Below are 144,179 nucleotides of genomic sequence, written 5' to 3' on the forward strand. Positions count from 1 at the left end.
GCTCTCTCAGGTTCCCTCAGGTGAACACATCTGCTGTCAACACAAACACGGCATGAAGACAACTGTGCTTCTATCTCAGAGGGATGTCAGAGAGAAAACCAGTTTGTGAAGCTTTGCTTCTGTGGGCACTGCATGGCACTGAGGGCATCCAGGCTGAAGTCCACTCTGAATGGCAACACTGGCATCTTTGATGAAACCCACCAGATATCAGAAGATGGTATAACTTTTTCCTCACGAACCTGAGTTAGTGAGAACACAGAGTGTTCCCTCCAAATGCTCGCTGGAGGCTTTGCGGGCCTGCCTCCAGCAGGGTTCCCCATCTGAACTCTGGAAGGACATGGACAGGAAGGAGGAGGTGACTAAGGGAGAGATGCTGGGAGCTGGGTTGATGGATACAAATACCGTGCTGCTCACCAGACACCACAGCTACCAAAGTTCTGGCATTTCAGTTTTCAAAAATCATTTTAAAATGACTTCAGGAGATTTAGTTAAGAAAAACACGTGATGAAGGACTTCCCTGGTGGTTCGGTGGTTGACTCCATGCTTCCAAAGTGGGTTTGATCCCTGGCTGGGGAACTAAAATCACCCATGCCCCAAGACACAGCCAAAAAAAAAGCGGGGGGGGGGGGGGGGGGGAGAGAAAAATGTGTGATGAAGACTATCATAAAGAGAAACCAGCTGAAGGGCAAATATGTTATCTGTAAACATAGCACTTTATTAACAAAATGTTTACACTCGCCTTACAATACAACAAATTTTGTAGTGACTTAGCATGTTATACTCTATAAAAGTTTAGTATAGAACATCCAAGCTGAAACAATACAATTTAGAAGTATGTCAAATCAACCACCATTTGCAAATGATCTACTACCAGCCTAAACATAAAAAGAAAAATCTTACAACAAAAATCAAAAGATCAAGTTTTCTTTCGTCAGCATCTACAAACAATACAGACACCATACGGTTTATATATAGACTTAGGTCCAGCCCAAGGTTATGACTGCAAAAATAAAGTCTTCAAACATTCATACAAGCTTGGCAAACCATCATTACAATATTTCATCACAGGTAGTCAAGCAATGCATCATGCAGGGGAGCCATGGCTATGAATCTGGGCTGCTTATAGTGCAACAAGGCGGTCTAAACTGTAAGCAACTTGATTTTTTTTTTTCCCATAATAGACATTATTAGAAAAAGGCACAAATATCTTACTCCTTGCATCAGGTCTTGAAAAGGCATGACATTCTTAGGAGAAATAAGAATTGCTGGTACAACGGCTTAGCTTTATTTTTTTAAATGTCTAGGCTCATCTATCTCTGTATCTCCTTTCAAGACTTTACTTAAGGGTTTTCCAAAGTTTAACAAATGTTCTAGTACAAACTAAGTCAAAGTTCTGACACTTAACCTGCCTCGTTGCCAGTGGTTGAAAACATTTTGTGACGTGGTCACACTGCCACTGTAAACCAGTACTGCCCATCTCCTCTCTGGAAATACTAGACTTCTCCCCCTAAATTAGCCTGTGTGTTGTCTGACATCACTGGTTGCCTCTTGCTTTTCCCACCTCGTGGGACGAGGTGGGCAAATCTCATTGCTGTGACCAGGTAAGGCAGTACAGGAAGGCACGTCACACACGCTGAGGCGGTGGCGGGTGCCCTGTGTCTTTAATGGAGAGCCGGCAGCAAAAAGAGGAGAAATAAGGCAAGAATCACGGCCTCGATCACAAGGAAGTCAAGACGTCAACTCTTAAGAAGGTCAGAGGCGTGATGGACCATTGTGTGGGTGACTCGTAACGTGGGATGATGGAGAGACTCAGCTGCTGGAGGAGAGTGAAAGAAGGAAATCTTTCCCGGGGCCATAAAACTCTATCTACACACACAACAAATGGTTTAAAAACAGCGGCACTCATCGGTGGCTCTAACCAACCAGATGTTGGTAACTCTCCCCACGCTGGATTGACCTGACATTACGTGCATAATCCATATTAAGAAAAAGTGTCCTAAACTGTGTAATAACCTCATGGGCAAAGTAAGCGGAGGTATACAAATTTAAGCCCTGCTTTCAAGGTTTTTCCAGTGGGGGGGTGGGTGTCAAACTGACAATTCAAGTATAAATTTCATGAAAAAATCAGTAACGATTAATTAAGCGTTAAGCTCCAACGTGAAATAATGGGCTGCTGACTATTTCTGAAGTGGGGGTGGGGTGGGGTGGCGTGTTCCCTGTAGCCCTGGCCTGCCCCACAGCAGCTGGGTGCTCAGTGTGGGCTCTGGCCTAACCTCGTGGAAGAAGGGGTGGTGGGCTTTTCTCCGTGACCTGAAAGGTGGGTGCTTCCTGAACAATTTTAATTCTGAGTGAAAATTACTGGCTCTGTGTGTGAAATGCTGTTTTAAAGATGGATTTCTTCTTCAGTATTGCATTAAACCATTCGCTTCCGGAAACACGAAGTTCCCCAAATCAAAAAGTTGCATCAAACCAGTGTGTTTTGTTTCTTTTGCAGGATTAACAAGATGATTAAGGTCTACACTTTCAAACTGCCAATTTAGAGAAGGCGCTTTCAAAAAGCAATCAGTACTATCTGAGGATTTTCCATTAATTAGCTGAATTCTTGGCACTTGAATTCCCGCTCATGGAAAGCTACCCAGAATTTTATTTGTTTCCATTATGAAGCATTTTGATGAGGCACTGGACTCCAGGACCATCCACACTGATCTGAAAATGAACTTGCAATGAATTAAAATAAAAAATTCAGATAAATTTGTTAAGACTCCATGGTTTTAACTCTGGTATCTACTGATGATAGATCCTAATCTTACTACCTAAAATGTTGAAGGTAATAAAAGGAAAAGATGGAAGATTCAAGACTTTTCTTTTTATTAAACTTCTGAATCCTTTTGTTTGGAAGCCACACATATTCTAACCTATCTGGAATTAATTATGCTCTAAGAGGAAAGAACACAGACATGAGTTATTTCTGATGGTACAGACCGAAAATTAAAGTTGATCTATGACTCTGGAAGTTCTTCTAGATTTGGAGGGTAAATCATTTTCCTTATATGCTATGAGAATCCTGAAGGACAAACAGAAATAAGGAGATTCTTGGTTCTATTCACTCCCTTTCTTCATTATGTCTAATGAAACTTCATCATAACAGGTCACTCACATATCATTCTCTTGGAATGAAAAAGTGGAGGCTCCTGAAAAATGTAACACCTTCTTAATTTTTTTTTGAACTTTCATTTGCACATAAAACAGGACAAATGTCCCAGAATTTCACTAATGTTTCCTCCAAATCGGATGATCACATTGCCTGGATTTCTATTACTGGAAGTTGAGACAAGTAACCTTGTTGTCAAGAGAAATGGGCAGGGGTCATTTCTTTCAGTCCAAGGCCAAATTCTACCCCCACTTCCCTCTGCTAAAACCATACAGCATCATGTTTATCTCCTGGATAATTCTGTTGCTTGGACTGTTTTTTAATCACAGCACCATAGGAGTTAGTACACATCTCCTAAACATTACTCTGAACCATTGAAACATTTTTGATGGACCATGTGTAAGTGAGAGCAGGTCTATGGTCACTGCTCGACCTCTGAAGGTACATCCTGTTTCTTCTTTTAAAAAATACTAACTTTAAAGAGGGAGACGATCTCCTGCAGACAAACAAGTCATGCTGCTCGTCCCTTTACAACAAATTTAAATAAGGAAGGATTTTCACAGGTTTCCACTCTCCAGCTTATCACTGTCGTTTAACTTTCATTACAGAACATTTGTAGCTTAATGAGTTGAGAGAGGGAAGGCAGCCTAAGTCTGTGGGCTGTCATTACCCCCAGATGTTCTACAGTGGGTTCCTAGTATAGATGAGAGTGAAGGGAATTCCAGTGACTTTTCCCCAGAAGGGAAAAGTTTCCTCACTGCTTATACAGGTTCTTGCAGAGACATCTGAATGTATGGGGTCTCGTCTGTCATATATATAACATGCTGCACACGTTATTTCTTATATACTAAGGGGCCATGAATCACGTTCTCAGCATGTTCTGGGATAAAAAAAAAGAGTGAAAAGATGCTTATAAGAATTTACATAACCTCTTTTGAAACGTACTCTCAGACCATGAAGGATGCATTTAACAGTGAACAAATGCCTTTTCAAGCTCTGAGGCTGACATGCCAATTAGTGTACTGCTGTCTCAATTAAACTTGCCCATTTTAACGTGATACCGTAACAGTCTGGATACGCTGGTCTGACGTCTCCAGGAAAGCCATGCAATGTCATCTGAGGATGTTTTCATTACTCTGTCAGTGTTTAATTTAGAAGGTCTCACAGACCTATGCTCCTTCTTGAGAACAGAAAAGAAATAAATACAAAAATGTAAAGAGAAGTTCTGGAAGTAAATGTGGTTTTCTTTCCCTTTCTACACATGTAGAAATAACAAAACCTGATCACCTCAAGAAGGACACCAGCCCACTTAAGAGATGGAGCCTCCGGCACAAAGGGTCCAGTCCTCTCAGATGTGAGGAGGCACCCTGGAAGTGTGTATACAATGGGGGGCAGGCACTTCCCACAAAATCATACATGCGTGACAAGGAAGTGAGTTATTTTACAGGAACCAAATCTTTCTGCTGCAATGTGTAGCACTTGGGCCTGACTGTGGCTGAAGAGCAGGTGATGGAGGTTTCATTTAGAACCAGAAGGACCTGCAGTAGGTGCTTCTCCCTAATCACTTCTTAAAGAGAGTTTAAGATGAAGGACACTTAATCATACTCCCCCTTTATGTTCTTTTAATCACCAAATGATAATTAATGAGTTATCACAGAATCAGAAAAACACTTGTGTGAAACAAGAGTTCTGGAGATCACTGGTTCCTAGGACTGGACGCCAGCAAAGACCTGATTTTCATTTCTCTGAGAGGAATCAACAGACACTCAGAGCTAATGAATGGCTTTTCTCTTTTCAGTCCCCCAAGTTTTTAAAGATGGCCCTGTGTCATAAGAGAACTGAAAGCAGATTTTTATAGATGGGCTGTGTCTCAATTCCTTCACAAGCTAGCTTTTTCTCATGGTAAAAAGTAAGAATAAAGGATGTATGAAACATGTATTAAATCACCGTCTACTCAGGTGAATAATCCAAAGTGGGCTCAAAATAAAACACTGCTTCTGATGTTAATATCCATCCTTGTGCTTTAGAAGCAAACAAGGTGACAGAAAACATTTTTCCCCTGTTCTCATCGAGTATGGATTCTGGATTCTGAGAGCAAGGTGCCGTTGTTATTGTTGAGTATTAAGAAGACATCATGTGAGGTACAAAGCCACAGTGATTTCTGAGACAGACTGAGGAAAATGAGGGCAAGAGAGGCCCCCGAACTACGTGGGGAGCAGGTGAGGAGGACCACGAGGATCAGGAGAAGGCGGCGGCTGCGGGGGTTGAAGGATGGACTGTGCTGGGCTCTGTGCAGCCCACGTCACAATGGGGTGAGAGACGCTTGGAGGGGAGGCCTCACCCACCAGAGAGGCACGGAAGCACTCTGCCCGACCTTCCCTGTGCACCCCGATACCATGAAACCAGCCACGCTGATGGACAGCTGTGGTGGAAAAAATGTCAAGGTCATAGATCAGATCCGTGTCATCTTTTGGTGAAATAAGAAAGGGCCACACATGCCTCATCTCTTGGTAAGTCGAGTGTTTTTATTTTGTTGTCATGGAGACAGAAGCCTGGTGGTGGGAATGTCAGGGACCAACCAGGGCAGTGGCCTGATGGCCAGTCCATTTGGATGTATATGAAGTAAAGCCTAACCACTCTTAGGTGTGAAGTGCCCGGCCCTGGAATCACACACGCTGTCCAAATCTTGCTAATCTCACACTGGGGAGGAAAGCTAGATGCCAGGGGAGGAGACAGTCCCTACGCACTTTAAACAAAGCAACTTGAGAATGTTCACTACCTACATTCCTTCTATATGATTTCAATAAGAGAATAAACAATTCCAAATGCTCAAGATATACACCATGGGGAAGGGAATTGTTTTTCACTTAATCTGAGTTATAATTTTCCCATTAAAATCTAACCGTATCAAGTGGGGGGCATGAAGAAATAACCATTATTTTTAAAAGTTTTGACTGTTCAGTTTAAGGATAGCTCTGAAAACACAATTTGGTTTGAAATTCAAGCTGTTTCATTTCCTATTTAATCTTGTAAATTTCCTTCCCTTACAATACTCAGGTTGGAAGGGTGCCAAATTAGACCAGGAACAAATTTTCACCAACTTCACTTCAGTGCTTTATTTTTAGATTATATTAAAAAGCTCATTAGGCTCCCTGAGGGAAAAGAGTGTTAACCACTAAGAGAGGCAGGGGAAAATAAGGGAAAGAGACGCGGAATTATTAACAAGAGAAGAAGCGCTCTTCAAACAGTTGGTCTGAGGCTGCTGTGAAAGCTGGAAGCAGCTTATTTCCAAGACCAGGTAAGTGACGTGGGCTCAGGAGTTTGGTCCTGTACCCCCAGGCGAGGAGGGAGGAGTCAGGCTTCTCCAAGCGGCATCTGTCTGCACGGGGGTTTCCAGATGGGACTGCAGGGGAGGGGTGGCGGGAGAGAAGGCAGAGAAACCCTTGCCAACCCGGAGCCACATGCTCTATGCTTCTGCACCATGTAAACGTGCTTCAAAGAACCTCATGGGCTGAGAAATGGGAGGTGCGCGCCAGGCCGGGTGCAAGAGTGAATGGAGTGTTAAACGAAACATAGAATTTATTAATGTATTTACATAATTTATAATCTGTAAGCAGTGGTCTCATAAATATATGACTACAACTTTACATGTGCTAAGCAAGCGGCAGATAACTGTTTCCCCCACCAAGACAGCTCGGTTAAATAAAAAACAGACAGCATTTACTCCACTTTCTGGGCTTCCTCTCTTCTTTTCGAAAACATGGCTAGTCAGTTCAAACTGAATCTGCAATTCAACATGTTCCAGGCAGCCTCTCTACCACCACTGTTTCGATCGTCAGAGCTTACCTAAAAAGGTGCCAGTGACGTGCCTGGGGACACACGTGCGACAGGGTCCTGGGCTGCTGCGCCCAATGCAAAGTGCATCAGAGACGGCAGGGGTGGGTGCCTCTCCATCAGCCCCAGAAACAACCCACGTCAGCTTCAGACGATCATAACTGCCATCCCTCCATGGTGGTAACTGCACACATTCTAAATGCTACCACTCCCTCTAACAGTGGCAATGGGAAACCAAGGGAAGGAATGTCTCCACAAGGTCGTTTTTTTTTCCCTCAAGAACCATGAAAGTGCTAATTTTCCCTTTACAAATGTGACATAGAATCTTGACTACAAAGCTACTCAATGATCTCATCCTACCATCCACACAACTGTACATTCCTTCTCAGCAAGATCAGGAGCCAACGATGCAGTCCCTGTGTACACAGAGATTCTTTACAGGACGGAAGTCCACAGACTGACGTATTATTGCTGCAGTCTCCAAAGAGACGAAACCGGTCAATTCCTGTGAATCCTTGTTGCCCGAAGAAGATCCAAGACTGGCAGGCGACCCCCGGAGGCGGGGCCTAGCCCTCCCTAGACCTGTCAGGACCACCTACTTCATCGGGAAGCCCAGGGGGCCGAGGCCCGGTCAGCAGCAGCTCCGCTTTGGCTCCGAAGGCTGTCTGCGGAGTTTGAAGCCCTTTCCGCCAGAAGGCGGGCTAGCGTCAGTGGATGGAATTCTTCGACCTAAACCGAGAGGATAGGAGGGAGGGCAGTGAGCATTCACTTTCTCAGGTTTCATTCTCATACATGACCATTCTACACATGCAGTTTGACAGGTCTCATTAAAATTAAACAAAGGTAATAAACTTCTAACTTTGGAAGACGATTAGATGTACAGAAGAGCTGCAGAGGTAACATGCAGCACTGCTGGGTCCCCTCACCCAGTCTCCCCTGGTTTGGGGACCTCATGGGATGACTGTGGGACTTGGCAAAAATGAAGAACTCCACTGGAACATCACTATTCACCCAACTTTCAGCTGCCATCAGTTTTCCCACTAATATCCTGTCATTTTTTTTGGTCCCAGGGTCCAAAGAAGAGTATCACCTGGCATTTAGTGCACACTTTTTTAATGAAAAAGATTTAACATGTTAAAAAAACTGCATCAGAACGTCCCTGTCCTTCTGTCTTATAGCAGAGGCCACCTTCCAGAGACAGGTGTGCGGAGACATGCACAGAACACACACGCACCCGTCCCCGTTCTTAAAACCCAGGCAGAAGCAGACAGCTCTCATGTCACGCATCCTGGGCACTGCTCAAGCAGAGTTCGTCTACACACTCTGTGATGCTGTGTCTGTGGATGTCCCACCCTTGATCCCCAATTCACAGACAGTTAGCTTGTTTCCAGTATTCTGATGTCATTAACAACAATGCAAAGACTATCTTGGTGTAGGATAAATGGACCGGCGGGGAAGAGTTGGTCATGTAGTTCCACTCGTGGGTGTTCATCTGACACAGACACTGCATTCCCAGGGTCTATCTAGCACAAACACAGGAAGGACGTGCAATTAAATTTTGACAGATGCTGCCAAATTGCTCTCTGAAGAGGCTGCACCACTTTATTCTCCTACCAACAGTGCATGAGAATGAATGGGTTTCACTTTACTGCTCCATGAAGCATAGTGTCAATTTCGAGAGAAACCTTAAATCACCCAGTCACCCACCCTCCCTGATAACTCCAGGGCTGCTCCTGGTACAAGGAGCAGTTCCTAACTCTGTCTAGCACCTTGGACGCTCACATTAGTTAGGAGCCAGAAGCCCGTTATTATGTGTTTGTTCAAGCAGTGATCTCTCTCTTCCTTGAATGGGGCCCCAAGCTCTTGGAGGAAAGCAGCATGTCTCTCGAGCTTTATGTTCCAGCATCCATTCCGCACACCACCTGGTGCTGAGGTACTTTGAAACCATGGGATGAACTGACACCCACATGTTTGGCATTAACGAGGCAGAGCAGCAATCTGCCAACTCCCAGGTCCTCAGGTGCCCAGACGGGAGCCTCCAGCATGTCCAGCAGCCTGTAAACTGTGGGGCGGGGGCTAGTACATAGCATGGTGCCTACGAAGTGAGGAAGCACCCCTGGTAAGTCCTACAAGCACTTTCAAATGCCAGCATGCACTGTTATGACCACAATGCAAATTTATTTAGAAGTTCTACTGACTCTTGTCATCATTTATTTCTCAATAAATGGATGCTGAAAACACAGCTGGTATTACAGAGCCATCTCTGAAATACTTTTAGAAGAAAGCAGAGGAGAACACCTTCATGACCTGGGAATAGGGAAGGATTTCTTAAGCAGGAGCTAACTGCAAGGTAAAGTAAGGACAAAGTGGATACATTAAGATTCAAAGCTCCAGTTCACCGAAGGAGTTGATCCAAAAATGAAAGTCAAGGCATGGAGTAGAGCTCTCCAATAGACATAACCAACAATGGACTCACAGCCAAAATAAACTATAAACATTAAGACAAAAGCAGATAAATCCATCAGGAAAACAGGCAAAACTACAAAGAAGAGGCTATTTAAATATTATAAAAATGTAAACAGATGCTGGAAAGGTGCTTGACGTCATTCACTGTCCAAAGTGGCGGGTCATGACCCTGCCTGCCCGACATGGAGTGATTGGGGTTCTCAGATCCCACTGGTGTCCTCGTTGACAGGTGTGACCACCCTGAGGACTGTTGGGCAGTAAACCTGTACTCAATGTGCGCATACCTGATGACTCAGCAAATCTTCTCCTGGGTGTAAACAGATCCCCAACAAAAACGTGTACACGTCGTGCACACACTGGACATGAAGCAGAATGCTCATAGAGGTGCTACTTGTCATAGCTCGAAACTGGGGACAACTACCAGATGCCTATCCACACGGCAGGTAACTGCCCCGTGGAGGTGGCCCGCCCTGACACACACTCCACAGCAATGGCAATGAGTCACACGCTCACGGGGACCTATCTACCAGATGTGATGTAGAGCCAAACACACCAGACACAAGAGAGCAGACCCAGTATGTTTTAAAAAGAACAGAGTCTAAAAACAGGTAAAACAAGAAGAGCTGGTGGTCAGAATGGGGGCTTCCTGTGGGAGGGGGAGGGGTGAGGTTCTTGGGGCACCTCAGGGTCTTGACACGGGTGTTGATCCAGGAGTCTACTCAGTTTGTGAAAACCCCTGGAACTTTATACTTCTGACGGGAGCACTCTGCAGCATGTATATTAGACTGATAAAAAGCCAGCAAACCCAGGCCCCATGCTAACTCGATTTTACAACACCCAGTAAATAATAAACTTAATTTACATCTCTCTAAATTTTTCTAATTTTATGGAACATATTTTTTTTAATTCTTCACAGTTAAAATGAATATGGTTCAGGCTAGTTTTTATACAGGAATTTTCACTGTTGATAGGCTTCATTACCTTCCTATTCTTAATATTGCTATAGAACACTTTACAAAAACAGTGATAATTACGATACCCCACACATAGATATTTTAGCCTGAACTAAACTGTGAAAAATTCCTGACTAACTTTACACACTGCCTTTTAGGAACACATCTGAGTAACTGTTATTTACAATCGAGGAAGACGAAAAATATCATTGCTCTCTAACATTGGAAGGAAGGGGCTGGACTAGAGCTCACACACCAGTGTCCACCAGCTGTTCCAGGCAGCAGATGGGCCTGGCAGGCCTGCATGGTACTCTGAAAATATTTCAGTAAGTGGCCAGATTTAAAAAGTGTGACATGTTACATAAAATGCAGATCTCTGAACAAACTAAAAACATCAAAAAATAAAAATAAAACCAAAAGTAACCCCAGTAATGGGGTAGCCAGGGGCCTACCTGCCACTGTCGTCCACCTGCTGGAGCCGAGCCTGCCCTGGCCAGCTGTCAGGGTCACCAGGGCTTCCCGCAGCCCCCAGGTCCTGGGGGGCCCCTAGGTCTGCTTCCCTGGGGGCCGTCCCCGCCTGGCCCTGCTGGCCCTTCCTCTACATGCTGGCCAAGCGCCCTCCCACTTTCAGATCTCTCCAAAGGATGGATCTAGTGTGGCTTTCTCTTGTCCTTCATGTGCAAGCCTGGCTCGTTCAGTTAGCACGAACCTCAGGGCTCTGCACACCTGCTCTGTCAGGGTCTGGATCCAATAGCGCCTCCTCAGAGAAGCTGTCCCTAACCACCTGCAGAAACTCTTTCATTTCAATCTATCTTAGGTTCTTTGTATTCCTGCTCATCATCAGCAAGGGTCTTGCTTCCCTGTGTGCTGTCTCTCCCCCAGAGGACCGCAGAGGCCAGCCCGTCATGCTTGCTGCTGTCTCCCCGAGTGTGGAACAGGTCTTAGTGAACATTCTGATGAATTGGAATGAAATGAATAAACAGATACGATCCATGGATGGTCCCAGAGGGATGTGGCAGACTCTCCCATTGAGTGTCATCACTGTAACACTTCTGAAAAGGGAAAGAGGTGGTGAGGAGAGAGTATCTTAACCTCTCACTGGCAAGAGCCTCATATGAATTTCTGAGGACTTTCTTATGAGGGAATTACGCGCACATTCCATGTCCCTTTATTTATCTTATTCATGCTTGATGACTTTGGATGACTAACTGAAACACATTTAAAGAGAGAGAGGACAATGACAGCTTCCAGGACCCCAAGGCCTTGCACATTACTGATTCAGGAGCAACACTCCTCCTAGAAGGAAGGGCCAGTCATCAGGCAGCAGCTCTCCAGCAATTACAGCCCGATATGAAAACCTGCCATCACTCTTCAAGTCTCAAACCTCATTCCACTGAGAACAATACCAGAGTCTAGACCGCTCTGTGTAGGGAGGAAATCCTCCCTGGCCAGATTCCTACATTAAGTTGCTCTGCACAGAAGACATGAATGAGGTAGGGATACTCACTAATTTCTATAAAGAGTTCATTTATGTTTATCGCGTTCTTCGCACTTGTCTCTACAAAGACTGCATGGATGGAGTCAGCATAGTCCTTGGCATCTCTCTCCATGACCTCTCTGGAAAACAATAAAGTGTAGATCACAAACTCTACCCATCAGGAGCTTAATGTGATCCCCATCTACCCAGTATTTAACCAGATTCGTGATGATCAGAACGGAACCTGAACCACTAGCAATATATTCAAGGGAATGGTCAGAGAATCACCATGGTTTCTCCCCCCACCCACCCACACTACAGCCCTTGCTTGGAGGATCACAGAAGTGGTCCAGAGAAACTGCCAATCAACGTGTTTTCCTTAAAATATCCTTTCTCCATTTGAGTACCCTGTGTCATGGGAGCTGAGGCTACATCAATCTCAGATCATGTTCAAGTGTGCTGCAACTGATGTTTAAGTAAATTACACATCTGTCTCGATATATAATCTAATGAGCTTTGAGTGTCTGAACTCTTAATTTTAGTTTCAACGTTCAGGACCCCAACCGATCAACAAAAACGAATTTTTCAATGTCAGAGATAAAACAGAAGCTAGATTCTTCTACTGGATAGTGCTCTGTTGGAAGAAGAACGCACAATCAGCACTGGTATCTCCTGCACTAATAACTTACCTTACATCGATAAGATCACACTTATTTCCTGCAATGGCAACTACAATATTGGGTGGGCCATGCTGCCGAAGCTCTTTTACCCAATTCTTTAATGTTGAAAATGTCTCCTGTAACACAAAGGAGGAAAGCAACTGGAGACTGAAGCGACCTAAACAGAGTTTTCAGAATAGTCTCAAGAAGATGGTATGTCAGGCCTTACTTCTTTCGTGATGTCGTAAACAATTATAGCTGCAGCCGAGCCTCGGTAGTACATTGGTGCTAAGGCACGAAACTGCAAAGAGAGAAAAATAAACAACAAAATTGGGAAAACTGGTTAAATATGCTTCTTACTAGACTTTGAAGCCCATTATCCCTGCACAAAAGGTAATCTTTCTCTTAAGCCAAAAAAGATGACATGATGCTTTAAAGCAAATGAACCAGTAATTAACAAAGGCAAAAACTTCAAATCCAACACTGAAATGCCACTCAGAAGGTAGTTTAGAATACACTTTTATAGGAATTAAATACATGCTATAAACAATTGTTTCAGCTGAAAAGGCTAATTGAACTCAATGTTATAATTTCCAAATTCACTTGTTCAGTAGTCTTTAAACTTTGGCTCCCCAAACTAACAAGGAGATAAAAATAATGCTGTAAATGTTCTCCAGAGAAGTGCCTGCATTTGGGTGTCGTAAAGATAACCTGCAATCTAAATGCTGATTGTACTACAGAAATGAGTATACATTTACATTCACGACCTGGATGAGCTTGTAACTTGCTTTTTTGATATCGTCCACATAAGCGTGGCAATTCCCCAAAGCAGGTACATATCTCATTCCATTTACATGCATTTAACTCTGTGTACAGGGCTTCTTCCCACCAATCACCCCCCAGCTCTCCCCCTCCCCCCAACACAACAGGGAAGAGAAGGAAGGACAATCTAAATAGTGAGGCTGATTTAGTGGGCCACTTGTTTTGATAGGGTGTGAGATGGAAAATGGGATGTGCCTACCCCAGTCAACCCTGGTTTCTGGGCATGTGTGTGTGCTGGTCAAGCCTCCTGCTCAGTGAATGTGAGGTCAGCACACAAGACAAGACTCTGACTTGTGCCTGATCTTTGTCGTGTCCCCTGACTTTGAAACCTGACCCCTACACATGATGTGAGAGGTACTACGGGACTCCCTCCTGCTCTTTGTTCTGTGGCTTCCCTCCAAAACACAGGCGGACCCTGCTATCAGAAGTGAGCACCTAAGAACTGTTTAGGTGCAGGGTGGTATCAAAATAAATGCCAGCCTCAAATATCCATCCAAGTTTTAGGTGCAGGGTGGTATCAAAATAAATGCCAGCCTCAAATATCCATCCAAGTTTAGCGTTACTAGTCTCAGGGAGAAAGATCCCTGCCTCTGGGGTCAAAGTTGGAAAATTTACAATAACATGTTAAGTTTTAGAGAGAAAAAAAAAAACAATAAAGCTTGTAAGCAACTTTAAGGAAACCAGATGATTAGGTGGGAAAGACTCTGAACTGCCCTCCCTGGGATGTCAGTCAGAGGAGCACAAGATGGAGCAAAGGCTATGGCACTAGCTTTCACTTTTGATGCATTATTCCAGCAACTTCCTTTACAAGGTTGCTGGATTTTTTGTGTGTGTGGTATTTAAATTTATAGAGTAAGATTCATTTAGAGAAGTGCAAAAATTTTAAGGCTGATAAAAGGTCTTAATTTGGATAAAATGACAAATGTGTATGTATACATTCATCCTATCCCATCCCAAGATAGAAAACGCCTTTATCAACATGAAAAGTTCCCCAATGCTACTCTTTTCACGCCCCTTCTTTATTCTTGATGGTAACCCTTCTCTTCAAGTCTGTTTACTGATATAGATATAAAAACTACAGTTTTCTCTTGCTTATGGTTTGCACAGAATATCCACTTCCATTCTCTTATTTTGAAGTGATCTCGAGGTTTCTATGTAAGGTAATCCCTTCTATAACCAGCATATGGTTTGATTTTGACTTTTGATCCAATCTGACAAACTGTGCCTTTTAAGTGGAATATTCAGTTCCTTTACACTTAATGTACTTCCTGATATATTTGGTTTTTACTGATATTAGGACTACCATTTTGCTATTTGCTTTATATTTTGTTCCATTAAAACAAAATAAAACTCTGTTCTTCCTTTCTCCTTTCTTTTGAATTAACTATTTTTTACTGTTTACTTATAATGTATTAATTAGTCCATTGGTTTTTTTAGTTATACCTCCCTGTATTACTCTTTAAGTGGTTGGTCTTGTAACTACAATATATGTCTCTCATAACTGACTTAAGAGTTTAAAATGCACCACCTTATGTGAAAGATCAGAACCGTGCAAGATTTCTTATCCCACTGTCCTTTGTGCTGCTGTCAAATATTTTAAATCTATATGATAACCCACATAATTCAATATTGTAATTTTTGCATTAAATAGCCAATAATTTCTTTTGAATAAAAAGAAAAATCCCCAGATTTTTATATTAACCGTTCCGAGTGGTTCTTGTTGCCTCCTCGGATCTCAATTACTATCTGGCATCATCCCCTCTAGCCTAAGAACCTTTCTGAGACCACTGCTGCTAAACCCTCTCTGTTTTTCTTCTTCTAAACATGTCATGACTTGGACTTCATGTCTGAAAGACAATTTTGCTCAGTGGGTAATTCTGACTCTTTAAAAGGGCTCCATGGTCTTCTGGCCTCCACTGGCTGTGGAAGGCTACTCCTCTTTCACAGTGTTGAGTCTTGCATGTACCTATGGTATTATCTCTGGCTGCTTTCAAGATTTTCCCCTTTAACTTTGGTTTTTAGCAATTTGACTATGATAGACTTAGTGGGAGATTTCTTGATATCTATGGGTCTGCTATATTTTGGATTTGTGAGTTATTTCCACCAAAATACGGAAAAATTTCAGCCACTGTTTCTTGAAACATCTTTTCTTTCTGTCCCCCCACTTCTTTTTCTTTTTAACAACTTCTGGGTCTCCAGTCACACACGTTTGATCGTTTGAATTTGTCCCTAGGGTACATGGTTCCTATTTTTCTACTCTGTTCTTCTGATTGGTTAATTTGTCATTTATCTGGTAGAGTTTTCATTTTAGATATTACAGTTTTCAGTTTTAGCATTTTCATTTATCAGTTGCCATTCTGTGTGAGACTCCCCATCTGTAGTTACATATTTAAAATATCTGGTTTCCGTTATCTTCTCTGCAGTGTTAAAACACTGGCTTATCACCCTGAGATGGTTTTACACGTGGTTAGGGTGGGTGTATGTGGGTCTCTACTCATAAGACATGGCCCTTTGGCAGTTTCAGGGGGATCCTAGGGTACTGATTAAGCCTTACATAACAGGCAGGACTGGACTCTAAACTTTGCTTATTCTCACAAGCAGCAGCAGGATCTCTGCTCAGTCCTGTCACCTTTTCAGCTGTTGGTTTCTGTTGAATCCCTTAGTGTCGTTTCTGTGCTTTCACAATTTGAGGGTTAAGCAAAGACAGGAAAGGAATTTATAAGCTGATTTTCAAGGCTTCCTGACTTGTCAGATTCATCTTTTCTGGGATTTGCCTCCTCTTTTCCCAGCTGCTCTAGCAACCTTAATCTCTGCCCTTAAATACTGCAAGCTACAAAGACAGCCCCCCGCTTGAGTTCTAGCTACCCTATGGGGCATGGTCATGGGTGTGCCCTCTAGGGGAAAAGCCATGAAAACCTCAGTCTCATTCGATGTCATTCCCTTTTCAGTCCCTGCTCCACAGGACCTTCAGAGAGTTGTTTTTTAATGCTTTGCCCAGTGTTTATACATAACTGTTACCTGTGTGAGGGTTAGCCTGTTACAAGCTACTCCTTCATGACTGACACTGAAACTCTTTCTATGTACTGTACTTGTGGTATAAAAAAAGAAGGCAGCAGCTTACAAAGAGACTCAAAGAATGCGAGCATAGTTTTGCTCCCAATCAGGCCCTAGATCAGGGGCTGGCAAGCTTTATCTGAAAGAGGCCAGTGAAAAACACGTTAGGCTTTGTGGATCATGTGATCTCTGCCGCAACTTCTCAACTCTACTATGGAAGCAGGAGAGCAGCCACAGATAGCAAGTTAACAAATAAGCACGGCTGTGCTCTGAAAAAACAGGAAGTAAGCTGGATCTGGCCCGAGAGCCACAGTGTGGACCCCGGTCATAGATGTCAAGCGACATGTACACGTTTTCCTGATTTCAAACTTGAGTACACCCCTTATGTGACTCCTGTGACAACGAATGAGTCCAAGTCATTCTTGCGCTCTGACCTCTAGAAATGGTCATCAGGAGAAACCACATTAAGATTCAGGGACATAAATCTTCAAGACTGGCTGCAGTGTATTAGATTTCGGTTAAGAAGCTTTTTTTATGTGATCACACGCAGATGGCAAGTATTTGAAACGCTGCTGCTGCAGTCACAGAGCACTTCTGACATGGATGTGAGGTGCATGTCTGCGCAGCAGCTAGGTCTGTCGCTATGCTTCTGGAGGAGTCCTTGTTGGTGAAGGAAGATTGGTGGGAAAAGATCATTTTAAATGAATTCATTTAGGGATGAAAAGGTCTGAAAAGGCTCCGTCTTGAGAAAAAAATTATGAAAACAAGTTTCATTTTATCTGGTATTAGAAAAAACTTTGGCTTATTATTGCAACCAGTTTCTTGACTGAACACTGAGTTCAAGTTGATTGATAACTGGACCATGATTCTTCTGATAGAACCATGTTGTTCTTGTTCAGTCACTAAGTCATGTCCGACTCTTTGCAACCTCATGAACTGCAGCACACCAAGCTCCCCTGAACCATATGCTGGCACAATATGGTATCTATTTTTCATTTCGTGTTTGCCTCTCCTAGTCCTGTCACAGGAAGGGAACTTTTACAAAATATTTGAGGACTCCCATCGGTTTTCCCTAGACCTTTTGATACACAAATCATTATCTTCTGAGGCACTTATGTCATCACTTTGATCAGTAGCTTTCTCTTCACTTAATTTAACAAGCTCCCTACCATCAATGGCTTTGTATAACATCTACAGAATTCTCCAAATCACTTTCACTGACTTAATGAAATTACTTTGCAATCAGTTGTGACTGGACCATCAAGGATAATCCATCTGTGAAGACGTGAGGGTCAAATGGGAAGGATGTCCGAATGGTCAGTTCATCATGAATGGTTGCATTTTAGGATGACTTCTGATTCCATGATAAATCTCATTACAGAGAACTGAATAACAAATACATAGATACCAGAAATGCCTAATTTGAGGCATGTGCTACTCACATGACAAAAGTAGGGGTAGGATCTGGGCCTGTTTCCCTGTGCCAGACTAGGGCTCACAATTAAATGACATAAATCCGTGGGTATCAGTGCTGAGCACCAGGGGCTGAGCACACAGATGTGAGGACAGCCCCTGCCCCCAAGGAGCTCACTAACAAAAGATAAACAGGCAAGGAGATGGGGTACAACCTGGGGGTTGTGGGCAATCACAAGGATGGTTCGGGATATAAAGAAATACACTGAAGAGTCTACCTGCTAACTGGTCTACCTGATACCTGAGCACCAGGTCAGGCCCTGTGCTGGGCCCTGGGAACATAACACCGTGGGCCCGGTTCTCAGTTTCTCGTCTGTGGGGAGAGTCTGTCAGGAGAGGGGTGTGGACAGGTATCTACTTACAACTTGGAATAAGGGTCCTGAGAGAAATGAATAGAGCACGGCGGTGCACAACGAGCTGGGTGGGGCTGAGGTGCAGAGGGGTGAGGGAAGACCGTGAGCTGTGACTCTGAACCAGGACAGAAAGGCTGGTAAGGAGCCCGATGGGCACGCTGCGTGTGAAGGGAGTCTTCCGGTGCGAGGAATACTGTGTGTGAAGGCCGACTCTGGTGTGTCTGAGGAAGTGAGTGGAGGCCCTGGGCTGGAACTCAGCAGGTGAGGAGAGGCTGGACCGGAGGCCCAAGAGAGCAGGTGGCGCAGGCCACGAGGGCCCTGCACACCCCTGGACAGAGTGCGGCTCCCAGGAGAGGGGCAGCTGGCAGTTCCTGAGGAGGGTAACAGGGTCTGACTGAGGTTTTCACAAGGGGCCCCCTGGGTCCTGTGAGGAGAATGGACACAGGGTGATGGGGCTGGGAGGAGGGAAGGCAGGGAGACCCGTGACCAGGAGACAGGAACTCTTGGGTGAGAGTGAGGGGTGGCAGACCGCTGACAGTGGACACAGGGAGGAGTGAGTAGACTCAGAAGCTGGAGCTGTCAGGACAGCTAACGGGGAGGGAGCACCTCCAGGCTCACGCCTGAATGAGGCGGGCCTGTGGCAAACTGAGGAAGGCAGGGGTGGTGGGGAAAGCCCCCTCAAGGCAAAATGGGATGACAGTTTTGAAGGCTGAACATGCGTTCTCCAGGCTAACACTGGGAGGGAGGGTGTTCCAAGCAGAGGGAAGGACGGGACGTGGGTGTGAAGGTAGGCACTGGCCTGGTGATGGCAGATCTGAAAGGTTTGTTTGGTCTTGGAGGATGAACTGGTGGGAGGAGGTGATGATGGAGAGTCTGGCGGAGGCTGGCACCATCCAGGCCCAAAAGGCTGTGTCTGGGACAAACAGGCAGGAAAGGCTCACAGAGGTGCCCTGGAGGATTTTCACAGCATTTCAAACAGTCTATGATTCGCTGTTGAGGCTGAGTTCTTCTTAAACCCTGTGATCTGGCAATGACCAGCTGGAGCGGGGGTGCACAGCCAGCGTCCCTCTCCTGACAGTCTCCACGGCGCGAGGCTCTGCTGGGCAGGCCTCCTGGGCCCGGCCGCCTCATCTGTATTCCCAGCGCGAGCCCTTGGCTAGCTCAGTGATCGAGCTCCAGGTAGGGGTGAGGGACATTTGCATCTCAGAGCAATGACTCCTGGTGCAGAATCAATTAGAGGTTGGGAAACAAGAGGCAGGCAGACCAGCTAATTACAAAACTCAACAGAATCCTGCTATCATGGCAACAGCAAGAGAGAGGCATAAACCCTCATGTTATTCTTTTTTTACGTTCTGAAAAAAAGAGAGATGTTATACATCACTGTGTCTATGAGGACAGGCTCTGATTCAAGGCATAATGGAATCTATATTATAGTAGGATGCTATATGATGAGAGCTTTGCTGTCTCATCAAATATACGGGAGGGGTAACTGAGATGTGGAATTCACTGAAAGGGTACACATATTACTGGTATGAAGAGCCATGAGTTTGTGGCTAACAGGCTGGATGCCAGGGTTATGTCTGTGGACATACTCAGGGAGGCTCCATGGGAGGCGGCCCTTCTGAAAGATGGGTGAGTGATGCTTGGCCAAGACCCACCCACCTCAGCACACATGGCCCAGACAACACAGGAGCAGAGGGGACCAGAGACCAAGCAGATACATCTCGGATGAAGAACTGGACACAGGGTGTGATATCCAATGGTTTAAAAAAAAAACACAAAGCAGAAGAAACCAAACAGCGAACTTGAGACGTGAAATCTGTACAAATGTGCGATGTCTACATCCAGGACAACAGAACGGCTTGTCGTGTTTTCCTCCATTTGTCTGTGATGATGCTTGTCAGGCTTTACAGCATTCGAAACATCTAGGCTGTCTCAGATAAGACTGTGAGGACAGACTATTTCTCCTGATTACTTCCGCTATACTTTTAAGGGCTTTAAGATAGCACAGCGCATCCATCACATGCTCTGTTTTGATAAGACTCTTTGAAAACAAAATTAAACAGGAGCTGAATAATGGGGCAGCTGCAGACACACCTCAACGGGGAACTCAACACAGGGAAGGATGGGGCGGCAGTAGCAGCCGGACCCACCCCCACCTTCTGATCCCGTTCCATTTGGGTGGGCTTTGCCAAATCCTCTTCTGCACTGTGGTACCATAGCCCTGGCCCCACTTCTGGCCCAGGCCTTCCCGAGGCAGACAGCCATCCTGGACAACTTTATCATTAGGTGTTTATTAAGCACTATTGCATGGCACTGTGTTAGCTCATCCATTTCACTTAAAGTCTCAAAATTTTTATGCTGTTAAAGTTCCCTCTTTAGCTCTTAAAAGGCGGCTATAATGAGATGTGCTTCACTCTCCCTTCCTACCACTAATTCTTTCATTATCTCTGCTCGAGGATGGAGCCCCCAAATCACACACCATGCTCTGAGCGGGGTTTCATCAGGCCTGTTAGTCAGCATTTACTTGAAGACACTAGAATGTGTAAGAACGCCCTCAGCGCCCATGAGCACGTTCTCCATCAGTGGACTTCGTGGTTCCAATTGAGAAGGAAAGGGCTGGCCGCGCAAATGGGAAGATGTGTGTCTGGCGCAGAGAAGGGAAGCAAGTGACGTGAAGTGATGGGACCCAGCAGTTGCACTGGTGCTTTCATCTGGGCCTCAGAAAGACACATAGTAATGTAAAGAGTGACTTACTCGTTCTTGTCCAGCTGTGTCCCAGATGAGGAATTTATGTAGTTCATTTTGGTACTGGACAGTCTTGGTCATAAAAGATGCCCTACAAAAAGAGACCTAAACGATCAGAACACAGTTACTTAAAGCACGTCACCAGCCCCAGTTGGAAACACTGCTTAGACGCCACAGTTCTCATACTCCTGCTCCACACTACATTCTGACAGTGCTCCTCTTTGGAGTACTGATGAGACACTCAGATGCTGGCAGCATGCTCTAAGACGAAAGGGTTCTTTGGCTTGTGGCTGCCCAAACTTCACATCAAAAGAACCATGAGATAATTTGATAATCCAGACATCAGCCTCCCTTGTAATATATTCAAGCTGTTCTTTAGAAAGATGGCACCATGGGAAAACTTTTGTGAAAACCTGTGTGTTCAGGAAAAGAGTGCACTAGTAATGAGCAGTAGGTCATTTGGCTTTATCCTCAGCCCATTCCTAATCCAAAGGATCATGTGAAGAGCTAGTGTTAGACTAGAGTTAATAAAACTAAAATGCCAACAAGCAGCAGGAAGACTCCCAATCACCACCTCTGTGTTTCAGTAACAGATCGGCCCCCCACTGGTTGTCCTGCTGGGCCACGTAGGGCCTCAGGGCCACCCCAGTCCTGGGTGGAGAAAGAATGCTCCTGTGCAGGTCCTCCTGCCCTCTGCGAGGGGCTGCTCCAGGCAGGAGCCTCTGAAGGCAGGGGTCAGGGGCTTGTGCTTTTGGGAGAACCTGTGAGGCACTGTGGAACACATGCCTAGACCCTCTGGAGGGTCCTGGCTAAAGATTCTGGAGGCCTGTCACAGGCCAGCACTAGCTCCAATGCTACCTTCTACTCTCCCAACCCACAGGAAAGCTCCCTGCTGGGAAGTCCTTTGTCTCTCAGCCTCCTCCGGGCATCCCAGTCTGGCTGAAGAACCCAGAGATGATTATGTCTACTTTCCCACTGAATAAACCTTCTGGGGCCTAGGGTCAAGCTGTGCTCTTGGAATCACACCCTCATCATCCTAATCAGGACAATGAACTCAATGGCTAGACATTTTCACATATTCTGAATCTGAAATAACTTTGAAAAGATTCAAGTAGCAGTTACATAATTTCCAACAAAGTGCAAGCTGAAATCGATTGAATGATTCTGAAGCATTACTGAGCTTAGGTAAGCATCAGAATCCTTAGTTTGAAAAACTTTTTACACTTGCCACAGTTAAATCAGGATGTGCACCAGGACTTCTCACTTTAGGGAAGATCTAAGTCTTCAAAAAGCCTTAGTTATTGTGAAGATGAAATGATATGATATAGTGAAAGTGCTCTGCAAATTATCAAGTACTGTCTGTAAACAAGGTATTATTATTGTTATGAGTATTATTTAAAGGCAGCGCCAGGAAATGTCTCAGTTCAGACTTTGCTGTATTAGTCCTAAGAGCTTGCAGCTCAGTACTCCATCCATCACGGCTGTGCTGTCAGAGGCACACAGGCACCGGGCCTGTGACAGAGCCAGAGCCACCCTACACGCCCGGGCTGGCAGCTCACAGGACAGAGCAGAGACACGCTGCAAGCAGACAAAAGCCGGAAAGTCACACGCAGCGGTAAAAGATGTTCCGCTACTGGATCAAAACTCACGGAAGTCCAAACTACCTGCCAACCATCTCCCCTTTACTCAGAGTATAGATTCACGACTCAGACAAGGGATGACAGACAAAAAGGCAGCTGCTATGTAATGTAAGGATCTTGAGGGATTAAACCCAACTTCCGGTCTGCAACCTTAGACCATCCATCCCCTTCTCTCCCGTGGATGCTGCCAACGCAACTGCCTCCCAGCGGCACTGCGGTCTCGTCGTGCCTCCACATCTGTTGGTGTCTTGTCCTTGTACTGCCTGTGTCACTGGCCAAGCAGCCAACTCTTTAGGGGTCTCATCTGTCCTGTCTCAACCAAGCAGGACAGCCTCTCGGCGGAGTGGCTGTCTCCCTGGAGCAAAGCCCCCAAGCCATGACGACCGGTGTGGGGGTGATCCTGTCAGCTGGGCCCACCCCAGGCCTCTCACTGCACCCAGCAACAACCCCACACTGTGACCGACTGTTTTCCAGCCCCCAGCCACTGCCTGCCATACCTTGCCCCCAAGCAGCAGCCCGTTTCTCCCTTCTCAGAGAAGAGGTTATAGGCCTAAGCTCCCAGCATGGTCCCCTGTAAACCCTCCCCCTTGAAAATGAACTCATTTCATTCGCACCAGCTGTCACCCCCCACTTTTCTGATTCTGCTTGTCTTGATTCACCTATCTTCTCGGCCCTGACCACGAGATCAGCACAACCCACCTAGGCCACTGCAGACATCGAGCTGGTCTCCTTCCCCCAGACTCGAATCCTTCCAATTGTTCCTGCTTCTGACTTCACGCTGATGGTTCCTTTTCTGTGAATGCTTTCCCTGCTGGCCAAACGCTCCTCAGGCTTTAGGTCTTAGCTCAGCTGCCAAAAGTCACAGAAATGTGTGTGGTCCACCCAAGCCAGGTGGCTTCGCATCTCAACTTCAACTTCACCCTTCAACACACCATCCCGTTTTGTCCTCAGGGTGTCTGCCACAAGGACTGTACAATGTCTGTCTGGTTTATTTGTCTATTTTTAAATTTACCTGTTCAATGCCAGGAATTATGGACCTTGTGGTTCACGTTTTCCTCTGTAACAGGGGCATCTTCCTCACCTCCCCATTGGCTACCCCAGAATTCTGACAAAACATCTACCATGTTGCTATAAGTCACTTGGCCTTCCATGATGTTCACAGTTCCAGGGAGTCTCAAGCCAAGTGCTCCCCGGAGCACACAATGAGAACTGCTTTTGAAGCGCAGAGAGAGCTGAGATGAGAGGCGACTCGGGGGGCTCTTGAGCCAGGAGTGTGGCCTCGAGGGGGTGGGGATGGGGTGCCACCAGCAGGGCTGACCACGCCCAGGGACGTCCTCATGATTGGCTCCTACTCAGCCGTTAGGCCAGCTGCCAGGCATCAGCCGGGCGTCTTGTCAGAGATGGGTTCCCAGAACCCTGCTAAGGAAGCAGCCATGATGCTGGACGGGGGTGTGGGGGTGTCTCTCCCTGCTGCCGGGGCCCAGCGCAGGTGGTGGTGATAGGATGCCCACACCCCTCCTCCCCACGCCCCCGAAGCCTCTCACTGCAACAGGCATCTCTGTGGATTTCTGAGAACCAGAGGTCTTGGCCTGTCACACCAATAAGGACCACTTCCTCCTGTTGGCACTTGGATTCGGCTGGACTGATCTAGAGTGATGACACTGGGGCTCGGGGTGGACATGGGATGAGGGGACGTGCTAGGCAGGCCTCCCGCACGGCCCCCAGTTTCAGGGTTTCATCCATGGGGGACACGCTTTCCTGACTCTGACTGACCGCAGCCCTGCTCCACCATTGGGACACTTCATTCCTGTCCCCACACTAAAGGCAGCGAAGATGGGGCTGGATTCCACTCCACCCTCACAGCAGTCTGTCTCCAATTCTGAGTTCTCAATCAGAACGTGGTGTCGGCCTTCCACGGAAACGGTGGTCCGCAGCTCTTCTTTGTTACTTCCAGCCACTCTGAGAGAACTGTCTGGCTCTCCATTTTATATTTAATCTACACTTGAACTTCAGTCCCTGAGGTAAACTCATAAATTGGACCCTCATCTTCAAGCGGGACCACTTCTTCCTCCCAGCGTCACTCCATCCCAGGATCACTCCTTTAATGTTCAAGTTAAATGACACAGATGGTAGGATAAGTTCATATCTGGCTTTTTGAAAAACAGGCAATGGCTTCCTGCCATCCAAATGACACATTTTTATTTTCCAGCCTGCCATTTACTTGTCTGATACCCTTATTTTTCACTACTAAACCATCTCTCTTCACTCTGCCTAGGCAGATCTTATTACTTCTTTAATCTAAAATCCCTACTAGCATTATTTCCTAAAGCTAGACTGCCTTTCATAAACTTCTCCATTTTTCAAGACACTCCAAGTCGTCAGAATCTTTGGTAGGAGCATGAGTTCCCGGTGGAAGTACTTGCTACAAGGGGTTTTAAAAACGCCTTTCCTTTACCTGCAGTGGACTCGCTGGGCTCCTTCAAAACACAGGTGTGCCCTGCCTCATAGTCCAGTACCTCCGAGCCCTTTTCTTGGAATGACACACAGATGCTGTTATCCTCGTAATGGTGCAAGTGAAAGGTGCTCAGACGTGTGCCACTCTTTGCGACTCTATGGACTCTACAGTCCATGGAATTCTCCAGGCCAGAATACTGGAGTGGGTAGCCTCTCCCTTCTCTAGGGGATCTTCCCAACCCAGGGATCAAACCCAGGTCTCCTGCATTACAGGTGGATTCTTTACCAGCTAAGCCACCAGGGAAGCCCCCCTCATAATGGTATGTGGTGCCTTTTAATGAATGTCCATAACCTCAGCTCTGTATGCAGGTTCCAGAGTTGCATGTACCTTTAAACTCTACCATTTTTCAGACTCATGAGATCTAAGAGCTGATGTGCCATTTCGTACCACCCAGAAGTTTAAGCGGGGGTGTCTGCCCAGCAACAAGACCTGAGAGAGGGTGGGGACACATTCTACACAGAGAAATGGCAAGAACAGAATCAGAGAATGGTGAAAATGTGCAAGAAGAATGCCAGTGGTTCTGCAGAGCGAGCCTGGTGAGGCAGGGCTGGGGTGGTAACCACATGAAAGGCTCCGGGTAGGGCGGGGGCAGATGGGGGGTAAAGGTCTACAAGACGCTGCACCTTCACCCTGATGAGCCTCGGCTCTGTGAGGCCCTGTTTCCTGTTCATCAGGATCTCCCAAAGGCCAGGGCGTCACCATCACCATTTCTGCCATATTCGTGCTCCAGTGGTATTACTTACTGCTGAATGGTGTAAAAAAAAGAATCATTCTTCTATTTTAACTTAAACTTGTCTGAGCAATAATACCGGTAAAATTAAAATCCCACAGGATTCAGGGCCTAGTTTTGTATTTTCTAACACACAATGAAATATTTAACAGTATACATTTAAAACTTCCACCTGTGTACTGTGTGGAGTCATCTGAAGGGTGATGCTCTGGGAGAGATTGCTGAGAGTGTGAACAGCCCCCAGGGGAGGAAGGGAGGGTGTCATCAGACCTGTTTGAAAGCTGAATTCTGGAAGCACGCAGCAGGCCTCTGGTCCTCCTGCCAGATACCAAGCCCTTCATAACCCACGGGTGACTGAGATGGATGTCTATTTTTAAGGACCTTACGGGGCAGAAGTGGAGATGGAATTCTAGGCAAAACCCAGGGAATATTGAGCATCGCTGGGCGCTCGAACAAGATGGAGGGAAATGGAGGTGAGCTCCGAGGCCGTGAGAGGGTCCTGCAGAAAGATGTGGTGGGCTTGATGGGTGTGAAGGGACACCATGAGGCTGACACCCTAAAGCCAAAAGGTGTGGGCTGCTGAGAGGGACAGTTCTAAGAAGTCTGAGGCAGGAGTCTGTTGGCTCAGGCAATGGTGTGTGTGATGAGCTATTCAGGAACTTCCAAACTGTACCTCTGCTCCTTGATTTTCAGAACAAGTAACATGCTCACGGGCTTCATGACCCACAGTGCAGAGTGGGTGCACTGGACTGAACTGTCTCCCTCACACCCCTCTCTCCAGCCACTCAACTCCTCGCCCTGGAAACTATCTCATCTGCTTCTCAGGTCGCCTTTCTGATATGCCCATGGTTTACACAGTATATATGTATGCAGTTTCCCCTGCAACCTTCTTTATTAAAACAGACGGTAGGACATAAAACATACTTTTGATTCTTTCACCCTGTGCTACAACCTAGGAGGTCATCCAATGTAAGTACAGGAAGTTTTCTCAAGCGGGCCTTTCCCCCTGTATCACAGTTTATCAAGTGATTATACTATAAATTATATAATCAGACCCCTGCTAATCAACAGTGCTGCAATTACTAACCTTGGACAGTTACTGCCCTTGTTGTCTGAAACTTACGTGAGTAAGTTTATCCGAAGGATAAAGTCCTAGAAGTAGAATTTCTGGGCAAGGATATGAGACAACAGCATTCTCACTAAGCGTGCAGGCTTTTTAGACAGACTACCTGCTCTGCTTATTAGTTTTGCCACCAACTGGGCAAGTCAATTAACCTCTCTTTGCCTCGGTTCTCTCATTTGAAACCTAGGAATAACTTCAGTACTTATAACACAGGAATTTAAAATGCTTTAAATTTTACCCAAGTAATATTAATGAACAATAACAGGCTGTATAGGGTTTGATGTTTCATATTCTCGTGTAACTACTGTCTAAAACAAGATACAGACCATTTCCCTAAGCCCAGAAAGTTTTCTTATGCCCATTTCTAGCTAAGTCTTGTACCTACCTCAGGCAAAACATTTTTGACCTCTACTTCACATATGAGTTTTGATTGGCCTTCGGTTTCCTATAAATGGACCACCAGGGAAGTCCTCTCCTGACCTGACTTTAAATATTAAATTTTATTAGATGAGCTTAACAGCCGGCTAACTGGATGCAGTGGAGGAAGGATCAGTAAATGTGATCACAATTTTGCAGAGTTACCTTGGCTTTCCAGTTCCCTGCCGGGATCCCTGTGCCCTGGCTACAGTCACCCAATGTCCAGCGAAGATGGGGACTCCCTCAGAAAGGTTTCTCTGGGCTTGCCTGTGGCCTCAAGTCTCCGCAGATGAGAGTCCACGGGCCTACCTCCAGCAGCTCCCCCAACTCCTGTCTCTGCAGAGATGGACAGCAGCCAGGGGTCACTTCTCTCTTATGAGTGGCTCATCACTGTCTGAAGTTGCGTTCATTTAGGTTTCTTTGTGAGCTCAGATGTCTAGTGGGCTTTTAAAAATTAACTTTGATTGTTTTATTTTTTGGATGACAATCTTCTGACTTCTTATATCTGAACTGTGAGCATACAGGGCTGTTTTAAGGGTTAAGTGACCCATTTGAAGAATGGAATATGATGAACATTATCACTACTACTTGCAGTGTGGAGTGCTTGTACCAATTTCCACTCAGTGATGGACTCACTGACAAGGCAGGATGAGGCCTCTGGGATGAGAGGGTGGGGAGAGGTGGTCAGAGGCGGATATGTGGTGTCCAGGGTGTGTCTGTAGTGACACAGCAGGCATACAGTGCCACTGGAGAAAGGGCATCTTCTCAATGCTGTGAGTGGGAATGAAGTCACCTGGGAAGACCCAGGACTGCGGCAGAAACCCTCCCTGCTTCCACATATTAGGAGTGGATGCCAAGGACAAGAAACAGAAAAAAGAGGACCATCCCATGAGGTAGGAAGGAGGAGAATCAGAACTGCATGCCAGGTAACAAGAGGCTCTGCAGGGAAAATAGAACGCCAGATACTTCTAGAGAGGTCAAATATAACAAAATGGCCATTCATGAGTTGATATTAGCCATTCATAAGTTGAGGAAAACAAGAGAATGGGAAGACTAGAGATCTTTTCAAGAAAATTAGAGAAAGGGAACATTTCATGCAAAGATAGGCTCGATAAAGGACAGAAATGGTAGGGACCTAACAGAAGCAGAAGATACTAAGAATCAGTGGCAAGAATACACAGAAAAACTGTACAAAAAAGATCCTCACGACCCAGATAAACACAATGGTGTGATCACTCACCTAAAGCCACACATCCTGGAATGTGAAGTCAAGTGGGCCTTAGGAAGCACCACCACAAACAAAGCTAGTGGAGGTGTTGGAATTCCAATTGAGCTATTTCAAATCCTGAAAGATGATGCTGTGAAAGTGCTGCACTCAATATGCCAGAAAACTTGGAAAACTCAGCAGTGGCCATAGGACTGGAAAAGGTCAGTTTTCATTCCAATCCCAAAGAAAGGCAATGCCAAAGAATGCTCAAACTACCGTACAACTGCACTCATCTCACACGCTATTCAAGTAATGCTCAAAATTCTCCAAGCCAGGCTTCAGCAATACATGAACCGTGAACTTCCAGATATTTAAGCTGGTTTTAGAAAAGGCAGAGGAACCAGAGATCAAATTGCCAACATCTGCTGGATCATCAAAAAAGCAAGAGAGTTCCAGAAAAACATCTATTTCTGCTTTATTGATTATGCCAAAGCCTTTGAGTATGTGGACCACAATAAACTGTGGAAAATTCTGAAAGAGATGGGAACACCAGACCACCTAACCTGCCTCTTGAGAAACCTGTATGCAGGTCAGGAAGCAACAGGTAGAACTGGACATGAAAAAAAAAAACAAAAAGAACTAGACATGGAACAACAGATGGTTCCAAATAGGAAAAGGAGTATGTCAAGGCTGTAAATTGTCACCCTGCTTGTTTAACTTATATGCAGAGTACATCATGAGAACCGCTAGGCTGGAGGAAGCACAAGCTGGAATCAAGATTGCTGGGAGAAATATCAAAAACCTCAGATATGCAGATACAACCACCCTTAAGGTAGAAAGTGAAAAAGAACTAAAGAGCCTCTTGATGAAAGTGAAAGAAGAAAAAGTTGGCTTAAAGCTCAATATTCAGAAAACGAAGATCATGGCATCTGGTCCCATCACTTCATGGCAAATAGATGGGGAAACAGTGGAAACAGTGGCTGACTTCATTTTCCTAGGCTCCAAATTCACTGCAGATGGTGACTGCAGCCATGAAATTAAAAGACGCTTACAATCTAGACAGCATATTAAAAAGCAGAGACATTACTTTGTCAACAAAGGTTTCCGTCTAGCCAAGGCTATGGTTTTTCCAGTGGTGATGTATGGACATGAGAGTTGGACTATAAAGAAATCTGAGCGCCAGAGAATTGATGCTTTTGAACTGTGGTGTCAGAGAAGACTCTTGAGAGTCCCTTGGACTGCAAGGAGATCCAACCAGTCTATCCTAAAGGAAATCAGTACTGAATATTCATTGGAAGGCCTGATGTTGAAGCTGAAACTCCAATACTTTGGCCACCTGATGAGAAGAGCTGACTCATTGGAAAAGACCCTGATGCTGGGAAAGATTGAGGGCAGGAGAAGGGGACAACAGAGGATAAGGTGGTTGGATGGCATCACCAACTCAATGGACAAGGGTTTGGGTGGACACCGGGAGTTGGTGATGGAAAGGGAGGCCTGGCACGCTGTGGTTCATGGGGTCACAAAGAGTCCAGCACGACTGAGCGACTGAACTGAACTGAGTTGATGTTAAACTCTGAAACAGTGGTTTCAGTGAAATAACAGGGCAGAAGATGATAAAAGGAGGATCTGAAATGAATCAGATTGATAAAGAGAAATGATGGCTGTATTCAACTGTAAAAATATTATAATTAAAGAAAAAATTTTTTTAGTGAGCAAATAACTAAGGGCTAGGCACTGAGGATACATCAGTGGTTATTTTGGATAAGGTTCCCCTTCTCATAGAACTATGGAGTGGTGGGATCAGACAACAAGTAAGTAAATAAATAGAAAAATGACTATAGTTTTCAATATTTACTATGAAGATAACAAAACATCGTATAACAGCAATTAGTATGGTAATTTCAGCAAAAAAAAAGGTACACTAAAAAAAATCAACAATATTCTAGAACTTTAGAAAAATAGTAACTGAAATGAAGAACTTCACAGATAGGTTTAAAATGAGATTAGAATTAGCTGAAAAAGTGATTAATAAACTGGATGAAGGGCTAGGAGAAAATACCTAGTCTAAGGCATGGAGAAAAAAAAAAGGAAAATATAGAAGAGGGGAAGAGGCACACACACAAACTCTAACCTATATGTAGTAGCAGTCTGAGAATTTGAGGAGAGAAAATGGAACAATATTGAAGAGATAATGGTTGAGAATTTTCCAACTTAAAAGGCATTAAACCACAGGTTCAAGATATCCTATGAACCCAAGCAGAATGAATATAACAAAAATCTCACCTAGGCATATCAAAGACAGACTGCTGGAACCGAGAGACAAAAAAGCAATCTCAAAGGCTCCCAGAAGAAGAAAATGACACGTTAGTATTGAGACAGCAACAAGACTGACACCTGACTTCAATCAAAACAGATGAAGTCATACAAAAATGGGATACATTATATTCAAAGGCCTGAGAGGCAATAACTGAAAACCGAGAATTCTGTATCTAAATGAAAACAGGCCTCAAAAAATGATTGTAATCTGCCAAAATAGCTAAAATTAAAAACAACTGATGAAAATGTGGAGCAAACAGACTTTTTCTGTAGTGCCGGCAGGAACAGAGAAGAATATGTAAGCACTTTGGAAAACAGCAAGCAGCAAGTTCTTATAACCATGCCTTAAAACCTACTGTGGCACCAGCATTCAAGACAGCCCTAAGGGTACTCGTGGTATGGATGTCCTTGTGTAGTCCCCGCCCACAGTGAGTGAAGCTGTCACGTGTAACCAGGAGGACATCACGGAAATGAAGGCGAGGTCACACAAGACACTGTGGCTTTCATCTTGGGCTCCAGTGTTGGGAGGCCACTCAAGCAGCCCTGTAGAGGGGTCAGTATGGCAAGAGTCAGAATAGCCAGCTAAGCTGTTCCTGAATTTCTAACCTTCAAAATCTTTGAGACAATACATATTTGTTGTTGTTTTAAGCTGCTAAGCTTAGGGTAATGTGTTATACAATGATAAGAAATACACTCAAAAGTATATGATTTTCAGGTATATGCTCAAAAGTAATGTGTACAATGCAAAGAAATAGAGGAAAACAACAGAATGGGAAAGCCTAGAGATCTCTTCAAGAAAATCAGAGATACCAAGGGAACATTTCATGCAAAGAAGGGCACAATAAAGGACAGAAATGGTAGGGACCTAACAGAAGCAGAAAATATTAAGAAGAGGTGGCAAGAATACACAGAACTACACAAAAAAGATCTTCACAACCCAGATAATCACAATGGTGTGATCACTCACCTAAAGCCACACATCCTGGAATGTGAAGTCAAGTGGGCCTTAGGGAAGCACCACCACAAACAAAGCTAGTGGAGGTATTGGAATTCCAATTGAGCTATTTCAAATCCTGAAAGATGATGCTGTGAAGGTGCTGCACTCAATATGCCAGCAAATTTGGAAAACTCAGCAGTGGCCACAGGACTGGAAAAGGTCAGTTTTCATTCCAATCCCAAAGAAAGGCAATGCCAAAGAATGCTCAAACTACCTCACAATTGCACTCATCTCACACGTAAGCAAAGTAATGCTCAAAGTTCTCCAAGCCAAGCTTCAACAATACATGAACTGTGAACTTCCAGATGTTCAAGTTGGTTTTAGAAAAGGCAGAGGAACCAGAGATCAAATTGCCAACATCTGCTGGATCATCAAAAAAGCAACAGAGTTCCAGAAAAACAGATACTTCTGCTTTATTCACTATGCCAAAGCCTTTGACTGTATGGATCACAACAAACGCTGGAAAATTCTTCAAGAGATGGGAATACCAGACCACCTGATGTGCCTCTTGAGAAATCTGTATGCAGGTTAGGAAGCAACAGCTAGAACTGGACATGGAACAACAGACTGGTTCCAAGTAGGAAAAGGAGTACGTCAAGGCTGCATATTGTCACTCTGCTTATTTAACTTATATTCAGAGTACATCATGAGAAACGCTGGGCTGGACAAAGCACAGGCTGGAATCAAGATTGCCGGGAGAAATATCAAAAACCTCAGATATGCAGATGACACCATCCTTATAAGAACTAAAGAGTCTCTTGAACAAAGTGCAAGAGGAGAGTGAAAAAGACCACGGCATCTGGTCCCATCACTTCATGGCAAATAGATGGGGAAACAGAGGAAATAGTGACAGACTTTATTTTTGGGGGGCTCCAAAATCACTGCAGATGGTGACTGCAGCCATGAAATTAAAAGATGCTTGCTCCTTGGAAGAAAAGTTATGACCAACCTAGGCAGCATTTTAAAAAGCAGAGACATTACTTTGCCAACAAAGGTCCGTCTAGTCAAAGCTATCGTTTTTCCAGTGGTCACGTATGGATGTGAGTGTTGGACTATAAAGAAAGCTGAGCACCGAAGAATTGATGCTTTTGATCTGTGGTGTTGGTGAAGACTCTTGAGAGTCCCTTGGACTGCAAGGAGATCCAACCGGTCCATCCTAAAGGAAATGAGTCCTGAATATTCACTGGAAGGACTGATGCTGAAGCTGAAACTCCCAATACTTTGGCCACCTGATGTGAAGAACTGACTCATTTGAAGAGACCCTGATGCTGGGAAAGACTGAAGGCGGGAGGAGAAGGGACATGAGTTTGAGTGAACTCCAGGAGTTTACTCCACACATACAAAAATGTATACAATTATTCAAAGCATCTTTATTCATGATATCTTAAAACTGGACTCCATTTAAATGCCCATCAACAGGAGACTGGATAGACAAATTGTGGTATATTCATACAATACCACTGAGCAATAAAAAGGAACAAACTCCTGATAGATGCAAAAACATGGATGAATCTCAAAAACAGTATTGTGAGCCAAAGAAGGCAGCACAAGTGAGTACATATAATAAGATTCCATTCATATAAAGTTTAAAAACATATATTTACTCTACCGTGATAGAAGTCAGATGGTGGTTAGGTTGGCGAGACAAGGGTGGATACAGCAGGAAGGGAGCTTTCTGGGGCAAAAGAAATGTCCTATAGCTTGGTGGACTTAAGCACAACATAAAGACTAGCTAAATGATACACTGTATTGTATGTAAATAAAAGTTTAATTTAAAAAAGATGACATAAAGACATTTTCAGACAAAAAAGTCCAGCACCAGAAGAGTACAGTAAAGGAGATATGAAATGGTATTCTTCAGAACAAAGTAAATAACCCCAGATGGAAGGCCAGAAATGCAGGCAGGAATGTAAAGCAACAGGAAAAGTAACATGTGGAAAAAAGGGACAGGAATGGTGACTGTAGCAATAATAAAGGTCCTGTGAGGTCTGGAATTACAGTACAAGGAAAGAGCATACAACCCGGGAGATAGAGAAATTAGATTTGAGATTCTTGCGCTGTTGGAAAGTGGTGAAAGTAACTTACATTAGACTAGAATAAGGCCAGCATACATAAGATGACAGCAAGAGTAAAGAGTTAAAGAACAACTAATGAAAGTATTTAGTTGTTCTTTAAAAACTAAATGGCATCACCATTTAACAGCATTACTGACTCAATGGACATGAGTCTGAGCAAACTCTGGGAGACTGTGTAGGACAGGGAAGTCTGGTGTGCTGCAGTCTATGTGGCTGCAAAGAGTCAGACACGACTGAGAGAAGAGAGAATGTTTAAGTCCCAAGGTAACCAAGGATTCAGAAACACGGCATTAAAACCGAAACAAAATTCAATCCAAAGAATACAGGACCAGGTAAATAAGGAGCAAAGTGTAAAACTGCTGTATTTAAACACAAATACACCAGTAATTATCTTAAAAGCAAAGTTAATTAAATATTCAAATTAAAAGTCAAAGTTGGGAGCTCTGGAGTCCAGACTCGGTGGTGGTACCGGCATGGGGAGAACCCTCCCCAACTGATCAAGCAGAAGACTGCTGGCTGGACGACATGGTCTGTGGGGCTACCACTGTGTTGGAGAGGGAGAGAGGGTGCACTGGGAGGAAGATCTGCGGAGGGAGCCTCAGATGCACACATCAAATCCACTCATCCAGAGTCACTTTAAACCACTCACACATGGCGGGTGCAGGGGCGGGGGCTGCAAGGACAGCAAGACTGGAATACTGTAAAAGCCAAGCAGAGACTTCAGCGGCTGCCAACTGCAGGACAGGAAGAGTTGGAAGTTTTGATTCTGCCAAGTTACAGGGGCCCAGTGACCACCCTGAATGAAAAACCAGATAGGCCACATTTCAGAAGTAAAGACCGTGCCCCCAGAGTAAGAATGTGCCATGAGGCTAAATATTCCAATGGAACCATTCTAACAGAGTGTAAAACCAAACCTGAACAAGTTCAAGGGGATACTCAGCACTCTTTAGCAAAGGATAATGTAAAATCCTCACAACAACATATCTTTTGCAACAGTCAGTATACAATAATGATTAAAGAAAAATTACTACAATTGCAAAGAAATGTGATCCAAGGTCAAGAGAAAAAAAAAGAGTAAACACCAACAGATAATGAGCTGATCCAGATGTTGGCACTAGTAGACATATGCTTTAAAAGTTGCTATAATCAGGATTTAAAGAAAAGAAGTCATATTGAGTGAACAGATAAGCTTACAAAATATAAAAAACCACCAAATAAAGATTCTAGAATTAAAGACAGCATCTGAAGTGAAAAAAATATACAGGTTGTGCTTAAAAGACAGTAGAAGGATCAACTGAACTTTAAAGACAGATCAACAGAAATAATGTGATCCTAAGAATAGAGAGAAAAAGCATGGAAAAACAAAGTGAAACAAAACCTAGGCCTCAGTCATCGTTTGAATAATATTGAATGGTTTAACACACGAATAACTGGAATACTACAGGCAGAGCAAGAGAATGGGGTAGACAAAACATTTAAAGAAATGATGGTTGAAAATGTCCCAAGCCATCGTATTTCTAACCCAAGCAACTCAGTCACCCCAGAGGACAAGAAGCACCTACCTAGCACACAGCAGTAAACTGAAGACAAAAGACAATGAGATCCTAGATAACATATAAAGACCTGCTATAGAGCACAGAGGACTCTGTTCAACACTCCTATGACTACATGGGAATGGAACCTAGAAGAGCAGATATATGCACGTGTATAACTGACTCACTTTGCTGTAAAGCAGAAAATAACACAACACTGTAAATCAACTATACTGCACCAAAAATAAATTAAAAAAATAGAGATCTTAAAGCAGACAGGTAATAAAAAGATGTGTTACATACAGAGGAACACTGCTAGGGATGATGACAGGCCACTCAGCACAAACCATGGAGGCCATAATGCAGCAGAATACCATTTTCAAAATGCTAGAGGGAAAAAAACCTGTACATTACACCTCCAGGACTTATTTATTGTATAACTGAAGGAGGTGCCTCTGACACCTTCACTCACTTCGCCCATGTAATATACAGCATGGTGACTACAGCTAATAATACCATACTGTATATTTGAAAGTTGCTGAGTAAATCCTGAATGTTCTCATCCCAAGAAAAAAAATTTCTAACAATGTGTGGTGACTGGATGTTAACTAAAGTTATTATGTAACCACTTCACAATACCTTCCAATATCAAATCATTATGCTGTACAGAACAAAATACAAAAAGGGGGGCAACTCCAGACATCTTTACCTAGCACAAATATCCTTTAAAAGTGAGGATGCAGTACAGACCTTTTCAGAGCAACAAAAACTGAGGGATCTGTTACCAGTAGCCCTGAGAATACATGAAATGATGAAATAGTTCTTTAGGCCGAAGGGAAATGACATCAGATGAAAAGTCAAGTCTAGGAAGGAATGAAGGGACATGGAAACAGTCATTTGTGTGTCAAATAAAATGAAAAGAGTCCTGCATCTCCTTTTTCCTGGAATAATTACTCAACCTCAGAGTCACTGTTAGGTGAGCCAAGCAGGGACGTACATGTGGCCAAGACTCATGGAGCCGGCGTGAGGGCATCAACAGCTCAATGTTACTCTTTTACACCAAGCAATCAGCTGTCTTTTAATGACATTATGGGGATAACAGTTGGTTGTCTCTTAATGCCTTTATTTACAGTAAAATAGCCATCATTAAAAAACATTGAAACAGCCTTTAATTTAGAGAAAAGTTACAAATACAGAATTTAGTTATCCTGAGCCATTTGAGAGTAAGTTGCCTCATTGCCTCTGAACATTAGTGGACATTTCCTACAAACAAGATTATCTTTCCTACAAACATAAGCAGAATAAGATAATCAAAACTGTGAAATTAACACCAACACATTACTACCATCTAGTCCTCAGAGCCCATTTGAGTTTTACCAATTGTTCTAATAATATCCTTTGTGGTTCAAAACACATGCTGTATTTAGTTGTCATGACTCCTGGGTCTCCTTCAGTCTGGGTCTGCTTTTCAGTCCTTCCTTGACTTTTTAAACTGTGAGAGTTTTGAGGATTATACACCTGTCATTTTGTGAACAGTTTCTCAATCTGAGTTTGTGTAATGTTTACACATGATATGATTATACAGTAATAATGATTAAATTAACATAAATTAAATCCAATTAATGTGATTCTGGTAGTTATAATAAAGTATGCTCATTTTTTGCCTGTTGATACTCCTTCAAGACTGGAGATTAATTCCGTACACTGTGAGTTTGGAATGGGCTTAGTAACTTCCTTCCAAGGGGTCATAAAAATAGCTCAGATTCTTCTTTGCTCTCTCCTGGGTCACTTGTCTTGGGGAAAGTTAGCTGCCCTGTTGTGAGGACACTCATGCAGCCCATTGGAGAGGCCCACCTGGTGAAGATTTCAGAAACTGAGGCCTCCCGCCAACAGCCATGTGAGTGCGCCATCTTGGAAGCAGATCTGCAACCCCAGCTAAGCTTTCAAATGACTGCAGCTCCATTTTGACTGGGACATCTTGACTGCAATACCACAAAAGATCCTGAGTCAGGACCATGCCAGATAAGCCACTCTGATTCCTGATCCACAGAAAATGTGGTATAAAGTCTGTTGTTTCAAGTGTCTTAAGTATTTGGATAATCTAAGTATTGGGATAATTAGCTACTTAGCAATTGATAATGAGCACAGTTATCCACCACATTCACAGAAAAATGGTGGTAAGAAACCATAGTATCATCTAAAAAGATGCAGAAAAGTATTAAGACAAAATTCAAGACCCATTCTTGATTTAAAAAAAAGAAACTTTCAGCAAACCAGAAAAAGAAGAAAACGTTCTTATCTTAACAATGAGCACCCTACAGTGGACATCATACTTAAGGGTATAATGTTAAACACTTTCCCACTAAGACTGGGAAAAGGCAAGGATATTGGTCACTAGTTTTATTCAACATGGTAGGAGGTTCTAGACAATGCAGCATGGTATTGAAAAAATTAAAAGGAAAAGAAGAAGTCAAACTGACTTTATTCTCAGACAACATAATCATGGATGTAAAAAATTGTAAGGACTCTACAAAACAGTTATCAAAGAAAAGTGAATTTAAGAGTATTAAAGTATACAAGGTAAACGTGAAATTCAATGGTATTTCTACAAAAAACTGCAGATAAAAATATTGCAATTCCATTTACAATAGCTTAAAAAACATTAATACTTAGCAAGATTTCTCAACAAAAATACTTTTTTAAGATTCCTGCATTGAATACAAAACAATGCAGAGACAAACTAAAGGAGACCTAAGTATATGGAGAAAGACACCATGTTCACGGATCAGAAGACTCAATATTATAATTTATTAAGATTCCAAGGCTACTCAATGGGGATAGAAAGGCTTTCAGCAAATGATGGTGGGACAACTGGATGATCACATCAGAAAATAGTGAATCTTACCTCTACTTCACAGAATACAGAAAAATCAATCTGAGATGGCTCAAAGAACTAAAAGTAAAGCTAAAACTATGATGAAAACATAGAAGAACATCTTTGAAAACTTAGGGCAAGCAATGCTTATTTAGAGGACCAAAAAAGCATGAACCCAGAAAGACTAACTGACAACATGGACTTCATTAAAATTATAACTCCTTATTAGAACACATCATTAAGAAAATGAAAAGGCAAGCCATGGAATGCAAGAAAATATTCGCAATAAATATATCTGACAAGAATTCTATTTGTAATATGTGAAGAATTTCTACATGTCTATAAAAAATAAGGCAAAAACTAAGAAAAAATGAGCAAAAGACTTGACTAGTGACTTCATAGTCAATGACAAAGAAACACATGCAAAGATGCTTATTATTACTAGTCATCGAGGAAATGCAGATTAAAAGCACAATGAGATACCATTTTATATCCACTAGAAAAACTGAAGTTAAAAAGACAAGTACTGATGAGGATGTAGAGCCACTGGACTTCTGTACACTGCAGGTGGGAGGGTAAAATGATACAACCAAGTTGGCAACTTCGTACTAAGTTATATAAATGCACCTTTCCTATGAACTAGAAATTCTACTCCTAGGTATTTACCTAAAGGAAATTTAAACCTATGACTACAAAAAGAGTTGTAAAAGAATGATCACAGTACCTATATTCATAATAGCCCCAAAGTGGAAACAACCTGGATGTCCATAACCAGGAGAATGGGTAAACAGACAGTTACCTATTCACATAGGAGAGCATCAGTCACCAATTAAAAAAAAAAAAAGATTATGATACATACAACATGGCTGAATCTCCGAAACACTGTTTTATGGGGAAGATATCGGACACCAGAGAGTGCATTCTGTATTATTTCATTTACGTGAAATTCAAGAACAGGCAAATTAACCCATAATGACTGAAGTCAGCACAGTTGCCACTTATGGGGAGTGGGACTCACAGAAACAAACTTCTGAGATGATGGAAATCTCTGGATCTTGATTAGGTGTGGTTATATGGAATATATATAACATTATCAAATTCAAATCATAAGCTGCTTACGAGAAACCCACCTTAAGTAAAAAGATACAGAAAGGTTAAAAAACAAAAAGAGACAAAGATGCGCCATGCAAATACTGACCAAAGGAAATAGTGCTGTTATATTAACAGTTACAATTAGACCTCAAGGTAAAGTGCATTGCCAGAGCTAAAGAGTACAGTTCAGATGGTAGAAGGGTTTTATCGTAGTAAGATATAGGATTCTAGATTTGTTAAGTACTTAACGCAGCTGCAAAATAGAAAAAGTATGCAATCTTTTCAAACACATATGAAACACTTACCAAAATCAACATATGCCAGGCAAATTGCAAATTATATCAGTAATAAAGGATTTAAATATGTTCGCTAATCTCAATACAATTATGCAGTAATCACTAAAAATATTAACTAGAAAATTTCCCTATACTTGGAATTCAACAAACAGATCTAAATGATGTTTGGATCAAAGATGAAATCATAATAGAAACTTGAAAATATTCTGAAATGAATGATTGAAATGATATTTTATAAAAACTTGTTTGATCTGGTAAAAGCCATGACTAACGTTTTAAAACAAGGAATGCAACTGAAAATAAGGAGTGGAAATCAATTACATAAATATCCCTGAAAACGAATAACCTTGCAACTATGAACGAAATTGACTTCTGAAACCCTAGTACACAAGGACGACTCAAAGCCCACAGGCACTTTACTAATCATTTTAAAAAGTCACAGCAGCAATTTTTTTTTTTTTTAACAAACTCTTCCAAAAAAGAGCTTCTCAATTATTAAATAGTTTCATCAGGGAAGCAAAACTTTCATACCAAACCTGACATGTACATTACAGAAACAGAAACTTCATGACAATCTTACTCATAAACACACACAGAAGTTCTAAAAAAGAGTAAACTAAAGCAAGTGATGTGCAAAAATAATATATCACAATGTAAGTGGATTTATTCCATGAAAATTCAACAATTTACCATATTAATAGCATAAAAGAATAATTACACAATCAAGCCAATAAATGAATAAAAATCTTCATCCACACTTCACACTTAAAAAAAAAACAAAAAACTCCAGCATATGATAAAAAAGACACTGTGTAATATGCTAAGGTGTGTGTACAAAAACCCTACGGCAAACATATTTAGTGGCATAATAGCAAACAATTTAGTGGCATAATAGCGAAAGCTTTCCTGCTAAGATTAGACTATCTAGTATGATCATTTCTACTCAAAACTGAACCAGAGATCCTACTCAACTCAATAAAAGATACAAAAAGCTTAAGGATTAGAAATAAAGATTTCAAAGCAATACCATTTAGCACAAAAACAGCAGAAAACTACATTGAAACATCAAACCGGTTGGATAAAATCTGACAAATGATGCACCAGTCCACTAAACAGAAAAGCAGAAAAATGCTCAGGAAAAATAAAAAAAGCCTAACAAATGGAAGAATACATTTCTATATTCATGTATTAGAGATGCAATATCATATATATGTCATTTTTCTCCAAACCAACCTATAAATTCAATGAAACATCAATCAAAAACACAATGGGAATCAGTGTGTTGGTATGAAAAAAGATAACACTAACGTTCACATGGAAATGTAACAGGCCAAGAATAGCCAAGAAATTATTGAAGAATAACACAGAAGTACTCATGCCACTGGACAGAGAAACTTATTACACAGATAGAGGAATTAAGAAACTGTGACACTGGCACAAGGACCAAAAAAATGGACTAATAGTTTCTTTCAAAGATCACTGACTAAGGCAAAAAAAAAAACAACACAACAACTGTACTGTGGATTCTATAAGATGCAAAAGCAAAATATATGACAATAATAACACTATAGATCAGTGAGGAGAAATGAAAGCATACTCCTGTAAGGTTCTTATACTATATGTGAAACTGTCTATTATTTAAAGAAAGACTGATAAAGAAGTATATTGTAAATCAAAGCACAACCACTAAAACAATAGAAGAGGTACAGCTAAAAAGCCACTGGCAGAGATGAAATGGAACCATTAATAAGGGGCAAGTAGAAAAATACAGCAAGATGGTAGATTTAAGCCAAACCATATTGATAGTTATAAAAAATAAAAATGGCCTAAACCAATACTATACAACAGAGCCTTCTACAAGAAGAACTTGAATGGTAGCTAGTGTGACCAAGGAACTCAACTTAAAATTTTAACTTAAGTTCAGATAGCCACATGCAGCTACCTACAACTATATTAGACAGCTGGTGCAATTACTCCAATTAAAACACAAGACCCATAATGCTGTCTGTCTGCAAAAACTCACTTTAGATATAAAGATAGAAATAGGTTAAATGTAAATGGACGGGAAAAAAAACGCAAACGCTAATCAACACAGAGCTGAAGAGCATGTATTCATATAAGACTGAGAAGAATTCACAATCAGGACTGTTACCAGGGAAAAAGAGGGACATTTCATGAAAGCAAAGGCATCACACTATCAAGAATAAAAACAATAAAATGCATTAATAGATATGCTCAATAGTAAGAGCTTCAAACCATATCAACCAAAATTAATTAAACTAAAAACAGAACTAGACAAATCTTCAATTAGGGTTGGATTTCAAACACTCCTTTCACTGCAAATGAGGGGGAAAAAATCAGTTAAGTATACAGAGGAAAGGAACAGTGCTATTAGTCAAGCTGATTGTTTAACATTTACAGAACACACAATAGCAGCAGAACATATTCTTTTCTGCTAAACATGGAACATTCATGAAGACCACATGCTAGGCCATAAAATAAGCATTAAATGTAAAAAGGTCTGAAATAATTTAATGAGTTATGTCCTCTGATCTAATGGATTTAAACCACAAATCATACTAGTTGAAAATTTATGGAAAATCCCCAAATAATTGGAAGTTAGAAAACATACTTCCAAACAACTAATAAGTCACAAGGGAAAGAAATACCTTGAACTAAATGAAAATGAAAATACAATCATCAAAATCCATGGTATTTCACCCAAACCAGTACTTACAAATTTATAGTTCTAATTGCATATATGTAAACAGCCTTAAAAGTCAATATTCTAAACTTCCACTTTAAAAAACTAAAAAAGAAGAAATTAGGTCAAAATAAGAAAAGGAAGGAAAAAAATGAAGATAAAAGCAAAAATCAATGAAAAAGAAAAATGGGAAAAAACAGTGAAATATTAGTAAAATAAAAAACTGGTTCTTTGAGAAGACCATTAAAATTGCTAGACAGATTCTAATGACATTAAAATGATAGTAGAGGGATATTATGAACAACTTTATGCCAATAAATTAAAAGACATAAACAATGAACAAACTCTTTGCAAGACACAAACTATTAATACCAAAGCTTACTCAGGAAGAAATGAATAGGCCCGGAACTATTAAAGGAACTGAAGTGGTAGCTAAATTTTGCTGACACAACTCCTTGCTCAGATGGCTTCACTCGTGAATTAAACCGAACCTTTAAGGAAGAAATAATACCAATTCTACATGGAATCTTCCAAAAAACAGAAGATGAAAAAATACTTCCCAACTTATTTTATGAGGTCCTGATACCAAAACTAGAGAAATGTATTACAGAAAACTACGGATCAATATCCGTCATGAACATGGAGGCAAAAAACTCTTGGCAAAAATTTTAGTAAATCCAACTCAGTAGTGTAATAAAAAAACACATAATAACCAAGTGAAATTTATGTGAGGAATGCAACATCACTTTGTTATTTTAGTACCGATTGTTATAAATCATTATTCTAAGACTGAAAACGAAAAAGTGTTAACAACAGTTCAAAAGATAAAAAACCCACCTGGCAAAACTCACACAATCCTTGATAAAAAAAAATTTCTATTTAGAGATAGAAGAGAATATTCTCAAACTGGTAGTGGGCACTTATAAAAAACCTAAGAGCCCAGACATCCAGTTTAATGGAAAAGACCAAATACTTTCCCCTCAAGATTAGGAATGAGGGAAGGATGTTGGCTGTTACCACTTCTCTTAAGTACTGGAGGTCTTAGCTCATGTGACAGGGCAAGTAAAAGAAATAAAAGGCATATAGATTGGAAAGAAGTAAAGAAAACTGCCTGTTACAGATGACATGATGGTACACCTAAGAAAATCTCAAGGAATCTATTAGAAAGATGTCTGAACTAATTGAATTTAGCAAAGTCACATGACACAAGGCCAACTTTATGTTTGCACGTGAAGAACAAACAACTGAAACTTTAAAATTCCATATAATCTATAGAGACAGAAAGCTTATCAGTGGTTGTCTGGAGCCTGTGGTAGGGATTGGGATAAATACAGGTTGGGGCAAAAGGGGACAGACTGGAGTGATGGAAGTGTTCTACATCTTGATTGTAGTGATGAGCTCACAGATGTATACATATAAGTATACGTGTGAATGCATGCTAAGTTGCTTCAGTCGTGTCCAACTCTGTGACCCTATGGACTGTAGCCAGGCAGGCTCTTCGGTCCATGAGATTCTCCAGGCAAAAATACTGGAGTGAGTTGCCATTTCCTTCCCCAATTTGTCAGAATTCATCGAAATGTTCACTAAAAATGGGTGCCTTTTATTGCATGTAAACTATGCTTTAGTAAAGTCAATTAAAAAGACAGAGCGGGGCTTACCTGGTGGCTCAGCAGCTGAGACTCTGCCAGCCAATGAGGAGATAGGAGTTTGGTCCCAGGTCAGGGAAGACCCCATGTGCCGCAGAGCAAAGCAGCCCGTGCACCACAACTACCGAGCCTGTGCGCTATAGCCAGGGAACCACAACTACTGACGCCTGCACACCCCAGAGCCTGTGCTCCACCAGGGAAGCCCCTGCAGTGAGAGTCTGTGCATCGCAGCTGGAGGCAGCCCGTGCCTGCTGGAACTAGAGAAATGCCCAGGCAGCAACGAAGATCCAGCAGAGTCAACAATAAAAACAAATAAAATTATAAAAAAACTAAAACACAGATCAGTGGGATAAAATAACAAAAATCCATTAAAAAGTGCACTATAAATACATATGATCAATTTATGATAATCACAGCTCAGTACGCAACAGTGAATTATGGATAATCTTAAAAAAAAGTGAGATGTAAATCTCTGCTGGAATTAAAAAAAAAAAAAGACAATCCCCCACAACTTAATTTTACATCTCATACAGAAATTAATTCTAGGTAAAAATTAAATCTAAATCTGAGAAGCAAAACAAAATTTCTATAGGATAACAGGAGTGTATTTTCATGACTTTGGTAAATCAAAGTTTATTAAAAGGACATAAAAGGCACTAACATAGTATCTTTCATTGAAAGACTGATCAAGTGGATATATTAAAAGTAACAACCCTTCATTAAAAGGTCCAGAGAGTGAAAAGGATAGTTACAGAGTGTGAGAAAGTATCTGCAATAGTCAGATGCAACAAATGACTACAGAATCTACAATATCCAGAAGACATACATAACACCCATAAGTCAATACACGACTTAATAAGTCAATCCGTAAGTCAACGCTCATAAGTCAATGAGACTATGACTGACAACTCAATAGAAAAACGAACAAGATTCTCAAACAGGCAACGTATCCAGATGACCAATAAAGACATGAAAATGTGTTCAGTAGCTGTAGTCATATGGGAAACAGGAATTAAAACCAGAATAAGGCAGTACCACCAATCCTCCAACACAGCTAAAATTTGAGATTGATGACATCTAATGTCGTAGGGGATATGAAGCAACCGGAACTCCCAAATACTGCTGGCAAGAACATAAACTGACCCAAAACTTTAGAAGACATCTACTAGAGTTAAGATACGTATTCCTTCTGAGCCAGGAATTCCCCTGCCAATTCCCAAACCCCAAATAGAAACAATCACAATTCCAACAGTAGAATAAACTGTGGTGTATTTATCCAATGGGATACTTACTGTACAGAGATGAAAAAGAATAAACTATCATTATATGAAATGACATAGATGAACCTCACAAAATATGAATAAAATAAGCAGATATAAAACAATATCTAGTAATTCCATTTAAATACAGTTTAAAAAACTATAGTGTTATAAGTTTATCAAAAAATATCAGTTGCTAAGAAATAACAAATGCTTACCATATGCCAAGTACCATTCTAAGTAATTTTTATGTATTTTAACTTGATTTTCACAACTCTATAATTAGAGGCAACTAATTATCCCAAATGTGCAAATTTAGTCACAAAGAGGTTAAATACTTTGCTCAAGGCCACAGAGCAACTACTACGTGTTAGACCTGGGATGTGAAGCAGCTAGACCGGCTGGAGACCTTGCAGTCTAAACGCTACATTGCCGCTCAGTGGTAGAGCTTTAATGGAAACACAGGAGGAGGAGGGCAAATGAAGCAGGGAGAGATAAGAGAATCAGAATTCCTAACTTCCCATCTCCCAAGAAAACAAGCACGAGGTAATGCCTAAAATTTTGGGGATGGGGTGGGGGAGGAGAGAAGGGATCAAGAATTAGCAGTATATGCATGTTAACAAAAAAATCTGGAGGAAAGATCAGAAAAAACCCAGCTAAAACCATCACAAAAGTAGATGCCTCTAGGGAGTGAGTCAGAGTGGACCAGGGAACTGTTAATACTTAAAAGCCTCGCTATTACAGAAAAAACCACAGACACATTACTCTGATAAAAGTAATTTTGAAAGGTTTTAATAAGATCTAAATATTTTAAAAACAATGCTATCATGTATTGAGCCCCAGTGTCCCTGGCACTTAGCTGAACATTTGAAAAGGAATATCTCATACAGAGTTTGGTGCCCGTTATTACTACGATTTTGTTGATGGGGAAACAGATTCAGAGTTAACCAGCTGGCAGGTGGCAGTGTCCACGTCTGGACCACCACTAGGGAAGATGAAGGTCTAGAAGTCATCAAAGTAACAGGGATGAAAAGATATTCAGGAGTCCTGGACAGGAGCAAGTGACTCATGCTGGCTTCAGGGAGAAGGGACAGAAGGAGGGCGATCTAGAAAGGATAATCAGGGTTCTGGCTTGAGTACCTGAGGATACGTTGGTCCTTTTCTCTACCACAAGGTCCATGGAAAGAGGAGCAGAGGGCCAGGCCTCTGATGGGGAGCTCCTGAGCTTAGTCATGGATATGCAGAGCCCCTGTATGTTTGGGAAAGGCACAGAGGAGTCGGGCAGGATGCATGAGGAAGACCTACCGGTGTGAACTCAGCAGAGGAGGAAGGGCAGGCAGAAGACTGAAGAGCATGGAAGGACACAGGGAGAGAAGGAACAACCGTGGCCTGGCCTGCTGACTGTCCAGCCTCTGGGCCGCCCGTCCAACATGCCCTGTCCCCCCTGGTACTCACTGCCCTCAACATCACCAACAGCTACCTCCACTCTTCAGAAACTTGTGTCTCTAAACTATCTTCTGAAATATAATCCACTCATTTATCAATACTGAGATGTCAGGGCATCCAAGAGCCTCACACTTTCACTGTGAGGCACCATGGGACCTGGCAGAGCCCGGGCCAGCGTCAGGCCCTGGCTACATGCTCTCGCCGGGCCTCCACACTCCTCCTTCGGAGCACAGAAAATGGCCAAAGAACTCACTTCCTGTGCTTTGGTTACACAGTATGTCTCTCTCCTTCTTAGCAGGTACCTGAGGGCAGGAGGGGCTGGTCAACTTTTCCTGAAAAGCTCTAAATAATAAATACTCTGGGCTTTGTGGGCCATGGGATCTCAGTCACAGCTATTCAACTCTGCTCTTGAGGCAGAAAGCAGTGGAGACCACATATAAATGAACAGGTATGTTGTGTCTCAGTAATGCTTTATCTTTGAATTGAGGGGTAGGCCAAAAGGCCAGGGTCTACTGAGCCCTGCTCTGAATTACCAGCACCCAGGTCAGCATCTGGCATACAGCCGGCACTGGATGAGCAAATAATGAAAGGAAACAGCCCTTGGCTTTGTCAGTGAGTTGGAAGCAGGTCCTGAGGGAAGGTGGTTTCAGCAGAGCGGAGAAGGTGGGATGGTTGGCAGAGGGCTGAAGAAGCAGTAAGCTCTTGTTCCAGAGCCCCCAGTTTGCCCAGCAGGTCTGGGGAATGGCCCTGTCTGAGGGGAGCAGGTCTGTAGGCAGGGCTGGGGAAGGAGTCAGGGTGCTCCTGAGCTCAGGCGTGCGTGGGGTTCGTCATGAAGGAGGGAGACATGTGCCAAGGACAGAGAAACAGGGACGGGTAGAGATGACGGGAAAGCCTCATCTCGCTCTTGCCTGTGAGACGTTCACCCACACTAAACAGGGAAGACAGCCGGGCTTGGGGACAGGGTGCGCGGCCAAACGGAGAGGACGGGTCGCCAGGACAGGGCCATGGACCTCCGCGTGAGCACCAGAGAGACCCCCAGCCTCCCCTCTTCTCTGGCGAGGCAGCACCTCTAACAAGCTGGCGGTGGGGTTTGGGGCGCTGACTAGTGTGAGGTGTGTCATTCCCTGAGTCAGCAGCAGGGCCTACTGCCACTTCCTGCCACTTCACTTTCCCACGCACGTAGTGACAGGCAGGTCTAGAGGAGGATGAGTTCACACATTAAACGTGCAGACACACCCAGTCTTTTCCTGGAGAACATTCAAAGTCACTTTAATGTCAGAGAGTCAGTGGTGGTTTCATCTTGATGCCTTCAAATGTGGACGTGCATGCTGTGAATTATTTTCCGATTAGACAGATTAGATTTTTAAGTGGAAACAACCAATTGGGTGAGGCTTTGCATAGCAGCTACCTAGTTTTATAACCTTAACAAGAGTATTAAAAGACACGAAACACAAAAAACACAACTTCTCACAGAGGAAGTATCAACAGTACGCTATTTAAACAGCCTGAAAAGTTCAGAGGCAAAAACCTATAGCCAGTCAATTTCACTTTTCCTATGAACCAGATACCCCCAAAAGGCTTACATTTTGATATTACTCTGTTAATTCATCATTACTACAGGAATGTGCAGGCATGGTGCTGAAATGTGTGAGAAGGGTTCAGACTCCAAACTATTTTTCAGGAAGAGTTAAAGCCGTCTAAAGTATCTTTTAGTTGACATGCTGGGGAAAAAAAAGCATTAAGACCTATATTCTTCTGCCTTATTTCAAGGTGAAATTTGCTGTTCCTATTCACAGATCGAAGGCTCTATGTATATTCTAATAAATAAAACTTTAATTCATACTTTCACCTTCAAGCTTTCACTTTTCACAAGTCAAAAGACGATTTTCCTAAAACACATCAATCCTTGCTCTACTCTTTCAAGTCCTTCTAGAGATTATGGTAATCACCGTCTCCAAATTCACTAGCTTTTAGAACGGGGATGCTTACCCTTGTAACACATCTTTGTTTCAAAGGACTTTTTAGTACACCTTTAGATGCATATTCAGTAAACATAATCTCTTACCCTATTGTTGGGTTGATGTTCGGATCAAAACTGTCTTCCACGAACCGCCACACAATACTTGATTTACCCACACCTGTATCCTGAAATACAATGAGAGAGGTGAAGAAAAAAGTTACTTGCTGACACATACCAAAAGCTGCCTTGTGCCCTAAGTTCAGGATTTTGGAAAAATCATCCTGGATAGGTGAATTTTAAAGAAACACAAAGGAGATTTTCATAAAAATTCAGTGGAGTAATTATAAGATTTCAAAATGTATTGCAGGAGAGGATATATGAGTTTACAAAAGATGTGAGGATCTTCTGAAAGACCCCAAGTTTCTGCGTAGCGTGCAAAGTGACAAACTCAATTGCTCTCTAACAAGTCTACCTTAAGAATGAACTCTTGAACTACTTCTGAGTAATTCCTGATACATCCCAGCCCCACCCAATCTGGGAAGGGGTAAGACTAGTTATTGAAATCTTTCTCAGTCTTTAAAGTAGCAACTCTGGTAAGAGAGCATCAACTTCAGAAAGTATGCTCTGAAATCGCAAAGTTGCCTTGACAAGTAAGGAAGCTAAAGCTTCAAACCAGTTTTGGGGGCTTTTTGATTTGAATGTCTCCACTCCCGCCCCAGGAAGGTAAATCTACAGTGAAGTATCAGGGGTATTCCACAAGTTCAAAAACACCAAGCAGACAGGAAAACAGACTAATGCTGCTTGTAAAACATAAAGACCTGTTACTAGTCACTTTGCAAGCCTTGGCCAACTCCTAACTAGTACCAAGGGAAACTATTTAAAGACTGCTCTTAACCCAGAAGCAATGGAAGGGCAGGGAGGACTCTTCACCCTCTGGGGGGCAGGAAGAGTCCCTGGGCACCTGGGAGGGACAAGGGTGAACCCTACCAACAGCAAATCCTTCAGGAGGGTGCGGCCAGGTGGGCGGGACGGCCCAGGGCGCCGAAGTGAGGGTCCGGGCAGGTAGGTGGTGTCCCGCACCCAGTCTGGGGGAAGGGGCGGAGGGAACGTGGGCTCGCCACGGTCTGCGGCCCGCCTGTCCTCCCGCGGCCCTCCCGGTCGGCCCGCCGCCACTCACCCCCAGCAGACACACTTTGAGCTCCCTCAGCGCCATGGCCTGGGAGCCAGGGGCGCGGGCCCGCCGCCGCCCTAAGTTGAGAAGGGAGAGGCCCGGCCCAGCACGAGCATCCCCTGGCGCCGCCGCCGCACGGCCTAGCCCCGGCCGCGGGGCGCGCAGAGGCGGCGGTCGCCCGTTCGCTGGCTCTCGGCCCGGCCCGTCCGTCGCCAGCCGCGCGGGGCCCGTCTCAGCAGCCCGGACGGTACCGCGGGTTCCCGGGCGCCACCGCCGCCGCCATCTTGGGACGCCGGCCGGGTCACCTGACCTCCCCGCCCACTTCGGCAGCCACCTTCGCCGAGAGGGCGGGGCCGGCCGGCGCAGCTAGGCTCGCGGGGAGGCCCGGGCTCGGGGGCGGGGCTGGCACTGAGGGGGCGGGACGCGAAACCACATACCCCGCCCCTATCCCTCAGGCCCCGCCCCTCGGGCGCCGGCCCCGCCTCCAGGTCATCTCAAGATGGCGGGTGAATGGGGTCCAGCTCCTGGGGCACCCCCCTCCCCTTCAGCCGGAACCACCCCAGGAGTCCCGAGGACCCCCCCCCGCCCATCCCTGAGTCCACCAGCCGCAGCCCCCTCGTAACTCCTTGTGTGTCTCTTGGTTTTCAGAGATGCCCCTGTACTTTGTGGACTTGCAGGATGACTTAGACGATTGTAAGTAACAGTTGGGGCATCCCGCCCCTCCCTGGGAACTTCTCGCAGAGTTAGGGGTGCACAGATGGTGGGTGTGGGATCTACAGGCTGAACTCTTCTTGTTGGAACCATAATAGGGGGACCCCCAGTTGCCTTGATCACTTGTGGCGGTCCCTCCTCACTGGGCGGGGCGGCCGAGGACGGGGACCCCTCCCAGCCATGGGGAGGATTTTTGTTGTTGGAAAACTTCTGACTTCCTGTTACTTTCTTTCTCTTCCTCCTCCTCCTCCTGCGTGGCCCGGGAGGGCTAGTCCTTCGTTCATCCTGGCGATTCCCGGCGGGAGGAGGCCTGGCCCCCTCTGGGGTCGGGGGTCTTCCAACCAGGGTCTCCAGTTGTTCCCCAGGACTTGTCAGAATGCTGGGGAGTTTGGGAGGTCCGGCTCTCAGTGTGGCCGGCCACAGACTCGCACAGACTTCTCCAGTATCCTGGCCACAAGCCCAGCCCTGTTTCATCCTGAGGAGCCCACTGGTACCCGCCTTTCTCGGATGGGTCTCCCTCCAGTACCTTCCTACCCTCTCCTTTAGAATCACTTTAAGGACTGATGGGTGGAGAAGATGGACTTGTTAAGGCAAGTTCGTACTGGTGGTGAATGAAGCATTTCTTTTCCATTCAGCAAACTTTTCTTGAGGACCTCCTGTTTCTGGGCCAGGCCGTGTGCCGATCCCAGAACCTACAAAGATGAACCTGAGACTGTGACGGCTCTCACAGGCCAGGGAGAGAGCCACCTTGTAAACAGATGATTACCAAACCCTGGGTGCTTGCTGATGAAGGAAGCCTGTACAAACAGTACAGTAACCGACATCAATGGGGCTTACTGTGCTCTTTCCTTTCTGCATCTACAGGTTTCCTACTAACAAGAACTGGGGTTTGCTGAAAATACCATAGGTCATGCACATTTATTTATACACATACTTTTTCAGAAATAAGTGTAATTTATACACATTATTTCTTTCAGAAGGAGGCAACTTTATTAAAGTAAAATGACCCTTGAAGGGGCCAGTGGTTAGGAGCGTGGGTTCTGGAGTCAGATGGCCAGAGGGTGAAGTCCTGAGCCACTCTTTACTGGCTGTGTGATCCTGACCAAGTCAATGTACCTCTCTGAGCTTCACTGGCTTCATCTGTAGAATGGGCATAATAATGGTCCACCTCAGAGGGCTTTAGTAGAGCTTAACTAATAAAAGGTTTAGGAACTTCTTTGGTGGTCCAGAGGCTGAGACTGTGTGCTTCTAACGCAGGTGGCCCAGGTTCAGTCCCTGGTGGGGGAACTAGATCTCACATGCCACAACTGAGAGTTTGCATGCCGTAACTCAAGATCCTGCATACTGCAATTAGAAGGTCCTGCATGCCTTGATGAAGATCAGAGATCCTGTGTGCTGCAACTTAGATCTGGCACAGCCAAATAAATATATAAAAAATAAAAGGTTTAGCACAAAGTCTTGTACGTAAGAAGCAGTAAATATTACCTGCCATTATTATTGATGTGATTATTCATAATTATTGAATACTGTGGAGCAAGGTACAATGTGGGCCATGGGTTTACAAAATGTTTCAGCCAATGGGTGTCTTTGAATGGAAGGAATGTAGCATTGCTCTTGATAAGCAATAGTAAGCTGCTGTTAAGGCACCTCTCATTCATAGATTTAATGTTAGGCCTGGCTAGGCACCTCTCATTCATAGATTTAATGTTAGGCCTGGCTGGAATAGCTGGTTTTTGGCTATTTCCGTTATCTAACAAACTACCTGAACCCTTAGTGGCTTAAATCAACAGCATAATAATTCTGTGCATTGACTGGGTGATATAGAAGCCTCATGTGTTCTCTGGAACTCTGGGGAGATGGGAGGGTTCAAAACGGCTTTCCTCACTTGGCTGTTGGCAAGGAAATCTGCTGCAACTGTAGATCAGGGCCTCAGTTCTCCAGTTGCTTCTTCCACTTGGCTAGCTTGGACTTTCCAAGAGTAGTGTAAGTGAAGTTGCTCAGTCGTGTCCAACCCTTTGCAACCCCATTGACTGTAGCCCACTAGGCTCCTCCATCCATGGTATTCTCTAGGCAAGAATACTGGAGTGGGTTGCTATTTCCTTCTCCAGGGTATCTTCCCGACTCAGGGATCGAACCCAGGTCTCCCGCATTGCAGGCAGACACTTTAACCTCTGAGCCACCAGGGAAACCCTCAAAGGGTGGTGGTGGCAGGCAATTGGATCTCCTCTGGCAGCTAGCTTCCTTTTGTCTTTTCTGTATATGTGTACAGAAAGGAATTAAATAATTCTGATTTTGGCTCTGTACATATCTTAGGTGACACTTGTAATAAAGAATGCATTCAATACTGTTTAGGAGACTGCTGAAGACTTGTCCCAGTAAGGAAGGAAACCAGCATCATGGCTCTGAACACACCCAGGCCATGGGTAGGGCCCCTCGGGGAGCCTCCCGGGGCCTCCTTATTGTGCAGAGGTGGGGCTTCAGGTTGCTGTATCTATGAAATTATAATATAATTGGTCTAATTAATAGCCATAATAGGAGGGCCTTTACCCCCCAGTAATTTATGCTGCCCTAGGTCCCACTTTACTGTGGTGGTATTTGGGAGGCATCATTACACTGTGATTACGGCAAAAACCCTGAGGTCAAGTGATCCACTTCCTGTCTTTAGCTGAGTCAGCATGAGCCGATCACTCACCTTTGTTCACTTTCTTCATCTGGAAGACCTGACAACTGGAGATGCTTCATAGGACTGATACGAGGATTAGATGAGACAGAAGACACAAAATGTTCTAGGGACTTCCTTGGTGGTTAAGACTCCAGTGGCTAAGACTCACACTCCCAAAGCAGGGGGCCTGGGTTCGATCCTTGGTCAGGGAACTAGATCTCACATCACCCAACTAAGAGTTTGCATGCTGCACCTAAAAAAAAAAAATCACACATGCCTCATCAAAGATTGAAGATTCCAAGAGGTGCAACTAAGACCCGGCAAATAAATAATTAATTAATAAAGTATTTAAAAAAAAGACATCTTAGCCCAGTGCCTGGCATAGAGTATTACATTCAATGATTATTACTGTTATTATTTTAATTGTCATCATTACAGCTAGGCATTCATATAAGATTTTCTGTTCCTGTGTTAAGGGCTGCTACTGTGTGGTAGGCAGGATTATACCTGATTTATAAATGATGAAACAGAATCAGAGAGGTTAAGTAACTTACTCATTATGGCATAGGTCATAAATGATAGAACTAGCAAAACTAGCAATCAGACTAGTTAGACTAGTCCTGATTCTTCCTCTTTTTATTCCATCACAGAGATCAATCTCACAAATATTCTTAAGCTAATGGTAGGGCACAGTTTGTCGGTTTAGGTGGGTTCTGCATCTGTTGTCCTCGGACTTTTTTTTGGTCTAAATGACGGGATAGCCGTTCCATCTAGGCTCTAAGTCTCCTTGGGCAGGGACACTGGTCTTGCTTTTTATAACCTAGTGTCCTCCATGATCTAGGTGTTCAATTAATGTCGTTACTGGTAACCAAGATGGATTACAAGGCTTGTCTGATTTATTTTGTGATTTCTTGATTAAATTGGCTCACTGCAAAAAGAAGCCTTCAGGAAAGGTTGCCATGTTTTTTCAAAATCATTTCAGTCTTTGGGCCATCGGAGCACAGAATAGACTTAATTTTAGTGAATTAGCCTGCTGAAGCTACCTAAATTCCTTCTCTTGAGAGCAAAAAGTGTGTGGGATGGCCAGACACAGTGGTCCTGGTGGTAGATTGCACGTGGAAGGTGGAGCTGGATGTGTCTCTGCCTCAAGGGCTTATAGGCCTGTCAGCGGCTGGGTTGATTAAAGCATGTGGGGGCTAAAGAGGTATAACTCCTGGTAAGGCTTGCTTGACCAATTAGAATTTAAATGTGTATTAGTGGTGGGTGAAAAAAAGTGAGGGGACTCTGTTGCAGATATAAAGAGACCTATCAACAAAATACAATATATGGTCATATTTGGATCCTTAATTGAACAAATGAGCTATAAAAAGACATCATTGAGACAGTGGGGAAAATTAAACTTGACCCAGGTATTAGATTATATTAAGAATTATTATTAATCTTGTCAGATGTGATAGTGGTGTCACAGTTTTGTTTGAAGGAGAAGGACTATTTAACAGAAGCAAATAGGCATTTGTTGGTGAAACGATATGCTGTGTGAGGTCTGCTTTTAAAATACTGCAGCAAACAATAAATAATCAACAAGTTGGAAAGAAAGATGAGTGGGAAAAATTGTAGACTATTTATACTTGTTGAAACTGGCTGGTAAGGGTGTGGGGGTTTATTATAGTATTATATTTTTGCATATACTTGAAAATTTCCTAAATGAAAAATTTTTAAAAATGAGATGAAAGTTTCATAAAGGATCAAACATCTGTATGAAGAGTTTAATGCTGGATTTCAGTTCTGAAGTCAGCCGCCATGTTATTGTAAGATACATTTAGCTTCAAAAGACAGACTTGGAGAATGTATTAGTATTTGGGGGACAGTGTATTTCTTTCCAAATGTTCAGTTTTTAAGAGGTAGCTATGAAAGAAGTTGGAAAAAGGTATACTCCTGTGATGAAGAAAACTAGGTGCCAATAAATGATGTGTGTTTCTTTGTTGGAAGTAAGATTAGCTAAGTTTGAGGAATACAGATAGACTCTTGGAATAGGAGTGGAGTATGTTCAAGCTTGAATAAAAGACACCCTCTAGAGCAGGAAGTATTCTGTTTCACCTGCCCACTTTGGTTAGGTTTGTAACAATGTGCTGCTCAAGGACCACAACCAAGAGGAGAAAATGTATTAATTTGAGCCCTAAACCAAACCATTGAACTTTTTCTCTAACTATTACATAAACTTGAATCAAAGATTGTCAAAAAAATTTTTAAGTAAAAACCTCCCTGTTGAGTGAACTAGTTTGAACAGGAACTTGAGTGTATAAACAGTTGGGAAATAGAATGAAATCTAGCCATTAGATTGTTCCCTAAATCAGAGATGGGCATTTTTTTTTTTCCCATAAAGGATCAGACAGTAAACATTTTAGACTTTGCTGGCCCGAAGTCCTAATGCAACCACTCAAGTCTGCCATTGTAACCTAGTAGCACCCACTGCTGCTGTCCCTGCTAAGTTGCTTCTGTTGCGTCCGACTCTGTGAGACCCCATAGATGGGAGCCCACCAGGCTCCTCTGTCCCTGGGATTCTCCAGGCAAGAATGCTGGAGCGGGTTGCCATTTCCTTCTCCAATGCATGCATGCATGCTAAGTCGCTTCAGTCATGTCCGTCTCTGTGCAACCCTATGGACAGCAGCCCACCAGGCTCCTCTGTCCACGGGATTCTGTAGGCAAGAACACTGGAGTGGGTTGCCATTTCTTTCTCCAAGTAGCACTCACAGATGTACATAAATGAATGGACATGGTTATTTGCTAAAAAAGTTTTATTTACAAACACAGGCAGTGGGCTGGATTTGGCCTTCTGTTCTAAATCAAACTTGATTCTATTTTTACCCCCTTTTTTTGAGGGGGTGGTTTAATTGAAGTGTAATTTACAGTGTTGTGTTAGGTTCAGGTGTCCAGCAAAGTGATTCAGTTATATGCATATATTATGTATGTATATAAATCTTTTTTATTATATATTTATTTTATATATATTCTTTTTCAGATTCTTTCCCATTATAGGCTATTGCAAGATATTGAGTACAGTTCCTTGTGTTATACAGTAGGTCCTTGTTGGTTGGTTACCTATTTTATGTATAATAGTGTGTATATGTTAATCCTGAACTCCTAATTTGTCCCTCCCCACTCCCCCTCTGGTAACCATAAGTTTGTTTTCTAGTCTGTGAGTCTGTTTCTGTTTTGTAAATAAGTTCGTTTGTGTCATTTTTTTAAGATTCCACCTGTAAGCTATATCATATGATATTTGTCTTTGTCTGAAACCCGATTTCATCCCATCAGAGCCTCAAAGTCCATCGATTAGCTGAGCCAGCCCAGAGGCTGCCTTTCTCATGGGGCTCAGTCCGAAGAGCTGACTTCTGCTGGCACAAGCCCTGCCCTGCTGGGTAGCCCTCGGAAAGCTGCAAAGGCTTCACGTCTCTCTTTTCCTGTTGGTGTTTGGGGATTAGAAGGATGCACCTATCTCCTTCCAACAGGATGAGAGTGGCAAGGAACAGAAGAGTCAGTGTGGTGGGAGCGGAGTCAGCCCTGCTTCCTGTCTGATAATTGTAATGCATTTTACTCTTGTTGTTCTGTATTTTCCATATCCTGTGAGACAAACAGATGAACATCAGAGAGTCCCTGGAATCATCTGTTTAAAAAAGAGAGCTTTATATGGCTTTCTACACCATAAATTAAGATTTTTTTTTAAAGCAGAAATTTCTGCAGCAAAGTCTAGCTAATGAAAGAGGAAGCAATTCTGAGCTTCAGAACATCACTTAGCCTTAAACTGATTGGGGAAAAAAAAATTAGAGATGAGGGCAGGTGCTTACTTTCCCTGTTTGAAAAATCATCCGGGTAACAGATGTTCCTCCAGCTCCTCCCAGGCACCAGCCTTCGGGAGGTGCTGGGGGAAGAGGGATGAAGAATCCCTGGGCTCCATCCCAGAACTGCTCCCACATAGAGGGCAGGCGAGAGTAGCGATGGCGCAGACGGGAGGTGCCGGTTGATTTGGCTCAAGCTCAGGAGGACCAGGGGCGAATGACCTCAGTGAGAACTTCTCCAATGAAGCCAAGAAGCAGAAGCCAGGCCAGAAAGTTGCGAAGGCTCCAGGGATTGAGGCAGTGTTGCCTGCAGTCCTGTAGCTCAGTGGTCATGCATTGATTACCCACTGTATTCCAGATGCTGGCTGGCCTTTGGGCATTTTGAGGAATGGTCACTGCTTTGGGGAGCTCCCAGTCTAGCAGGGAAAACAGACCCTTTCCAGAAGAAGCAGCTGGAGAGGTTGGAGGGGTTGAAGTCACTTACTTTTCTTCTTATATAGAAGAGCCCAGAACAGATTTGTGTTATTTATATCTACTCTGAGAACCTTAAGAAAAGAAAAAAAAAGATTGACTCAGCAGTTCCATGCCTGGTTATTTGCCCAACAAAATGTGAACGTATATTTTCAAAAAGTCATGGTCAGAACTTCCCTGGTGGTCCAATGGCTGAGACTCCACTCTCCCTATGTAGGGGGTCCCTGTTCAATCCCTAATCGGGGAACTAGATCCCACATGCCACAACTAAGAGTTCACATGCTGAAACCTAAGATTCTATATGCCAAAAGGACCCAGCACAGCCAAAAAAAGGAAAGAAGACAGGGTGATAGTTGCACTGTTCTTAATAGTTGAAAACTAGAACCCACCCAAATGTCCTCGTTGAGTCCAATGGATTATAAAGTGTGGGTATGTTCACATGATGGAAAACAATGCAGCTCTAAGAGTGAGTGATCTCTAGCTCCACTCAGTAATACAGATGAACATCACGTAGTGGTCGGTGAAAGAAACCATACACAAAAGGTAGAGACTGTGTGACTATTTACACAGAGCACAGAAGTGGCACGGTAGTCTCCGTGATCTGATGTAGAAGGCAGGAGAGTGTGCCCCCACCCCTCCACATGCATAAGGCAGAAAGGGGAAGGGAGCATGGCACGGTGCGGGGGGGGGAGTTTGGAGAAGCTGGAAAGATTCTTTCTTGAGCTGAGTATATTCAGTTAAAGTTTGTCATGTGGATCACTTACTGCTATCTATACACTTTCCTGAAAAGCATTGCTTTTTAAGATGGAGACACAGGGGAGAGCATAGCCATGGGGAGGAGGGGGTCAGTGCAAAGAGGAAGATGGTGGAGAGCAAGCGGGGCAGATAGGGGCAGGGCGGGACGGGTGAGACGGGCATGGAACTCGTGCACCCAAACGTGCATCCAAACTAGCACATCCTCAGAGGAGTTGTGCTTCTTTCCAGAAGGAGGAACGTGGCTCTCTTGGCAACTTGGCCAAGGTGGTTGTTAGAAAAGTGGTGTAATGTCGGCCCGCATTGCTTGATTGCCTCAAGTATCTTGAGCATCAAGAAAAATAGAGCCCCACACACATACAGGTGCTTCTCTGGTAGCACTAGTGATTAAGACCCCCCCTGCCAGTGCAGGAAACATGAGACTTGGGTTGGATCACTGAATTGGGAAGATCCCCTGGGGGAGGGCATGGCAACCCTCTCTGGTATTCTTGCCTGGAGAATCCCACGGACAGAGGAGCCTGGCGGGCTGCAGTTCATAGAGTCACAAAGAGTTGGACACGACTGAAGTGACTTAGCACACACATGCACCCACACATAACACTTACCCTAGAGGCTGTTGCTTTTCTTTTCCAACCTTTCTTCCTTTTGGAATCTGCCTCATGTCTGGGGGGTAAATCACTGCATTTTCCAGCAGGACTCCTGCACTCATTAACGCTGTGTAGACTCTGGCCCCCTCACCCTCACCTCCTCCAGTTCTATCCCCAGCTGGGTGGGTTGGCAGGAAAATCGAGATGTGTAATATCACTGTGGAGCCCATGGCAGCTGAGAGCTAAAGAGGACTTGCCTATCAGGTAACCCAAGTCAGTGTTTCCCCTTGACCGTCAGTGTAAAAGTCAGACTCATAAATAATGACCAAGTTTTGGAAGCCGTGATTAAAGCCACAAATCAAAGAGGAATTTCCATGTATGCAAGGTGTGGAAAGGCCGGTGTCTTGTGAGTTAGGTTGGTCTGTTCAGTCAACCCGTAGTGCTAGTAACAACCATCAGTAGCCCTCCAAGATTTGTGATAGAGAATATTATGCATTGGACGGATCCGCTCATACAGGAGCTAATAAATCTGTGTGGGTCTTGTTAGAGAATGGCATTTATACAGAGAAAGTTTGCCTGAGCAGCTTGCTGTTGAAATTTAGTTAAGTCAACAAGGACCTGCAGTGTGCAGGGGTCAGTCCTTCTCCCCCCTCCCCCAAAGCCAGTGAAGAATCAAGAATATTCTTTCTTTTTCAGATGGGTTGGGTTTATCTGGTCTAGCTTTTAGAAATAGTCCCAATTTAAGAATTCGCATTAGTATTTATAAGCCTGTTAGCAAGAAGGATGAAGCCACTTTAAATAATACATTAATGTATGGTTTACTCTTGTCTCCCCCCAAATCATTTAAGGCCTTGCAGAGACTTAGTTATTGTTCACTGAAGAGTGGCTAATGAGAAGCGCAAGAATTATCAATTATGTAAGTTCTACATTAATACAGTTTTCTCACTCTCTTTCCCCCCTTTTTTTAAGTGCACATTTTGCAAATAAGGCTAGATTCCTTGTCGGCCGTCATCAACCAGTCTTCTTACATTTTGAAATGGACACAGACGGGGGGGCCCGTCTGTCATGTTCTCTCAACCAGCGTCCCCGAGTGCTGTGTTAAAGAATGGAAAATTGAGATTGGGTGGCTAATTGGGCTGGCCCAGGGTGGCCTGTCTCACTGAGTCATAGTGACAAGATGGCGCATTGAATGGAGAACCCTGAATTCCCGGCATGCCTGGAGAAGGAAGGCTTAATGAAAATGCTTACTGGGGTAGTCGTGCTCTAACATCCTGCCTCCATTTCTACCCCTGTTCATGTCTGGGCCAATAAAGGTATCTCTCTGGTCATGTTTTACTGTGTTTATTTTTTCTCACCTTTCTGCTTCCAACCAGTTCTGGGGTGGCTGCTCAGCCAGGGCTTGGTGCCTTTGTGGGAAGTCTCTGACTCCCTGAGCCACTCCGAGGCAGCAACAGCCTTTCTTTTTCCCCTGCTGTGCTCTTCCCTTCATCCAGAATGGTCTCTTTCCTTTTCCCAGATCCCCCTCTCCTCCCCTGTGGTGGACTCCTACTCAATCATCAAAGCCCAACTCAAATACCCTTCTATCCTAGGGAGACACCTCCCTTCACCTCCTTCTGCAAGCAGAACCAGTCTGCCCTCTGCTTTGTTTATACCTGAACTCCATGGCTCTTGTCACAGGGGGATTGTATGTTGTTATGTGTGGGAAGGTCTTTGTTCCCTGGGGGGGCCTTTGGAGACTGGGGACAATGCCTTTGTCATCTCTGAATCTCCAGTACTCTGTTGAATTATGGTTTACTGTCATCTGAAGTCAACCACGGTGGATAGAGAAGAGGGTGTTTGCAATGGGTCTGCTGTGAACACACCTGTCTTTTGCACTAGATCCTCTAATCCTTTTCTTGATGGAAAATGATGTGTAACATTTCTTTTCTTTCCCTCTTTTTATTAGCTTGTATCTAATGTACTTTGAACCTGTAACATTGTATTTGAAGTGTTAGTTCATACTCAGCCTATTTTAAGACAGATTGGTGTCTTATGGAAAGCACTGACACGCACGCAGATGTCCACTGTGTCTTTTGGCCAGAGCAGCCTCATCCGATGTATTTTTTGCCCCAGCCTGTTTTAAAAGATGAATATACTGACAGTGTGCATTATTTTTGGTAGATAACCCTTGAGTAACCAGTTAGTGCAGAAGAGGCTATGAACCCCTTTTCCCACTCCGCCCCCCAGGTTTATAACTTCCAGAGATATAGTTAATGAGGAAAGAGTTTTGTTTGTTTGTTAGTTCTACTTAGTCACCTAGCATCAGGGTCAGAGGATAATAGTGCTGTTATAATTTGTAAATGGACCAGGACCCTCACTGAAGAGGAGCCAACCTCATCTTGGGTTGTGTGAGGTTAAGACTACTGCTTCCCAACCACTCCGGCTTTGTTTGGATGGTGGAGGTGAGCATTAAATGGCTCAGTTGCTCAGCTGGGTTTTTAAACTTGGACCGTTCCACTGGAGGGCAGGTAGCCACCACAGCTACTGGCCGATACACACCAGAGTCATGGGAACATGGACCCTGTAGTTCCGGAACCACGCGGACATGGAGATGTGCAGTGGGGGACAGGGTGCTGAGCAGAAGGTGTGGTGGGAGGGGGGCCCTCACCCCTGCCAGTCAAAGAGCAGTTGTTAGCCCTTCAGACTTTGTTAACTTTAAATTATTAGTCATTTTTGGTAAGAAATCAGTGAAGGTGAAGGTGTTAGCTGCTCAGTCGTGTCCAAGTCTGTGTAACCCGCATGGACTGTAGCCCACCAGGCTCCTCTGTCCATGGGATTCTGCAGTCAGGAATAATGGAGTGGGTTGCCATTCCCTCTCCAGGGGATCTTCCTGACCCAGCGATTGAACCTGTGTCTCCTGCATTGCAGACAGACTCTCTTCTGCCTGAGCCACCAGGAATCAGAGCCCAAGGAGTCAATGTGGTCCTTTGTAGACTTGCCAATGAATCTAACACGTGGCACAAACTTAGCAGCTGCTGCCTGAAAGTCATTGCATAGATGGCAAATGAAGCCAGTCGTGATCAGTATTGTTTTTTAAATGTTTTGCATGGGACCAAGAAGCCTTGAAAGTATTAGAGACTATTTTCTTAAGAAGTGTTTGCTTTTCCATACTATTTTAAGCTTTCATGAGTGGGGTAGGTAACTTTTTTTTTTTTTCAAATGTGAGAAAGTATAATGAAAAAATTTGAACAAATTCATACCCGACTTCATATTTCATTTCTAGCTTGAATGCTTGAGATTCCCGATGTTTCTGGGTGACCTGGACTCGTGGGGCCTCAGAATAATCAGCTGCTCCTGGTGTCACTGTGTCCATTAGACCTTTACTTCTTATTCCCGTGAACAGTTGCCAGACAGTTTGCTCTGTGGGCAGTGGCTAGAAATGTACATCCTAGAAAATTCTTTCTGAGAGCAGGAGCCATTTTGTGTGTTACTGGCACTGCCAGGAAGGCACAGCAGGCTAGCTCGACAGTTCTTTTCCATTTATCCATTTGTTCATTCAGCAGCTTCTACTGATTGCCAGCTGTGTGCCAGGCGTATCAAAGAGTCAGTGACAGATTTTTGCCCTGGGTGCAGCGGCGGGGGTGTGGGGGTGGACCCGCCGCAAGCAGTAGACGCAGGAGGAGAAAGTTCTCTGTGTCAGAAGGTGATCCAGTCCCTGAAAAAAGAGAAGTGGATCAGGGTAGGGTGGGGCATAGGTGGGAGGCGTACAGTTTCAAAATGAGGTGGTCAGGACGGACCTCAGTAAGAGGATGAGGGAGCAGAGATTTAACTAAGAAGGACGTTATCAAGAAGGACACCTTGGGAAGCAGAGCTCTGGGCGGAGGGAAGCCCCGGGCCATGTGATGACCCCCCACCAGGGAAGTGACCAGAGTCCTGGGGGATCAGCGAGGAGCTGCGTGGTTGGAGGACAGGATGTGTGGGGGCTGGGGGGCAGGAGTAGTGGGAGGTGAGGTCTGGGAGGCCAAGGGGGGCCACGGGGGCATTCCTGCTGACCTGAAGCCCCTTCTCTTATGGGATCATCCACTCAACCAGGGGCTGCCCAGGTAACGACCCCTGACACGTCTTTCTTTTTCACAGTGGTTCTCGACTAGGGACCCGTGGCAATGTCTGGAGATGTTCTTACTTTCAGAGTGGGGACAGGGTGCTCCTGGCCACCTGTGAGTTGAGGCTAGGAAGCCTGCAGGGTGTCCTGTGACGTACGGAGCAGCCCCACAACTGAGACCGACCATACCACTCCTGCCGGGGCTGAGATACCCTGCTCTGTTATTACATAGTTCATCCGCTGTTGACTGATTTTGTTTGTCTTTGAAGACTTAATTAAAAAAAAAATTAAAATGTCATCATGTGAGGGTCACGCAGTTGTGCTCGACTTTTTGCGACCCCATGGACTGTAGCCCACCAGGCTCCTCTGTCCATGGAATTCTCCAGGCAAGAATACTGGAGTGGGTAGCCATTCCCTTCTCTAGGGCATCTTCCCAACCAAGGGATCAAACCCAGGTCTCCTGCATTGCAGGCAGATTCTTTACCCTCTGAGCCACCAGGGAAGCCCTAAAATGTCATTTAGGGAAGAAGTTATTAATCCCGGTATCTGGTTAGACTGCCATCAGAGTTGGCACTGAACCTGCTGGCTATTTTCATTCCCTTTATGGGAAAGGGTTCCACATCGGCCTTGCATGTTCTTTTCAGTAAACTCTGTTGCTTTTATGGAGTAGTTAAACAATTTTAATACGTTATTTACAAGTGAATAGTAATCTCATTGATTTGGTTTCAAATAGGATTTTTGAAAAGGGCCAGGATGTTGATTCACACAAAGGAAAATGTTCACCTACATTTGGCATTTGGAATAAAAGACACTATTGTTCCCATATGAATGTGATCCTATTAGTGTGAATATTTTCCCTGGATTACACAAATCCAGTAATTTTCAGGAGTCGGTCATTTATATACCACTTTTCTTATTTCTGCTATATCTATATACCACCTGTATTTGTCTTTATATCAACTAATTTATTTTGTCTAAACACATTTTTTGAAACTTGTATGACACCTACTCTTTGTGACCCCATGGACTGTAGCCTGCCAGGCTCCTCCGTGCAGAGGATTTTCCAGGCAAGAATATTGGAGTGGGTTGCCGTTTCCTTCTCCAGGGGATCTCTCCTACCCAGAGATCAAGCCTGCGTCTCCTGCACTGCAGGTAGATTCTTTACCAACTAAGCCATCAGGGAATAAGACAGAAGTGAAACGACATGATAAAATTCTAGATAGACACAGTTGTCTGGTAAAGATCTGAGTGTGAGATCTGCTCTGTATTCGAAAGGAAGATGAGCCAGTTCAAGACAGACCAGTGTGAAAGGAAGCTTGCTTTCTTCCTTTTCTTTTTTTAAATTGTTTTTTGCCATATCGTGAGGCATGTGGGATCCTAGTTTCATGACCAAGGATTGAACTCGCACCCCCTGCATTAAGGCAGAGTCTTTTTTTTTTTTTTTTGGTCTGATAATCTCTTTATTTCTCTTTCTTTTTTTAGAAAAAGCTTTTTGTTTTATATTGGAGTATAGCCGATTGACAGTGTTGTGATAGTTTTAAGTGGACAGCAAATGGACTCAGCCATACATATGCATATACCCATTCTCCCTCAAATTCCTCTCCCATCCAGGCTGCCATATAACATTAAGCAGAGTTCCCTGTGCTATACAGTAGGACCTTGTTGGTTATCCATTTAAAAGATAGCATTGTGTACATTATAAATTCTACGACACCAAGTTATAATGTTTGGTTTGTATTGCTTTTAAACCATCATGTATATTTTGAAGAAATTAGGTGAAAGAATAGTTTTTAAAACTTTTACCCATATATATACTGTTTCCAGCACTCTAGATTCCTTCTGAAGGTAGAGTTTCCAGGTAATCCCATTCTTCTTCAGCCTACAGGACTTGAAGTGTTTCTTGTAGTCTGCATTAGCTGGCAGTGTTTAAGAGGATGTATTAAATAAATTCTTAGTGTGTGTGTTTTTTTCTGTTTCTCATCTAATGGCGTCTTTGTTTCATCTTCCTCCCTGAAGGATGTGTCACTGGATGTTGAGTTCTGGGTTGATGTTTTCTGTTTTGGTCCCTCAACAGTTTACTTCCATGGTCTTCTCCCTCCACTGTTTCTGGTTGAGGAGTCAGGAGACACCCCGACCATTACTCCTTGTATGTCATTTTTTGTTTTTTCTTGGCTCCTTTCAAGATTCTCTTTGGTTATCAGCATTTTGACTGTGATGGTCTAGCTGTAGTTTTCTGAGTACAATTGACCCTCGAAGAACTTGGATTAGAACTGTGCAGATGCATTTATAGGCAGGTTTTTCTCACTAGTAAATACTTCAGGGCTCCATGATCTGTGGCTGGTTGAATCTGTGGGTGCAGAGGAACCTCCCATTTGGAGGACAGACTCTAAGTTCTATTCGGATTAACCCCGATGTGTTCAGGGGCCAAATTGTATTTATCTTCTTGATGTTGCTGAGATCCTTGAATTTATGTCCTTATTTATTTCGTTGAATTTGGGGAATTCTTGGACATTATTTAGTCATCTTTATCCTGTTAAGTCTGCTCAGTAAATTTTTGAATTTGAGATATTGTTTCAATTTTATAATTTTATTTGGTGTCTTTTTATAGTTGACATTTCTTTGCTGAGATTTCTTGCTTTTTCAGTCATTATAGGCATATTTTCTTCTCATTTTTAAAAAAAATTGTATTTATTTGGCTGCTTCAGGTCTTAGTGGTGGCACGAGGGCTCATTCTTTAGTTGCAGCATGTGAACTCTTTAGTTGTGCCATGTGAGATCTAGCTCCCTGACCAGGGATTGAACCTGGTTCTGCTGCATATGGGAGCCCGAATCTTGACCACTGGACCACCAGGGACATCCCTAAAGGCATATTTTCTTTTAGATCCATAAGCATTTTATAATGGTTGTTTTAAAATCTTTGTAATTCCAACATCTGGATCCTTTCAGTCTGCTTTGACTTTTTTCTCTTTTAGCTAGTTTATGTTTTCTTTGTTTATTGAGTAACTTTGGATTGTACCCTGGGTCCAGTGAATAGCCTGTACTGTAAAAAAGTCCCTGGATTCTGCTATATGCCTCCAAAGAGTGTTGATTTCTTTGTTTTGTTTTATTTCATTAGGCATTCAGATTGACAGGTCCACCTGTTCCCATTTTCTCTCCAGTAGTGCAGAGTATCCCCAATCTCAGTTCGATTCCGTTAGTCTTAGCTGTGCTGGAGCTTGCCACACAAATGCATGGTTTAGGGGCCAAGCCAGAGTTTAATTCGAGAACTTCCCCTTTATGATGTTTTCCTTTCTCATTCCCCCCGCCCCCAACTCCCACCACACACACACACTTTCTGGTGGCTGTGGTTGCCCTAAACTGTACAGGTAGAAGCATAAACAATATTGGTAATATAGTGTGTGCAGTGATTCAGTAATAATAATAGTAGCTGACATTTTCAAGGTGTCTATGTGTCATATGCTATATAACTGTATCTATCTACTACTGTCTTTTAATCTACAGTACAACAGTCATCGCTGGTAGGCATCCATTTTATTAGAGCGAGAAACTGTGCATCAGAGAGGTGAGCTGTTTGGAGTATGGACCTTCTAAGAGGCAGAACTGGGTTTCAGATCAGGTATTTTGACTCATTCTCCTGTTAAGCATACATTATGCCTCTGATGTCTATTAAGTGAGAGGCCCAGGATTTAATCTTTAATTTTTTTTTCCTGTTTTCTTCAGATGGCTTTCTTGGCCATTGGTGTTCTACATGGCTTCTAAGTAAGGATTTGTTATTAATCATTCAGTTCAGGATCTGTAGTTCTTCAAATTGAATATTCACTTTTTTTTTTTCCCCATTCTGGAAGGTTGTTAGCCATTATCTCTTTGACTGTTGCCTCTTCCTATTTTCACTAATCCCTCCTGGAATTCCTCTTGGGCTTATTTTAGACCTGAGCATTCCATTGTTCATGTGCCTTAATTGCTATCCCAGATTTCCAAATCTTTAGTTCTCTGTGCGGAGTTCTGGGTGATTTGTCAGCTCAATCTTCCAGCTCACTAACTCTCTCTTGAACTGTGTCTAAACTGCTGTTTAAGCCAGCTACTGAATTTTTAATTAAATTGTCTCTATTTCTCATCTCCACTTGGTTCTTTTTCAAATGCGCCTGGTCCTCCCACCCCTCGCTCTCCTCTTTTTTCATTATGGTATCTACTTTAAAATCCTGTTCATTCTATGCATAATTATTTTGATAGTCTATTTTAGATTTTTTTTCTCATATTTCTCATCTTGGGGTGCAAGTTCTCATTCATTGTATCTGCTCTCTCTTCCTCTGGGTGGTTTGTAACCATGTATAGCTTGAAGGTTGTTTTTTTTTTAATTGCATATTTATCTTCAGCAGGAATCGTGTGATGAAGGCACATGCTTACTGGATTGTGAAAATCTCTTTAGAACAGCCTGTGTGCTTCTGCAGACACACCTGGAGTTGGAATAATTCTGGACAATGAGCCTCCCAATTGCTCAGTGAGAGAGGCTCCTACGCTCTGCAGGCCGGGTTGGTCTGGTCTCTGCTCCCATGGGTCATGTGAGGCTATGGTTTTGATTTCTCAGGAGCGACTGTCCTTTACCTTGCTCCCACCTTAACTGTCCCCTTTCCACAGCTGTCTTCTACAGGGGATTGGCTTCAAATTCACCACCCCTCTCTTTTATCCCCAGAAGTCTACTGCCTTAGACCTACCTGTGTGTAGGTCTTAAATGTTGACCGTAGGGTGTCAGCTTCTGCTGAGCAGTTGTTTCCTAGCAACACACAAATAGTTATCTTCCAGGGGGCTGCTTTGCTGGTCTCTGTGGCTGCCTCCCTTCCCCAGCCTCCTCGCACTTGCTGCTTGGTGGCTGGGAACCCGCTAGGCGGTCAGCCGCTGCCGCCCTGGGCACAAACAAGGAGACAGAGATCTTCTCTGAGGTATCCTGGAACTGGGCTGCTTCTTGTCCAGCACCTGAAAACTTTCCTTTCATTGATCCTCTCCCCCCCCCCCCCCCCCCGCCCCTGCCCCCGCCCCAGCTTTCTGCTTGTGTTAACCTGGCAGGTTTTTTTTAACCTTCCTGCTGGAAGCAAAGTCTTTTCTTTCCTTGTTTCAGTCACCTCAGAAGCTGTGACCCTTCCCTTTAGCTTTGTTGTTCTCTCAGCTTTCATCTCCATAGGTTTTTCTGCTCATCTCTTGAAAGAACACTGGGCTGGAATGCAGAACATTTAGGTTCCAAGAATCCCAGTTTTTGCTGCTGGCAGTGGGGGCCCTGAATTTTAAATGAGGGAATTTATCAAGTCATGTTCTAAGATCCCTTGCTTCTTTATGATTCCATATTATAACATTCTTTTTTTTTAAATTTAATATTTGTTTTCATTCAAGTTTCTTTTGGTGTTTCTTCATTTCAGTACTTTTTATTGAGCACCTGTTAGTTGTCAAGTGCCATACTGGGTGCTGGGGTGACAGCCCCTCCATGGAGCGTTCGGAGCTACTGGAGGATGAACACAAGCAGTCACAGAACCTGGTGCCAGCATCTTTCTGGGGATGCGGGGTCAGGACAGGAGAGCTGCAGCTCCAAGAGGGATTGCTGCCAGAGACTGACCTTCCCCCAGAGGCCAGGGAAAGTCTGTTTTGGACAGCACGGCCCAGGCTTGGGTAGGGCGTAGGGATTAAGAAGCGATAGTTTCTCAGGCAGTGGGACAAAAGCATTGAGACGAAGCCTTTGGTGCATTTGAAGAACTAAGGGAAGGCCTCAGTGGCTGAATCCCAAATCGGGAGGAGAGAGGAGCTTCTTTGAAAATTAAAAGTAAAATTAAAATTTTGGTTTCCTCTCTGGTAGTACAACATAGTTCAGCGTCTAGAGTCTGACTGAGTTCAAATTCTGACTCTGTCACTGTCTAGCTGTGTGACCTTTGGCAACTTTCTTAGCCTCGCTGAGCTTCAGTTCCCTTAACAAAACCAATATGGTATTGTCAGGGGTCAGCGAATTACTGCTCTACAGAGAGCTCTTAGCACAATTCCTGGCTTACAGGAAGTAACCAATAAGGTTTAGTTATTATCTGATATTTTATGGCTTATGGCTTTTACTTCCATGTATATAATTTGTGTAGTTTATATAGTTAGTATAGTAGAATCATTAATATTTTCTAATAACTATTCTTTTGTGGAACTAATTGCTAGGTTCTCTAGTTCTCTGATAAATAGAGTTTCCTGAAGAAAGCGTAGATATTGTCTGTTACTTTTAAAAGAGGAGTTCTTAACCCATTAAGTACACAATTGGGCCTTGGAGAATCTTTTGAAACCTGATCCTTAGGAAAAGTTGTGTTTGAAAAGAGTGTGTGTGTCTGTGAACATCATCAGGTCCCAAAACTGTCTGCTTTAAACTCAGTGTCTTGAATCCCACTCCGGGCCGAGTCTGCAGTGCTCTGTAAACGCCTGTGGGACGCAGGCTGGCATGTTCCCCCTGCTCCCCAAAATGCACTGAAAAAAGCTCATGCAAAGCACCTGTGATTGGGGGGGTGGTCCTCCCCATCAGGGATCCTGCAGAGAAATGATGGTTGTTGATGGTGTCACACACATTATTTCTGCAAACCTGTAATTCTTTAATAGAGTGCTCAGGGTCACTGTTGCACAGGGCGAATTTTTAATAGGCTCTAATTACTAGCCTAAAAGAATTAGTTCATAAAAAAATGTGATTAATGTTTCAAAGAGGGACTTTCCTGGTGGACCAGTGGTTAATACTTTGCCTGCCAACGCAGGTTGTGAGAGTTCGATCCCTGGTCAAGGGAGCTCAGATCCCCCATACCTCCCCATCAAAAAAACCAAAGCATAAAACAGAAACAGTACTATAACAAATTAAAGACTTTAGAAATGGTCCACATATAAAAATCTTCAAGAAAAATAAATGTTTCAAAGAACAGTAAGCACCTAGGCACAAACTTGTCATCTCTAGTTCTCCAGTCTGATCAGTTATTGCCTAAATTAACCATGGTTTCTCTGTCTGCCAGGTAGGAATCCCCTGCCTTTCTGCGCCAATAGTGCTTCTTCCTCAGCTGCTGCAGTACTGGGGAAGGGAAGGAAGCACCCCTGAAGCGTGGGTTCGTAGAGGTTGGTGTCCAGGCTCAAGGCCGGACCCTGAGGGGCCAGATCTCGCTGTCTTGACACACATGAACTCATTTGTTCCAGCATCCAGACAGGGCCAGGGTAGGGTGTAACACCCACCCCGTATACTAGAACACGGGAATGTAGACAGGCTGTCACTCTGGTCCCACTGCCGGTGCATGGTAGTTGGCGGATTCATTCCATTCCAGGGACGTTTGCTTCAAGAGCCCCTGAGCTCAACCACCCCGCTACATTGGAGGGAGGGGGTACCTGCCCTCAGCTGGGGGGACAGGGGGGAGTAGGCTTGAAGAGGAAGAGTCAGCATGATAGTGGGCTTCTCCTGGAGAAGGGCATGGCAACCCACTCCAGTATTCTTGCCTGGAGAATCCCCATGGACAGAGGAACCTGGCAGGCTACAGTGTATGGGGTCATAAAGAGTCAGACGCAACTGAGCAACTGAGCATACACGCATAGGCTCCTTTTTGACCAGGGTGAGCTGGAGGCACCGTTGACATTCATGTGGTGGGGGTCAGGTTGGGGGCTGCCAGGCCAGGGCTTGCTTGATGGGGATCGATGTCATGGGCTTGGAAGTTGTGTAGTGGGACTTTCAGACCGAGAGAAGATATGGTGCTATGGACCTGCCGTCAGATTCTTGCTTAGGTGTTAGACTTCTTTCTCTTTTGACTGTTTTAAACCATCATGTTTACTTAGAGCTCCATGACTGGTTTCATAGGGGCGAGTGCTTTGTGAATGAACATCCTCTGTGTCCCAGATGGCGGGGAGGGTCCCCCCCGACATGGAGGGTCCCCCCCACGGTTCCCCCGACATGGAGGGTCCCCCCCACGGTGGTAAGAGGCGACTTGACATCAGACCCGCAGCAGAGAGGGGAGGTGTCCAACCCTGCTCCACGGCTCTGGTCTCATCACCTTCTTCTGGGTTAGACACCTGCCCATGTCATCTCCCACGACTTGTCAGCAGCTTCAGCTGGAAAGACCCACGAGAGCAGAAGGCATGAGAGTGGCCATGTCTTATCCAGGTGTGACCTATCCAGTCGTGCGAACTTACGGTGTGGTCCCCTTCTTCCTCTCCAGATGAATTTGAGGACTATGGCCCTGACTGCAATGGCATGAGGGGGACAGCTTTCTTGGACATCCAGGCCAGGACAACCTGTCTCCCCTAGCTCATCTGCAAAAGTATGCTTTTTCAGCAGTCACATCTTCAACTGGTAAGCTGCACCCAGCCTCCGTGCTGTTAGGGGACCACTGGCGGCCACGTGTCTGTGACAGCTTCGCAGGAGCATGTGGAGGAGGAGGGCTACAGGCTGTTCCCTGGATGCTGGGACTCTTGTTAATAGGCTTTCCCATTAGTCTTGTCACTGTTTTGCTGACGACCTGGTAAGCCAGGAAAGATGGTGATGAAATGTAATGGGGTTTAAACAATCAGGAAGGGGGAAGCATCGGTGGGCATGCCGCTCACCTGCCTCGTGTCCTGATGGCACCAGGCTCCTGGGACCCTTGTGCTGCTTGTCCTGCACGTTCTGCTGTCACTCCTCATGATGCTGGCAGGACCCTCCCCCAGGCCCAGCCCATGCCTCTTCCCTGCAGCAGCTGACGCTGACTGTTGTATCAGAAAGCTGAGACCTGGCTTGTCAGTTCACCATCCGCCCAAACCTGTGTCTGCCAGCACTGCCCCCACCTCAGAGAGAAGGGTGTGCTCGTGTTCCTGGCATCAGCTCTGTCCCCCGGCTCCTGTCTCCTCCTTCTCACCCTTCCACCAGCCCTTTCCTTCCACTTATCTCACTCGGAACGGTCCTCTGGGCCCACCTGGGCCTCCCGCATCTTCCCTGAAGGACAGGTTCAGTCAAGGCTGGTTCCTACTCTGTTCACTAAGTGTCTTTTCTAACTTCCACTACTCTTTAAAAAATTATATTCTCTGCTTTTACATCTATTAAATGATAGACGGCTCACAGCAATTGCCACAATTATCCCAATTTTACAGATGGGAAAAAGAGGGTACTCTGAGCCAAGTCTTTGATGAGCTGCTCTTCATTGAAATGTGGTCCACGATTCAACAGCTTTTTCTTTTAGCGTTGCTGCTCTTCACATCCCATGTAAGGTACTAGCGTATTTTCCCACCCTGTCTTCTTGAAAGTTTATCGTTTCCCTTTCACCAGGGATCCACCATCCACCTTTAGTTGCTCTTCCCGTTCCTGTCTGATGCGAGGAGGGAGCCAAGTTTCATTTCCCCCTACAGTCTCTGGTTAACCCAGTGCCCTTTATTGAAAGCGCTTTGCTCACTGAGCCCTGCCGCTTGCCCTCTTTGCTTTCTGTCCGGTGTCCCCTTCTGGACTCCCTCGTCGGTTGCATTGGGCCGTTTATCTGTGGTCACACCAGGAGCACGCTGTCTTCATCACTGCAGCTTTGTCATCCCAGTCTTGGTATCAGGTATAGGAAGTCCTTCCATTTTGTTCTTCAAGATTGTCCTGTCTGCTCTTGGCCCTTTGCACTTCCAAATGTATCTTAGTACCAGTTTGTCAATTTTAGAAAACAAAACATCTGCTGCAATTTTCATCTCATTGCATTGCATCTGTAAATCAATATGTAGAGAATTAACATCTTTACTGGAGAAGGCGGTGGCAACCCACTCCAGTACTCTTGCCTGGAAAATCCCATGGATGGAGGTGCCTGGTGGGCTGCAGTCCATGGGGTCGCTAAGAGTTGGACACGACTGAGGGACTTCACTTTCACTTTTTACTTTCATGCGCTGGAGAAGGAAATGGCAACCCACTCCAGTGTTCTTGCCTGGAGAATCCCAGGGACGGGGGAGCCTGGTGGGCTGCCATCTATGGGGTTGCACAGAGTCAGACACGACTAAAGCGACCTACCAGCAGCAGCAGCAACATCTTTACCATACTTAGTTTTCTATTCCTTCCATTTTTTAAGATTTTCTTCAATTTCTCTCTGTGTATATACGTGTATATACACATATGTATAACACATACACATAAATAACTATAAAACTATAACACCTAGTTTTCTGTTGTAGAGATCTTTCATATCTTGTTTGATTTAGTTCTAGGTGTTTGATCTTTTATGCTAATGTAAATTATATCACTTCTTAGAAGTTATAGTTTTTGCTGACCTATGAAAGTGGAGTTGATTTTTATATTTTGATTTTGTCTCCGTTAATTATGCTAAGTTCACTTATTAACTTTAAGAACTTCTCTGTGGATTTGCTGGGTTTTTTGCATATTACAGTGATGTTTGTGAAAATGATGGTTTTATTTCTTCCTTTCCTATCTTGTTTTATTTCTTTATTAGCTTCCTCTCATCAGCTTAAGAAAATTTGTATTTCTGATTTGTGTCTGTTTATATTCCTGTTTTGCCAGGAGATTATTTTTAAAGTTTTAAAGATAGCCTCACATTTTTAGGAAAGGTTCACGAATGGTGGAAAGAATTCTTGTGTAACTTTTACCCAGATGTGTCAGCTGTTAATTCTTGGCCACATTTGATTCATATCCCTATCTTTCCTTTCTGTTTCTCAGCTATATAAGAATAAGTTGCACACTTTGTGTTGCTTCTCCTTTAAATCCTCAGTGTGCATTTTTCTAACAAGGACATTCATCACTCACTTACATAATCCCAGTACAATTATCAAAATCAGAAAATTTAAGTTTGATATAGTACTGTCATCCAGTGAATGGACAAAGGAGTTTTTTGTGTATTCTAGACTTCAACCCCCTCTCAGCTGTGTATGGTAGACACCCTCTCTCATTCTGGGACTTGTGTTTTAACTTTCGTTATGGTGTTTTTTTGGTGACCAGAAGTTACTCGTTTTAATGTAGCTAAATGTATTGTTTTCTTTTATCCTTAATGCACTTTGAAGTGTCCTTAAAATGTCTTCCTCTACCCTAAGATCATAAGCATATTCTTTCATATTGCTTTAAAGTCTCTAGTTGTTTTTTTTTTTCTTTCACATTTAGGTCTGAAAATGTGAAAGAGCCTCATCTTCCTAACTGTCATAATTTATTGTTGTACAGTTGCTGAGTCGTATCTGACTCTTTTTGTGACCCCATGGGCTGTAGCTCTCCAGGCTTCCCTGTCCTTCGCTGTCTCCCAAAGTTTGCTCAAACTCATGTCCTTTGAGTTGGTGATGCCATCCAACCATCTCAGCCTCTGTTGTCCCCTTCTCTTAAATCTTTCCCATCATCAGGGTCTTTTCCAATGAGTTGGGTCTTTGCATCAGGTGGCCAAAGTATTGGAGCTTCAGCTTCAGCATCAGTTCTTCCGGTGAATATTCAGAGTTGATTTCCTTTAGGATTGACTGGTTTGATCTCCTTGCAGTCCAAGGGACTCTCAAGAGTCTTCTCCAGCACCACAATTTGAAAGCATCAATTGTTCTGTGACTTCTTTTCAGTCCACCTCTCACATCCATACATGACTACTGGAAAAACCATAGCTTTGACTATACACTTTTGTCAACAAAGTGATATCTCTGCTTTTTAATACACTGTTTAGGTTTGTTATAACTTTCCTTCCAATGAGTAGTGTCTTTTAATTTTATGGCTGCAGTCACCGTCTGTGGTGATTCTGGAGCCCAAGAAAATAGTCTGTCACTGTTTATACTTTCCTCCCTTCTGTTTGCCATGAAGTGATAGTACCAGATACCATGATCTTAGTTTTTGAAAGTTGAATTTTAAGCCAGCTTTTTCACTCTCCTCTTTCATACGCCTCAAGAAGCTCTTTGGTTCATCTTCACTTGTCACAATACCACTTTATACGTCCTCTCCCCAGTGCCACCTGTTACGATTTGGTGTCTGTTCATGACTGTCTGGACTGTCTCCTTTCCCAGTGGTCCATTTGTCTCCCCTGCAACCAGAACCACAGCATCTTGATTACTATAGATTTGTGGTAAGTCTTTATATTTGATAGAGAAAGAATTCTCACCTTGTCTTTCTTCTTTGGCATGACTTGTTAATCTTGGTCCTTTGCATTTCCACATAAATTCCAAAATCAGCTCATCAGTTTCTAATAGAGCAAAACAAAAATAACACCTCTTAGACTTTTGATTGGGTTCACATTGAATCTTTATGTCAATTTGGTGAGAATTGTCCTCAATACAGTACAATACTTAGACTTCCAATCCATAAACATGGTATATTTTTCCATTTACTTAGGTTTCCTTTAATGTCCCAGTAAAATTTTGATCATTTTTCTAGAACTTTTTATGTTCTTTTGCTAGTGTGGTGGTGGTTTAGTCACTAAGTAGTGTCTGACTCTTGGGATCCCATGTATGGTAGCCCAGCAGGCTCCTCTGTCCATGCAATTTTTCAGTATATTTTAAGGCAAATCTAAGATAATATATAATTTTATCCAATTAAAGACATAAATATAACTGCAGTATCATTATCACACTCCACAAAACAATAATGCATCCCAATTTCTCCTGACTGTCTCAAAATGCCTTTTTATGGTTGGCTGATTTGAATCCTGATCCAAATAAAGTCCACACATTTCATTATGTAGATGTTGTCTCTCAAGTCTTTTTTTTGTTGTTGTTTATAGTTTTTTTTCCTTTTGATATTAAATCTCTTTTACTCTTTCATTGATTCTCCCTCTCATCTTCCCCCTACATCACTTATTTGTTGAAGGGATCATTAGTCTTGCAGAATTTTTCACATTCTGGATTTGTGATCATTATTCTCATGGTGTAATTTAATGTGTTCCTTTGTTCTCTGTATTTTCTGTAAACTGAAAATTAAACCTGGAGACTTGATTAGATTCTACTTCAATTTTTTTTTAAACAATACTTCATATTTTTTTGTGTGTATTTCTTATTACAAAACATCGGGAGACGGGGTCTGATTGTCCCACTCTCAGAGCTGTTACTATTAAGCAGTGGGCGCAGGTGTCTGATTCTTTCATTACAAAATTCCCCACCAGCCTTTCTTCTAATGATTTTAGCGGTCACAAATAATCATTGCTTAGATCTGTTATTTCATTGTCTGTTGGAAAATGGTAATTTTCTCTCTATTGTCTACGAAATCTGTAGTATAGCCCCATTTTCCATCCTGTTGTTGGCTCTTGTTGTCTTTTCTCTTTTTTCCCCCAGATAATTCTTTCCAGAGGATTATCCATTTTATTAGTTTTTTTGGAGAATCAACTTTTGCCTTTGAATTTCTCTGTTGTATGTTTGTTTTCTAGTTTTCTAATTTTTGCTCTAACCTGTATATTTTCTTCCTTGGAGTTTTTTTTTTTTTTTCTTTTTTTGGATGGGGATTTAATTGCCCTTCTTTTTCTTACTTCATCTGAGGGATGCTTAATATTTTGCTTTTATGGTCTTTCTTTTATAGTATTTGCATTTTACTTTAAGTACTGTATTGAGTATTATGAATGCTTAAGTATTGTATTAATTGTGTCCTCAAGTTCTTATAAGTAATGTTTTCATTCCCTTTCAGTATAAAGTATTTTTAACATCCATAATGATTTCTCCTTTGACCAGTGAGTTATTTAGAAATATGTTGATTCATTTTGAAATATTTGAGAGTTTTTCAGGCATCTTTCTGTTACTTGATTCTGAGTGTAAGTCTTTTGTGGTCAGAGAACAAACCTTGTGTGATTTCTCTTCTTTAAAACTGTTGAGACTTGTTTTATGGTTCAGTGTATACTCTTACTTGTTGAATGCTTCACATGCGCTTGAAAAGAATGTGCAGTATTTTTGGGTAGAGTTATCCTATCAACGTGAACTGGGAAAGTATGTTGAAAACATTATTTAGGTCTTCCATATCCTTATCTATTTTTGTTTTCTCTTCCTGTCAGTTACTGAGAGGGATGTTGGGATCTGTGACTTCCCGACGTTTCCTCAATGAGCGTATGTGTATGTGAGTGTTTTTGTGTATACATGTTGTACATCTGGAGAATCCCATGGACAGAGGAGCCTGGTAGGCTACAGTCCATGGGGTCACAAAGAGTTGGACAAGACTGAGTGACTAACACATACATATACACACACACACATTGCATACTGATGTATAAACATTTTTTTGTTAAGAAATGGGTTCATACTATATGTAAAATTATTTTTCTTGTTTTTTTCTTTTTATATATCATGGGCAGCTTTCTAACTCGGTGCTTTTCTATAGGTACCTTTAATAATGACTGTATAGTATGCCAGTGTATAGCTACATCCTAATTTATTTTAGCTTCCCTCTTCTAATAGGCACTTTGATTGCAGTTCTTTGCTTATATAATACTGATTGAAGGCTGACTTGCTAGAGTGCTCAGTGTCAGCCAAGTGCCAGACTGAGCTTCATGGACACAATCTCAAGATTTCACTTAAGCTTCCTCACACTTTTCTGAGGCACACAACTGTCCTGTGTTCTTTTGGGTCATCAGCACAACTAGCAGTGAGAAGTCTCGAGGCTTATGCTCATCCACTGTGACCTCTTTTGGCCATTCCAACATCAAGAAGCCAGGTTCTCCAAAGTACTGGTGCCAGAGCACCCATCTGTTTGTCTTTACCCCCTCACATTCTGTCTTCACCGCAGGGTCTGTGTCCCTGCTTTAGTGCCCTTTCTTACCGCCTTCTTGGCTCCCCTTAAGAGGTCAGGGCTCCTGGGACCACTTGAGGCTGGATGCACTGCTGTGTATCCATTCTGTGGCCCTACAAGCAGATTGGTGATCTTAGCCGCTTAATTTCCCAGGGGAGGCGGCCATCAGTGTGGTCCAGTGGAATGTAATCAGGGGCTTGACTGTCTGTTTCGGCTTCCCCAAAAGTCACAGCTGCCAGATCTTGGCCTTGCATCCTGGGGGCAGGGGGTTGTGGGGGTGCTGTACACCTCTCTCTGGACAGGCCTAGTCGGGTGAAATTTCCTCCCGGACTGCCTCTTTGCATTCCACATTTCCATCACCTTTTTCTGAATATCCTGGTGGGTTTTTGACTTCTGCTGTTCTCCAGTGCATGGCCGGAAATGAAGCAGAGACAAGTATTATTTCTAGGCTGTCAGGGACCCAGAGGAGCAGGCAGAGACTCCTTTCCATTTGCTCAAAGACACCTCTCAGGGAGTCCAGGCCTTCCTATCAGGCATCCAGGCCCTCCTCTCAATCATCCCACGGCCTCCAGGCCACCATTAGCCACCGCTGATTGCATTGACTTCTCTCATCAGTGTCTTTGTTTAAAATGCCTTTATCAAGGCATACTTTTTTTTTTAACCTTTGTAGAATAAATTGTCCTTTATTCTGTGAATGCCTCTGGTAAGAATTTTCTTTCTTTCTTTCTTTTAAATTTTTTTTTCATTTATTTATATTAGTTGGAGGCTAATTACTTTACAATATTGTAGTGGTTTTTGCCATACACTGATATGAATCAGCCATGGATTTACATGTGTTCCCCATCCTGAACCCCCCTCCCACCTCCCTCCCCATCCCATCCCTCTGGGTCTTCCCAATGCACCAGGCCTGAGCACTTGTCTCATGCATCAAACCTGGACTGGCGATCTGTTTCACAATTGATAATATACATGTTTCAATGCTATTCTCTCAGATCATCCCACCCTCGCCTTCTCCCACAGAGTCCAAAAGGCTGTTCTATATATCTGTGACTCTTTTTCTGTCTTGCATATTTTTCATGCAATAGAACCCATTCACTTAAAGCATCCCCTGCAGTGAGTTTGGGGTAAATGTGTGCACTCACGTCGTGTGCACCCATGGTCAAGGGTGAATATTTCCATCCTCTCTGTGTCCTTGTTTGTTCCTGCTATCCATCTCCCCTGTCTCACCACCGCTGACCCAAGCAACTACTGATCTGATTTTTGATGCTAAGGTTTTGCCTTTTTAAGAATTTCCTGTAAATGGAATCATGTGGTATGTAGTCTTCTCTGTCTGGCTTCTTTCACTTAGCAGAATGCATTGGAGATTCTTTCTTGTTGTCCTCAGTAGTTCTCTCCTTTTTGTTGCTGAGCTGTGTTCCATCGAATGGATATTCTGTGTTTTGACAGACATGGAGATTTTTTCATTCTGTGACTGTTGTGAATGCTGCTAACGTGAACATTGGCGTACAAGTCTTTGTGTGGACATATGTTTTCATTTCATTTGCGTAAATACCTAAGAGGGAATCTCTGTGTTGAATGATAAGTGTGTATTTAACTTTTTTTTTTTTTTTGTATTTAACTTTTTGAGAAACTGCCAGATTGTTTTCTTTATAACCTGCGCTATTTTGCATTCCCACAAAGTATGAGTTTCTGTGGTCCCTATCTTTGCCCAGCACTAGGTATTATTATTATAATTTTAGTTCTTCTTGGGGGAGTAGTGTTACCTCATTGCAGCTCTTTTTGGTCTTTGTGTTTTGTCTTTAAACCTTCTTGTGAAACAAGTTTAGATTCATAGGATTGTTGTAAACGTCATAGACAGCCAGCATCCTTTAACACAGTGGTTCTCAAACCAGGGTGGGATTTTGCCCCCGGTAGGCATTTGACAATATCTAGATGATGATGCTGGGAAAGATTGAGGGCAGGAGGAGAAGGGGACAACAGAGGATGAGATGGTTGGATGGCATCACTGAGTCAATGAACATGAGTTTGAGCAAACTCTGGGAGAAGGACAGGGAGGCCTTGTGTGCTTCAGTTCATGGGGTTGCAGAGTCAGACATGACAGAGAGTGAACAACAGCAACAATAGCTATTTTTGATTGTCACATCCTGGGGAGGGGCAGCCAGGGGCCAGTACTGACACTCAGGGGGAGGCCTTTTGAGGTTGAGGTGGCCATGGATGTCCCCTTGGAACTTTTCCTTCTGCATTTGCTGGTCACTTAATTCCCTCCCGCTGTCATGGGACTTCTTTTCCAAGTCTATCTAGGCCTGAAGAATCTGTTGGAGAAGGAGAGAGAGGTTTTCTTTTGTGCACATGAACAGTTTTAACCTCCCGAGACTGCCAGCCTGGAGGATATGGGTCCCCTTGCTAGAGGATGTGGACCCATGTTGAATGACCGCCTTCAGACATCCCTTGATGGGGTTTTCTCCCTCTAGATGGAGGTGCACCCTGATTGCATTACCAGCTTGGAACGCATGCTGGAGTGAACACACATGTGTGGACCCTTTCTCATAGCCACTGCCAGGTTATGGCCCGAGGGCTCCTTGCTATCTTCCTGGACTTCAGTAACAATGAAGAAGACTTCCTAACAGTAATGGGGATCATGGTCAGATTGTCAGAAGATGCAGGTTTGTACAGGGACTAGAGGCTTCTACTTTACCTTGTGCTTTTCCAAGAAATTATGTATGAGCTTTGATAGCTCATTTAAAGTAAAACCTGTTTATTAATTGGGAAACTATACACAGCATCTAACTATGAGTAGATTTTTGTCATGAAGAATCACCTCTTAGTTGGCATCAGATTAACCTTATTTTTAGAAAATTAGAATGACTAAGGACATGGAACAACAGACTGGTTCCAAATCAGGAAAGGAGTATGTCAAGGCTGTATATTGTCACCCTGCTTATTTAACTTATATGCAGAGTACATCACACAAAATGCCAGGCTGGATGAAGCACAAGCTGGAAGCAAGATTTGCCCGGAGAAATATCAGTAACCTCAAATATGCAGATGACACCACCCTTATGGCAGAAAGCAAAGAAGAACTTAAGAGCCTCTTGATGAAAGTGGAAGAGGAGAGTGAAAAATTTGGCTTAAAACTCAACATTCAGAAAACTAAGATCATGGCATCCAGTACCATCACTTCATGGCAAATAGATGGGGAAACAGTGGAAACAGTGAGAGACTTTATTTTTTTTGTGCTCCAAAATCACTGCAGATGGTGACTGCAGCCATGAAATTAAAAGATGCTTGCTGCTTGGAAGAAAAGCTATGACCAACCTAGACAGCATTTTAAAAAGCAGAGACATTACTTTGCCAACAAAGGTCCGTCTAGTCAAAGCTATCGTTTTTCCAGTGGTCATGTATGGATGTGAGTGTTGGACTATAAAGAAAGCTGAGCACCGAAGAATTGATGCTTTTGAACTGTGGTGTTGGTGAAGACTCTTGAGAGTCCCTTGGACTGCGAGGAGATCCAACCAGTCTATCCTAAAGGAAATCAGTCCTGAATATTCATTGGAAGGACTGATGCTGAAGCTGAAACTCCAATACTTTGGCCACCTGATGATAAGAACTGACTCATTTGAAAAGACCCTGATGCTGGGAAAGATTGAAGGCGTGAGGAGAAGGGGATGACAAAGGATGAGATGGTTGGATGGCATCATCGACTCGATGGACATGAGTTTGAGTAAGCTCTGGGAGTTGGTGATGGACAGGGAGGCCTGGCATGCTGCATACCTGGGGTCTCAAAGAGTCGGACATGACTGAGCGACTGAACTGAACTGAACTGAAGGACTTGGAATGTTGTTTGTCCTGGCAGTTAGGACTTTTTGTATTTTGTGAGTTTTGCCAGACTACTGGTTGCTAAGAAATACCAAGTCAAAAGAAGTCCTTTGGATTAGAACAATCCCAATCATTAATTTCCCTCATGATCTTTATAGGCTAATCTTGATTTTCCTTTCTCTTTGTACCTCTCCATAATTACTATCTTGGAAGAAAAGCACACTGCCTTATGGTAGATACTAAGACATTGTCCATTTCCCCCCCCCCACCCCCTCAAACACACAAGAGTTGAGATTAGAAAAATGAGTGACTAGTGGAGTCGCCAGTATTGACGGCTGCTCTGTACCCATCACTTGTCCTCTGCATGTATAGTGACAGGTGAACAGCTTCAGAAAGTTTCCAAAATCTTAGGCTTGTTCTAGATTTTGATCATTTTGCTAGAAAATAGAAAAATAAGCCTTTCATATTGCACTCATATTAGTTTAAAATATTCATTTATTTTAATGTGACACAATGCTTTTAAAAAGGCCCAAGTGGATGTTTTGAGTCCTTAAATGGATTCTCTTTGTAAATGAGTCACCATTTACAGTGCTGAAGCAATTATACATTTGTGTTAAATTTAATGTGGTATATTGGAGCTAGAGCTGCGCTCTTTTGTTTAATGCTGTTGCCTCCGAAGTAATTGGGATGCGTGGATTGTGGGGGAGCACATTTATGAAAGAATTGTTTATAATGTATACATTCTGGCTAGAATTTAAATAAGCACAACTCATAGGTCTGGCATATATGCCATTAGTTGTAATGGGTTTTGGACGCTGGCCCGGCACGCAGACCTCCTGTTCCTGCCTCGATTTATATATGGCTTGTTATAATAGAGTTGTCATTCTCTCTTCTTTTTATGTTTTTATATCGCCCTATAGCTTATTAGCTTTTTAAGCTTGTCTGTAGCATAAACACTCTAAATGGGAAATGATTTTTAAACTGCATTTGTCTAATTTCCCTGATGAAGTATTTTAGTAAGAAAAGCTTAGAAACTATCAGTATATACTGTATAAGATGCTTGGCTTATTCTTATATAATTCTTTTGCTCATTTTTTTTTTTTTATTGCTGCAGAGCCCACAGTGCGGACTGAGCTGATGGAGCAGATTCCTCCTCTTGCCATTTTTCTACAAGAAAACAGATCAGATTTTCCAGTGGTGCTCTCTGAATGCCTCATACCCGTCATGGTGAAGTACCTCACAGATACAGACAATCAGGTGTGAAAAATTACAACCTGAAGGTGTCTGCAGCAAACTCTCTTTCGTCTTACTTTAGCTGATATTCATAATTCAGAAAACAGCCACTTAGGATTTAGTGACTCCAGAACAAAATGTCTGTTTTTGCCCAGTTTCTTTAATCACATAGGAAAGTAGAAGGCATGCATTCTTATTATCATGAGCTATTTCTCTCTCTTTTTTTGAGAACTTTATTATGGAAATTTTCAAACACATCCAGTAGTCCAAGAGGTATTAAAATGAATGTCCACGTACTGTCCACCCAGCTCCAACTGTCATTAACATTTGACCAATCTTTCTTCATTTTTCTTACCCAGATAAATGCAGTCCCCAGACATTTCAACTGTACATGCATTAGTATCACTCCCTAAGAAATACAGACACTTAAAAAACTCCCATAATGACAGCACCATTATCACAAGTATAAAAATTTTCAGTGGTTCCTTAATAATATCATCTAATATCTAGTCCTGTTCAGATTTTCCCAGTTTTCTCATACATCTGCTTTTTGCAAATATTCTGTTCAAATCGGAATACTCCAAAGTTTCATATACTACATTCAATTGTTGTGTCTTTCAAATCTCCTTTAATCTGTAGTAGTTCTTCTTCCTCTGCTATTTATTTGTTTAGGATACTAAGTTATCAGTCCTATAGGGTTTCCTGCATTTGGGATCTGGCTGATTGCACTTCCAGTGCCATTTGAGATGTTCCTATATTCCCAGTGTTCCCTCCAAATTGGTGAAGTCTAGAGGCTCAGTCAGACTCAGATTTTTGTATAGTATAGTGAGAACACTTTTTAGATGTTGCTGTGTTTTCTTGCTGCATCAAATCAGGAAGCACAAAGGCCATGTGGTCACTAGATTAGGTTCTGTCAGCCTTAGCTGTTTATGATAAAGTTCCTCACTGGCCTCTAAGCAGCCACTAGTGAGCCTTGCCCAGATATAGGATTTTGTTAGAGGTTGCAAAATTGCGATGCTCTAATTCCATCATTCCTTCTTTTAGTTTTTATTTTTATTGAAGTCCAGTTGATTTACAATGTTGTGTTAGTTTCAGGTGTATGGCCAAGTGATTCAGTTATACGTGCATGCACATATATATATATATATATATACATGCAGTATATATACTCTTTTTCAGATTCTTTTCCCTATAGGTTATTGTAGAATGTTGCGTGCAGTTTCCTATGCTATACAGTAGGTCCTTGTTGGTTATCTATTTTATATATAGTACTGTGTATCTGTTACTATCATTCCTTCTTAATTTAATAGCTGGAATACTTCTGTAAAGACCTTCCCTCGCAGCTATTTGGTAACCCTGAAAAACTGTCTAGGGGAGACAAGTTAAATGCTTTACTCTCGCCCTTTATCTGCCAGTTTTTAGAAGAATTAGTTGGTGTTCTAATAACCTTCAAGGTTACCAATTAGGTTTTGAAAATTTATTTTAAGCATTATTATGAACTCCTGTATCTTAACATATTAGATATGTCTTAATCCACCATAATTGTTATTCCTTTTGATAATCAAATTGTCCTAGTTTGACCAGTGGTGGAACCCTTCAAGGTGGCTCCTGAATCTTCTTAATGTGACCCAGTAGACTTTGCTACTAGCTCACTTCTACCTGGAATCAGCCATTTCTCCAAGGAACCCTGGTTCCTTTATGAGGGAAATGATAATACGAAGCCAGAACATGGATACCAGAGGTACTCACTTTTACAAGATTGGTCACGGCTTTTAGTGACAGAGCGATTTATTTTCTTAAAAAATAAAAATTCCTCATGAGTGTATATTGATATTTCCTACTCAAATTTAGGATTATAGGGCTTTTGTACATGTGTGCTAAGTCGCTTCAGTCATGTTCGACTCTTTGTGACCCCATGGACTGTAGCCTTCCAGGCTCCTCTGCCCATGGGATTTTCCAGGCAAGAATACTGGAGTGTGGTTCTATACCCTCCTCCAGGGGATCTTCTTGACCCAGAGATCGAACCTGGGTCTCCTCCATCTCCTGCATTGTAGTCAGAGTCTTTACCACTGAGCCACCGAGGAAGCCCTATAAGGGCTTTTACTTATTTGATTTTATTTGTATCTTTTTATTTGATTTTTTTTTACACAGTATAAATCTGCCTTCTTAATGGTATTTATGTGTGTATGGTGTATGTGTATCTAAAATAAAAATAGCAGCATTATTACTAACAACCTGGTAGAATTACTGAGTATAGTTTACGATTTCTTTGCAGTTCTTTTTGCTTTCAGGCTCTTTCCTGCTGGAGATGTACAGGCATATTACTATCAATGTGCTTTAAAGTCACTTGCACTAACACTTCTTTTTGTGGTTAAGCTGCCATCTTGATACACAGTTAGGCTCATTTGTTTTCATTTATTTTTCATTTTTAGGGATTGCTTTAGCTTTTACATGTTGATTTAATTTAGATGTGTAATTATTTAAAATGTTTTTACACGATTCTAAACTCAAAAGTGTAAAAGAAAGTACATTTAGAGAAATCTGATTTCCACTCCTGCCTCCCTCACCATCCTCTCTCTCCCCACCACGGACGGCCATTTTTATTAGGTTTTGGTTTATTCTTGCCTTTAAAAATTACCCACACACAAATAGCTCGCAGCAAACATGCTTGCATCCTTGTACCCTGTGCTGCCTGGTTCCTTTCCTAGACGAGAGTAGAGTACTGTACCTGGCACTCTGCCCATGCCTTCCCTATTGTCGTTGGCTCCCCAAGGTTAGCCCGGGGTCGGCTGGGGAAGGCATCCCGATGCTTTCTCCGTCATCACAGTGTTCCACTGTGCTTTACCCTAGACCTGGCGCTGTGTCTGCCCTTTGACATGTTAAAATTGTTGCAGCAAGTAACCTTGTGTCATTTCTATTTCTGTCAGTTTATTTGGGGGATGGATTTCCACAAAGGCTAAATGTATTTGTAATTTTTTACATGCCAAGTTTTTTTTTTTTTTTTTTGGTTACTGTCATTGCCAAGAAATTATGCATTAAAAAAAATTGATTTTATTTATTTTATTCTGTCTGCGCTGGGTATTCATTGTAGCCCATGGGCTTCTCTAGCTTTAAGGGTAGTACCTAGTTGCCCTGAGGCATGTGGGATCTTAGTTCCTCTACCAGGGATCAAACATGTCCCCTGCACTGAAACGTGGATTCTTAACCACTGGACCACCAAGGAATTCCCAAGAAATTCTGCAGTTTTGACTTGTATTTCTTCCCTTGATCCAAGCATTTTTAAAGAGCAAATACTCCCCCCTAACTATTAGACAATGCGCTAGGATTAGGCATAGTTTTTAAATAAGTAAAGAAGTCTTCCTGCCTGCACTCTCCTAACATCAGTATTTTGATTATTTTTGCATTTTCTCCTCCAAGGGCTTACTTTTTTTTTATGCTCCTGCATGGGTCTAATCATAATGGGATGTGGTTTCCTCCATCCGTTCATTTGTTCCGACAGCTTCTGAGTGCCTATTATGCGCCAAGCCTGGCGCTGCGTGCTGGGGATGAAGAGATGAGCAGGACAGGTTTTCTACCCGAGGAAGCTCGTCTGCATGTCACAGACATTATACATCTTCATCATCTCCATATTTTTAATTTTGTTTTGAATGTTTAGCTTTCTTTCAGCTTTTTTCTTGTCCTGTAGATGCAGTGAGCCTCATAAAAGGTGCAGTTTTATTTTTCTCTTGGTTTATTTTTTCTTTGGATGCATTCTTAAAACTGAGGTTCTGCTGGGTTGGGGGAATTTGACAGTCTCGTTGACCTTTGTTCTGTGTCATGGTCACATATTTGACTCCAGAGCAGGGAGTCAGGGACTGTGGTGTGTTTCGTTTTTTTTTTTTTTTTTTTTTTTAAGATATTTATTTCTTTTTGGCTGTGCTGGGCCTTCTCCAGTGCTGGTGAGTGGGGGCTGCTCTCTAGTTGCGGCGCACAGGCTTCTTGCTGCAGTGCCTTTTCTCTTGTTGCAGAACATGGACTCCAGAGCGCAGGATCAGTAGCACAGGCTTATTCACCCCATGGCATGTGGGATCTTTCCGGACCAGGGATCGAACCAGTGTCCCTTGCATTGGCAGGTGGGTTCTTAACCACTGGACCACCAGGGAAGCCCAGGGACTGTGGTTTTGATCCTAGGCTCCAGTGTGATTCCTGACACTCAGCCCGTGTCTCCTGAGGAGTTGTGTCCACGGCTGTCAGCCTGTGCTGCTCACGTACCCCCACTGCCCTGGGTCACTGCCCCCGCCCCGCCCCGCCCCAGGGGCCCCACAACTGCCTTCCCTGAAGATGCCGTCCACTCTCTCACCGCGATTTCCCACCACGCTGAGCTTGCCCGCCCTGGAGACCTCTGCCTCCCGACTCCGTCTAACCTTGCCTTCACTTCCTGTTGTTCCGCAGCTGCTCCCTCTCTCAACCCACCCACCCCTTCGGCCTGTCTCCACCATCACTCTGTTTTTTCCCTGTGGGCTCTGCTCCCACCCTCCTGGCTCTGCCCGCCCCTCCCCAGCCCGTTGCTTCTTCCATCCCGGTTGCCGATGGTGCATTGACTGGTGCCGTCGCAAATGCATGGGCTCCAGTTGGTGCTGGAATTGCGGTGCTGCCCTGCAATCCTGCTTGTCCCTCCTCAGCTGCTTTCCACATCACCGTGGCGGCTCTTTCAGACCTTCGCCAGGTCCACCAAGCCTCTTCCGCTCGCCCAGCCTCGCCCCTGGCGCCTGACCTTGCCTTCCCCTTCCCAGAGAAGACAGCGGCCTGCGGTCTCCATCCGCTCTCGTGAGGAAGGGAACCACAGTCCGCTTAACTGGGGGCCGTCCACGTCCTTCCTCCTCTCTCCTCCCAGGTCTAGTCGGACCCAAGTCTCCTTTGTTTCTGTGACAAACACAAAACCCCGTGAGGACACCCCCTCTGCTCCCGCCTGTCATCTTTAAACATGGAAATGAGATGCAGTCACAACTTACTGAATAGTCTTCAGCCTTCTTACAGCCCTGAAGCACAGCCCAGCCTCCTCCGTGGACCGTCCGTCCCCAGCGCACTGCGGACACCGCAGGCAGCCAGTCCCTCCCTTCTGCTCAGGCTGACCTCCCCGCTCCTTCCACACCCCTCTCTGCTCCCCACGGCAGACAGTACTCCCCGTCGCCTGCCTCAGCCACCCTGTGGGCAGGCCCGCGGGTCCCCCAGGAGGCGGAGACGCAGGTTTTGCTGCGTGCGGCAGGGGGCGTGCCGGCTCCCATCCGGCCTCTGCATTTTGAGCCTGCCTGCGGCTCTCTCTTCCTCATCAGGTACTTTTCATGGCCACTGAACATGCAGTGACTCCTGTGAGGTATGAAATTCACAAAATTGGGCGTGATAGCAGTATTATCACCATGACTGCCGCGATTGCCAAGAGCTGCAATTTCTTGAGCTTTCACCGTGTGATGTACACGGTCTTCTTTCCTCTTCCTACCCACCCCAGGGAGAACGGGCCGCTGGGAGTTCCTCCTCACTTTAGAGGTGAGGAGGCCAGGGGGCCAAAGTGTGCGCTCGTGTGTGTTGGGTGTCCGGGCTCCTGAGGCCCATCTGGTGGAGGACGATTCTGGGATCACCCATTGTACTGGATATCCTAACCAATAGTTTCTCTCCCATCCTAGGCTCTGAGCCCCTGACTCCAGGATCTGGGTCATCTTTATCTCTGTGACTGGGCACAGGGCCTGGTAGCTGGTGGATTTTCAGAACTGTGTTGGCTTTGAACTCTGCCTTCGGTGATGTAGCTGCCCTGGGTTACTTGTCTCTGCTCAGGGTAAGAGACGTTCCACCCCTCTTTCCGGTCTGATGTCTTCCTTCTGCTCTTTGGTCCCGTCTCTTGTTCATAGCTTTTCAATCTCTCCCGTTGGCTTTTCTCTTCTGCTTGTAATCATACTTAAGGCTCCCTCCTTTGTGTGGTCTTGACTCCCGAGTGGGTGCACCATCACTCCTTTTCCAAGCGTCTGTGCTGCAGCCGGGACCCCCAAGGGGGCTCCTGTTCAGGGCTCTGCTCTGCGGCTGGTGATGCCGAAGCCAGTGAGAGGTCTCTTCCCATGGACTCAACTAATCTTATTGTGAAATCTAAGGTTTTTACTTTTTTCTTTTTCTTTTATTTTATTTTTTCACTTTTTTCAAAAGCAGTTTTAATTTTTTTAAATGTTATAAAATATTTTAATCACGTGGAAGAATTATGTCATTAACACCCATATACTCACTGCTCATATTCAGCAAATGTTAACATTTTGGAGTTTTGCTTCAGACCTTTCTTTTTTGTTGTTGTTATAGGTCACAGATATGGTGAGAACCACAGTGGGCCCTCCTTCACCCCAGTCTCCATCTAATGTGGGAGACACTGCCCTGGCTTGGGGTGTCCCTCCCATGCAGGGCGTTATGGTCATACTGCACATGTCAGAGTCCCTGAATAAGAAGGTGTCTTGTATCAGATGCCTGAAAATCTACTTCCATTCTGCTGCCTGCCTTTATCTGTCCACAGGGATCTGGAGAGTCTTGGTCACTCATTTCAATTGTGTTGCATTTCTGTATCTTCAACCAGTTATTTATCCAGTGACTTCCTTTTTCCTCTGCTTGATCCTCTTGCCCCTCTGTCACCATTAACGACTTTGGCGGATTAGAAGGAGCCCTTGTTGGCTGCCTCTTTCTGCAGTTCACATTGCTTGGTCCTGACAGTGGGGTGGGAGGTGCTGTCCCGGGATGCGTTCCCTGCTCCTCCTGGAGCCCACCCTCTGGTGGGTCTGGGCCAGGGTTGCCCTGATGCTTCCCTCTCCCAGCTCCTAACCCCGTGACTTCCATCACCAGCAAAGCCAGCTGGTTATTCACTTGGGGCCCCTGTGCCCCAGACCATGCTTTACGTGTATGAGGTAATTTTATCCTCACAGTACCTGCTAGAGAGCTGCCACTGCCCACCTCTGCATGTGAGGAGACTGAGGCTCACAGAGGCTGATCCCCTGCTGGAGGCCACCCCACTGGTGATCCCTCAGTGCAGATCAGGTGCAGCCATTCCCCTGCAGCAGCATCACCTGTAGGGCTCTGCAGCGTGATCCGCCCTGTCCCTTCCTTCCTGCCTGCATCCTTCCCAGTCTCCGTCACCAGCCCTGGTCCTCCCTGGAACCTCCCCCTTCAGGGTGTCGTCTGGTCTTTTTCTTGTGGTTCTGGGTGTCCTCTGCTCCCAGGGCCTGGGGAGGTCTTTGTGCATGTGGACACCTGGATGCTGCTTATCAGCAGGTCCCTGACCTTGCCCCTCCCAAACCCAGTGACTGGCTCTCCCTAGACGTGCCCCGCACCACTCGGAGCTCCAATGCTCCAGCGCCCAAACCTGTTCTCTTCACCTTCAGTCTTATCGCTCCTGTTTTCTCCATCTTGGGCAGAGAGCCTGAGTCATCTTTGGGCTTCTGGGACCACGTGCATGCAGGGGCACCTTCTCCTCTCTGTCCGCCACCCCTGAGTCCATGCCTGGTAAGAGTTAGAAGCGTCACTGCCCAGCAGCCCCTCACCTGCTCTCAGCATCTAGAACCCTTGGGGTTTCTGCACTTTCACTGAGGCTGAGAGGATCTTGTCACGCCTCTGCTTATCCTCCCTGGGCTCCCTGCCACACCTGAGTGACCACCAGGAATCTCATTGGGGCCCTGGAGGCTTTGCCCATCTGACTCCCCTGGCCCTTCAGCCTTCACTCTGCCATCCAGCTGCTGCCCCCGTGCTGTTTTCTGGGACTTCTCCCTAGGGCTCATTTCTGCACGTGAGCGTGCTGTCCTCTCCCCTCTTCTTGCTTGGAATATTAGTTTCCTGGGGCTGCCCGAGGACCGTGTTGCGAACTGGGTGTCTTAGAACAACAGAAGTCTATCTTCTCACAGTCCTAGAGGCCAGAGACCAAGATCCCGGTGTGGTCCAGGTCATGCCTGCTCCAGAGGCTCCAGGGGCTCCATTTCTGCCTCTTCCAGCCCCTGGCAGCCGCTGGCTTCCTTGGCTTGTGGCCGCGTCACTCCAGGCTTGGCCTCCATCTTCACACGGCCTCTCTCCTCTTGCGTCTGTCTCCTCCCATCTTTCTCTTCTGGAAACACCTGCGGTACAGGTAGGGCCCACCCTGATGACCTTGGGTGACAGCAGATTCATCAGCTAAGTCACATCGACAAACAGCCTTTCCCCAAAGGTCACCTTCAGAGATTCCAAGGTTTGATGGGGACAGAACTTTGGGGGGTGTCACCCTTCACCCGGGAAGGCTTCTCAGTGCCTTCGACGTCTGGCTCTGCCCCTACTTGGGGCCTCCCCCTGCCACCCCGGGCTGCCGCCTCTGGCCTCTCAGCTGCCATGTGGGACTGCGGCGGGTCGGGCACTTCTGCTTTGTGGTCTCTCCTGTCCCCACTCTTGGCACGTGCTAGACACTCGTAACTGTGTGACACCTCAGAGTGATTGAGGGCTTTCCCTGCCTGTAGTCAGATACTGAGTACTGTCATGGGCACTGAGTAATACTGCTGGGGGTCCCCTCCCCGCCCCTACCCTCTCCCCCTGGCTTGTTGCAGCGGCCACCTTGCTGACCTTCCCTCCCCAGCCTTTCATCACCGCCACTGCTGGAGTGATGTTTCTAAAACACTGTTTTCAGCCTGTCACCTGCTCAGACACTTGGATGTTGCAGCCCCCAGGGCTTCAGTCTCCCAAGCTCGCGTGCCCCCCCACCCTCAACTTATAGTCACCTGCAACTCTGCCTGGCACATTTCTGGGTCCTGTTGCTGTTTTCCTGCTATCACTGCGATGAGCTGCCTGTTTCATTACTTGCTCCACAAATTGGAGCTTCTTGTGCTTTCACGTCTCCAAAAAATTCTCTTTCCAGCTCCTTAGGAGCCCTCTGAGCTCTGGTGTTTGCTCACCTGGTGCAGAGAACAAGGGGTAGGTAGCCCCCCCTCCCCAACTTTCCCTTCTCTGGCCTGAGGAGCCTTTATGCTTGTGTCCCACCCCGAGGGGCAGATCCTCCCGGGCCACGCTTTACAGAGTGTCTGGGGACGGCGCTGCCTTTCCACCGCCATGCCTGCATGGTACCCACCCCCCTGCTCCGGTTCACTCTCTGGAGTGGGAAGACAGGAAGCAATGTGTCATCATACAGGGAAAATGCGTGTGTATGTATGCGCGCGTGTAGAACTCATGCATAGGAGATGTGAAGGCGGAGTGGGGCCTGGTTAGGCCATTAGACTACAGCTGGGGAACCTGACCCACATGGGGAGGTGACGTGTGACCTGAGCGCTGAGGAGCAGCAGGTGCCGTTGGCAGCCTAATCTAAGGCCTCAGGAAGGAAGGGGGACCGAAGGAGACCTGTGAGCCACAGGGGAGCAAGAAGGGGCCGGCTCGGCACTCGATTTAGGGAGTCTGGTCTTGATCCTGGAAGCACGTGGGCTCACACTGTGCTGCCCCGTTTCACCTCTTCCAGGTTAGAGAGTCAAGTCAGGAGGTGCTGTTGATGCTGCTGGAGCAAGAGCTCGTCTTTCAGCACGAGACTGAAAGCAAAGTGTGCCCCGTGCTGCCGACGCTGTTGGCCCCCCGTGGTGACGATGCCTACAAAGCAGAAGGGGTGAACGTTAGTCTGAGTGGGAACAGCAGCCCCATGTCTCTGCCGATTGTTCCAGAACTTGGCATGAGTGTGACTTAGAGCGTCCTGTTCAGACAGTGGTGACCAGCACTGTTCCCATAAACAAGGCAGCTGGCAATGTGGACTTGGTCAGAGAAAGTTCACAGTTTAGATCCAAGTGATTATCCTTAGACAAGGCAAAACTTGGGACTTAGCATGATTCTGGTGGAGGTGAGGCAGCTGGCGAGGTGCTGAGGTTTCTAGGCAAATCCTTGAGCCACCTGGGATCATGGGCCCCTTTTCCCAAAGTGAGGACCCGAGGTGGTGTGGGAGATGCTTTTAGGTGCTCCTTGGACAATTTTAAAAAATGGAATAGACATGGATGCCTGTTTTATAAAGTAAGATGAGACTGAACTTGGCATGTCAGAAAATAAGAAAGAGTCTCTCTGGAGAAGGCAGTGTCCTGTTCATCGCAGTTTGGGAAACACTGTGATATCTGTGCTTTTACCAGTAAAGGTATACAATGAAAGGATGAGTATAAGCACTGAACATCTTCTGCTTTTAGTAGCGAAGTTTGTGGTATCCTTGGGTTTGTAGGATTCTACACCCATTATGAAGTGATTATATAAGCAAGGCCTTTCTCCTTGCTTCCAGAGCCCTTATTCACAAATGAGCTGCTAAGGAGGCAGTGCCGGCCTTCACTGGCCACCCTTGGACTAAGAGCCCAGTGTCCCTGCACTTATCCTTCATGGCTCAGGGGAAGGTCATCCAAGGCCACCTGTGTTCTGTTCTGCTGCTCCCTCCCCAGCGATTCGGGCAGGTGGTGCTGCACAGTCCATCCCTTTGTGTTGGCATCACAGAACTAAGGGTGGTGCTAGAGATAAAACACCTGCCTGCCAATGCAGGAGACTCAAGAGATGAGGGTTCAATCCCTGTGTTGGGAAGATTCCCTGGAGGAAAGCATGGCAACCCACTCCAGTCTTCTTGCCTGGAGCCCGGTGGGTTACAGTACATAGGGTTGCAAAGAGTGGGACACGACTGAAGTGACTTAGCATATACACACAGCACAGAAGTAAGTAGCTCCAGGATTATTCCAGCATTTCAAGGGAAATGCACAGGGATTTAACAAATCTTAAGCCTTAATTATGAGTACAATAAGATATAGTTGTTTCCTTGGTTGCAAAAGAATGATGTTCAAGAAAGGAATTCTAGTGTGGAAATATTACATACCATGGAGCTAAAAATTTGTAATACAGCATCAGAACATTTGATCATTATTCTTCATTTATGTAAAAGTTGTTCTCAACTATGAGTTAAAGGTCCGGCTTTTTAAACTAATTTAATTTTTTGCATAATCCATATGTTTATAAGATGAATCAGGCTGAAGAATAATTGATTATTAAAATTCAAATTCTCCAGGGTTCTTTTATAAATTTCAAGTTTCCCTGTAAGAAATTAAATTTATTTTGCAAAGTGAACCTAGATAATATCATTTAGTTGGGATATCTGGCAGCTGAGTGGTGAACTTTGCCAACTAGATCTTCGTTTTCGTTTGAAAGTTGGCTAGGCGAGTTTCCAAGGCTACAACTGACAACCAAATACCTTATCCCTAAAGACAAATAATTCTAAAGGCGTTTTTGCATGATTTTTATTTTGTTTTGTTTTCAGCCACTCCGTTCTTGTCAGCAGTATTCTATTTTTTTTTTGGGGGGGGGTGAAAATATTTGGAAAATATCATGTCTTAAAAGCTCTCTTCACATGTCATTTGCAGAACAAATTAGTTCACATAAATTGTATTTTTCATTCAAAGTGGGTTGCCGATTTCATTACTTGATATGTGCAGGCTTTTAAACGTGGCTGCAAAAAGCAAAAATGATCTTGACTCGTGCCCAGGTGGAGGCATATCTGCATTTTAGAGGACTTCTGGAAGGCTGCCCCTTCTCTTCCCTTGGAGCCCCAACGGGAGCAGGACTTGGGGTGCCTTGCCTGGCCCGTGTATGCTCGGGTCGGACTCAGAGGCTCCCTCCCTTGTTTCCTGGAGGCCAAGAGTCTAGGAGCAGTCTCACTCCTTGGAACCCCGGGGCCCTGGAGCACAAAGGTGCTGTTCTCTTTTTAGCAAGGAAATAACAGTAGGATAGGAGTGGATTTCATTCTTCAAGGAACAGAGACCAAGTGTGTGATTGGCAGGGCTCCCTTGGGAAGACAGGTTCTCATTTAGCCAGTCCGAGTGACACCCTGAACACCGTGGCTATCAATGTGTATTTGTGAGGAGGTGATAGGAGAGGAAAGAAGCAAATTGCAGTGTTCCGATGCTCTTGTGTTTTGGGCTTTTTTGCAGCCACGTGGTGTGAATATTGCTTACATTTGTGTGTTCACAAACACATGCAGTCTTGGAACAGTGCTGTTTTGAAGAAATTGCTTCTGCTCCGAGGCACCTGCATGCCTCCATAGGCAAAAACGTGTGTCTATTCATTAGACTTTACATTCTCTCTGGAAGTTACAATCAGTCGATTCTGATGCCAGCAACCGTAGTGTACACATGACTGGGGGTATCAGAGCTTGCCAACTGGACACGTCCTGGGCATTTTAAAGCTGAGTTATGCAGTGCAGATTATGTGTACTAGTGGTGGTTTCCTATGTCCTGGTTTCTCGCATAAATGCGGTTTGTTTCTTGAAGTCTGTCTAATATGCCAGGTGACATTAGTGACTCCCTCCTTCACACAGTCAGAAGACAGGGTTCCTGTCTGTCTTGTATCATTTAGCAATCACAAATGTTATTGGTTTATTTATTTCTCCTTTGAAATGGTGCGCTTCTTAAAAACACAGATGGCTTTCTGCCACCGGCACCCAGCACAGTGCCAGGCCCAGAGTCAGCACTAAATAAATGTTAGTTGTTGAATGAATGAATTGGTAAAACCTGGAAGCGCGGTATCCTGTAATTATATCTCGACAGCATAAACAGGCCACCGGAGACCAATTACAATTCCTCTTGTTTGCAGGAAGGCCATTAGCATTCTGAGATTATAACTAATTGTCAGAAGCCTATTTTTCTCTCCCAACACGTTTTTGCATTAAGGCTTCCTCATTTTTTGTTGTCATTCCTATTTTTAAGCTCATTTTTATTTGTGCATTCATTTAAAAGGAACGTTGCAATTCCCTGCTGTAAAGAATAGCTGGGTCCCAGCAACAACATGAGGGTGGTCATTCCACACACGTGGTTCCCAGGGCCATGGGAATGTCATGTCTCGTCATGTGGTGTGCTGACTTTCTAATGATTGTGAATTTGTTTTGCACGGGCAGTAATAAGGTCCTGTGGGTGTGGCCAATGGAGAGAGTGGATGGAGATGCCGGCCTGTTGCCCGTTACCCTGGATACGGAGCCCTGTGTCTCATTTCTGTGGCTGACACTCCGTGCAGCTCTGCCGAGCACCAGAGCAGAAATACGTGTCTCCTAAGTCCTGAAGACACAGCCTTCTCCTTATTTGAGCTGTGGGGTTAGTTCCCTCTCCCCCCTCCACCCCATTTGGTTCTCTTTTCCCTCTTGTCTGCTGGGTGCAAATTCCAAATAGAATAGCTGGTGAACTGTAACCAGGAGCTTGCTTGGTGGTAAAATACATAAATAAATAAAGGCAGTGCTGTGCAGTGGGCAGAGCAAACGAGCGATGGGAAGTCCTTCCTTCTTTCTTCATCCCCTTTTCTTTTTTTATTTTGAGGATGGGAGAGTTCTTTAAACATTTTTTGGAATAATTTTTCATTCTGTCTTAATTTCAAACTTGTAGAAGAGTTGCAGGAATGAACTGCTATATACCCTTTGTCCCACTTCACCCGTGGTTTATATTTATCTCTGTTTAATCACATCCTCTCTTTTTACACATGTGCACACACCCACCCACCCACCTCTCTCTATATATATATGTATGTGTGTGTATATATACACACACATATATACATGCACATATGTGTGTATATTTTTCTGAGCCACTTGAGAGTAAATTGGAGATACTGTTGCCCCTTTACTCCTAAATACTTCAGTGGATGTTTCCTAAAAACAGGGAAATTTTCTCTTAAACATCCATAGTACATCAATCAAAATCAGGCAGTTTAACCCTGATGCAATACTAATACGTCATCCGTGGTTCATGTTCCAGTGTTGTCGTTTGTCCAGGATCACCCCTGGTACTGAATGGCTGCACGTCCTTTGTCTCCTTGGGCCTGGGATGGATGTGGAGCCTTTCTCTGAATTTTGTAACATGAACGTGTGGGAAAGGGACAGGGCAGTGCTTCCGGTGAAAGAAGAAAAAGTAAAAAAGTGTTAGTCGTTCAGTCATGTCTGACTCTTTGCAGCCCTATGGACTGTAGCCTGCTGGGCTCCTTTGTTCATGGGATTTTCCAGGCAAGAATACTGAAGTGGGTAGCCATTTCCTTTTCCAGGGAATCTGCCTGACCCAGGGATCAAACCTGCATCGCTCACATTGCAGGCAGATTCTTTACCATCTGAGACACCACTCTCCCAGTTTAGGCTCCTCTGACGTTTCCTGGTAACTGTAGAGTCCACCTTGGCATTTCTGGTGGGAAATGTAGGGCTGTGCTCTCGTGTGTCACATCAGGGGGCCCAGGACTTCGGCTTAGCCTGATATTGGTGATGTGAACTCTGGTGACGTAGACGGAGGTAGTGTCTGCCAAGTTCCTCTGCACCTCTTTTCCCCCCTGAATGTAATAAGGGGAGTTACTTTGCAGCCACACAAGTTTGTTGTTTATCAAACTTTCACCCACTCCTGTTAGCATCCATCAATGATTCCAGCTGACATTCTGCTGTGAAGTGTCTCTTCTCCATTATTTGCTAACATTTTGTTGAGATTTTCACATCTATATTCAAGAGGACTATTGTAGGCAATTTTCTTTTCCTATTACGTTTTTGTCAGGTTTTAGAATCAGGGTTATTCCAGCTTCAAAAAAATGAGTTGGGAAGTATTCCCTGCTTTTCTGTTTTCTGAAAGATTTTGTTTAAGATTGGTGTTATTTTTCCCTTAAATATTTGTTAGCATCCCCCAGTAAAACTTCTGGCTCTAGGGTTTTCTGAGATGGTTTTTGATGACAGATTCAACACAGATATGGCCTGTTCACATCTGTTATTTCATCTGTGTTATTGGGTAAGTTGTATATTTTCAGGAACTTATTAATTTCATCTGAGTTGTTAATTTATTGGGATAAAGTTGTTTACAATATTCCCTTATTCCTTTACTCCCTGGGAAGATCTGCAGTATTATCCCTTCCATTTATGATATTGGTAATTTCTGCTGTTTATTATTTCTTTCCTTCTACTTACCTGAGTTCAGTTTGCTTGTAGTTTTCCAGTTTCTTAAGGATAAAGCTTAATTTTTCTCAATCTAGCTTCTTTTCTACTTTAAGGGTTTAAACCTATGCATTTAATGTTAATGTCTTTGTCATGTATTGACTCTTACTAAAAGGTGACTTTCTCTATCACTGGTAGTAATCTGTATCTTGCAGTCCACTGAGATAGTACGATTAATATAACTTACTCCAGGATTCTCATGCTTACTGCCCATCATAGTATATCACTTTATATCTATTTACTCATATGTCTATATATGTCTTTACATTGAAAATGTTCTTCCTTTTGTTGACACAGAGTTTGGTCTTGATTTATATCCATTCTAATAGTTCCTACCTCTTAATTGGAGTGTTTATTCCACTTATGTTTAATGTAATTACTGATATATTTGAATTTAATTCTGCCACTTTTTTTGTTTTCCATTGGTCTCGTTTGTTATTCTGTTAATTTTTTTCTGCATTCCTTGGGCTAATTGACTATTTTTGTAGTATTGCATTTTAATTTCTCTATTGAGAATTTTCAAAAAATATAGTACTTTGCAGCAACACAGTTCTACTCACCCCACCCCCTACCCCCAGTGCTATTGTTTTCACATACATTATGACATGTACATTACATGACAATCCTGGTAATATGATATTACAATTTTTGATTTGAACAATTCTAAGTTTTAGAGCAAGTAAGAAAATAAAAAAAAAATCATAGCCTTTTATACCCACAGTTTTACCATTTTTGATGCTTTTGTTTCCTTTCCTTGGTCTGAGTGTCCATCTGATGTCATTTCCCTTCAGCCTGAAGAACTTACTTTAGTACTGTTTTTAGTTTGGTTGGCTGCTGACAAAATCTCTGTTTTCATCTGAAAATGTCTTTTTTTTTTTGCCTTCAATTTTGAGTGATATCTTTACTGGATATAGAATTGAGGTTTGTTCTTATTTTTCCTTGCAGCACTTTAATGATACCATTTTGCTGTCTTCTGGAGAGGTCAGCTGTCATTCATACCATAATCCTGTATAGAAGATCCTTTTTCCTCTGTCAGCTCTTGAGATTGTTCTCTTTGTCTTTGTAGAGTGGGTGTTTATCTTGCTTTGTGTTTCTTAAACTCCTTGGATTTGTGTGTTGATGCCCTTCACTTAACTTGGGCAGTTTTTGGCTATTGTTCCTTTAAGTGCTTTTTAAAACTCTTTTTTCTTTCAGTCCAGGACTTGGATTACATAAAGTTGGCACTCTTGATATTGTCCCATTAGGTGTTTGAGTTTCTGTTTTTGTTTATTTTTTAAATTTTTCTGTCTAATGCTCAGATTTGGTGATTTTCATTGCTCTTTTTTAAGTTCAGTGACTCTTTTTGTCACCTCGGAAAGGTGACAAAAGCCTCCCAGAGGCTGTTAGGCCTCTCCATTACATCTGTTTTACCATAGTTATTATGGTTTTTAGTGCTGGAGCTTCCATTTTTGACCTTTTTTGTAGTTAACATATCTCTATGATGTAGAGATTCCCTGTATGTTCTTTATGCTTGTATTTTATTTTAATCCTTGAATATATTTATAAAAGCTCTCTGAAAGTCCTTGTCTGGTGCTTGCAACATTTGGATCATCTTGGTGTTGATTTCTGTTGACTGTTTTTTTCTTTACTATGGGTCACTTTTTCCTGTTAACACATAATTAGTTATTTTTAATTGAATGTTGTTGTCATTGTCTGACCAAGCTACTGTGTTTTGGTCAGAGTCTTGATTTTTTTTTATAGTTTCCATTTCTTTGATGAGATTTCCTATCTGTTCATTTGTTATGAGTATTTTCCTTTTAGTTAATAGCTCTTTAAAGTCCTTTTAAAGCTCACTACTTCTAACATCTGCATCTTCTATGGATTTGTTTCTACTGACTGAGATTTTCCTTGAACGTAAGTCACATTTCCCCTTGTTCTCATGTCTATGAATTTTTATTATCTAATGTGTCTTCTTGACGAAACAGTGCAGAAACTCTGGACTCTGTGGTTTTCCTCTGAAGAGTGTTGACTTTGTTCTAGAGTCTGCTCTGTCTTCAGCCCTCAGCAGCTGAAACCACACAGCTCCTTCTGCCTTCCAGCTATCGCTTCACTCTGTGAACCTTACCCCCTCCCCAGTGCCCACACGGTGCCGAGATCAGCCGAGAGTTAGAATTAGAATAAGATTTAATCTCAGGCAGGTGGGGGCTTTCCCTTCTCTAGCTCTCTTCCAGGATTTCTTCCTCACTTTCCAGCTACTCTGGTCAGCTCTGTCTCTGTTCTCTGACTTCTCAAGCCAATTAAGTGGTAGCTTTTACTTTAAGTTCAGCTACTCTGCATGCTGGTGCAGAATGAGGGGTGCCCTGGGCAGAAAGATAGCAGCAGGGCATGTTGTATCCAAGGTCTGCTCCCTTTTAGTCCTGCCAGTGTTTGGTGAGTCTTTGGTGATGGCCTGCAAGCCAGCTATTCCTATATATCCCGCTTCACCAATATTTGGTTTGGGTAACAGGACTTCCCCTCTTTGAGCATTAGTTTCCTCGTCTGGAAAAATGAAGATGAATGATACTTATGTTGTAGGGTTTGAGGAACATGAAAGAGGGGATGTATATAAGTGGTTCATGCATGTGTCGGGCACACAGTAGGCATCTGGTAAGTGGTCACTCTCAGGCTTTAGACAATCTGAGTAAGACTTGAAAACTGTTGGCCTTCTATTGATGTAACTTGACAAAATGCAAAAGAAGGTGTTCTCTGTTTTGACTCCTAGGGTATTCTGGCAATATTTTGAATATTAGCTTTCAGAATCTAGTTAGTGATCCATGTGAGATCTGTGCTTTGGTATCTCAAGTGACCCAGGTTTTTTTCTTGTTATTTGTAGATAATCTGCAAGCTGTCGTCAGTGCTGAGCAAGTGCACAGTTGAACGCCTGCTGTTCCCTCGATTCTGTGAGCTGTGTGGCTACGGGAAGCTCTTTCAAGTTTGGAAGGTGGGAGCATGTGGTTTCAAAACTCAGAAAGTTAAAACATTCAAAATCAATTCCTTGAAAGTGCCTGGACTCCCTCAGTAGATGCAGTCTGGATGAAAAGCGCGGGCAGAGTGAACTGTGTAGGACAACAGTGAATACCGCTGCCAGTTCTCCCGGCCACTCGGGCCCTGTGCTGAGACCTGTCGGCTTGTGCTTAGTCACCGGGCCAGCATGCAGGGCCTCTCACCGTCTGGGTTGAGGGGCTCTAGGACCCTCTTAGGTTAGCCGTCCCTTCTGACTGCACTCCCTGCTCTGCCCCCCCTTTTATGGCTGGTCGCTTGGTTGTCAGAGTCTTCCTTCTGAAAGCATTGCCTCCCTAGCCCTCTCCCCATCCCCAGCAGCCTCCCCCTCCACCTTGCTGTGCAACTGCTCATCTTCTCTATGGCCTCTCCTCATGACACGATGCAGAGCCGAGGAGACAGGGCTCATTACCTTGCAGAGAATGTTAAGGGTCTCTTTTGCTCTGTTGCTAACCAGATGCATTATGTATTGAGACAATTAGGAGCCAGAACGTCCTAGCGTGTGGTGCCCTGTTCTAAATCTTCTGTTTCCGATGCAGCAAAGGCGCCTGGGTGGTGCCGAGTGAGCGCCGGACTTGGTAAGTGCTTGTTAGCTGCCCGACCAGTGGAGTAATTGCTCTCAAGCTTCCTGCTTGTTGGTTTTCACAATTTGTTAAGACAAAAAGAAATCTGAGAATAATGAGCATGTGTTTTGCCTCTTTAAGGTGAGTGCTACAAATTTTGGTGGTATTTGTCACGCTGCCAGACAAGAAGGCCCTGAACAGTTTTTGGTACGTGACATTTTGCCAATTGTCATTGCCGATGCACATCTTAGGGCACTTTTGAAATTAGTGGTAAAGTTTTGTCTTTATGAGCCTGTTACTTTGGAACGGCAGCTCAATTTTGCATTCATCAGTTTCAGGTTTCTTGACTCCAGGGTTTCTCTTAATCTCCGGGTGGCTGGTTGCGGGGTTGAGCAGGAGCAGCCCCCGCCTCTTTCCTGGGGGCTCCCGCTGTTGCTTCCTCACTGGTCACTTCCCCCAGTCTCTTCTTGCTGTCTAAGCCTCCCTCTCTGCTCCTTGCTTACTGCTCTTTCTGTAACACTGTCCACCACCTCATTGTTGGGCTTCAGTACCTGTGGGACTTTTCTTGGTTTATAGATTAAAATCCAGATTCCCATTTCCTACCCCCCCCGCCCAGGTCCCTTCACAGGTGCCTTTCCTGTCTCACCTCCATCACCTCCCTCAGGTCTGATTGCTGCTCTAACCATTGGTCATGCATGTAAATCACGGGGAAGGCGAAAGAGGGGGTATTTTTGATAAAGTCCCCAGTGATTCTTGGCACAGCAGGGTGGAGAACCATGTCACCCTTTGGCTGGGGGGCTTTTCAGGGCCTCAAGGCTTTCTGCTCTCGCATACCGCCTCTCTCCCCCACCTCCCCTGCTCATTACTACCCACCTCCTTCCAGAGGCTTCGCTGTCTGGGGGGACCCTGCTTACAGTTCACACCCAGCTTGCAGGTGCATTTGCTTTTTCCTTGTCTGGACTCACCCGCCGCTATGTCAGAATTAGTTTCTCCCTTCTCGGCATTCTGTAGCATTCTGTTCAGGTTATGTCCCTCACACTCGTGTGTCCCTCACACTCCTCTTTACAGTGTCACTGATGGGGGCCCTTCACCTAGTTGTGTTGGTCTGTTTCTCCACTGCCCACCGAGCACCAGGTCCCCAGAGAACTGTGCTCAGTAAGCACTTGCCACTTTTATGTGACAGGGTGTAATACCTGTATGGTTTGAATTTAACCTCAAAAAGTATCATCTTTAAGTTGGTTTTTAAATTTAAGTTTAGAAGCTCATTTTGTTCTATTTAAACTATAGCCATTCAACATAATTCTGAAATAATTTTTAGTGGGCTGTTGCCATGAGCACACAACGTTATCTCCTATAGTAGACAGGAGAAGAGCAGTGACCAACATACTAATTCTTCTGTAGGTGGATATTTCCACGATCATATGTTTCTATTTGTGAAGCATTTTGGCTGATTATTTTACCTAAGGATATTAAAGACAGAGCCTTATTTTTAAAGGGTAAATTTAAAAAGAAGTCGTAATCATGACCTCCCTACAGACATGAAATGAACACGGGTCAGAGCTTTTATTGAATGCATCGATTAGTGAAGGAACCAGTAAGATCCAACAACTAGCTTAACTGAAGTGCCAAAAGTTCACAGTCACACTGAGGAGGACCGACGTGAGCTTGTAAATTGACTCACCACCATCCATATCCAGGGTGGTGATGTGATGTGGAACCCATTGCATTCCATCGCTCCCAGCTTGCCTTCTATGGCTCCCAGCTTGCCTTCTATGAATAGGAACAGTTTGCATTACTATCAGGTTTTGAGAGTCTTCCCTCTATGACTAAAAGGGAGACTGTGGCTCAGACATAAAAAAAAAAATCTGCCTGCAATGCAGGTAAACCCGGGTTTAATCCTTGGGTGGGGAAGATCCCCTGGAGAAGGGAATGGCAACCCACTCCAGTATTCTTGCCTATAAAATTCCATGGACAGAGGAGCCTGGTGGGCTATAGTCCATGGGGGTTGCAAGGAGTCAGACATGACTGAGCGACTAACACTTTGACTTAGGAATAAAACATCCCCAAAGACCATCTTACTTTGATGGGTGTGCTCCTTGGGGAATCCAGAATTTCAAAGTCATCCACAATTCTTCTCTACAATTCACATAACAGATACCAGTCATTCAGCCTTTGGGAGGTTTTCTGTATTTATCTTCTTGGATTTAACCAGGTCATTTGCTAGGATTAAGGGGTAAAGGAAGTTACTTCTTGTTATTTCTGTTTGTTTCAGACGCTTTCTTTTGAACTCATATCTGGTTCCCTTTTCTGCGCCCTTGACTTACAGCTCTGCCTCCACGGCATCACTAAGTCAGGCCCGCCCTTGCTCAGGATGGCTGAGTCTGAGCAGCATGGTTCTGTTTGCTTTGGTAGGCCCCCTAAGGTTTTTGGGTTCTGCACGGACAGTGTATGGGGGATGCGGAAAGCTTGTGCTGAGTGCTTCCTGGCCGTGGCCCACAACACGTCCCCTGAGGTCTGCAGGGCCAAGCTCTGGCCCCTTTTCATCACACTGATCAGTGACCCCTGCCGATGGGTGAGTGTGGCCACTCTGGGGCCTCGGCGTGGCCTCCGGACTTGTCACTGTGTCCTGTGTCTTTTCAGTAATGGGCCAGCTTATTTAGACTTTGTGAGGATTATTAGGGGACCTGAAATCTCAGAAGCCTGGAGCGTTGGTAGCAAACAAATATTCCAGAAATGAAAATGAGGAGGAGAAAACTAACTGCCAAGTTACCTTTTCTGTTATAGTCATAAACATGCCCACAGTGATTAATAAGCGCTGTTCACATGCTTTACAAAGTCTGGAATTATTTGATATGGAATTAATATTCTGGAAGCATACAAGCTACCTGATGGTACTACATTTTTTTTTCCTGATTTTCTATTGAAAAACAGTTTATTTGGAACTTAGGGACTGCTTTTAGAAAGCAATGCACCTGCTGAGACATGATTCGGTTGACAGCGAGCTGTCTGGTGGCTAGCCATCTGTCCCACCTGGAATCAAGTGAATCAGACCCTGTACCTACTGAGCCCTTCTCTCTGGTTTCAGGTTCTCCAGGCTGCCTTCTGTCCCTGGGCCCCTTCATCTCCACCTTTGCCAACCCCTCCAGGGCTGGCCTTTATATTCAGGAAGATGGTACCTTGAACATCTGACCACCAGCTCCGGGTTTGGACTCGGACATCAGCCTGGGCTACTAAGTGCAGGCAGCTGTGGGGACACAGCCTCTGCCTGGTGAGTTTCAGCCGGATAATTATCAGGGTCCCCGCTTCACCTCAAGCGTCCACCTAAAATTCTAGCAATTATCTCGTCTGGAGTTTTAGTAACAGTGACCTTCTGGGCAAGATGGAATATTAGAGCTTTAATTATGTAAAGAAGCAAAAAGTAATTGCAATAATGATTTTGAAACATGACTACTGGGTTATAAATAATGAAGCTACTGTCTCCTAAATTTAGATAAAATATTCATTGAGAGTAGTGATTAAATAACCTATAAAGAAAATTTTCTTTTACCATTTGATTAATGAAGTTCTTTGGACAATTCACACAGGGAAAATGTGAAGTTTCCCAAATAGACTTTTGTGCCATAGGATTTTACATGCACATGAAGGTGACATTCCTGACCCACTGTTTGTCGGCCCTACACTGTATTTCTTGTATGTTCTAGTGATTGATCTTGTTTTTTTTTTTTTTTTAATGGTCTTCCCTCTGAAGATGACAGGTACACTCTAAGCAGACCATTCAAGATGGTTCACAAGCATCTCTCCAGTGTTAATGTTACTTAGCAGTGTGAGAGGAGGTAATTCACATCTCAGGGGGTATGGATGCTCTGTAAGAGTGGTGGATCCTTCCCTCTACCTTTCTTCACCAAAATTCAGAGTTCTTGCTGAAGGTCAGGCCTGGGGCACCACGTCTTCCTCATCAAGACTTTCCAACTGGCTCGCGAGTAGCCAGGCCTTTGGGTCCAGCACATTTTATTTTCTAATGCCTGCCCCCTGGTGGAGGGACTGATGAGCAGTAAGTGCAAGAAGTCTTGCCATGCCAAGGGGTGCCAGCGCACCAAAGCCAGGGCTCATTGCACCACTTGGGCATGGTGGAGGGGTTGGCTGCACCCTCTTATGCCTTTTTCAGTGCACAAAGTACCCCCCGCCCCAGCAGATCTGAGGGTACTGACTGGGCCTCTCGTCCCCTGTGAGGTTAGTATCTTCTGGCCCCAGGAGACCTGAGAGGTTGGGTCTCCAGGTAGACGGGGAGGACTGGCTTGCAAGGATGTGGACCTCACCTTTTCCCATTTTCCTTCCAGTCTATTGTTGTTGTTTGTTGTTCAGTAGTTCAGTCGTGTCCAGTTCTTCGCGACCCCATGGACTGCAGCACACCAGGCTTCCCTGTCCCTCACTATCTCCTGGAGTTTGCTCAAACTCATGTCCATTAAGTCGATGATGCCGTCCAACCATCTCATCCTCTGCCACCCCTTTTTCCTCATGCCCTCAATCTCCAGTCTGTTGTATAGCACTAAAAACTTGCTTCCCCCATTTTAACCTAGTTCAGCACAGCCAGGCCAGAGAGAGCCAGCTCTGCCTAGAGAAGGCCCATCCATAGACACCAACACCTTCCCACGTGTCAGTAGCCCCTCCGGTGGCCTGGTGGAGAACCTGGTAGAAGACTCTGTCTTGGCTGGAGCTGAGCTGACCAGGCTTCCCCCAGAGGCCACAAAGCTCCCCAGTGTTAATGACCTCCCCATCTGTGGCCATCCTTGACTGGATTCGTGGGCCCGCGCAGTGTGTCCTGAGGATGCTTTCAATAATTTTCTTTATTGGCGAACTCCTCTCCCTGACACAAGCAAGGACTTAGAGCTGCTGCTGAATGAGGCTGGCCATAGGAGGAAGGCGGGATTTCACCCGGGGCCATGCATAGGGGCTATGTGGCCAGGAGTGGGATCCAGAGTTCTGGATAGCTTGCAAGAGCACATGATGAATGATTCAGGCATTCAAGATAACTGTTGTCCATCGTGATGAGAGAAAACAGCATTTTTCTCTGTATATGCGCTCCCTTGTGTCCACCCGGGGGGGCGTGCAGGGGGAGCCTGGCTCAGTCTTTCCCCATTGCCGTCATCCCGGGGATCCCACTGTGCGGGTCCCAGCAGGGGTTTCACCTCCTTGCTTTTCAGCCATGTGTGCAAAACTGGAGCCAGCTTTCAGGTAAAAGCAGGCAGTTCTCAGGCACGTCCTAAGCAGTGGAAATTTCATTAGCTCCTTGGACCCGGTTCTGTCACTTCCTGTGTGACAATGCCCTTTCTAGTTATGAACAGCTAAGGACAGTGCTCCTTTCAGAGCCTGTTAACTCAGCCCTCACCTAAACCTGATGTTTGCCTTTGTGCAGCCAGGAAAAGTACAACTTCTTCTCTGGGGTATTTTTCATGCTGTGACTAGTGTTCCCACAGAGTGTCTGATCTGGGAGCCAGGCCCTGCGGTCCATATCCATCATCACGCCTCTTCTTTCTCTAAACACGGCTAGATTTGTATTCTTCCCTGAGTTGGGGAAACTGGAAAAAAAAACAACACTTGCTGCTGTTGCCAGGCAAAGATTTGTGAAGCCTTTCGGGAAAGGAAATGTGAAAATCCAGTTAGCCCTGTGATTATTCTGTGTCTTTAAATTCATAAAGGAAATTAACTCAGCATTTGCTGAAGGATCAAGCACATGTAACATATCGCTCCTAATAGTTATAGACAAAGGTCTGTTTTTGGAAAATGCATTTCTAAAGCTGAGTTATTCAGTGCCTGGACCTGGACTGGGTACTGGGGTGGTGATGACAAGCAGACACAGGAGGCCCTCATGTTCTGGTTGAGGGGATTGTGGAAACAATCCCCTGCGTAGGGAGTGTCAGGGACTGGGGCAGGGGTGGGTGCACAGGCCAGGAAGCCGTCCCTCCTGGGGGCAGAGGAAGGGTCTGGGAGAAGACCTGGCGGAGCAGCTGACATGTGAGGCGGGCTTTAGGCAATGGCCAGGACTCCACCATTCCGAGAAGTCAGGGATGACTTCAGAGGTTTCTTCCAGTTTCCCCAAAGCATTTGTGAAATCCTGCATGCAGATGCGGACTTAATCTCTTTGTGAGAAAGGACCCACAACTTTCATCAGTGCTCAAAGGGATCTGGGACCCCCAAAGATTCAGAAGGAAACCCCACTTTGGGGATTCGTGCCCTAGCCATGGCAGGGTATGGTCTTTGCAAGCTCCAAATATTTTCAGTGACTCTCTGGGATTTGACTAGTAGAAAACAGGATGCAGGCAGTGCAATGTGTGTGGAGGCTGGGGCCTTGGAAACATGAGTTTGTTTTTATAGAAAGGCACATGAAATATGTCATCTTCACTGTTAGGAGAGTCTCAGGTTGTCGAGTCGTGGACAGAAAGAGTGAGTAGCCCTAGGGCTCGGGAGCGAGGTCTTCACTCATCCATGAAGATCGCCTCAGCTCACGCATGTGTGTGTGGCAGCGCCAGCAGCTGTCCACTTTATAAATGGGGGACCCCTGCCCACCGTGCTTCTGGGCCTCCCGGACAGCGCTGTTCAGGACACTGTGTTGTCTTTCTGTGAAAGGTGATGAAGTTAAACTCTGATTTTCCCAGTTGAGGTTTTTCGACTTCAGGTTTGATGCTCGTGCATGGCTGGTGTTTAGCTGGAATAAAGTTAATGTCTGTAGACATCAGCATCTCGGCGAGAGCTCGTGCGAGGGCCCAGGGGGCAGGGTGGGGGTGCTGTGCTGTGCAGTGCGTTTGCAGCCAGCCTGTCTTGTTGTAAAGCCAAATCCAGTTACTGAAATTCTCGAAACTTCTCTTCTCGCAGCTCAAGTTCAGCTGCACTGAGAGCTGCCCAGCGTGCTCTGTGAACAAGGCCTAGCACCAGCTAAGAGAAGGGCCAAGTGACGTGTCCATGCCAGGTCCCATCCCTGCCCCTGACAGCCAGGGCCCCCGGCTGACCTCACCACCATGGGGCGAGCTCTCCGCAGCCAGGATATTAGCAAGCACAGTAAGTCTCTGCCCTGTCCCTCTGTCACCGAGGATGTGACAGAAATCACAAAGCCGCATTTTCTTTTATTAATATATCCTGGCAGAGATGATAAATGGCAAATTTAATTTTATTCTTAAGGTCATGTGTTGGATAACTAGACAACCAATCAATGGGGTGATTGATAACACTGACTCTCCTCCACGAAACAGAGGTGGGAGACCAAAAAGTGCCTTCCCCCCTCCCCAGAGATGACGAGACCTGCTTCTTTGGGGGGAATTAAATGTCTAAAGGCTCCACCTCACTGCTGACCAACATTCACATCTTTCAGTGATGAGAGGAGGTGAGTTCATGCAACTCCTGGAATATAAAGTTGACAGCGGCCTTCAAGCTGTGTGTCACCTCCAGGCTGTCCTGCGGGCCTCCTCTCACACCTGGCTGCTCCGGATGGAGTGGTGGATGCTGTTTCTTGGAGGAAAGATTTTGAAAAGCCAGTAGCTCGTCACTTTTTCTCCTCTAGTCTGGAGCCAGCCCCAGTGAGACCTGGACTCCACGTCTGGGGCAAGGAGGAAGGCCAGCACTTCTTTCTTTAAAAAAAAAAAATTTTTTTTTATTGGACTATAGTTGATGTGGGCTTCCCTGGTAGCTCAGGCGGTAAAGAGTCTGCCTGCAATGCAGGAGACCCAGGTTCGATTCCTGGGTTGTGAAGATCCCCTGGAGAAGGCAACCTACTTCAGTATTCTTGCCTGGAGAATTCCATGGACAGAGGGGTCTGGTGGGCTACAGTCCATGAGGGTCACAAAGAGTTGGACGTGAATGAGCAACTAGCATAGTTGATGTGCAGTGTGTTAGTTTCAGATGTACAGCAAAGTAAATGTTTAACATATACACGTATCCACTAGTTTTTAGATTCTTTTCCTAAGAAGGCCATTAGAGAGTATTGAGTCGAGTTCCCTGTGTTACACAGCAGATCCTGATTAGTTATCTATATTAGTGTGTATATATCAACCTGTCTCCCAATTCACCCCTTCCCCTGCCTTGTCTCCTGGTAGCCATGTTTGTTTTCTACATCCATGACTCTACTTCTGTTTTGTAAAGAGGTTCATTTGTACCTTTTTGTTTAGATTCTGCATGTAAGCAATATCCTATGGTTTCTTTGTCACCTTAAGTTTCTCCAGCTTTCCAGCTTGCTTGTGGTTAGAGGCTCTGATGCCTTGCTAATTCCTACTAAGTTTGCACACGGACCCTCTTGGAGTCCTTCCCAGATAACGGTAAGACTATCGAATTAAAATCAGCAAGGACTCTGTGCTCATAGTGTCATGGTGTGTTGGCATCCTTTCATTTTTATGTGCTGTGATGGGGAATCTTCAAAATTGTGGTCTCCAGGGCCAGAGTACCAATCGTCTGTCCATTCTCACAGTTTATATTTTGGTTTTCATGATTAAACTAACTTATCACCTCCCCTTATCCCCTTGGTCCACTCCAGTAAAGCAAAACAAAAGATGAATGAAAATGGTCCAAATCCTAAATGTTTAAGAGTTCATTAAGGTTGCCTTTGACTAGTAAGGGATGAGATGATATCCTGTTTTGCTGATTTGTTTCAAAAAATAGGCAAGAAAGCTCACATTGTTACCCTTGTTGCCTGGAGTATAAAAACCATCTGTGTTAAGTGGAAAGATGTGGTCAGGTTTACCTTGGTGGGAGATGTGGTACTCTTTGGGCTTCTTTGTCATACATGGACACGAAAACAGAAAAGAAAGAACAGATACTTCCAAGCTGGTGCTCTTGAGTGAAGGATCTCGAAGGGTCTGCATAGTTGGGCTTGTGGTTTATCGTGAGGTATGTCAGGCAGCTTGAACTTGACTTTTAGTTTCCTAAGGGGTCAGTCAGGATGCTTCTAGTTGCAAAAGAAGAAAACAAACAAACAAAAAAACCTCAAAGAGCTTAAGCAATGAGGCAGAAGAGGAGGTGAAGCTGGGAGACTGGTCCCCTCGGCCCTTGTGTTGACCCTGGTCCAGCTCCCACTCTACCATCTTTGTGTGCCAACTCAATCCAGAGCTGTCCGGGGGAAAGAGGGTCTTGTTCTTCCCACTTATCTCTTTTGACTGCCCAGTGATTTTCTGGGGAAATGACCTCCCAGCTGCTTCTGGGGTTGCCTTGACTTGGGGTGGTTTACTTAAACCTTAACTTGGCTCCGGGAGTCAGTTCTGCATGTAATGATGGCACTGAAGACTTGGGAATAAAATTAATTCCTGGAGGAAGAGAAATGATCTATTATTTATTAATCTCTCTGAATTTATTAACTTGGAGAAATTGAGGTCTTAGGTTATCACATCAAAATATTTCTGTTTTATCATGTTCCTCTATTAAAATGAGCAGTACATTTCAGTGAAAACCTTGGGAACTGAAGGTTCTGGTAGCATGCCTCAGAGCAAGCGAAGCATCTATCGGTGTATTAATCGACTTTCCCGGATCATATATTGAGCTGATTTGTCAGAATCCATTAAGCTAGTCGACAGTATGACATTTCAAGTGCAAGTAGGAAAATCCATGTTATGGTTGAAGGAGAAGGTCAGGTCCATCTCAGTTAATCAATGATCAGAGACCAATATGTCACCACCGGACGGTCCTGCTCATTTTAATTGTTAACCTAATGTAAAGGTTCATCAGCAAACATTAGAGGTATTTGTACATGTGAAAATTGAGAACAATTTCCTAAGTAAATACTCTTTTATCAGCCGTGTCTTTTCACTCAGATTAAATGGGCCCTCCCCTTCCCTGTCCACCCTCTCTCTCTGGAGTCCAGCCGGGAGGCACTCTCCCATTCCTGAGAAACGCTGGGGGTGCTGGTCACCCATTTCCTGCAAACCTTGCTCTGCCTTCTGGAGTGGTCTATGCTTTAAACATGTGACTGTTTATCAGTTAACCATACCAGGGATCCTGGGGCTTAAAGAAGGGTAAATGCAAACTCAGGTGGTTGGTACCCACCAATGGGAGCCTGTCTTTTGTAAGAGCCTCAAGCAGCCTTGAATGTAAGATGCATCTGCATGAGTGACCTGTGCGATATCAAATATAAGCTTGCAAATGTATTTTTTTGCATCTAGAGAAATGCCACTGACTTCAGGGGGAGCTCTGGCCTTGGTTTGCAGAAGTAATTTCTGGCCCTGAAAGAGGGTTCTTTGAAGGGGGAGCAGTAGGATGGCTTCCTCCTTTGGACTGTGTTGCTAACCTGCCCACTCTACTCTGCAGGATCCAGGCGAACCCAGCAGTGGGATGAGGGACCTCTGGGAGACTGATCAGAGCCATGGCTCCAGTCCCTTTGAAGAGAATAAATCTAAATTACAGGTTTGTTCCTTGACAAGAAAAGCAACTCAACATTTTACATTATCTGGAAGTTAAATTTAAGAACGGCTGTTGGAGCCAAATGTTTTTCTTCCATCAATATTAATGACATATCTTAGTTCATAATCTGTGTTGCTAATATTTCCTCTCCAACCAGAAAAAAGTAAATTCTCAAGTAGTATTTAAAGTATTCCGAACAATCTAGAATGGTATCTTAATAAAACAAAATGAAGTATGAGAAAAGAATTTGACATGTATACATTAATGTTTAATGTCTATTTATACAAACCATTTAAGTCCTTTTTTTTTGGTCTGAAAACTTTTGACAACTTCTTTTGTTGAACCATGTTTGGTCTTGTTCTATCTCGTGGTTTAGTTTCTTGTGCTATAGAAGTTCTCTTAAAGGTTTTTAATCACTGAATCCCATTGTCCTAGTAGAGAAAAGGTTAGTGGGTAATGTCTTAAGAAGGCAGCGTTCCATCCATTGGGAAAAGGTAGTAGTGAGCAGAGTGAGGGCCTCAAGCCATAGGGACTGGGGCAGCTATAGGAGGAGAGCGTTTGCATTCTCCAGAGCTGCCTGGACCAGTCTAACCAGATGTTGATGTTCTAGACTAGTTCCAACCACCTTGTCTTTCATGAGTAATGTCCGTCTCTCCTGCAAGCATGATGGTTTCCTTTCTCTCCCATTTCCCAGGACATCCGTCTCTCCTGCAAGCATGATGGTTTCCTTTCTCTCCCATTTCCCAGGACATAATACCTCAGCCCCTGCTAGATCAGTATGTGTCCATGACTGACCCAGCTCGAGCGCAGACCGTCAATACCAACATAGCCAAACACTGCGCCTGCAGCCTCCCCGGGGGTGGCACTCACCCTGGGCCGGCAGAATTGGCACTGCCTGAAAGATACGCATAAGACGCTGGCCTCCGACGTGCAGGTAAAAGGAGCCTTTGCAGAGGCTGGCACAGAACAGCTAATTAGGAGACGGGGAAGCCGCGGCCAGGCCCACTGACCTGTGCTTTTTGTGGCCAAAGTTGACATGTTTACTGGCCTCTGATGAAATAGAGCTTTAAGTGGTCAGCACCTGGCAGTATCAGTTTTGCTCCAGAAATGCCACCTACGCTCTTGATAACGCTGAGTTCTGCTTGCCTTCTGCGGTCTGCCAAATGGAAGGTCCAGCGCACCCTGGCCTTCTTCCATGAGCTTGCTGTGATCCTTGGGGATCAGTTAACAGCAGCCCACCTGCTACCCGTCTTCAACGGATTTCTAAAGGACCTGGATGGAGTACAAATAGGAGTCCTCAAACACCTGTATGACTTTCTAAAGGTAGGGAGAAGGGTTAAAACAAAAAACAAACCTCCCCTATTCAATACAATTTTTAAAAATTGTATTGGGTATGTATAATATCAGTTTAAAAAAGAAAGCAACTGTCTGGGTTTCTTCAGTTGAAACATATCATCCATATGTTTCAGTGATGGGTAAATATTTTTCTGTCTTTCCTCCTAATCTCCCTGTCCCTTAGAGTTCTAATGCCATGGAGAATTACACTCCGGGAAAGGAGAAGCTGAGCTCCCGGGCGGCATGTGCCTTGCTCAGGGTCATCTAAGGGAAGAGCCCGGCTGAAATCCAATCTCAGTTCTGCATGAAGAGCTTTTTCTTGCAAGATGGTGCTGATTGCCTCCTTGCCTTTTTTTTCTCCCCTCCTAAAGGAATGATGAGTGTAAAACTGAGAGTTTAAAAATGACCTCAAGAAACTAATTAGTCGCATCCAGACGACCGGGAGCTGCCCTTGACAGAGCTGGGCGCCTGCTGCTTGGCTGGTGTGGGCACAGCGCGCGCAAGCAGTGCCTCCTCCCCAGGCAGCAGCCTGGCATTATCTCCCGAGCACACACAGGCCTGTTGTTTTTTTTTTTCAGGCAGGAAATTGTGAAAGATGGAAGAGTGGAGGGCGTGTAGAAACACATAAGCACATACATGAAACAGGGGAGAAGGGTTGGAAGCAGTCAGGGAGGCACTGTCCGTGTGTTCACAGCAAAGCTAATTCACAGCCACTCTGGGTGATGGAGACACAGGCGTCAGGGAGACACTCGGCTATGGCCAGGGACAGATGCATAACCTGAAGTTTATAATAAAACAGAGGATTGGGGGGCATTCTGGAGGATTATATATTCTTATTTATGTGTAAATTTTTAAAAACTAGTTGCTTCATGAAGACGAGAAGAGAATATCTTTATCAGCTTCAAGAATTTGTAGTGACCGATAACAGCAGGAATTGGAGGTTTCCATATGAACTAGCAGAGTAAGTAAAACCTGTTCGGGGATATGAGAAGGCAAATTAGATGGAATAATTCTTAATTTCCCTACCTTATAATTGATTTCTAAAGTAGCAATAAGAGTCTTCTTCTGGATAAAGAGATTATGTTTTTATTAAGGGATAAACTGAATTCCAAAGCTCGAAGTTACAAATACCACAGTCTCCGGGGAGACATTCATTTTCAGAGGCAGACAGGGCGAGAGTCACTTTGGAATTAGAGTGTTCTGCTGTTCTATAAGGCAATTTATTCGAACCAAATAAAAGATGAATCACCCGCTCTTCAATATTCTCCTATTAATCGGAGCAGTTTTTGCCAAAGCTTTCTTGAACATTCTGAGTGTAACCCTCTGTTTAAGGACACAGCGTGGTTTATACACTTCAGCTCCTAAAGAAAATTATGCTACAGTGAGAGAGATGAGAAAGTCTAACCCAGATGAGGTGATTATTGAATAAAAACGTCCCCCAAGGTGGCTCAGAGCTGCACATCATTTTGTGTGTGAAGGAGTTATTTAACTCTATTGTGTGCCGGCAAGAGGAATGTTCAAGGTTTTAGTGATTCCAGAAGAGTGAAATCGTCCCCTTAAATAATTCTCCTTCCCGGGGTGCAGAATGTGCTTTCCGCAGTATTGAGTAGATTTGTTTGTGGTGGTGTTGTTTGGGTGTTAGTTTTCACCTCATCAAGATTTATTTTAGTAATCTCTTGTTTTCATTTTTCTTGCCCTCAACTAGAAATCTCTCAAATAATTGTCTTCCCTGTAGAAATCCATCAGGCTTTTGCAGCTCTTCGGGATAAGATCTGGCCGATGCCAGGGGCAAACGAAAAGATTTTCTCTTTGCTGTGATCCTTAATCATTATGCTTAATTTGAGAGATTGAGGTTTCAGTCATTATGCCTTGTCCCCGGCGCATATTCTGAGAAAAACAGGCCCACGTTTTTTTCCGTGAAGGCATCGCGCCCTCTAGCGGCCGATGCGGGAACTCGGCGCGGTCCGCCTCGGACTGGTCTGAACCGTCTCCCCCGGGTCGGGGGCGCCGATGGGAATTCGGGGACCCAGACTTCGGGTGGGGTCGGGGCCGGAGGCCGTCAGGAAACGGGAACGGGGGGCCGGAGACTGAGGATGGAGTCGGGACGGGGGACCGGCTGATCCACTTCCCGGGGCCGGGGACCGAGGCCGGGCACGGTGTGGAACCGGTGCTGGCGCCGGTGCCGGCTGCGAGGACCCGTTTCCCGGGCCGGGCCGGGCTGACTAGCCTCGCCCGACGGCGTTATCGCCAACATCTGTGCGGTGGTTATTGAAGCCGAAGCCCACCGATATGAATTCTGTGTTCCGTGCCCACGATGCTCGTATCATTTTTCTGAAAACAGTGCTTTTTGGTTTTTTGTTTTTTTTTATATGAAAGTATTCATCGGCACCCCTGGCTTCTGGTTCTAACTTCCACGCAATCACTCCTTCATTTCCTTTCCTTTGCCAGGGTGGATATCATGCCGTTTATTTCGGTTCCCTTCGCCCCTTCCCCACTTGGAGAGAGCTCCCTGGCGGTGGCCTGTGCCCACCGGCGGGTGATGAATTTTCCCGGGAGCGCGGAGCCCGGCTCGGTTCTCCCCAAGCGGACCTCGTGCGAGCGCAGGAGCCGAGAGCACCGGCAGAGCGTTTAGTCTGCAGCGTCCAGGGCTGCGGCGACCGGGAGAGCTCATTTCTTTTCCCCTTGATCTGCTGATCTTTGGGAACTTCAGAGTCCTGGCTATTTTTACGTTATCTGATTTTTAAAAGTTTTATGTGTTTTCGAACTGATAACCTAACGTTGAAAGATTAAATCCCTTTTCATAAATTTTTCAACCTCTGTTTTACAAAGCCTAACTTATTTTCTTTTGGTTTGATTTGTGTGCCTGAGAGAGATGAAGAATTAAGATTTCTTTGTTTTTCTTCACTTTTCTTTGCGTAGCCATTTTCCCCTCTGCTTCCGTTGATCTCCCGGCCCGGCTATTTTTAGCTATAAGATGAAATGAGAGTAAAGGGAGATAAATAATGTTTTTCACATTTTGCATTTCATAATTTCTTTTCTTTTTAATTTCGGACAGCTGATACTGATTTTGGAACTCCATAATCCCAATGATGTTTATGATTATTTAATGCATACTGCCTTAAAGTTCTGTGTAGATCAAGTTTCTGAGGTTCGGTGGATCTCCTTCAAATTAGTCAGGAATCATGGCCTTTTCTGTTTATGATTTTTAGAAAAAGGAATATTTATGTTTCTTCCATTTTAACTCCTGTATTTTATTTGGGCTTAATTTGTCCATTTACTCGTGAAAGCAGCTTTTATTTTGAAATTAGAAACTGTATTATAGTTTTATTAATATGTAAGTTAGCTCTTTGGTTTAACTGTGTGCCTGAGTATGAAAATTGTAGGTAAATTACTTTATGTATCACGCTCTTTAAATAGTGACTTAGTGTTTTCTTTCAAACATAAATTGGGTTGATGCTCTAGCATGGTTTTATAAGAAAAGTGGTTAGTAAGCAGACTCTAGCAAAGAAAAGCTGATTCTGTTTTATGTGAGCTTATACCAGCTGAACACTGAGGGGAAAAAAAAAACACTCACTTGAAAATATCCATTTACTAAGGTACTCTGATGGTGTTAAAATGTTATAAAAATGACATGTTCTGAAAGGTAATGATTTAGTTAGCAAGGGGACATTTTCTCAGATTTGGAATTTTAAGATTAATAATGTATTTTTCTAATGCCATTCCCTTTTTTAAATTCCGTTTTTTATGAAGGGTTTTATGTGTGTGTGTGTATGTAATGCCATATATTTAAACATCTTTTTTCCTCTGTGTTCTAATGATCACTGTGACAAAAATTACTTTCTCTCGTGCTTATAAATTCATTTTAAAAGTGGAAGGGTACATAAAAACGTCTCGTTTCCATGTAGAGTAGTATTCATAATTCAAGTAGATGGCAGCATTTTAAATTTGCTCTTCTAATATTTTTCACAGGTGGTGGCAATTCTGCTGAAGTTCTATTCAAACAATGACAGTGCAGTGGGGTTCTGTTTCATCATGAACTCATCCTACGGTTCCGGCACTGTTCTAAGTGGTTCAGAAGGCAAGCATTTGCTTTCATTTGTCAGGTTAGCAGGGGTCCCGGGGGAGCATCCAGCGCGTGCATATGTTTCCTGTGTGACGTCAACACACAGCACCAAGCAAAGGATCCCAGCCTTGGAGGACTAGCCAGAAGCTTGGGGATCAGTGAACCGGGCCCCCTCATATCACACAGCCTGGTCAGGCAAAGAACCTGCCCAGGGTTCCCCAGCTACTCAGCGCAGTCCTCTGTAGATAGTGGCCGGGCACCCACTGTGTGCCGGGCGTGATCTGATCCCGCAGCAGGATGGGAACCACCTCCTGCTCTCCCAGCACCTGCTGTCCAGTGCGTGGGGGCTAGGCCCAGACCCTGCTCCAGTCGTGCCCAGTCCTACTTCCTGGGAAAGTGGGGAGTGGGTGCAGTGAGGAACAGAGCAGTAGGGCAGAGACCACTTCATCTCTTTGAGGTCAAGTTCAGGTCCCCAGGGAGCCCTCTCTAATTGTTGCTCAGTCATGTCATATTCTTTGCGACCCCATGGACTGTAGCCCAGCAGGCTCCTCTGTCCATGGAATTCTCCAGGCAAGAATACTGGAGTGGGTTCCCATTTCCTCCTCCAGGGGATATTCCCGCCCCAGGGATCTCTTGCATTCCTTGCATCTCATGCAGCTCCTGCGTTGGCAGGCGGGTTCTTTACCACTGCGCCACGTGGGAAGCCCACCCTCGCTACACAACATCTGAGAAATGAGGGTGAGGTTTATGTTTGGCTGGGATGATGGCTGCCACCTTTGACCGCCTGTGTGTGTCAGGCCTGTCATCCTACATCTAACGCCAACACATCTGATGCTGACAGGAAGGTCCGCCAGGCGTGGAGCTCGACATGCCCATATACATCCAGTTTGGTTTTAGTTGGAGCAGTTGAAGCCCAGAGAGGTGAAGTAACTTGCTCAGGATCACGTAGGAAGTATAAAACCATGATTTTTTTGTTGTTGGTTTTCTGCTAAAGTGCTGTCTTAACAGTTTTAACTTTTCCTCATGCACACGTCCTGTGGGACACAGAGGGAGCGGGAGGAGCATGGTGAATACGTGGGCCTGCCACCCAGCGCCGTCAGCAGTGCCGTAAAAGCTGGGATTGGCTTCCACCTGACCCTGGCCCCAGACCCCCCTTTCTGTCTCTGGGAACCACCCCCGCCTTCCCCACTGAAGCACGAGGGGCCACCGCAGGCCCGCAGGGCTTATCACAAGGGAACCATGGCCATTTACTTGTAGAAGGGCAAACATGGGGCAGAGTTAGTGCCACATTCACCAGCCACAGGCCTGGCAACCCGGGCTTTTATCAAGAAGAAGTCAGCGCTGCACCTTGTTTTGTGGAGAAAGGGTAAATGAGAGATATTTTAAAATTCTTTTTTCCCCCTAGATTTAGACAGTCCACGATGAAATAAAGGGAAAAGGGACCAACTAATTTTGTCCAAGAAAAACCAATTTTCTTGTCTTTGCTTTCATTAAAGATTTAGAAAACCCTACAAGAACACAAACAGAAGGACAGGGCCCTCGGCCAAGAGAACCTCCCAAGGGTCATGTGGATTATTTAAAGGTGGGGAGAGAGCATAACCTGGAGGTTAGCGGGGCCACCTTTGGAGTCAAAATCGCTTAGTCTGAAGCCTGAGTCTCCTGATTCCCTGCCAAGTGGTCTTGGGCAAAGCCCCCTCTCTGCGCCTGCACTGCCTCTCTGCCTTCTGTGAGACGGGGCTCTGGCGGCACGGGCCTGCCTCCCAATGTGGTCCTGAGGCTTCGATGAGCAGATGTGCCCATGTTACCCAGCATGGTGCCAGGCACCTGGAAGGCACTCATAGATGTCAGCTGCTGTTGCTCCCCTGTAGGGGGAGGAACTTCAGGATTTAGAACCCATTTTCCTGGTTTAGAATCCCCACCCCACTCCTGCTTATGGGTCAGGAACCTTTGGGTGTCACCATCACAGTGGACTCACCTGTAAAACTAGGCTTGCTCTGATTTCCACGACTGGCTGTGAGAATGGCTGTGAGCATAAACGTGAGACTCTTTGTAAGCAGAGCAGCAGTGAATGCTGGTGGTTATCACAGAAGCAGCATTTGTTACCTGTGCACAGATGGATTGGGGTCTGGGGTTTGACCGTCACGTGACAGGCATGGCCCCTGTCCTCAGAGCCTGAGGACTGCCGAGTGCCAGGCGTGAAGGTTCCTCACCCTTACTTTGGCGCCATGCTAGACTCCGAAAGGATGTCTGCATTCCCATTGCTGCTCCATTGTACAGATGAGGAAACTGAGGCCCAGAAAGGTAAAACCACTTACTCATGGCCACGAAGCCAGTAAGTGATCAGATTGGGTTTTGAACCTGGACCCATCTGACTCCAAAGCCTTTGCCTTCTCCAGCAGATGGTACAGCGCTTGGACCCCAGTGCTTGGCAATGAATTATAAAGTGATAACTGTGTTTCTAAACAAATTCAGTGGTTGAGATTTAAAAATTCACACACATACTTCTCAGAACAAAAAATCCTGAAATTACTTCTTTGGAATCACGGAAGTGTATGTTTTAAGAAAAACCGTGCTGATCCCTATTGAAAAATGTCCACTTTTTGGCCCTGACTTTCTTTTCATCAGCGAGCAAGGAGTGTATCCCCACGGACCAGTCTGTCGAACACTTACTGCCCAGCCTTTTAAGCCTCATATCAGATCCTGTGCCAAACGTGAGGGTTTTGCTTGCCAAAGCTCTGAGGCTGATACTATTGGAAAAAGGGTACTTGGGCCAGTTTTCTGAGCTTACAGATTTTAAACTTCATTGGACAGCAGCTGGCTTTTGTCTTTCAGGAACTGTGGCAAATTGTGTGATATGGCATACTTCAGATTAATTATACAAATTGATATATTTTATGCATGTGTATGTGTCATGTGCTCAGTCATATCCCACTCTTTGCAACCCCATGGACTGTAGCCTTCCAGGTTCCTCCATCCATGGGGTTTGCCAAGGGAGAATACTAGAATGGGTGGCCATTTCCTACTCCAGGGAATCTTCCCGACCCAGGGATCAAACCCGAATTTTCTGTGCTCCTGCATTGCAGGCAGATTCTTTACCTGCCGAGCCATCAGGGAAGCCCTACTTTATGCATAAAATGTTACTTATAAAATGACTAGTAAAATTCGATAGCTGTTTTATATTTACTAAACACATGCTAAAATACAAAACATTACATAGTCTTCTAGAAATGAGAGAAACTTTTATGAGTTTTAAGCTATGACATAGAGATTGACTTGAAGTCAATTTAAGCATTAACTATGATTGGGTTTTAATGGTGTTAATTTTGTTGTCAGTCAGATTTTAAGCCTGAACAGAGCCTAACATAAGATAGTTCAATTCTACACCAAGGGTACAGGCAAATGTCTTAAATTCTGCCCTGCATACACCTGTCTTGCCTCTTCTCTCCCATCCTCTGCCCTAGCTTGCCAGCAACCTGCCCTCCACTTCCTGTGTTCTAAGTTGCCAATTCTTTTGTATTGGAGAGAAGAAAAGATAATATTAAAAGATTTTTAGTCATAGTTTTAAAAATATGCCTACCTATTCTTAAAAGTTTGTGTTTACAAGTTGGGAGGTACTCTTTCATTAAAGCAATTTTATCACTTTAAAGGACTTTATGAAACATGGTTTATTGTCCTGAGATGTGGTTTTAAAAAAGAAAAAACCCAACCTAAACCAACATATGTTTTAGAACACAGTTCATGGCACCTGTGATTCAGTTTTGGGTCTTTTCTCTTTAGCGTATCTTAGAAATGCCAGTAACCCTCATCTTGGAGTTGTTGAAGAAACTGTCCTGGCTTTGCAGTCCGACCAGAACCAAGATCTTGCCTTTTTTGCTGCCCTAGAACCAAAGCGGGGGAACGTTACAGACCTCAGCATGCTGCAAGAACAGAACTAACCCATCTGTGATCCCTGCAAGCTGGTCACTTCGAGCTTGGCATGTGCTGCATACCGTACCTTGAAGGGGAGCTGATGGTGTCATACCTGCCTGGGGAGGAAAAGTTTCTGAGACTTTGATGTTGTGTCCTCTAGGACCCCTTTACCATCTGTGGTCACAGGGACTGCTCCTGAGACGGGCACTAGTTCCAGGTGACCCAGCAGGCACTGTGCTTCTGTGCCCCTACATGCCGGATCAGGAAGTCTGTGCAAAGTCTGTAGAACCAGGTGGCTCCCTCCCTGACATCAGACTGTCTGGCAGCAGTTTGTTTTGTCTATTACTGATGATATTATTTGACCCCCAGTTACCTCCTCTCCAAAAATAAAGTACTTTACTAGAAGCTTTTACGTCTTCAATAGATTTGCGTATTTGGCTTCCGTCATGCTTTCCCATAAAATATAGTTTATGGTTTTATATTTTATTTTTAACTGAAATATTGTGCATAGGTAAATAACTCTTGACAGGAAGAAAATATATTAACGTAAGATTAGTCTCCTATCAGTGAATAGCACAAATACATCATTTAAATTTATGTTCTACTTGGAGTTGCTGCAAATATAGCCCCATTTTTTTTACTTGTGAAAGATGTGATAGTTAAATCTACTGAAGCATGATTTATGGCAATCTTTCTAATATTGTACTTTTGTTATAAATTGTACTCAGACCTTTTTCTCAGGCACTCACCCCTCCCCTTGCAGGAACCATTTCCATAAAGAGATATATTGGCCTTTAATAGAGACATAAAACAGAAAGATTTTCATTCTTATATGATTATATCATCATTTGTTTAAGAGATGGGATGGAAATTGATCACTGAGATGCATGGATTTGAACTTTATATCTGATGCTTTAGAATCTTAAAAACAGGAAAGCACAGTTCTGATCAGTCTATATAGTTGGCCACAAACACCAGTGATGTAGGGGCTTAAATTATAATACACTTCAAATCTAAGTATACAGGACTTAAGAGTTTGTGCTTTTAAAATCTAGACCAAGAGAAAGATGCTCTAGAATTTAAAAGGTTTTTGATTAATTAATAACTCAAGGTTCTAGAAACATCTGATTAAATTTTGCATGTATGCTGATGTTATTTTTCTTTTTTCTATTTTTATCTTCTCAAAGGTCAGCAGGAGGGGAGGAAGGAGCAGCTTGTTTGGAGTCCGAGAGCGGGCTGCAAAGGGCACATGAGTTATTTCCATTCTTCCCTGGGATCTTTTTCTTATCTTTCTTTTCTTTTTTTTAAAAATAAAATTTCTTGAGCTAATATTGAGTTTCCTGGTATACAGGATGTTTTCCCCTCTCCCAAATTCCACTGGGCTGACTCTAAAAAGAAAGAAAGGAATCCATACCGTGCCAAAGAAAATAAGGCACATGTATGAAAATTTCAAATTGTATTGATAACCCAGGAGATAGCATTTTGGCAGCCTCAGGAAAGAGTGACTCAATACATTGGAGACTACATACTAAGAGAAAAAAAATCAGCCTATCTTATATTCAGTGCTTGCTCAGAGTAAATAGATGGAGCTATTGTTTTGCTTCAGTAACAAGCAAATTTTAATTTTTTTATTGCCTAGAAATTGAGATTGTTGTGTTGTTGAAATCTGTTGATCCAGCAGCAATGTAGAATTATTCAGCTGGAATCTTGTATTCTGTGCAGAGCTTCACTTTCCATTAAAGAAAACAAATTCAGTTTGTGTTATGATGGGTAGGATTTGCCTGCCAAATCAGCTATGCTGGTAGACATTGGTCAAGACTCTTTGGTGAATAACCTAACCTTTAAATTTTCGGTTTATAAGTGTTAAAATTTTCTATAGTTTTATATGAATGCCTTTCCAGTGCAAAGTTTTTTTTTTTTATGACTGTCACTTCTCTGCAAAATGTATGTTTAAAGCTCACATTTTATTCTTATTTTGTAACAACTGAGTTTTTTTTTTAAGATTTTTCATGTTGCCCTTGCTGTTCTCTCCTGTAGGTTTCTCATCAGTTTAGGTCTTTACATGTTAGGTCACAGATGCAGCGTTGAGTGTCTGTGATCTGACTCGGCCTCCTCTGGCAATATAAGGGAAAAGCACAAGCTGGTTTCTCACCAATAGGGCTGCCTTGAAAGGCATCTCAGCAACAGAACTGTCTCAGACCGTCCCTAAGTGGACACGTCCTTCACTGTCCTCATAGTGTTTTCTTTGGCACTTTCTCACTCCAAGAATCCCAGAGCGTTTTCAGCACTGATGGATTTCAGTGCAGATTTGCAAATTTTCGGGAGGGTCCATCTCCCACTTCCGGGGTGGCCCAGTATCTTTTATCCGCCCCCCTCCCCCCCCCCCCCCCCCCCCTGTCAGGTTGGGTCCAGATCTGCTTGAAAGGAGTCATATTTCTGCAATGTTGCCTTTTTCATTCATGCTCGAAATACGATTTTAAAGCATGACTAAAGACTGCACTTTACAACTCTCCATAGAGGATGCATGCAAAGATGATTTAGAGCGTTATTCAGGCATAATTCCTACAGGTAGTTGGCCCCGAATTGTGCAATGACTGTATTTTAAACAGACAAGAAGAGGCCACGGCTTTCCCGCTTAAAGGACCTGAAGTTCAGCTAGGAAGGGGAGCTGGGGGTATGGCGCCGGGGCGCACGCCTCGTGGTGATGCCCCTGTATTGATCTCAGTAAATCTCCCCACTGTTTTAGAAGCGCGCGTGGCCATTCCCCTTATTCAAGAAGCTGCACCGGGTCTATGGGAAGCCCGCTTTGGTTAACTGCTGCCCGTCGGCCCACCGCGGGGAGCGGGGCTCAGCTGTCCGGGGGAGGGGCGGGGGCGGCAGTGACGCGCGACCACTTCGTGGAGCGGGGATGACGTGCGCAAGACGGGGCCGAGCGGCTGGGGCCCGGCGGTGGGCTATGCGGAGGAGGGCGGCGGAGGCAGCGACGCCGCCGGGGGGCACCATTCGCCCCAACCGAGCTGCGGCCTGGCCGCCCACGCCGAGGGCGGACTCGGCCGGCCCGCGGCCCCGCTCCCGGCAGCTCTGGGCCGGCACCCGCGGCCGGAGCCCCATCGGGGACCCGCAGGCCGTGAACCACGCGACTGACGTGGTTCCGGATGTCTTCGCCATGCGGGTGCTGCTGGAAGATTCCGGGGAGATGTTCCGAGTGACAAACTGCCGCAGCAACATGACGGTGCGGGAGCTCAAAGAGGAGCTGGACCTAACAGCCGGCATCCCCTTCAACCTGCAGCGGCTGCAGTACCTGGACCAAGGTTGCCCTTGCCTGACCCCTTTCCTGGCCACGTGTACTCCTCTCCACCCCGGGTGCCAAGTCCCCTCTGAACCTACAGTGGGGGAAGGGAAGCCGGCCCAGATGAGGACCCCCAGACGGGTCAAAACAAATCCCACACCATGAAACCCCAGGTGGAAAAGCCAATCCTGGCCACCTAGGGACTTCCCAATTCCAGAAAAGCCGGGTTCATGTTAGGCCTCAGATCTCCAGGCAGACTCTGTCCATAGCAAGACCCTAATCAGTAGCAAATCCTCCAATCTCAAAGCCAGCTGTCTAGTCCATCCTGCCAACCTGAGTCAACCCGGTCCCAGTCAGAGCCCTCAATCCCAAACCAGATGCTGTCCACCCCTCTAGGACCCTCAGACTCCCATGTCTTCATCAGGGACCCGAGTCCCAAAGCCGGCAGGGCCACACAAGACCTCAAGCCTGAAACATTTGTCCTCAGCAGGACCCCACAAACCTGCTTATGTCAGGCCCCCAAATGGAGGCAAGCTTCTAGTCTCTGTGCTGCGCTGTGGGCCACCAGGACCCCCAATCCGCCATCCAGTTATATCCATGCAAGGACCCCAAGCCCAGAACAAGCTTGCCCAAAACTTACCCCAAATCTCCAGGGTTAACGTGGCTACTTCAGAACCCCGGATTCTTTGGCAAAGGTGTCCACACAAGGACACTAGAGCTTGGAACAAGCCCTGCTCACTTCAGGGCCCTCAAGCCAAGAACCAACCTGCCCAAGAATGAACCCCCTAATCCCCAGACTAGCCAAGTGACCATGAGAACCCTGAATCCTCCAGCAACTCAAGAACACTAGAGCCTTAAACAAAGTGTGCGCCTCAGAACCCATATCTCTCCAGAAACCATACTCATGTTTGAACCTCAAATACAATCCCCAAGGGACCCCTGCTCACAACAGAAACCTGAATCCCAGAGCAGATGGGCTCAATTCTGAGTCCCTCATCTCCGCCTAACCAATCAAGCATCTGAACCCCACTCCGTCAGCCATCTCTGTCTACATAAAGATGTCAGACCCCCAAATGAACTCTGCCCACATCGACAGCTCACTGTGACTACACCAGAAGCCCAGGCCAAGAGTCTTCAGAAGAGCTCTGAGGCATGAGACAGATTCCACCCACAACAGGACCCCAAACCTCAAGTCCAGTGTACCCATATCTGAACCCCAAACCTCCATGAAAATCATGTTTGCACTCCAAGGTTTAAGCCAGCCATATGTGTGTAAGGAAGACAAAGCTCAAAACAAGCCTTGTCCACATAAGGACCCCCCCAGACTCAAAACAAACTCTGCTTGTATTTGAAACCCAAATCCCACATCAGCCTTAGTCACATCTAAACTCCAAGTTCAAGACCAAACCCTGCCTATATCAGGACTCTGAATCTCATAGCAGAACCTGTCGCCACTGAGACACCTGAATCCCAGGGCAGACCTGTCCGATTCCTCACCCCTATGCTATCCAGGACCTCCAAATGCCAAAACAAATCCTTCCCACAGAAGGACTCCACATCCCAGAACAGACCCTTCCCACAGCAGGACCCCCAGGCAGAGCGCAAACCTTGCCTCCATCAGAACCCCAAATCTCAAAACAAACCCTGTCCACATTTGAACCTCAAATACTGGCACTGACCCAGTCCGTATCAGGACCTCGAATCTCAAGCTGCCTGCTTGTCCAGGTCAGGAGCTCAAAGTTAGCCCAACCGGAATCAGAACCCAGCACCCAAAGCTCACTGTGACTGACTCAGGACCCCAAGGTCTCCTGTTCAGATAAACCCCACATAGGAGAAATCCAGTGGAGAGCAAGGGCCCAGAGCACATTTTCTCCCCCTAGGGTCTCCTTCCCTCTGCTCGTGGGTCTGGCTGTCCCCATCCCATCCCTATGATATTTAGAACATGAGAGCAGGATCAAAGCCCCCCAACCTCCACCATCTCCCCACCTGCTTGAAATCAATGCAAAAACAAGAAAACAAAGGTAGAAAAAAACTCTCTGGGCTGCTGCACAGAGAAAGTGAATAGCCAGTGGCGCAGAGAGACTGCAGTTATACTGCAGGGGCCGTGAAGCAACAGAGATGAAGACTTGAAGCAGGCTGTCTCCCCGAGCTCCAGGCTCCCAGACATTGGCCTTCTGGGGCTCAGCTTCCTGATTTCTAAACCACAGCCCCATTAGCTCTGGAATCCTCAGCGCTGTTTCCTTCTTTAGGCAGAAACGACTCCAGAAACTCAGAATGCATACTGAAGACCAAAGTCCTTTCCTTTGCCCTCTTGGATATCGGTTAAGCATTTTTCATGATGTATTTGCTTTGCTAGAGCAGTATTTGAAAGATGCTTAAGAGCATTCTTGAGGTTTTATGTGGAAAGAAAGTTACCTGGATTTAATGTGTTAAAACTGAACTGAGCTATGGAAGTACTTAGTAAGAGTTCCAAAGCAAGTAATTCGAGAATTATGTGTCCTGAACTGCAGATGTCTGACATCCCTCCTGTTAATTTATTTTCACCCATGAACTATGCCGAGTGATACATTCAGGAAAGCTAAGAGGGAAAGAAAGAGACGAAGTGGCTTAACACTGATGTCACAATCCTGTTAGTCAGCAAGCACTTAGCAACTGTTAGAAGCTTGACCTCTCTCGCGGTTGCCATCCTTACTGTTGACGGCAAACAAGAGAGAAGGTATACCACGGTGATGGAAGAAATTTGGGCTTCTGCCAACTATCAGCCTGACGCCTCTTTACCCACCTCAAAGGTTGCCAGGGAGGATCAAATGAGATAATGTGTGTGAAAACCCTGAAAGACTTAACTCTAAAAGGGGGTGAGCGTTCTCCTGCAGGCGGGTCGCCTTCCTACGTCTGTTGTCAACTCTAATAATTTATTTAGCAGGTGATAATTAGTATTTGTCTGAGCTGAAGGCAGTTGCTGCCTGCCTGTAAAAGGAGAATGTGCTCTGATTTCCTCTATGAGCTGTTTAGCTTGTGTGAATTGTGCTCTTGTCTTTCTCGGAGAAACACAGCCTTGCTCCAGTTTTTTCAAAGTTGTTAGGAAGTCGTTGAGTTGTCTTACTTAGACTAATTACTGAGTTTCCTCAGTATGAGAACCACAAATAAGACCCTAATTAACAGATTTGCTAATCGCTATTCCACATTTCCATCCACCAGCTGGAGTTGCCGGGAACCAAAGAGTGCCAACAAAGTCTAGAGTGGGGGGCGCAGGGCATCCAGGAGAGGCAGGGCTGGTTGGAGTCCTGGTGTTGCCGTTCACTGGCCACGTGAGCCTCCCTCTGCTTCTGCGGCAAATGGATCAGCCAAACCTGGCTTGTCGTGAGGATTAAAGAATGTGGGTGCTGAGTCCTGGCACTTAGTAATCACTCAATCATGAAACCAAAAATGCTCACAAATTCTACTCGTAATAAATGATAATCCAACCTGGGCAGAGTTGAGACATTCCATTCTAAGTTCTGCTTATTGGAAAAAGCAGATTAATCCTTCAGCCAGGTTACAGGTGGCCAGATAGGAAGATGTGTGTGTGTGTGCATTTCCAAAGGTAAAATGAAATCAACTTCATTTTCTTGAAATGTTCTATAGTCCTCTTCTACTAATTCTGACTGTCTTCCCCCAAGGGTATGAGTAAGGGGCAGTTTTGGATGATGACACATAGACAGGATGTTCTTCCATACCAAGTCCAAATTATGGTGGGGGTCGACATGGAAATGCTCATATTACCATATGGTCTCCACGGGGGCAATTTTGTCCCCCTGGAGGCCATCTGGCAATGTCTAGAGACATTTCAGTGGTCACACCTAGCTGAGCGGTCTGCCCCCACCTTGCGGGTAGAGACCAGGAATACTGGCCAGAAACCCTACAATGTCCAGGAAGACCCCACAGCAGATAGTCATTTGGCTGCAAGGGTCACGAGTGCAGAGGTTGAGAAATGCTGCCATAGGCTATAATTTGAAAGATCCAACAATTTTTTCTCATTATTACCTCTTTAAGCTAACTGATGACAACATTAACAAGAATCAGTATTTTAGTTTAAAGGTATATAACCTGTATAACCACATTGTGCCCTGTCTGTAATGTACTTTAAGTACATTACTTTAAGTAGTTCTACTTAGAGTTGGCCTCCTGAAATGACTTTTGTTCACTTCACGTATTTTGTGTGTGTGTGTGATGGGTCAAGTTATAATTGGGCTTCCCAGGTGGCACTAGTGGTAAAGAACCTGCCTGTCAATGCAAGAGACATAAGAGGTGTGGTTTGATCCCTGGGTTGTGAAGATCCCCTTGCAGAAGGGCATGGCAACCCACTCCAGCATTCTTGCCTGGAGAATCCCATGGACAGAGAGCCTGGCAGGCTACAGTTCATAGGGTGGCAAAAAGTTGGACATTACTGAAGCGACTTAGCATGCATGCATGCAAGTTATAATTATAGAATTTTATGATTTATTGCTTTTTTTTGGTGGGAGGGAAGGTTTGGCTTCTCTTTGAGTTAAGCCAAATTTATTTTATAAAAAATATCAGCTACCACAAACAGACATACGTGGTTTTATCAAATGAGACTCGTGCTCAAGTGTCTCAAAGTATTTTTGTGATACCCAAATATCACAAATAAGATAATCTCTTAACTAAACCAGTGTAACAATTTATTTTTAATGCCTGATTTTTCTTTTTAAAGATAAAAATTATTCCCCATAGGAATTTTGATGGATGATGCTACGCTGAAGTTCCACGACGTTATTCCTGGTGGAATTATTTCATTATGTATCTGGCACTATGATGGATGGACGGAGCTGGTTTTGGCGGCTGTGGAAGGGGATTCCAGTAAGGTGTTTTCATGCTTCTTTAAATGGATATTATACTTCATAAAGCAACTGTAGGTTATGTGCGTGTGTGTGTGTAGGGGAAAGTTGCTTGTTCTTTGTTGTGAATATTTGTTGAAAGTTGCAGAGTAGAGAGAACAATAACAACGACTTGTCATCATGATCAAATTGAGTGTTTCCATTTGTTGTTTGGCTTTGCGGTTTCGCCTTGTCCACGGACTTGTGGTTTGTAACCCAGTCACTCCACCCCGAAAGGAACCAGGGCAGCCCTTTTTCTATTCACGTGTATATTTGCGAGCATTCTAAGTCTCTTCAGTTGTGTCTGACTCTTTGCCACCCCATGGACTGTAGCCCACCAGGCTCCTCTGTCCATGGGATTCTCCAGGCAAGACCACTGGAGTGGGTTGCCCTTCTTTTCTCCAGGGGAGCTTCCCGACCCAGGGATTGAACCTGGGTCTCCTGCATTGCAGGAGAATTCTTTACCACTACCGCCACAAGTATATTTGGTAAAGTTGAAAACTTAATTTAACCGCGGAGAACGCCAGATAAGTTGGAACTGCGTGGTCCAGAGAATTCGACGCTGCAAAAAAAAAAGTCCTGGGAGTCTGCCCCCACCTGACAGGGAGAGGCTTGGAAACACAGAAGGCGCCCTGACCCTTGGCCAGGTGTTGAACAGGGCTCTGGTGTGGGGCGGGGGTCAGGGCGGGTGGGGTTCGGGGAGTGAGACAGGAGGAGGAAGTGTCTACCCAACAGTGAAGGTGAATCATTCAGACACAGGGGGCGAGTGCAAGTTCTTTGTGGAAAATAAATTCGGGGGAGAAGTTAAGAATTTGTGGAGGAGACAGTTCACTTCTGGCTGGGATGCAGATGGGGGGGTGGTTGGGATGGGGTTCTGGGGAGCGGCGGTGGGCTCTAGGAAGGCAGGGCCAGGACCCAGCAACCCTGCTGCCCTGGAGCAAGAGCCTTAGAGCCCAGCCCCCCCACCCCTGTCAATGTTTGCACAACTCTTTGGTTCCTTCTCTGCATTTCTCCCCCTCTTTTGCCTTCCCTGGATTCCTCTCAGGCTGTGTCCGTTCTGGGTTCTCTCTTGCTCTGAATGTGGGGTGAGTCCCCCCACCTTGTCTTGGGTCAGAACTGTCATCACCCCCCCCTGCATCAGGAACTGGGTTCCTCTCTGTTGGAGCCATAGCCTTCCTCCGGGTCTCAAAGCTTTAATTCTCCAGGAGAAGATTCTGTCCCAGGGCTGTTATTCACCTGAGAGCAGAGTTCAGAGTGTCCTGAATGTTAACGGAGACAATGGGCCTAAGAATAGACCGGAAGGCCAGGGTTCGTCAACTCTCCCTAGGAGTGCGTGCTCCCTTGGAGGTGGGGGGAGTTTGGTGTCGGTGGGGGTCTTCCTTCAGGGCTGCAGCCCCCTTCCTCTGGACACCCAGAAAAGCTATTTTTCTCTCTTCAAAACATGGACAGGAAGAATTTCCTGCCTCCCAAGCCTGTCTGGTGGTAAATTTGTGTTTCCTGGACGTGCAGAGAGAGCTACCCGTGGCTGCTTTCCAGCTTCTCCCTCCCCTAGGGGCTGCTGTCCCCCCACCCCACCCACCCAGCCTGTCCCATCCCCCTCCTGCACGTGGCTTCCTAGCTGACTTCCCCATCAGGGTGTCCTGGGACCCACCAGCCAGGTGCCTCTATGCTCCTGAAGTCACTGCAACTCACGCGTGTAACTGTGTGTCTCGTCCAGCTGGCTTGCCTCGGCGTTGCCGAAGACACTTTCTACCAAACTGCAAACTCGGGGCGTTTTGACGACAGGCAGTGGAAGAAGTGGATTTCCCAGAGAGCATTCGTGGCCTTGTATGTTGCCTCACACAGGGGTCACTCGGAGGCTGTGCAATACCTTCTAGAACATGGTAAATCTCATGGCGGCTGGGTATGTTCACGTGGTTGGTGTTCAGTCACTAAGTCATGTCTGACTGCAGCCTCATGGACTGCAGCACGCCAGGCTTCCCTGTCCTTCACTATCTCCCAGAGCCAGCTCAAACTCATGTCCATTGAGGGGCTTTCATGGTGGCTCAGATGGTAAAGTGTCTGCCTGCAATGCAGGAGACCTGGGTTCAATCCCTGAGTTGGGAAGATCCCCTGGAGAAGGAAATGGCAACCCACTCCACTATTCTTGCCTGGAAAATCCCATGGACAGAGGAGCCTGGTAGGCAACAGCCTATGGGGTCATGAAGAATCGGACACGACTGAGCAGATTAGCTTCTTCTTCACGTCCATTGAGTATGTTCAAGAGTAGGGGTCTTTTGTGGGCAAGGGGGACAGAGTGGCTTGCTCTCCTGGTTCACTCAGTAGTGGTTTCCTGGACCTAAGTTTGTCAACCACCAATTAAGGCCCCCATTCGTCACTGTCTGAGGGGTCTGAGGACATGCTAACCAGAGGCTGTGTTGCCTCTCTTGGTCAGGGCTCAGGAAGACAGAATTTTTCAGGACACCAAGTCACAGGGCTTCCTGGTTCATAGTGTCCAACCAGACCCTGCTGGGGATATTCCCAACCCATCCTGTTATTTCTTCCCCGCCTGGGGTCCTCTTTCTGCCCAAGGAGTCTAGCCCCATGCTGACATCCCTCCCTTAGTAGCTGGCAAGCTGGCCAGTCTCCTTTCTCTAAGCCTTTGAATTATTTGTCCCATACCCTTGTTTTCATCTCTCCTCCACCAAAGGGCAATTACTTTCTCGGTCCACAGACACAGAAGCCTTAGCCTGGCTTGTCTCCCAGTTAAAGGGCTTTGCCTGAGCTTCTTTCCTGGATGTAGAGTGTTTTGGGGAAAAGAGGCCTGGGATTGAGGTGCAGACCATTCAAAAACATGAGAAAACTGTGTCAGACATCCCAGGCCACCAGCTTCCTCCAGAAAAAGAACATAGTATTTGATCAATGGTTTCCCAGGTGGCTCAGTGATAAAAGAACCTGCCTGCCAATGCAGGAGGTGCCTGTTTGATCCCTGGGTCAGGAAGATCCCCTGGAGAAGGGAATGGCAACCCACTCCAGTATTCTTGTCTGGAGAATCCCATGGACAGAGGAGCCTGGTGGACTACAGTCCATGGGGTTGCAAAGAGTCAGACATGACTGAGCATGCACACACTACTTGGGGCTCAGGAGGGGGCTTCATCTGAGGATCTCCCACATCAACTTGGCTCCAGATTAGACCCCCTCTTCTCAGCCTTTGGCCTTGATCCCAGGCTGTCTGTGCTAGTTCCCCCACTTTCACCAACCAAGCTGGGAAGACATCTCTGATGCTTGGGCAGGATGACAGGCCGTGTGTGTGTGATGGGTAGGGGTTTCTGTGATGGTCCTCCCCCCTCTCTGCACTTCTCCTGTTGTAGGGTGAAATATGGGCTTTTCACAGCCCAGCAGTCCTTTAAGCTCATAAAAAGTCATTTTCACTCTGATGGAACTGTGATGTATTTGAAAGCACCAGTTAAAAAATTACAGCCGGCTTGGCAAAGTTTTCTGTCCTTTGCAGACAGTAGCTGTAAAGAGGTGCTGGGGCCAAGGCAGGGTGTTGTGAGAACCCATTTAAAACTTTACCTCACTGACCAGTCATAGCTCATAAAAACTGGCTACTGAAATGTCAGCTGCGTGTAATTGAATTGCCTTGTTCTCTCTGTCATGGTATTTGTTACCCAGAATTTGATTCAATTCAACAAGTCCATATTGGACACCTGTCATTAGCCCACCCATCTGCAGGAGGCGGTGAGGGATTCAATCCAAGTGAAGTCCATCCATGAGTCATGCTGCCTGGCCTCTGACATCTTCCAGGGGCCTGTCTTCTCCAGGCATCACCCAGGCTACGTGCTGGGGATGAAAACAGCAATGATCAAAACAAGAGTGTTTTCTGCCCATGTGGAATTTATGAAGGGAAGTCAGCAAATTATTACAAATAATTAATTCCATGGTCAGTCGTGCGCGGAATGTTCTGGAGACGCAGAACATCTATTGAACAAACGCAGGGGCTCCCCAGGTGTCTCAGTGATAAAGAACCCTCCTGCCAACACAGGTAGATGTAAGAGACATGGGTTCGATAGTTGGGTTGGGAAGATCCCCTGGAGGAGGGCGTGGCAACCCACTCCAGTATTCTTGCCTGGAGAATCCCATGGGCAGTGGAACCTGGCGGGCTGCGGTCTGTGGGGTCACAAAGAGTCAGACACAACTAAACTGTGCACAGGGGGATTCTTGGGGAGGAGGACTAAGGAGCGTTTTCCTGAGGAAGTGAATGAAACCTCAAGAAACACAGGGTTATCCCAAGGGCGGGGGGGCGGGGGGGAAGGATGAGAGTGTTTTTAGCAAAGGAAACAGCATGTGCGAAGATCCTGGGGCAAGGTTAGGGAGCAGGCGTGTTGAAAGGATAAGGCTAGAAGGCTGGTGTAAGTGAAGCATGGAGTGGTGGGGGAGGAAGATCACTGAGTTGGGGGATGAGTAATGCTGGAGTCACAAGGGGAGGTGGGTAGGACAGAGCAGTGAAGACCTAGAATATCGCCCCAAGGATTTGAGTGAAGATTGTAGAAAGGTCTTTGTCTGCCACCAGAGGAGCCTGGAGGTGAAGCAGGGCTGGATGCTGGGTGGGGGGGGGATAGGTGTGACCCCTCCGTGGCACTGGGTACCAGGGTGGGGAGCAGTTATGCATTCTCCCAAGCATTCCTTGCCAAACCTTGGCTCCTCCCCGTGAGTCTCTTCTTGAACAGATTTCTGAAGGTGGGCTCTGGCCAGCCCAGCGGGGTGGCCCTCCCTGAGCCCACTCTTTTATTTCCCAGGTGCCAACTGTCAGGGAAGATCCCCCGTGGGCAGGACGCCCCTGCATGTGGCTGCAGCCATGAGCCGGCTGGACTGTATCAGCCTCCTGCTCAACTATGGGGCCTCCATCAACGACAAAGACGCCAAGGGGGAGACGCCCATGTCCCTTGCCCGCCGCCTGAATCGCACCCAGAGCGAGCGACGGATGTTCCTCTTCTACTGGCTGGTGAAGATGGGGACTAAGGACCCGCTGGACCCTGTGGTGAACAGGGCTTTCCAGAGAGTCAAGGCCAGGTTCGGCACCAAGAAGAAGGGCAAAGTGTAGGAACGTTTGCCTGTTGACACTGACTCGGAGTAACTTTCCCAAGTTCAGGTCCATGGTGACCAGTGGCCGTGGGTGAGCAGAAATTCAGGGAAACATGGCAATTAATCTGAATCAGACACGAAATGATCTGTCCTGTTTGCAAATGACATGGGGGAGAATACTGATAGAAGTGGGTGACTTTGTGTTCATTTCCTAACCCATTATGGACCAAACAGACTCCCACGCCAGCCTTTAATTTCGAGCTATTTGTTCATTATACCCAGTAACGCTGCTTGGGGTGATGTGGACCAATTACCTCCTCTCCCATCCGGACACCATCTAATGCATCCACATAATAGGGGTAATGGACACAACGAGAGTGTTGTTATGGTACAGAACCAGTGCGGGCAATTGTCGCCGGGTGGTGGGCAGTGCCACCTGTGAATTCCAGCTTGTTAAATTCATGGAACAAGATGCTCCCTGAGCTCGCAATGTTCCAGAAGTTTTTCTGAGCCGTCCTGGAGGGGTCTGCTGCCTGAGTCAGAGGTAGGGTTGGGGTGAGAAGCTAGGCTGGCCAGGGGACATCCAAGTTTGGTTGTCCACAAGGGGCACCTGGTTACTCTTGGTGAAAGGGGGTGAGTTGACATTGGATTTAAAGCAGACCAGTGCAGAAGATGATGATGAGCTCATAAAGGAGAAAGTTTGCACTGGAAGCTTCTTTTCTTCCTTTTGTCCCATCCCCAAAGGTCCAAGCACCCTCCTCCCCCGTATTAGCTTTCTCCTTTCCTGCCGGAACTGGGGGAGCTCCAGCATCCTTACTAGAGGGCAGTGTCTGTGCTGGACTCTGGGCTCAACAGCCCACAAAAGCTGCCATGTGAGTGATGAGCCGGGTGTGGGAGACCGAGGGAGGGGATGAGGACTGGAGCAGACTGACGTGTCCCCCGGCCCCCAACCCTTGCCTGAAGAAGTTGCTGCTACTCAGCTCCAGCAGTAAGTGAGCCAAAGGCAGCTAGAGCTTTCCAGAGCTGGGTACCCAGCTTTTTAATCTAAATCCTGATTTTTAAGTGTTGCCTTGAATTATCCCCCGGAGAAGGGAAAGGCTACCCACTCCAGTGTTCTGGCCTAGAGACTTCCATGGACTGTATAATCCATGGGGTCACAAAGAGTTGGACAGGACTGAACGACTTTCACTTGCTTCTCTTTTGAATTATTTTAAAAGATCAGCATATGGTACAAAAGGAGAAGAAGATTTGAGGCACATGGATGGGACTGCCCAGCATCATCAAGCTAACTTGTTTCACCTGGGAGATGGGTGGAAACAATCCAGGACTCCTCGGACTGTTCCCTGGCTCCAAAACCTCAGGGTGGGAATGGCCATGGTTCTTCCTGGGTGACGCTGTCCACCCTCGCACCCACAACCACATGTGTCTCTCTGAAGCCCTGATGCAGTTTCCAGGGCCAGTCTGTGTGGCAGCATAGCTCTACAGTTGTGGTTCTGTTATGTGCTTTTGCAGATTTTTTTTTTTTTTTTTTTTTTGGTCTCAGACCTGAACTTAGTCATTTTCCCAGGAACTCTGGTTCTGAAGTTCTGATTTTTAAGGAGCTAGAAAATGGCACTGCATCCCAGCTGCCCTCCTCTCCAACTTACATCCCAAGAACTGGAACTGGATTCAGCTTTTACATCAATGGGCCACATTTCCTGCTGTCTTTGCAAGGAAGATCCGTGATGATGATGTGGCTTTACGCTTGGTGGACATGGCTGGACCCAGCTCAGCAATCTGTTTGACAAATAATAGTCGGGGGAAAAAAATACAGCTCGGCATCAACTATGTCAAAACAGAGATCTTGTTTTTGGCAGATGTTCCCCAAAGTCAATAGGCAGATATTAAATAGCCTCACCCAGTGGGGTCAGTTCATTTAGCTAATGAGGTGTGTTGGCAGGGGGACCTGGGCACCCTTTTAACTTAACAAGTGGTGTGACTCACAGTCATGGGTTTTCCGGGAGCTCTGCTCTCCTGTCTTTATTGTTACGCGGGTCAACTGCCTGACACTTGTCCCCAAAACTTTGGAGGGAAGCCCTCTGTCTTCGTTGCCCCCAGTTCAGCTAAACAGTTGGCCAGGAACTGAACAAGTTCCAAACTGTGATGACATTTTGCTCGGTCCGTGGCAGGGTCATTAAAACACTCCTGTAGGTCCTGGGGACTCTTTCAGACAGTCTTAACATCCGAGCTGTTCTATTCTAATAAGCTTGCATTGCCTTGTCAATAAAATTTGTCCACAGCCTCAGAAGAGTTGATCTGCAATTGGGTGCAATCATATTACACTTTGCATATAATTTTATTCAACATTTGAAGTTTTGTGGGGTCATACTTTGGAGCCAACAATTTTTTTTTTTAAGGGGTTGATCTTAAACATTTGTGTAGGATCCTGAAATCCTTTTAGGCCCAAGGTACTGGGGGTGGTCTTTGGTGGTGAAGCAGTGGTGGTCTGCCATCGACCAAGTGGGCCTCACTTCTGTGTGGAGAGTGACTTGCTTCTTCGGAGTTATGGTCAGTCGTCTGGGTGTAATATCCATCTTCCTGCTCTGTATCTCGTATCTCCTGTGAGGCTGAACTCAACTCCCAGAGTGGGATTGCTGCTAGGGTAGTGTGGACGTAAGGGCTGGGGGTCAGAGTGGACCCCAGGTTGCATCTGGGTGGCTCTGCCCTGTGGCCTTGGATTACCGGAGGCTGGAGGGTGCTCATGGTGTCTGGTCCCCCAGATTGTTGGGAGGGGGCGCTTGATACATGCTGGCTCTTCTCAACTGAGAGCTTGGTGCAGACTGGCTAAAGTGAGCTCCATCATTGATGATTGAGGAGAGGGAAGAGAGGAGAAACATTTAGGACCATTTAGAGCCATTTCTTGGGCTCTCAAGTTCTAATCAGCAAGAGACAGATGATCTCTGAGCTCAGGCCCCCCATGGAAGAGCCGTCCTATGTCTTCGGACCCCTCAGCGCCTCCTGACCAGAGGGGACCCTGCTTGCCAGGGTACCTTATGTCAGCCAGGAAAACAAGCCGTTGGGACCAGGGGAGCCTCTCTGGAGAGGTGGATGGCTCACGCTAAGCACAGCTGTGCCCCCACCACATGGTCACTGGCCTTGGCCGCCCCTCTGGGCCCCTCGCGGCCGAGTCACTGCCTGGGTCTCGGGCATGTGGCCATCATTCTCCAAAGACTCGCCTGAGAGGCTGCATGCCTGGGTTCTGCCCACCGGGTCCTCCCCCCATCTCTGGTCTGAACGCTCCCTTCTCTGCAGCGTAGACACGACCAGACCTTCCCAGAGAAGCGGAAGGGCACCCACTGGTGGCGCCTCAGGGGACTTTAAGTGGCTCTGGTGCTGCAGTGAATGCAATTAAAACACAGGGCGAGAAAGTTATTCCCTTTTCAAATCACTCTCAATCCTTTAAATTCCGACAAGAGGAAAGTCTCCACTTGGTGTTAGAGGGTCGGGTCCCCCGGCTGGCCTCCCAAATACCCTTTTTATAAGATATACAAATAGGGCCACCTTCTGCTGGTAGCAGTGTTTTGCTAGGATTTAATGACATCGTCTCGTTTTCAGTGTATCTGTGGGCCAGGATTCTATTTTTATTTCCACTCCTAACTAGTGTATGACCTCAGGGCAGACTGTCACCTGTCCAGGGACCCTCATCATCTCTATCCCAACCTAGTCGTGATGACCAATGTGGATGGTCCTCAAAAAGGGCCTGGGCCGGCTATCCTGCAGGTCCCACTTAGGATTTCCCTCTGCCATCAGATGGGTGGCCTTGGGCCAGGCAACTTCATGTCTCAGAGCCTCCGTTTCTTCTTCCATAGCGTTCGGGCAATAAAACCTGCCCCCACTATCATGGGAGGGGTGCATGCCTGACACAGAGCAGATGCTTGAAAAATAGTATCCATTATTACTAATACTGCTACCACCACTTAATTTGCTTAAAATGTTTACCCACTGGGGAATCAAACACTCCCCATGTGCAGAAATCCTCATAAATTTTCAGCAAACCTTATACCATGAGAGTCTCCATCCAGAACTAATCATTCCCAGGGTGGGAGAGAGAATTTCTCTCCAACTTTGCTGATTTTAGTATTAAGTACAAGGCTTCCGCAGCAAACTTCTAGAAAATCTTTCTGAACTTAAAACTTCAGGGCCAGTTCTGCAGGAGAGAGAGAGAAAAAAAAAGAAAAGCTCTAGCGTAAGAGGAAAATTCCAGCCTCTCAGCTCAGCCTCCGCAGTGTGTCCTGACTACGCCAGCACCCAGCAGAGGGCACAGAAACGCATTAACATTTAGAAAAACGCTGCTGTTTGTGCTCATTGGAAATGTCAGAGCTGCGGCAGCCTGTGCCCCACTGGAAACTCGAGAGTGGGGCTCAGCCACGGGCACTTTCAGACGGCTTCTCAGCCGGAACCCCCGAAATTGTCCATCAAACACACATTTTGTGAGGAGGACATTCATTGTGTCCAGCGAGGGTCCGTGGATCCCCCCAATCTGGGCGAGTAACAGAGAGGACAGCCACCCAAGTTGTCGAATCAAATCAGTACCTCCACGCGACATCCTTTCTACCCCTTGGGTGGGTGCGCACTGTCAATTTGCAATTTGGAAAAAATGGTAAACAGTGGTCCCATCTGGTGGTGCTGTGTGCGTGTGCCCCTGTGTACGCCAGAGTTTGGGTCACAGCTCCCTCTAGTGTTGCAGAGGGGAACTTGCAGCATCCTACAGTCTTGCCAGATTACAAGGTAGGTATTCAGAAGGCCCATCCACCCCACTGTGGAAATCTCCCCTACAGAGACAAGAAGATCCTGATGGTGGGCAAGATTGAGGGCAGGAGGAGAAGGGGGCAATAGAGAACGAGATGGCTGGATGGCATCACCAACTTGATGGAGATGAGTTTGAGCAAACTATGGGAGATGGTGAAGGACAGGGGAGCCTGGTGTGTTGCAGTCCATGGGGTCACAAAGAGTTGGACACGACTGAGCACCTGAACAACGACATAGACGAAGCCCCCCCCCCCCCCCCCCCCCCCCCCCGGTCCATGATGAGATGCACGTGTCTGTTCATGGCAGCTGTTTCTGGTGGCGAGTGCCTGGAAACCCTCCAGGTGCCCACCATGGGGGAAGGATGGTGCCACATTTTGCAGCTGTTAAAAACAACAACAACAACAAATGATTTGATGTCCAGGCCAAGGCGTGGCCATGAGGGTTGTCTGTGATGTGTCATTACGTGAAAAGCAGCAAGTTGCTCAGGAAATGTGTATGAGCTCATGGACTTAGAATCCTAAAAAGGAGATGAATCCAATAAACGTGGACATAAATTTATTTGAGCCAAAAGGATGATGTCAAAGGTCCTTAAACTCTTAGCGTTGCTTGCTTTGTGGCCGCAGGGTTGCTCTGCACAGCTCTGAAGGATCACAGCAGGTCTGTCTTGTCTTCTTTTATGGTGGTAAAAGACACATAATATAAAACTTGCCATTAATGATTAGTGCATTCACTGTGTTGTGTAACCATCAGTCCTATCCAGTTCCAGAACATTTTCATCAATCCTAAAAAAAAAAAAAAAAAAACAACAACAAAAACCCGGACCCAGTAACTGTCCCCACCGCTCGACAAACACTAATCCGTTTTCTGGCTCTGTGGATCTGCCCATTTTTGGATGTTGCACACAAACAGAATCCTACAATGTGTGACCTTAGGTAGTTGCTTCTTGGCATGATGTTTTCAGGGTTCATTCATGTTGTAGTATGTACCAGTGCTCTATTCCTTTCTGTGGCTGCATAATATCCTATCATGAATCCACTAGTCAGTTGATGAACATTTGGGTTGTTTCCATCTTTTGACCATTGTGAATAATGCTGCTATGAGCCTGGGTGTATAAGATTTATTTGAATACCTGTTTCTTTTGAGTATATACCCAGGAGGGGAAATCGCTGGGTCATAATGTAATTCTATGTTTAACAGAATGTGTTACATTTGTAACTAAAAAAATAAGAAAAAGGAAAAGAAGAGAACCCCCTTCCACCTGAGCTCTCCAAACTTTGAGGATCACAATAAGCATTTATTGAGCAATTATCCTGGGAATAGGCACCCAGACATTCCACATGGCTTCCCTGGTGGCGCCAACGGTAAAGAATCTGGATTCAATGCAGGAGATCTGGGTTCGAACCCTGGGTGGGGAAGATCCCCTGGTGAAGGAAATGGCTACCCACTCCAGTATCCTTGCCTGGAGAATTCCATGGACAGAGGAGCCTGGCAGGCTATAGTCCACAGGGTTACAAAGAGTCAGACATGACTGAGCGACCGACAGACATTCCGAATGCTTTGTCTCATTCAGCGGTTTCAGAGATGCTGAGAGTCACCGGTTCTCAAACTTGAGTGCAAATTGGTCCCAGGAAGGGCTTGTTAAGACACAGATTGCTGGGCTTCCCCTCCTGAGATCTGGATTCAGTTCGTCAGGAGCAGAGCCTGAGATTTCTCACAGATTCCCAGGGATGCTGGCGCTGAGCAGCACTGAACACCCATCTAGTCCATCCGGGCCTGGTTTTCATTGAGGAAACTGAAGCTCAGAGAAGTCAGCAAGTTGCCCAGAGTCACACAGCACGTAAATGGCAGAGTGAGGATGTCTGACTCTGAACCATGGTTCTAGCAAGCACCGGACAGTACTGAACTATGCCTGATCACACACCACGATCCTTCTCCAGGCGTGAACCAGCCAGGCTGGAGGACTTCCTGGCTGAGACCTCTGTTACCTCTCTAAAGGCCTCTTTGCCTGCTTGTGAAACGCATAAAATACTAGCATCTCTCAAAGGGGTGCCTACCCAGAGCCTTCTTGCCAGGACGGACCCCTGGGCAGGGCACCAACCAGGCAGCTCAGAACTCAGGACGGAGAGCAGGTAATCACACCCCACCGACACCGTCTTGTATCAGAGCCATAACAGGACAGCCCCCCGGGGCTCCTGAGCATTTTCTTCCTATCTCAGCCTTGAATTCAGGAAAAAGACCCTCCCCAAGTCTCCCGGGGTCCACTCGAGGTTGCCGGCCAGGTGGCGCTGCTGAGCGCTGCTGGCGCTGGTGGGTGGACGCAGTGACCACCAGGTGGCGCAGCGAGACCGCAGATGGGCTAACGGTACCCAACCTGTCCCTCCAGACCTGAGTGCCACCACCTGTACAGGTTGTAGACCCTGTTGCATTTAATTTCTTCCTCTCCCTTTATTCATTTTATTTTTAAACTTATTTTAAATTGGCGGATAAATGATTTACAATATGTGTTGGGTTCTGCCATACATCAACATGAATCAGCCCATCCCACACCTCTAGGCTGTCACACAGCACTGTGTTGAGCTTCCTGCGTTGTTCAGCGAATTCCCATTGGCTGTCTTACATATGGCAATGTATATTTTTCAGTGCTGCAAACTCAATTTGCCTCACTCTCTCCTCCCCCACTCCGAGTCCACAAGTCTGTTCTCTTTGTCTGGGTCTCCACTGCTGCCCTCTCCTCTCCCTTTAGACATTATACCCCCAAGGACTTTCCATTCTATTATTTCATGCTGTTTTGATCTTTGCATAGAATAGGGGCTTCCCTGGTGACTCAGATGATAAAGAATCTGCCTGCAATGTAAGAGATCCAGGTTCCATCCTTTGGTCAGGCAGATCCCCTGGAGAAGGGAATTGCACAGTATAGAATATTTTTTAAAATATCTAACTTTATGTGGATCTTTTCACATAAAATTAATGGGACAAGACATAAAAAGAAATACGGCCTTCCAAAGATTCTTCCTCCAGGGGACCACCAATGGTCTTAGGGTGAGGAATAAAAGCCAGCCAGCTTTAGAAATAAACTTTATTTAAGACCCCACCCCAAAGGGAGGAAAAGTCTAGGACCTTCCTTGCAACTCTCATGAATGTTTAAAGTAATGTCTTATCACCGGGGAGGGCCTGCAGCAAAAAAAGCAAAGAATTTTGCTAAATTAGGTAGATCCTACATATTTTTCCCAAGCAAAGTATTGATATAGCACATGCAAAAGGGCTGAGATTAAAAATGAGTGCACATCAGAATTGCTATTTTTTTTTTAACCAAATTACACCTTCAAAGAACTTCATGATTTATCTCCATCTTTCAGCAGACTGCAATATATTTCATACCCGGTTCTTCTCATGCATGGTTTAGGAGTTCTATTTAAATGATGAAAAAAATGTATATGATCTGTGTTTGCCAGCGCTATCAAGTATCTTATTTGTGTCTTGTAAAAACACATGATGTCTTATTCCTGCCTCACAGTGACAGAGGCTTGGGGAGCAAAGCCACTTCCTTTGAAAAGAAATGAATGGGTCCCCTGAAGCTCGGAACCCTGGACTTTTAGATGGACGGACGTACTGATGATGAGCTGAGGCATCAGAGCTGCTACCCATCCTGTGTCCCACGGATGCTGTGACTGAGCCTCACGGATGACAGAGCTCTGCCAGGCTCCCGGCTCTGCGGACTGGGGGCTGTTGGGAACAGTCTCACGGATGCTCCACAGTCGCCCTGCATGCCCACCCTTTCGGCTTCCTCTTCCTGCCTCAGGGAGTTAGATTCTTCAGCTGTCTTTTGTGAATCTTAAGAAGTCTAGCCTGGCCCCAGGAGAAACCATCTCCTCCACTGTTGCTCCTCCAGCTCAGGGCTGGCCTGGGCTGGCTGGTGGTCCTGTGGCTCCAGCCCCCACTTGCCCAGCTGTTCCTGTGTCTCCGGGGTGGGCCCGGGATGCTGGGGGCAGTGAGAAGGGCTGCATGGCCCCCTGGCCCCCAAAGACCCTCCATTAGGGGGAGCCAGGCACTTGTGGGTTTTGGGGACCCCCACGTGACCTCTCACAGTGGCGAACCTGCTCCCCAGCCTCTGTGCTCTTGGGGACGAGGTACCTGCCCCCTGCCCCCCGCCCGCCTCCCGGCCTGCCTTATGTGTGTCCACTTGGCCTGCGGGGAGAGGGTCCTCGCCCTTGTCCTATGGGGGCAGGAATGGGGCCATCCAATCACTGGAGGCCTGGCTGGTGGCCAGATACCAGAGGACAGTGGCTGGACCCCACGCTGATGGCCAGGAGGATGGTGGGGATGGGAGAAGGGGTGTGGAGACCCTTTTCCCAAGTAAGGTCACGTTCCCAGGCCCCACCCAGGTGGACACGTCTTTTGGCGGGCACCGTTTCAGCTCCCCAGTGGTTATGTTCGAGGTGTCCACACACGTGAGTGGATGGGTTCACAGGGGAGGGACTCACCGGACACACGGGCTTGGCAGTTGTCAGCAAGCAGGTGGAATCAAAAGGGTGCCAGGAGCGGGAGGCGAGGGTGGAACAGAAAAGATGGCCAGGACTGAGCCCTGAGTGTTGCCTGTATTTAGAGTTCAGGTCAAGGGGGGCTGGCAGACCAGGAGAAAAGGGGCGCAGGGGTGGGGGGAAGGAGGGAAACGCCGAGGGGGTGGAGGGCGTGGCTATGAGAGCTGAAAGCTGCTGAGCCTTCAGCCGGCTGGGGATGGAGAGACCAGCTTCAGGGGTGTCTTTTCACTTGTCTCCTGCCCCCTGCCTTGCTGTGAACTGTGACCTCCAGAGGGGTCAGCTTCAGGCTGGTCCCACCATCAGGAGGAGAAATTCAAGCCTGGGTTGAGGTCCTCCTGGTTGCTCCTCCCCGGGAAGTTAGTTCTATTTCCTCCTTTGGACTAGCAAGTAATTTTGAGATGATCCCTCCTCACTTTGTGAACACCTGGTCCCTGGCTACCTTTATTTATTTATTTTTTTTTTATGGTAAAGCAAGCATAACATGGAAGTTACCATTTGGACTCTTTTCAAGTGTGTAGTTCGGTGGAATTAAGCACATTCACACTGTCTGCAACCGTCAGCCTCATCCAACTCCACAACTTTTTCATCTTCCCGGACTGGAACTCTGTCCCCAAGAAATTC

General features: G+C 45.0%; 2 protein-coding genes and 2 long non-coding RNA genes across 20 annotated transcripts; 3 read left to right on the forward strand and 1 right to left on the reverse strand.

The window, feature by feature from the left end:
* Positions 1-694: 694 nt before the first annotated feature.
* RAB22A (RAB22A, member RAS oncogene family) lies at positions 695-50,364 on the reverse strand. Its single transcript, XM_020905196.2, has 7 exons — positions 49,998-50,364; positions 48,926-49,005; positions 21,000-21,081; positions 12,770-12,841; positions 12,571-12,677; positions 11,912-12,021; positions 695-7,714 (listed from the first exon to the last, which is right to left on the reverse strand). Exons 1-7 carry the CDS (start codon positions 50,031-50,033, stop codon positions 7,617-7,619), a joined length of 585 nt encoding a protein of 194 aa, XP_020760855.1. The 5' UTR covers positions 50,034-50,364; the 3' UTR covers positions 695-7,616.
* Positions 24,269-26,498, forward strand: LOC110145044 (uncharacterized). The gene is made up of 3 exons (XR_002316073.2): positions 24,269-24,651; positions 25,496-25,681; positions 26,254-26,498. It is a non-coding gene; the product is annotated as an uncharacterized lncRNA (long non-coding RNA).
* LOC110145045 (uncharacterized) lies at positions 49,838-121,410 on the forward strand. 17 transcript variants are annotated; one of them, XR_011489578.1, is made up of 13 exons: positions 50,459-50,684; positions 71,281-71,414; positions 82,669-82,811; positions 86,795-86,899; positions 88,448-88,596; positions 100,595-100,702; positions 101,301-101,339; positions 101,466-104,592; positions 111,606-111,701; positions 112,446-113,021; positions 113,218-113,994; positions 117,003-117,136; positions 120,874-121,410. It is a non-coding gene; the product is annotated as an uncharacterized lncRNA (long non-coding RNA). The 17 variants fall into 17 exon arrangements; XR_011489581.1 differs by having other exon boundaries at positions 50,465-50,684; positions 100,595-101,339; positions 101,466-101,531; positions 104,410-104,592; XR_011489573.1 differs by adding an exon at positions 49,838-49,882 and having other exon boundaries at positions 50,640-50,684; positions 100,595-104,592.
* A 2,503-nt stretch (positions 121,411-123,913) lies between these two features.
* Positions 123,914-134,486, forward strand: ANKRD60 (ankyrin repeat domain 60). Its single transcript, XM_020905144.2, has 4 exons — positions 123,914-124,316; positions 129,026-129,156; positions 130,886-131,051; positions 133,947-134,486. The coding sequence occupies exons 1-4, from the start codon at positions 123,914-123,916 to the stop codon at positions 134,249-134,251; spliced, it is 1,005 nt and encodes a 334-aa protein (XP_020760803.2). The 3' UTR covers positions 134,252-134,486.
* Positions 134,487-144,179: the final 9,693 nt, after the last annotated feature.

Source organism: Odocoileus virginianus, chromosome 9, assembly GCF_023699985.2.
Source record: "Odocoileus virginianus isolate 20LAN1187 ecotype Illinois chromosome 9, Ovbor_1.2, whole genome shotgun sequence".
Classification (NCBI taxonomy): Eukaryota; Metazoa; Chordata; class Mammalia; order Artiodactyla; family Cervidae; genus Odocoileus; species Odocoileus virginianus.

Excerpts from the sequence above, each read along its gene's own strand:
- RAB22A (XM_020905196.2), bottom strand. The coding sequence starts at position 50,033 with ATGGCGCTGAGGGAGCTCAAAGTGTGTCTGCTGGGG. Across the intron at positions 12,678-12,769 it reads TTTACGACATCACGAAAGAA|GAGACATTTTCAACATTAAA; the intron begins GTAAGGCCTGAC and ends TTTGTGTTACAG. Across the intron at positions 12,022-12,570 it reads TGTGATCTTATCGATGTAAG|AGAGGTCATGGAGAGAGATG; the intron begins GTAAGTTATTAG and ends ATTGTTTTCCAG.
- ANKRD60 (XM_020905144.2), top strand. The coding sequence starts at position 123,914 with ATGACGTGCGCAAGACGGGGCCGAGCGGCTGGGGCCCGGCGGTGGGCT. Across the intron at positions 124,317-129,025 it reads GCTGCAGTACCTGGACCAAG|GAATTTTGATGGATGATGCT; the intron begins GTTGCCCTTGCC and ends TATTCCCCATAG. Across the intron at positions 129,157-130,885 it reads TGGAAGGGGATTCCAGTAAG|CTGGCTTGCCTCGGCGTTGC; the intron begins GTGTTTTCATGC and ends TGTCTCGTCCAG.